This window comes from Mastigoproctus giganteus, chromosome 1 (genome assembly GCF_048544385.1).
Source record: "Mastigoproctus giganteus isolate SK-2022 chromosome 1, ASM4854438v1, whole genome shotgun sequence".
Classification (NCBI taxonomy): domain Eukaryota; kingdom Metazoa; phylum Arthropoda; class Arachnida; order Uropygi; family Thelyphonidae; genus Mastigoproctus; species Mastigoproctus giganteus.
The window spans coordinates 252,082,894-252,227,072 of NC_143575.1; the positions used below are offsets into that span (position 1 = coordinate 252,082,894).

General features: G+C 38.5%; 1 protein-coding gene and 3 pseudogenes across 1 annotated transcript; 3 read left to right on the forward strand and 1 right to left on the reverse strand.

The window, feature by feature from the left end:
* Positions 1-28,269: 28,269 nt before the first annotated feature.
* On the forward strand, positions 28,270-91,502 carry LOC150091759 (glycerophosphocholine cholinephosphodiesterase ENPP6-like). Its single transcript, XM_090376805.1, has 7 exons — positions 28,270-28,628; positions 72,522-72,881; positions 76,930-77,039; positions 79,032-79,187; positions 85,218-85,361; positions 88,487-88,601; positions 91,206-91,502. Exons 1-7 carry the CDS (start codon positions 28,370-28,372, stop codon positions 91,409-91,411), a joined length of 1,350 nt encoding a protein of 449 aa, XP_090232931.1. The 5' UTR covers positions 28,270-28,369; the 3' UTR covers positions 91,412-91,502.
* A 26,520-nt stretch (positions 91,503-118,022) lies between these two features.
* Positions 118,023-121,610, reverse strand: LOC150091760 (lysosomal acid glucosylceramidase pseudogene; annotated as a pseudogene).
* Positions 121,611-124,392: 2,782 nt separating this feature from the next.
* Positions 124,393-125,979, forward strand: LOC150091761 (lysosomal acid glucosylceramidase pseudogene; annotated as a pseudogene).
* A 10,482-nt stretch (positions 125,980-136,461) lies between these two features.
* LOC150091762 (lysosomal acid glucosylceramidase pseudogene) lies at positions 136,462-138,048 on the forward strand (annotated as a pseudogene).
* Positions 138,049-144,179: the final 6,131 nt, after the last annotated feature.

The following is a 144,179-nucleotide window of genomic DNA, read 5'->3' on the forward strand; positions in this document are numbered from 1 at the left end:
TCGTAGTTTTTTAGATGATACCTAATTATATTTTGGATTGGTATATATAGTTTTTGTTAGTTATAAGAGACCTTATTTACTATTTAGTGTTTCAAGTTTTTCTCAATAGTAGTGTTTTATAGTATTTGATTTGGTTTAATGATAAAAGTAATGATGGTGGACAGCATTTTCTGTCGGTAATTTTTCTGTGTTCTTTTATCAAAGAAAGAGGATGTTTCCAGTCAGAGACAGTATTTTCCTTCCCCTATTCAATAAAATACTTTAATTACTCTAAAATTATAGTAAAACCTTGCTTTAATGGAATATATGGGGTTAAGGCTTAACTCAAACGTAGTCACAGAAACTGTTAAAATGTTATGAAAAATATTCTGTACTATGAAATAAAAAAGAACATTAAATACTGTAAATACTTTATTTTACTGCACTTATATGGAGCAGAAGAGTCTGAAATTCTGACTAAAGCTTATTCAGAGTCTGAAGAGCTCTTAAGTACCGTTGTTGGAGGTTAAAATTACTCTATACTGATGTTTTACTGTTCAGCAAGCTGATAGACAAAAATCCTGCCCTGGCTCCTTTAACATTATTGCAAAAATATTTTAACTGATCATGAACACCATCAAACTGAACCAGTTACATCATCAGATCCCATATGGATGGTTCAGGCTGGTTCAGTGGATGCTGTTTATTATTTTCAAGGGTTGCTAAAATGAGAGTTTACTGTACTAAAATTGGAAAATTTATAATTTTTATGTTCAACTTTGTGTCTTTGCTTCGCCAATTAACCTTTATATCAAAAGAGCAGGTTTAAATGTAACATTGTAACATCATGTTTTAGTGATAGCACTGATGCTATGCTGCTTTAGAAACAATTGGAGTTTTTATTTATTTAATTTTTTTTACTATATTGTAGTAAAAAAAAAAAAAAATGGTGGGTAGGTGGTAACAGTTTTAAGCATAAGCTTTTGAAGATATCCATTAAGTATTTTTCTGATGTCGGGAGGAAAATTCATTGTATAGAGCTTAAATTATATGTGCAGCTTCCTCTAAGTGGCGCCTGATAGTGAACTTTAATTTTAAGCTGTTTTACTCAACAGAGTATATTGTTTTTCATATTTTAACTTTTTCCTGGTGCAGTATAACCACAGTTGTTTTTGCGCCAGTAAAATCAAATCAAAATCACTCAATGGAGTATTTGTATCACTTAAAAACTGGAATGCAGTTTTTCTAGTCAGCAATAAAAAATTCTTCCTAAAGTAGAGTATAGTTTGTTAGATATGCAGTATAGTTGTGATATACAGGAACAAGGGGTGCCAGATATGTTAATTTTCTGGATATTAAAATATTATACATAATGTGTACCTAGTAACCTCATGAACAAACTTAATCATTTGTCACGTGATATTCTCTTCTGTTTTCCCTACTGCACTCTGTATTCCTTTTTCATCACTACTCACATAACATGCTGCATATATAATCTAAAAAGAAAACAAAAACAACACTAATATTTCAGTCTTTTCATCATCATATACACAGTACTGAATTATATAGTTTTGATATTGCCATCTCAACTGTTAGCTTATATAAATTTAATAAAAAAAATAATAAAATTTAATAGAATGTAAATACCTTGATCAATTTATATATTATAATACAAATTTAACTTTACTACTTATCAGGAAAAATTAACTTTGGTTATTTATTTTTCTTCTACACTTCAATTGTCATCATACTGCCATTTTGACCACAGATGTCATCATGTCTCCTGCTCCTTTGGATGCAAATGGAGAACCTGCATGTGACTTACAAGCTTTCTTGAACATGTGAATGTCTGCTTGCTTATATGTTCTTTTCATTTTTGCAAAAAAAAAAAAAAAAAAAAAAAAAATGGAATGCAAAATATGTAACTTTACTATTACTTCACGGGCCAAGTAACCTGGCTGGTTTTTGGCCAACTTCAGAAGCTAATGCTGCTGATACAATATGTATCAGCAGCATTAGCTGAAGAAATTCTCTCTGGCAATTTCTTTGTCTGAAGGTTTTTATTTTCAGAGTCTGGATTCATATCAGCATTAAGTTGTATTAGTTATGATTTTTCATTTTCTTTATATGCACTGATCCACTCTTCCACATCTACCTGACTCACTTCACATTCAGAGCTTGAGAGGGAGAGTTCTTTAAACATCAGAACTATTTTATGAAATGTGTCTTTGTTGTGAACTAAGCTACAACCAGTTATAACTGGCCACAATTTCCTTCAGGCTCATCACAAAGTTTTTGCCCTGAGTGAATTCTGTGTACAGGAAATGTTAAGACTGCACCTCTATAGTTTTTGATGTGAAAGCATCTTTGGCGACACCTACTAAATTTCGGACTGAAGTAAAACCATTCTGTCATGAAAATGCAACGCACAAATTACTTCACTTCCTAAACGATGCTAATGCAGTCACTAACATTGATTCTTGATGTGAAAACATCTTTGGCAGCACCTACTAAATTTCAGTCCCGACAGTCAATGTTAGAAAAAAATATGAAATGGAAATGAAGCCAATTACATCACTTCCTAAATGACGCTAATATAGTCACTAACGTTGATTCTGTAGAGTAAGTAGCAGGCATGAGCATAAAACACATTGTTATTTTTGACTGGAGTAAAACCAATGAATGATGTAAGTTGAACAAACATTTATGTCATTTAGGAAGTAACGGGCGTGAGGATAAGTTCACACCCGCTGCTTCCTAAATGACACTAACTAACTCAGTCACTAATGTTGATTAGGTAGACTAATTAGCAGGCGTGAGCATAAAATGGTACATTGTTCATAATTTCAGTCTAATTATAAAATGGTTCTGATTTTTGTCAGTGTTTTCACATAAAACATCTTTTGTGTGTACAAGGTACACATGTGCATTTTTTTCCTCTCTTAGCATGGGTTTGGAGACAGGTGCTCCCTCAAGGCATTTAATCATGAACTACTCATACAGCACTAGGTCAAGTTGCTTCTACTTAGGTTTTCATAAAACAGCATCCAGTAATGGCCTCAATTGATTTGGTGGCAGTATAGAATTTCAGCAGTTGATCTTTCGTATGTTGTAAATTGTCAGAGATCGAATGCTAGACTCCTACATTAACTTGTTATGGTTTTTGCCAGTGAAGTTTATAACATGCAGCTATTTTCTTCATCATTAGTGCTACTCTTTTGCACTTTTTACTTGCCCTCTTTCATGGTTAAAAAATTACATAGTGTCTAGTGGCACCAGTTGTTTCCTACAACTCTGTGATCAGTTCTCTTGTGCTGAATACAGTATCTTGTGAAGGCCAGATAGTGAGAATTATATGTGATTTATGTAGGGTTATGTTGTTCGCCTTGCTTCTTAGCCAAGGGGGCCTGTGAAGCACCATTGACCCTTAGTTACTGTACTGGGCACAGGGAGCTGACCAGGTAGTAGGGATTAAATGCTCTGGTGGGGTGAACCCTGGCGTCACCCAGTAAGGTGACGCCAGGGTTCATCCACCAGAGTGTTTACTGGGGGTGCTAGAAAAGAGTGCGGGGGTGACATGTTTTGAGTTTGTAAGATAGGTGGTGGATGATGGGAAGACTTCCGCCAAGGATTTGAAGAAAAGAATAGAAGGCAGAGGCAACCCACCTTTCTAAAGGAATAAAAAATTATAATGAAGCATGATAAAATATTACAGGCACTGCACTCTAACAGACTTTAACATTAAAGTTGGTAGGTGAACGAAGGAACTACTTAATCTGGCTGCCACTCAGAGAAATACATGGGCTTTCTTTATTTTCAGAATCAGTGCTGAGCACTGTCAGTTGATGTAATAGTGAAATTTAATGGGCCTCTTACTCAGTTTTCTGGTTAATAGAGCTTTCCAGATCATCCAGTGCTAGATATTCAGCTTTAACTGTATCAAATATATATCTTAAATTCCCAGCCCACAAGCTAGTTCATACATGAGATACCTGTGCCATTTTTTGATAGTAATCTGCATGAGTTTTGGTCAGAATTTTCCTTTGTAAATTACATTTTCGTGTAAGGTACTGTAATAAACAGCTGTTTCTTCAGATTTCTGAAGAGAAGGTAATTGCTGAGGGAGAGGGGGACATGTCTGGGCTGTAGAGTGGGTGGTTTAATCCCTGGAATTTGCACTCTCAGAGCAGCAATTCTTTAAGAATCTTGTGTACAGAAGCAAACATGGAGAATCACTGTCATGAAGGAGCAATGCTAAAAAAAAAATAAATAATAATCCCTTTTCTCTATTCCTTTATGGCTCCCTCTTAAAATTTGAGACCAGCAGCAGAGGCATCTCTAGTGACTGTTTCTTATGGGCATGTAGTCTATCAAAAGAATTCCTTCCATATCCAAAAAAATGGTAGCCATGATTTCTCAGTGTAGGACTGAATCCTGAATTTTTTTAGGCACTAGTGGTCCATGTGGTTTTTGTTTCTAGATCCTAGTGATGAATCTACATTTCACTGTCAGTTACAATTCTTGAAAGAAACTCTTGTGGATCTGCATCATGAATGCACAGATTTTCCTCACAGAGTTGGGCCCTGCACTGTTTCTGAGCATTCTTGGTCCAAGAATGCTCACGATTCAGCAAGAACTGAACTTCGATGTAGCCACATGTTCATATAGGATGGTCAGTACCAGTCCCTTCAGGACACATTCATGAATAACTTGGGTCCATTTCCTTTTGTCAAAATTTGATAGCCTGTTTCTCCAGCTTTGTTGACATCCATGGTTTTTTTTTAAATTAGCTACTTTAAATCTCATCTGTCCTGTACTTCATGGTGTATTGAGTTGCACCTGTGCAAATTAAGAGAGACATTTATGGGAGTATGATAAATTACTATTTTTTATATACCTAGCATATTTATAGTTGAGGTAGAAAACTTATTGAATGCCCCTTGTAGTTTCTGACATTTATTTGCTGTACCATGTAATATATAATGTTGCACATTATTATTAGAAAACCTGTTGCATGTTTGGTGTAAATAAATAAACTGTAGACAAATCCTGTTGAGCTGAAAATTGTATGACATTATGGGTCAAATATCATGTCACGAATTGGTGTAGCATGATATTTAGATTACCTTTTAGAAGAAGTGGATGTCTTCAAATTTGTACATCCTCCTTAATAAGAGGATTTAACACTGACTGCATATGGTGTCCTCTTTATTTTGCAATGAACTCTTGATAATCTAATATTTACGGCTTTAAGATAAATGCATTCTGAAACATTATGAATATAAATTAGAATGTTTTTAAAACCAATCCCCCTGGTAATACTGATATTTGTATTGCCCACGATAAAATTACGTTATCCTACATGAAGATGTTTTGGTTAATCTGTAATATGCCATGTATGTACATGTGTACAACTGCACGAGAAACGTAGGATTGTTGTTTCGTGAATTATGGCAGCTTTTTCAAATGGTTTCCTTATAGTAAATTAATACCAGAATAGTTTTATAAAATACAGTGCAGGTGACCCTCGTATAACATGGTAGTTTGGTTCCTACAAAATCTCGTGCAATGCGAAACCGTGTTATACGGGTTTTTTTTTTTAAAAACCAGTACAAAAAGGGGGGTTATGTTCCAAAAGCTAACAAAAATACATCATTTTTTTATAACTATTGGAAACTTAATTTTAATAGCAGTAATAACTTAATATTTTAACTATTATTTTTATAATAGTAGTAACTATAAATAGTAATAAATGTCAGATAATGTATGTTCATTTAATTTTCTTCCTCTTCATTGCTGCTAAGCACAATCTCTTCACAGCATCTAGATTTCGTGTACCTTCTGTTCTCTTTAAATAAAAGTCACGAACTGTGCTCTTTGAAGTCATAAATTTTTGGTCTCTTTGTTGGTCTCAAACAAGCACAAGTACAATACACAGAACCCAGGGATCTCCCAACAAAATACAGTGGACCCCCGCTTTAAATGATATGTGAAAATCAGAATAATATTTTCCGTTTAGCAAAATAAAAATAAATTTACACTTACATACATAGCTTAATTAATACATACTGTAATATGTGCATACTAATTGATATTTCTGTTCACTGACTTTTTTTTTTTTGGTTGTAAAATTTAAAACAGTAAAAATGATAAGCAATTAATAACAAAGAACACGGCACAAACAAGTGAGATACAGAGTAATGAGTTTCTGAACATTTATTTATGTGTTTTATATGATTGAATATTTCACGGAAGGGGAAACACATTTCAGCATAATAACGTGAAAACCCACAAAATTCCAGCTATCGGTACTATCGCAAATGCAAGATTGAGTATACTGCCCGTTTATAATTGATTACACTAACAGAAAAGACCAATAAACCGGAAACTGCAAATTGTTTTTATTGTTTTATGGTAGTGACCTCCAGAAATGTGCTTTAGAAAAATACCATGAAGGCAATAACGACTAGCGAGTCAACAGCAGGGATTCACAAAAAGGAATGGAAACGTTGAAAATTACATCTAACATAATATTAGGGTTTTACCAGCACAAAAGCTCAAAAATACCGTGTTCTACTAGATTTTCTGCAATTCTCAAACCATGTTAGAGCGAAACCGTGTGATATAAGTACCGTGTTGTGCAAGGATTGCCACAATTTATCAATCGTGTTGTAGAAGTACAGAGTTATACGGGGGTTGCCTGTATTAGAAGAATATCTTATATTTAGAGTAATATAATGTTATATAAAGAGGCTATTTTTGTTGTAATATAAATATCCTTGAAGATGAGACAGATCATATACAGTTTTACATATATTTCAATTTGTTTGCTTGAGGGTTCTGTTCTTAAATGTGTGAACACATAGAAAATAATCATATAAAAACCGAAGTTTTTATGTGATAAACCAGTATGTTGTTAACATTAAATTATATTATATTTAATTGTTAATGTTAAAAGTATCTTGGCAGGTTGAAAACAGTTGAACTGATTTCTATCATCTGCTAACCGTTTTTTTTTTTAAAGTGTATCTCAGAATGTATAATAAATTATGTTTAGAACTTAAAACTATTATAACGGAATATGTATATTCAGGGATGTATTTTTAAGTTGATATATTTGTTATGAAACTTAACAGCAATAAATCTGCACATTTGCAACTATGAGCATTGTCTTTTTTTCCATTGGTTTTATTTTGTATAAAAGATGTTGGCAGTCCCACCTCATGATACATTCCTGAAAAGCAAGCTCAATGCAGAATGTACTTTTCCATGCATTTAATGCTATAAATTTTGGATATTATTTTTAAAGAATAAACAGGTATGGTATCAAAATCTGTACAGATTTTTTGTTAACCACTGATGGCAACAGAAGCAGCAACTAAAAAAAAAAAAAAACATATGCTCATCATCTATTGTACTTCAAAATACTTTCTAATATCCAGCTTCATTTCCACCAGTGTTGCTTTACAATGTTCCAAGAATGAATCATCACTTGCATTTTTGTCCCTTTTTTTTAAACATTAAAGGGTTTTACAAAATGTGCAAAATATTAAAACAGTATGAAAATCTTTTAACCTGGTCTGTTTTGAAACATGAGTGATATCACATATCTTGACAAGATCCAGACACAAATACGTGCGCACCAGTGCATGCACAATTGACACACACATACACATACATATTTTTGCATATAGAGGTTAAAGAATCAACAAATTTCTTGCATAAAGATCACAAAGTCTTCTATAGATAATATGCCAGGATACAAACATGCTCTCATGTATGTACAGGAAATTCCAAAGCAAGCAACTGTGAAATATGTGGAATGCCTTTTCAGTTAGTGGTAGCTCCAGACTGTTTGTCGTGGAGTGAGGTAATGACAATATATTTTGGGGATGGAGGGGTATTATATTACCTCTTTTTGGAAGGGCACAATATAATGATGTATATAACTGGAAAACTCAAATTTTAGTTTGAATTTTTAACAAGCTGAATAACAACACGAATAGTTAGTATTTATTCCAGTTTACTCAGACCGACCCCACTCCCTCCTGAATCCACTACTCCTTGCAGTTAGAGCCACGTAATGGTCATCTTGTGTGGAGGGGGACATAGGACAAACAGGTATTTGAGAAGGTAACGGTATGAGGGAACTATCAGAGCATAAGGGCAAATGCTAGAACCTGATATTATAGGAAGCTTTTGGCAATTGGTCAGTCCTTAGAAGTAGCAGGTGGATGATTTTGAATATTAGGTTCAATGTGTAGCAACTAAACTGCACTCAAAAAGATAGACAATCCCAAAAATGTGCACATGCTTTTAATGCAAATAAAAATATAACCAAAATAAATAAAATGGCTAACTGAATCTCTACACCTCAATCAAACAGAGCATGTCTGAAACGCTCGAGGCAGGAGCATTGCTGGATCTACAGAGGGCTTGTATCCAGATAGTGTACATAGAGGGCCTCATAAGAGTGGTCTCTATTTGGACTACCCAAGTGGTTTTCCTTGTACTCCCCACACAGAAGAGCCTACTTGAATTGGTACTGACATTCTACAGCATCTGTGCTAGGCTGGAGGGCAGCCAGTCATAAAACCTCCTGCAGTAACATCTTTGAGTTTGAGTCATCCCTTATACATGGGGAATTGATGTCACACCCACAGATATCACACCTTATTAGGGTACTCAACCTTTGAAGCACTAAAAAGTTGTCTAAAATTTTAAGGTGGACTTACATGCTGAGTATAACATCCTATGCTTGAATGAAAGGCATGTGCTTAAGGTTAGAAAGCACATGCCTTTGAATTAATACTCATATATTTGCAATTTATATTTTTACACAGTTGTTGATCACCTTTTAAAAATCATGAATATCTTAGATGAAAACAGTTCATGGAATTTGTTGGGAGTTGTTTTCTGGTTTACTTTTTGAGTTTTCAGAAATTAAACTTTCACGATGATTTCACAATTAAAAATTCTTGCATAAAACAGTACTAAACAGGCAACAAAGAATGGCTTGGTTATATAATTGAGGCTCCCTACATAACACATATAGCAGCGAAACCTTGGTTTTGTGAGCTTCTATGTAAGGGAGTACTGTATACACTTATCTGCTTTCTTTACTTACTGTGCAGTGCAATGAAATGTCAATGTAAACTTAAGATAAAGAGCAGAAATAATTGAATTAAAAAGTACACTGGTTCTTAATTTAGATTTTTAATATATGATTAAGAACAAATTTAGGCAAAAATAAGAGTAAACTTATATCCAAAACATATGGATTAAATCTTTCCATGGATTATAAATATGCAAACTTTGGCTGCTCATTTGTATCACCGTAATTTCAGATCCAGATTTTCCCAGTCTTTCTGAATTATAAAGGCATATTAAAGCAGAGCTTGGAATGGACTGCAGCACAATACGACATGGTTCTGATTCACTGTAGGTTGTATTTGGGCACAAGGGCCTCTTGGGCCATATTGTGTTCCACTGTAGTTATCAGTTATGTACATAATTATTACAAATGCATTATTTTAATTGGTTTAAATGAGTCCATTTTGTAATTTTCTATTTCGAGTTCTGAACAAAATGAATACTTCACACATTTTGTCTTAATCTAATAAAAGGTTTATTAGATAAATGATCTTTTTGTGTTTGTTCCTTAGCTTTTGAGCAGCAGTATATATGAAAAGAAATATTTGAAAACCAGTCCAAAATGTTATTTTATTTAGAGTAATAAAAAAAAAAAAAAAAAATTGAATAATAAAGTAAAAAAAAAAGTAAAGTGCAGCCATCATCTGCCAACCCGCACTGGACCAGCGTGATCAGAAGGCAAAATTATAATTTAATTGGTACAATTACAATGAAACAAGTTCCAAAAAAATGTATGTTGCGATCTCTTTACATTCCATTATCAAGATCTGTTAAACCAAAATCTAGTAGATTATAACTTAACCAAATATCTGTGGTATTAAGATATTGACATCAGATCTGAATAGGGTGTGAATAAGAATGAAAAATTGAGGGCTGGGGGGCCAGATTACGACCACATAGGGCCTTGGTGTATTTTTATAATGGAACACAATTTCTGAGGTTTAAAGATAAACAAATGAAAAATTGATTATATGGGTATTTTGAAATGGGATGAAATAATAAATTAAAGCATGTCATAAATTAAATTATAATTACTTAAAATTAAATTAACAAAATTAATATTAAACATAAGTAAATGACTAGAATAATAAATAAATTTTAAAACCAAATACTAGCACAGTGGATGTAATCACCATCCTCCACACCGTGTGGAAAAGGCATAGGTTGAGGCCCCTTCAATGACACAAGGAATTTTTATAGGCTTCTTTCAGAGCATGGCTTAGTTCATTAGTCTCGGGAAATATGAATTTTTTTTGTCCAGAAAACAGACAAATCAATTACAGAATACACAATTTACAGACAAATATACCGATGTCTTGATGATAAATAAGCTCATACACCAACCTTTAATTGAAGTAGCTCTTTACTGTGACTAGAATTTACAAATTAAAATAACATATTTACAATAAAATTTAATGTATAAAATAAAACTGCTATGATACACTATATAAGAATTAAAACTGTAATAAAATCATTGTAATAAAATTACTTAAAATAAACTGGATTAAAAGCGATAAAACCTGTAGCTTTCGGAAGCATGAGCTTCCTCATCAGTAAAAAATCTGGCAACACTTCCTTATATATAACAGGCTCACAGTATTTCACCACGTGATTCCATCGGCGCATGGTTAGAAATGGAAGCGGAAATAGCTCAGGAGTGCAAAAAGCAAAAACCGTTCATCCGTACTTAGGACAATAGTTTCAAATAGGGGATGCAAATAGCGTTTTTTTTTTGTTTTTTTTTTATAGCATTTAAATGCTATAAAAACCACTGATTATAACAAGTCTGCTGTGGCCGAGCATTATTGGGAGAGGCAGCATGAAATCTCCCCAGAGGATGCAGTTATCGTGGATCGAGTGCATAGATTCTGGGACTGTAAATGGCTCAAGAGCTTGCCTATTTGAAACTATTCGAACCTTTCCTGCATATCTCTGTGCAACATTTCTAGATGATTACAAAAAGTTAGTAGAGTTTCATCAGCTATTTTTTCTTTTTTCTCTATTTCCAACAGATTTGGAAATTGATACAATTCACGTCGTCCTACGTTGCACATAAAAAGCTTTAATTTTGAAATAAATGCTGAAATTTGAGTTTTCGCCTTAATAAGAGTTACATCTTGTCCTTGTAAATGTAAGTTCATTGAGTTGAATCTAGTAAATAAATCTGCAAGATAAGCAATATCAGTTTTCATTTTCTTGAGGTCATTACTAAGGTCGTTCCTGTCTTCAAAACACTCGACAAAAGTATCTAAGAGTTCATAAAATCTGTTGAGACAGTTGCCTTTTGACAGCCACCGAACCTCGGAGTGAAGTAGAAATCATTCAAAATCTTCACTGTTTTGATCACAAAGCTTTCAAAATATACGATCATTCAAAGAATGTGCTTTAATTTTGTTTATAGCAGTAATAACAGTTTGTAGAGAATTGTGCAGTTGATTGCCAAATTTTTTTGCAACTAAATGCTTACGGTGAATGACACAAGCCATAAAACCCTTGTAACGGCCAATCATTGATGGTGCTCCATCCACCCCCCTGTCTCCCTCTTTCATGGCTAACGCCCCCATGGATAATTCAAACGCCCCCCAGGGGGCGATATTGCTCACTTTGAGAAGCACTGGTTTAGGACAACGAGATTGGTGAGGGAAGACTAGGCACCTGTGTGGTGATCTCATTGAGGTGTTTAGGCTTTGAATGGATTGAGCCCCTCATGCACAGGAGGGAGTCATATTATGGAAGGATGGTTGCAGAATAGATGTGCAGAAGTTTGCCTTTAGCCAGCAGGTGGCTGATTGCTGGAACAAACTTCCATTTGTTGTGCAAGTTGATAGCTTAAATAAATACAAGGAAGAATAGACAAACTATTGGAGGAAATGGGAGGTGTCATTTTTTTTTGTTTTTTTGGCTGATGCTGTATAAGCTTGCTTTCTTGCATCATTTGCCACAACTAATGCTAAATGAATCTTTCCCTTTTGTTCCCATGATATCTTTCGAATAAAAGTTTAGCTACCATACTGCTTTAGCCACAGTTACTGTTGTTCAGAGTCCTCATGGGTAGCACAGTTGGTAGGATTGCTGTCCTCCCCACACCAAGCAGAAAAGATCTGAGTTTGAGTTCCGTCATCAATGGGAGGAATTTTATGGGCCTTTTTCATAACATTGCTGAGTTAGTTGGGGTCTAGTGAGGGTAGCATGTTTTTTCTTCCGGAAACTTGGGTTTTTCACCCAACAAAAAAGAAAATCAACCTCAGAACACGCAATTTACAGACAGTATACACGGAGCAAAATGGCTTTAGTTGCTGATGCTCCTAGAATGTTACAACAACAACTTGTTCAAAATGTTTGGGGTGGATGGGATCTATCCAGTTATATTAAAGGAGGCAGCAAGGGAAGTAAGCAAACCCCTAGCCATAATTATGAGAGTTTCTTTGGACTCAGGGGAGGTACCCATAGACTGGAGATGTGCAAATGTAACCCCAATTCACAAAGGAGGATCAAAGGCTGACACAAGTAATTATAGACCTGTTAGTTTAACTTCTGTTCCAGTTAAATTAATGGAGGCACTGATTAAAGAAGCACTGCAGGATCATCTAGACAAGAATTCAGTTATAGCTCAGATGCAGCATGGTTTTGTTAAGGGCAGGTCTTGCCTGACCAATTTGATTGGATACTATGATGTAGTCACAAAAGAACTGGATGCAGGGAATAACTTTGATATTATATATTTGGATCTTAGAAAGGCTTTTGATACTGTTGCACATGGAAGACTGCTGCACAAATTGGAGCAGTGTGGCATTGGAGGCAAATTGCTGCTATGGATAAGGGGATGGTTGAGTGGCAGAAGACAGAGAGTGGTAATCAATGGACACTGCTCAACCTGGACTAATGTTATTAGTGGAGTTCCTCAGGGTTCAGTGTTGGGTCCATTGTTGTTTTCGGTGTTTATGAATGATATTGATGATGGGATGTCAAGTTTAATGTCCAAGTTTTCAGATGATACAAAGGTTGGCAGGGTTGTTAAGGACACCACTGACGCTATGCTGCTGCAACAGGGTCTGGAAAGGTTGAACAGATGGGCTGAGAGGTGGCAAATGAAGTTTAACATTGACAAATGTAAAGTACTACATATAGGAAACAGTAACCCCAGAGCAATGTATCAACTCTGCGGTACTACACTGACAGTGGTGGAGAATGAAAAGGACCTGGGGGTAATTGTGCAGGCAGATATGAAGTTCTCTGAGCAGTGCAGACGAGCTGCAAGAGTAGCTCATGATGTCTTGTCAATGATATACAGGAATTTTTCTAGCAGGGACAAGGAGGTGATTATTCCCTTGTATAAGGCAATGGTTAGGCCACATCTTGAGTACTGTATACAGGTCTGGAGGCCTCATTTCAAGAAGGATGTAGAGCTGCTGGAACGGGTACAGAGAAGGGCAACAAGATTAGTGAATGGAACAAAGGGTTGCTCTTACGAAGAAAGGCTTAAGTTTTGCAAATTACAGAGTCTGGAGACTAGGCACCGGCGAGGTGATCTGATAGAGGTGTATAAGGCTTTGAATGGTTTGAGCATGCTCAGTGCCAATGGGATTCTTCATCTTGCTCAGAATAATCAGCTCAGAGGGCATAAATTCAAATTGAGGAAGGACGGATGTCGGATAGATGTGCGGAAATTTGCCTTTGGCCAGCGGGTGGTTGGTTGGTGGAACCGATTTCCATCACTTGTTGTTGAAGTTGATAGCCTAAACAAATTTAAGGCTCAACTGGACAGGTATTTCGAGCGAACGGAGGGGTGAAATGGGAGTGGTGTGTTTTTTTTTTTTTTTTGGCTGATGCTGAATAAGCTTGCTTTCTTGCATCATATGCCTCTACTAATGCTAATGCTAATACTAATGCTAAAATAAACCTCAGGGAAAACTAAACCAATGAAATCACATTACGTAGGATGCAACGTTGGAGGAAAACTGAATATGAGAATCCCTTTTACATACCAAAGTGCAAAACAGTGGAATTACCAATAACTATTACAAAGAGCTTTATGTAACTTCTATGGATATTAGTATTGTTGTATGATAACCGTAGCGTCAGCACTGTTAACAATTTATTAATTGAAATTAGAAATTTCTAAGTGACCTTTACTACTTTTCAAAATTAATATCATAAAAATTACTAGTCATATCGAAAAAAGTTTTTTTTTTTAAATTGTAAAATCAATATATGTGGGCAGGCATTTTTCAACAGGACAATGCCCGCCCATATACGGGTGATGTGAATATTCTTCCCTAGTCTGCATGTTCGGCAGGTTTGTAGCTCATCGGATACACTTGGGATATGTAAAATTACTCACCTGTTCCTCTTAGCATTCTATGACTGTCCAATTCACAATACAAGTAAGCTCAGTGTTCACAACGTTCAAATTTGCAATCTTTCACAGCCATATCAAATGAGTCTTCAGCCCCCTCCGAAAGTTCGGACATTGGTTTCTTAACACTGCGAGATCTACAAAAGAAGGAACGGGCAGGCCCAGATAAGAGCAGTCACACGGCAAGGCATTGAGTCCAATAGTTCACGAAAGTGTTCCACAGGCATTTCCATCCATGCTTGCTGCACCGTTATCCATAATCCCATCGCATTCCTGGGCGGAGGATCCAAAGCTCGAATGGATCTTTCCACAGCATCCCAAAGATGCTCCAATGGGTTCATGTCCGGTGAATGGAGGCTGTAGTAAAATCTGTGGAATACTTCGAACCATGGTCTAGTTACCACGGCTCTGTGAGGAGGTGCATTGTCCTGCTGAAAGAGTCCATTGCTCTGTGGGTGCATGATGACTATGAAGGGATGCAGATGGTCTGCAAGGATATACACGTAACCTGGACCATTCAAAGGTGTGTCTAGACGTATCAGAGGTCCCAATGTGTGCCAGCTGAACATACTCAGATCATTACCGACCACCCACCTGACTGAACAGTTCCTTCTTGACATGACGGGTGCATAGCTTCGTGTGGTTTCTGTCAGATACGCATCCTCCCATCCACTCGAAATAACTTGAAACGGGACCCATCGGATGAGGAGACCCATCTCCAATCATCCAAGATCCAGTGCTGATGTTTTTTCAGTCGAGGCGTAGATCTTTTGTCATGGTACTAGCAATGGGACTGGTGAGTCAGCAGCTCCCATAACCTATTATAGCTAATGATGGCCTGATGGTCTTCGTGGAGATGTTTCTGGCACCTCCCTCATTGAATTTGGTGGTGATTTGTGCCACTATCACTCTCCAGTTGGCTGAAACAATGTGAGACAGATGTCGAAGGCCATGTTCATCCACCACCTTTCTCTGCCCACAGCGCTGTCCATGATGAGATGTTATTCCGGAAATGGCATATTCCCGATACACTCTTGATACTATCAAATGGGGATAGTGCAATTTCTGTACCATCTCCACGATATAATGACCCATGTGGTGGGCAACCGCTTTCATCCCTCTTTCAAGGTTAGCTAACTCACGACATTTAATCCATACTGACATTGAATTGCCGTCTACGTGAATGCAGTGCAGTGTACCTATATATCTGCCAAATGGTGGGTTCTTCCACTAGCGAGATTCGTGACAGTGCCGTATTGCCCAGGAACCAGGCATCCCATGAATTCTGTCCTTTCAGCATACTTAGAAAAGATGTTGAAGATAGAAGGGGTAGTGGGGTTATGCTTCTTATCAAAAACAGCCTGAGTGAAAAAAGTTTTTGCTGAACCACAAGTTGTTTGCCCTCACAAGATTTGTGTGGTGTGAGTTACTTGTAAGCAAAGGTATAATTAGAGTGGGAGTAATCTTCAGACCAGAATATCGTAAAAAAATGTGATTAGTCTCTATATGAGGTATATAACGCCTTGAATGGCTTGAGCAAGCTGAATGCCTGATGTTTCTTCCTCTTGCTCAGTTAAGAACCTGAGGGGACACAGTTTCAAATTGAGGAAAGACAGTTGTAGAATAGATGTGCGGAAATTTGCCTTTAGCCAGCGGGTAGTTGATTGGTGGAAGAGACTTCCATCTTTTGTTGTGGAAGTTGATAGCCTAAATAAATTTAAGGCTGAGCTGGACAGGCATTTGGAACGAATGGAGGGGTGAAATGGGAATTTTTTTTTTTTTTTGGCTAATGCTTGGAATGCAAGCAAATGGGAACGTCATATTATGGGAGACTTCAATCTGCCCCTAACTGACTGGAATTAGTGAGAGGGAAACTCACCATAGGGAATAATTTTTTTTTAAATAAACCAGATGATCATTAAATAGACCGGATGTTCCAGCATGTTAAAGAAAATATTGAGATCAAGAATATTCTTATCCTCATGATTGGAAGGGATACAGGGTGATGTCAATTTACAGACCATATAAAGATTGGGAAAATCGTTAATCAACAGTGCAGCAGCAGCGCGCGTTCAGGATAAATCAGTATTAGTAGTGGCAAATGGTGCAAGAAACAACATCAGGAGGAGCAATATGGCCTTAGCTGCTAATGCGCCTAAAAAAAAAAAAAAAAACTAATTTCACCTAAATAGCAGCTATGTTTTAATGCATCAAGGTTTTACACATGGGGAATGGCAACCCCAAAAATAGCATATACATTTAGTGGGGTTGAATTAAAAAAATAGAGGAAGAAAGGCATCTGGGAGTTATAATACGGGCAGATATGAAGTCTTCTGAGCGCTGTAAACGGGCGGTCAGGAAAGCCTATCGACGATTTAACGAACGTCCTGTAGAGATATGGAGGTTACAATCCCACCGCATAAAACAATTGTAAAACAGCATTTGGAATACTGTGTCCAGGTATGGAGACCACATCTGAAAGAAAAAAAAAAAAAAAAAAAAACATTGGCTTCCTGAAAGGGTCCAAAGATGGATAACTCGCATGGTAAGATAATCAAAAGGGTGACTTATGAGGAAAAACTTCGATTATGTGGGCTTGGAAACCGGGCACCTCAGAGAAGACCTGATTAAGGTTTATACGGCTCTGAGAGGCGTTAGTAAAATGATTGAAGAATTTCACTGTTATAAATAATTCCAGAATTAGGGGTCATACATTCAAATTACAGGAGAAGAGGTTTAGATTAGACTGCAGGAAGTTTTCTTTATTAGGTCTGCGAATCGTTGATTATTGGAACAAGTTGCCTCCGCAGGTAGTTGAGGCTGACAGTTTGAGGAAATTCAAAAGTCAACTGGATAGCTAGCTACCTGCGTGAGGAGGAAAGTGCATAATTTGTATTTTTTGTCTACTTTTTTTTTTTGGCCGGTGCAGCAAAAGTCTGTGGTATTCTCGTACTATATGGCTAATACTAGTGCTTATATTTCCAGCACGGAATGACAATAGGGTGTCACGTAAGAAATCGGGTCTGACAGTGACATTTCAATCACACTGAAAATCCTTAGGCCAAAGATTGATGACGCGATCAGCAAATGAAAATGGCCTAGTGTTGAAACTGTCATGAAACGACCCGGAAAGCTGATGGAATTTGATGCAGTTCCTGCAAACAATCGTCCACTCAGAATGCAAGTCAACGTTGTCGTAGCACTGCGACATATTAACCACTGTTCTTCCCATACCGGGTGGAAAAAGGCCAGGTTTGAATCTGGTCAATGAAGTCGAGAATTTTTATGGACTTTTTTATTTTTTTTATTTCACAACATGGCTCAGTTAATGAACTGAGGTTCATTAACCATCCAATTTTCAACAACTGTGGGAAGAAATTGAGTCAGCATGGACCAGCATCCCTCTGGAACGCTTTCAACACGTTATCAAGTCCATGTCATGACGAATCTAGACTGGTCGCAGGTGGACCTACTCACTTTTAAGTAGATGCACTTAATAAAGTAGCCACTTCGTGAATACTTCAAATGGAATACGTTTATGACAATGACAAATTCAGTGCATGATTAAAAAGCACTTTTGCTTAATCTACAATCTACAGAGATTATTTCCAACTTCGGCTATTTTTTTCTGAAATCACTGCCGAGCAGCTATTCATATCAATTCCAATGCAGTGAAGACCTAGCATTCAGCTGTTTTTCTTAACCAAGTGGTGGTGCGTTGTATAACTGACCCATCCATGAAATTTCTTTTGGACGTTAATCACCATTTCGAAATTAATAGCTATTCTTCTATTTAGCTTTTTAAATATACATGCAACCCCCGTATAACACGGTATTTCTACACGCTTTCGCTCTAACACGATTGATAAACTGCGGCAATCCTCGCACAACACGGTACTTATATAACACGGTTAGAGAATTTTGGTAAATCTTGCATAACAGGATATTTTTGAGCTTGGAAAACCCTGCTATTATGTTGGATGTAATTTTTCAACGTTTCCACTATTTTTGAATCCCTGCTGTTGACTCACTAGTCAAATATTGAGAAATCCCTGTATTTTATTTTGTTGGGAAACCCCCGTGTTATGTTCAGTGTTGCCAATTTAGCGGAATTGCTTCAGGCTTGGCGGATTAAATTATGTAATAGCGGATTTTTTAGAGGAAAGAGTATAAATGCAAAAATATAAAAAATGTTTAAGCATTTTATATATTTTGGCAATGTAACATTTAAATGAAGAAATACAGTATTTATTTAACAATATAAATATTTCCTAATTGAAATGTTTTATTGATATACATCGCAAGAATAGTAGGGATATCTGATTTCATGGGGTTTTTTTATAAAGCGAAGAATCGGTTTATATTATTCAGGGATTCCCCTGAGGGGAACCCCAACAATTTCAATAGGGAGTTACACTCGCGGTTAAACGACATGACCGTTGGGTCATAGCTTTAAATTGTTGAATCAAATTGAATTTGTACTCATATTAGTCGTCTTCTATTATATTTTATTTTGAAAAATGCTGGTTCATCAATTTAAACTTCGATAGGTATTCCATTTTCTGAACCCCCCCCTCCCCCCAGTTAACTATCTGAATCAATATTATAAAGCGTTTAGGGCGTAAGCCTCAAGCTATGGAAAAGTCATAGCTTGGGGCTTACGCCCTAAACGCTTTATAGTCTAAATACATCATACACCATCAGGCATCGCTCATATTGTGGAGTTATACTTCGTAACTGTTTTGCCATCATTGCATCACTCGGGTGCAATGATGGCAAAACAGTTATGAAGAAGGGCCAAATAGCCCTGAAACGGTGCCGTCTGGGTGGTGGTATCCATTTGAGAATAAGTAACATTAGTCTTCTCCTCAGGTGAAGCGTTACTTATTCGAAGTAGTGCAATATCATGGCAACTCGTTGTGAAGGTATTCACAATATGAGATATAACTTAAAACGATGCCGCTTTGCTAATATTCTGTTCATTCAGATTTGGCTATGTATTATTGATGCTTTCGCACTATACTTATACACTATCTGAATCAATTATTGATATCATGTAGATCTCCCTCAGATCTTTGCATTTTTCAATAACAGTGTTTTTATTGATATTTAAATGAAGAGCAATGCGATCTTGGGACCAGAAGTATAGAAATAATAAATTTTGAGATAACAATAATCTACTATCATCAAAAAAATGATTTATGTCTAATACTCTCTATTTTACGGTTTCTTACAACCCCATCTAAACATATCAGTTTTACATTTACTTTTTGTAAGCCGCATTTCAAGATTGCAAACTTCACAAAAAGCTATATATATTGTTGGGATAGCAGAGACGTGGTGTCACAAAGATATAAGGAATGCAGAACTGGAATTTGGGGAGTACAATGTGTACAGAAAGGATAGACAGGACAGAAAGGGAGGAGGTGTTATGCTGTTAATTAAGAAAAACATAAAATCAAAAGAAGTGCATCCAGTTGATATAGATGGACAGTGCACTGTTGAGTCAGTTTGGTGTGACATAAGCACTGCAAAAGCAAAAATAAGAGTAGGAGTGTGTTATAGGCCTAATGACTCGAATGAGTACAATGAACAATTGTACAGAGAAATAGAGTGGGCCAGTAAATCAGAATGTCTTATAATGGGGGATTTTAACTTCCCAGATATTGACTGGAACTTGTGGGTTGGTCACTCACACACTAGTCAGACTTTTGTGGATTTATTGGATGATTGTTTTCTGCAGCAGCATGTTCGAGAGGCAACCAGAGAAAGTAATACTCTTGATCTGGTTATCAGCAGTGATCATTCGTGTATTAAGAATTTGCAGATAAAGGAACCACTAGGTGGCAGTGATCACAGTGTGCTGAAGTGGGATTTACTCAAAGAGGTAACTACCGTCAGGGGTAAAGGAAAGGGTTTTTGCTTCCGTAAAGGGGAGTACAGTGGTCTCAGACAGTTTTTAAATTCTGTACAGTGGGATCGACTGACGATGTTACAAACAGTAAATTCTAAGTGGGAAGCATTCAAGGAATTAATCGTGGAAGCTACTAGACTTTTCATACCGATGAAGAAATATTGTTCAAGGTTTAGGCCTAAATGGTTATCAAATGAAATAATGAGACTCGTGACAGAGAAGAAAAATGCATGGGATGCATATAAATTATCAGGCGACGCAGAAGCCTGTAGCAGATATAAGCTAGTCTGTAATCAGGTCACAAAGGAGGTTCGGCAGGCAAAGGCGGATTACGAGAAATCTTTGGCAAAAGATGCTAAGAAAAACAGCAAGGATTTCTTTACTTATATAAACTCTAAAAGGAAGGGGCTGAATATGATTGGTCCACTTGACATCGATGGTTCGACTGTTGATGATCCTCCTCAGATAGCAAACAAACTGAATGAGTATTTTGCATCTACATTCACACGTGAGGAATCATTACAGTTTGAAAATGGAAGAAGGTTATCAAATTGTAGCAGTGTGCTTAAAGATTTTGTAATAACTGAGAGCAAAGTGGAGGAGAAATTGTTGAAGTTAAACATAAGAAAGGCACCTGGGGCGGATGGGATCTATCCAGTTATATTAAAGGAGGCGGCAAAGCAACTAAGCAAACCCTTAGCCATAATTATGAGAGCATCCTTGGATTCAGGGGAGGTTCCCGCGGACTGGAGATGTGCAGATGTATCCCCAATTCACAAAGGAGGTTCGAAGGGTGACACGAATAATTACAGACCAGTTAGTTTAACTTCTGTTCCGGGTAAAATAATGGAGTCACTGGTTAAAGATGCATTGCAGGATCATCTAGACAAGACTGCAGCAATAATTCAGACACAGCATGGGTTTGTTAAGGGAAAGTCTTGTCTGACAAATTTGATTGGTTATTATGATGTGGTCACAAAGGAACTGGATGCAAAAAATAATTTTGATATCATATACTTGGATTTCAGGAAAGCTTTTGACACTGTTGCGCATGGAAGACTACTGTACAAATTGGAGCAGAATGGTATTAAGGGTAAGTTGCTACAATGGATAAAAGGATGGTTAAGTGGGAGAAGACAGAGGGTGGTAATCAATGGGTGCTGCTCTTCGTGGACTAATGTTATTAGTGGAGTCCCACAGGGTTCGGTGTTGGGTCCACTGTTGTTTTGTATATTTATCAATGATATTGATGAAGGTATATCAGGCTTAATGTCGAAGTTTGCAGATGACACGAAGGTTGGCAGGGTTGTTAATGACAGTAATGGCAGTGTGCTACTGCAACAGGATCTAGATAATTTGGGCAGATGGGCTAAGAAGTGGCAACTGAAGTTTAACCTTGACAAATGCAAAGTACTGCATATGGGTAGAAGTAACCCCAGAGAAACGTACCAACTGTGTGGTACTACACTTAAGGTGGTAGAAAATGAAAAAGACCTGGGAGTAATTGTGCAGTCAGATATGAAGTTTTCTGAGCAATGTAGACAGGCTGCTAGGGCAGGTCATGGGGTTTTGTCAATGATATATAGGAATTTTGCTAGCAGGGAAAAGGAGGTGATTGTCCCTCTGTATAAGGCAATGGTCAGGCCACGCCTTGAGTACTGCGTACAGGTCTGGAGGCCTCATTTTAGGAAGGATGTAGATTTGCTTGAGCGTGTACAGAGAAGAGCAACACGATTGGTGAGGGGAATGAAGGGATCCTCTTACCAAGAGAGGCTTAAGTTCTGCAAATTGCAGTGGCTGGAGACTAGGCACCTGCGCGGTGATCTGATTGAGGTCTATAAGGCCTTGAATGGGTTGAGCACGCTGAATTCTGATGGGATCCTCCCACTTGTTCAGAATACGAACCTACGGGGACATAAGTTCAAATTAAGAAAGGATAGATGTAGAATAGATGTGCGGAAATTTGCCTTTAGCCAGCGGGTGGTTAATTGCTGGAACAAACTTCCATCTGTCGTTGTGGAGGTTGATAGGTTAAATAAATTTAAGGAGGAACTGGACAGGCAATTGGAGGGTATGGTGTGATTTTTTTTTTTTTTTTTTGGCTGATGCTGCATAAGCTCCTACACTTGCTTTCTTGCATCAAGTGCCACTACTACTACTACTACTACTACTACTACTATATTTTGCAAAATGTGATTTTTCGCCAACCTTGAAATCAAGTGATCAGTAATGACACTGCATAAATTCATCAATTCCGTTAAACGGTAGTTGTTATTTTTGACTTCTTCCTCAGAATAAACTGCATTTGATATGCAATTTGGAAGTTTTTGTATGGGCATAATGTAGGGGTCTTAAAAATGTTTAAGGCACCCATTAATAGGATTTAACCCAAATGAAAATTGAAAAAGTTGAAGATAAGTGTTAAAAATAGCGGATTTTGAGCATGCGGCTAGCAGGAAGTTTTATTAAAGGTGCCTATTATGCTGACTGTATTTACAGAAGAGAAGATTCCCAAAGAGAGTAAGGAATTCTTCAAGTATATTTCCCAGAAATTGGGTAACATATGTCTCTTATAAGCAGTGGTTATAATAGAGTGTCTCATAAGCAGTTTTCATAGCAGTGGTTAGTCGAAAGACAAAGCTTTTTGCCCGAATATAACTGCTATTTTAACAGGTTTGGGTCATCTAGCTGGATGGGGGCAAATTATGCAAAAAAAAAAAAAAAAAAAAACCCTCATTTGAGATGAAAAAGGTCTTGTTTGGCTTGCTGTCGTAGAATGTACTGTACATCGGAAATGTCATTTTAATGAAATTCATCAGCAGGGACTCACATCTGGTGAGTATGGGCTTGACACACCTAGGGTCCCAAGCTGGATATTATCTTTCTTTTCTTTCTTGGTGATTCCCTACTACGTCTCTCTCTCTCTCTCTCTCTCTCTCTCTCTCTCTCTCTCTCTCTCTCTCTCTCTCTCAAGGTAACTCAGGTTGATTTTTTTTTTTTTTTTTTTTTTTGGCTGGTGCAGCAAAAGTCTCAGACTTCTTTGCATCATATGGTTAATAATAATAATAATAATAATATTTGATTATTCGTTCCTGACAGTTCATTCGTCCATCACGGATAATTTCTAACTATGCTACTTTTGAAAATGAAGTCAAATTTTGAAGATTAAACAATTTTATAAGGTAATAATTTTTACAAGGAAGTAAATTAAATCTTCGCGATCTATCACGAAGATTTAATAAATATTTTTCAAAATGCGTTCACTGGGTTATAAATGCAAATTTTTGCATTCGTTTGGCGAAATGTATTTGTTGGTGATGTCATTTGTTGCTAGGCGACAAGTGGCGCCGCTTACACTTGCAGTAGTTGTATGATTCAGATTTCAGTGAGTCAATTAAAGGTCCGGAACATTGGCCAGATTGCTACGGTATTTTCAGCAAAAGTTACATTTAATAACTTCTTTCATCTGTATTCTACTCACTCTTTTTTTTCTCTTCAGCCAATTCAGGATTGATAATATCACGTGACTTGAATGCGAAAAGAATTGCGTATACTATTAGGAACTTGCAAATCATATTTTATTCCATTTTATAAACATCGATAATATTTTTATTCAGTTAATTTATTTTTCCCAATTTTATTAAATATCGTGGAATTTTTTTAAAATTCTAAAAAAATACATAATTTTCAAGGTTATTTTATTTTTTTGTCGTTTTTTGGTTAATAAAGGAAATATAATTTAAAAGTTTACGTTAATATTCATATATTTTATTATTTTCGGACAAACTGGAAATTTCATAGTGATATTAGAATATAAACACATTATCATTATCTCTGAAGTCTAAAGTACTTATCGATTAGAAAATTGAACTGTTCCTGGCTTCCATAATCATACAAGCTTATCACTAGTGGTAATTGGAATCACAGTAGCACTATTTTTACAATCCCTCTAGTGAAAACGCGTCTTATAATTTTCACACATTTAGAACAGTTTCAACGCCCAGTCCGACCGAAAGAACTAATATTGTCTTTGCAACTCAAAAAAAAAAATAATAAAATAATGAATAACTTGCTTCCTTACACGCTGGCCAGTTTCCAGCGAAACTTTGTGGGGAATCTGATAGCATTTCTTCTGGTGTTCTCAAGTGGGTTCTTTTGTGACAACACGGTTAAGTGGAAATATTTTTCTGTTATTAGCTGAAGCTCTTAAAAAATTTTATGTACTTACAATCTGACGTGGGAATTACATGCATGTAATTAAATTGGTAGCTGCTGTAAGCAGAAGCATCAATGGCATTTTGCTTCTTAACTGCTTCACTTGTCTTTAGTATTATCGACTTCTTTTCAGGGCCCTTAACATCATTTTCAATTAGGACTGGAAAGGAAATGACAGGATGTGAAACTGGCCTGATCTTTCGAAAGCAAAAAGGAAGTAATTTAATTATATGATTAAACGTAACATTTGAAGATTCAGGTGGATCAAATCGCTACTATTTTATGTCTTTCGTTTACTCATAACTACGAAAAGACGTATTAGTATTCTTGGAGCTTTAACTAAAGTTTTAATTCTAATTATAGTGAGCAAGGAAATAATGATTTTTTTCTGCTAATACAAACCTGCTGAAAATAAATTTACAAAATTAATAATTTTGTAAATTTATTAAAAAAAAAAAAAACGGGAGCTACAAGTTTATTGATCAGAATAATACCTAGCTCAGTCACGTACTTCAGGAAAAATCCAACGTATTATTATTTCAAATTTCATTACATTCGTATTCGTACAAACAGAACTTTATTTCACAATCGGAAAAACCGACCATAAGTCACGCGCAGTTATAGAGCACATACAGAGCAAATTTTCCATATCAATAAGTTTCTTTGGGGCTTTCAGAAGATTAATATCAATTAACTGAAATGTCTGGCATGAATTAAAAATGTTGAGAAACACTGTTCTAGACTACCAAGACATGATTTCAGGGTCACTTCTCTTGAACTATCAGTGCCAGCCAAATAGTTTATTTTATTTAACCTTTTAACGGTCACATAATCTATCCTCGCAATAATTAACCTCTGTACTTCAACCTCGGGTAATCAAAACTAAAACTATTCATCAGAACCGAGTCGGAACTCGGCTACTTTTTTTTTCGCGAAGGAATCACTCTGAGATTTTATTTTTGTAAGTGCATTCTCCCCAATTCAATCTCCGATATAGGATTTCTGGTGATTTAAGGAATATGGTCAATCCTGCTTGGATCGCAAAATTTCCAAAGCCTTTTTCGCTCGATTCTGTGTTAGATGGTCTCAGACTAGGTTTCGCATACACATCACTGAATTTAAATATAAAGTCGAACTTCTCGAATCCGGTTATCATGGGACCTGATCTCGCCGGATCTTGGATTTTTATGGATTTCGGCTGATCATATCAAAATCATAAAAAGCCTTGAAAAAAAATCAATTTCTCTAAGAAACTTATTTTTCATAATACTGTAGAAATGTAGTCCATGTTTTTTCCCCCTTCCCCGAGAGAGAGAGAGAGAGAGAGAGAGAGAGAGAGAGAGAGAGAGAGAGAGAGAGAGAGAGAGAGAGAGAGAGAGGAATAATACAGTACATGGAAAAGAGCATTTGGCATGTATTAAGTGGTAAAACGGTATTAAAAAACCTCTGGTAGGTTTGCTGGACGAAAAATCCGAGTTTCTGGAAGGAAAACATGTAACCGGCTCCTGAGACAAGTGCTTACACGTTACAAGTGCTTACACGAAGAACGCAGGTAGCTGCTTACCAGAAACCAGCAGCAACATAAAGCGGAAACTGGTTATGAATACATAAAAAGCAGTTGACCAGTGCAACTTCTACGTGTAAGCACCCTAACTCAGGCACGTTTTACCTTGTCGCTTATTTTGAACAGCCAAACCCAAGGCGTCCAATCGGTCTCTCCTGAGACAATTAGTTCCTTCGTACAGAAAATCTGGCACCTGAAGCACATTTAAAAGTAATAAAAATGCGAAGTATATTATTTATATTAATGATGTTGTCATAATCATTTTCGTTTATTAAACAGCTTCCTCAGCCTTCGTTTTTGAGGATTAAACCTGTCTGCTGAAACTTAACAGATACCTACATTCATTTCATGTTAGTTTTACTGGAAAAACCTACAACTGACAAAGTGCATAGATTTTTTATGTACCCTTACATTTTGATCTTTTTAAGGCCCTCTTCCAAATCAATGAAAGAAAGTTTCTGCTTCTTAGAGATACGTGAGCTTTCTAAACCTATTGTAATTTAAAATTCGAATTCTCTGGAACACTGACCAATCAAAGGAAGAATACACTCATATCAGGCGTTGTCCTCTGTTATCAATGTCTAAACTGAGCTTATCTTTCCGAATCTGTTTTATCTGGCTCCAAACACGTGTTCTACTGCTAGTATCAACCTATTCGGACTAAGAGTTACAACACAGAAGTACTTCGTTTTTCAAAACAAGGAAAATCGTCGAAAATAAAGAAAATCAGAAGTATTCAAATAAAAATAATGTTCATTATTTTTGTTACTGTGTTTTAGAACTCTCTTAGTACTTCTGACCGCATGTCCAGCTCATTGATATTTCTGGTTTTCAGTGGGTCTGAGTTTCTTTTGGATTTCTGGGTAGACTATTACAGATTTGATTAGTTGAAATTTTTTTCTCCCATAAGCAGCTTATGCTAATTAAACGAAATCTAATTTTTTTTAACACTTAAAAAAGAATAATTAAGTGGAAATCGTGCCCAACAAGCATGAAAATATCTATAAACGTGGACCTTAGAGCCTGGACAAACAGTATTTTCAATACGTTAATACTCTAACGGAATATAATTGTTATAATTATTTCAGAGAATTGGAGCAAATGGTACACAAGCGAGGTATCCCTAGATCTGCATAATAGTTGAAGGAAAGAAATAAAAACATCATTAAAGTCAAACGTATGAGAAAAAAAAAATCCAGTCGTAAAAAAGTGAACAGACGATGCAGTAGAAGCGCTTCAAGCGCCATTATAATTAACTCAGTTAAACACACAATTCATGGATCTGGAGAGATTTTTCAGTGATTTTTTTTTTCATAATTTACATAACATTTTGGAGATACATTTTTGTTTAATAATAAACAGCAATTTTTATTAACTGCATAAGAACACCAATGTAATTATCTTATTTTTAAAAATGCCTAGATTATTCTCAAAGAATAATTTTTTATAACTCCAGAATAGAATATTTGACAATTTTGGTATCCATTTTCTTATATAAGGTTACTATGCATCCGGAAAAAGGAAGACAAGTCCCTCTTTCTCTCATGTTCCGTGTTCAACAGGCACTTTATACAAATTTGACATTGTTCAACTTTTCACGCTTTTAAAACACCATATCTTCCTTTTTTCCTCCACTTCTGCTCCTGATGTCCTCCTTTTAGCCGAGTGGTCAAGCACAAGAGTGCTTAATGAAGAACACGCACTTTAAAGTTCAAGCTCACATGACTTACATACGATGCTGTTTCTTGTAATCTATCTTGTGAATGCCGCTGGCCGTGTGTAACCTTAATTTGCAGTTCACCACTGATAACATTAATAAAACTGTGAAAAATAGTCTTTTAATACACGAACTCACCAGATCATAAATTGCTGTCGCCATAGTTATTCTTCTGGGTAGGTGTACAAATAAATACCCTAGTCAGGTGCTTATAAATTTTGCTTAATCACTATGCAGAGAGCACAGCTCATCAGATGAAGCTACGCTGATTCTCTAAGTTCCACCACGTGCAAGTCGTAAACACGTGACTAGCCGCACGACTGTCAAGCTAGCGTGGCGGGAGAATCGCTAGGTCAGTCGCTGCAGCATGCTTGGTGCACGAGGAACGCCTGTTTGTTGCAGGAACCTGCCGATTCAGTAACCTCTGTGAGTTGAATGTTTTCCCATTAACGATCCTATTTAAGAAGGATAATGGCCCGTCCGGCGATATCACACATTGTGGGAACCTTCTATGGGGTTCTCTCGCTGACTGTGGCGCTAAGTGAGGCCACGACCAGTTCAAAAGGTAAAGTGATGTTGATTTTGATCGACGGATGTCGTTGGGACTATCCGCGGACAGATTCCGGTTTGACAGGATTCAAGAAACTTGCCGAGAACGGCGTCAGGAGCGAGTACGTTACTCCTATCTTCCCATCAAACTCCTATCCCAATTGGTACACACTAGTTACAGGTAATATGGCTTTCCTAACCTCTAGTTAACTCTGTTTTACACATCGGGAAACCTCATCCAATAGGTCACTCAGGCTTTTTATTGAAATATAATCAAAAACAGAGTAAAGGTAATTACTTATTTCGGAATATTTAAAATAAAATATTAATAACTATACTCATTAACGTCCCATGGATATTTTTACTGAAAAAGCTAAAAGTAAATAGATAAAACGAAGTGTACAGGCACCTCTGTTTAGCTGTCACAGTATGATCATTCTAATAGAGGAATTTAATTTTGAATGGAAGCATTTCCTACTTTTTTTCGTGAGGTAAATGAAATGCAACAAGAAACACCCTTTCCACAATAACTAATACATTTTTTTTTTTTTTTTTTTTAACCAATTACCAAGCGTATAGCAGTACCATTCGAGTCCCATTGCAGTATTTGCGTGATAAGTATTAATAGTGTTAGTATTAATAGTGGCAAATGATGAAATAGAGCAAGGTTATACAGCATCAACAAAATAAAAATAAAAACTTCCATTTCACCTATCCATCCCATCCAACAGTTTGTCTTGTTCTTACTTGAATTTATGACCAGTCTTGTGCATAGTCTGAGCATTACTCATTCGAGGTAGTGAAGCATTACTTATTCGGGGTAGTGCAATACTTGGTAACTCGTTGTGAAGGATGAGCACAATATGAGATACAGATGAAATGATGCCTCTTTCTTAAAGAAAAACTACGATCGTAGTTTTTCTTTAAGAGTTGTCTATGGTGTATCTACGCCGATATTATATAGATATAGTAACGTATTTGTGTATTCATAGCTGAGGAAGAGACACACACAATGTCGAAAGCTCCTGTAAGTATTTCATTTTATTTTATCAAAAGAAGCGAGCGCAGCGAGCAGGGGGCGAGTCCCCTAGTTATTTATTATGATAAAACTGTACTGTTAAACTCGGCAGTGGGATTTGAAATGAATATGTAAAACTTTTGATATTGATTCATCAATTTCATACACACATACAGGCCAAAAAATACGAACCATTAAGACAGTCATAGACAGAAGAAATGCAAATAAATACGAACAGATGTAAACAAAAATGTGAATTGGAGTGATAAAAAGTAAAAAGACTCATTGAGTAAAAAGATTGCACAGGCCTTTTTGACTGCAGCAATCTGAATCCAAAATGGAAAAAACGTGTGATCTGTCAGACTGAAAAAAAGTCTTATCGTGGGTGCACGCTTAACAGGAACCACGATTCAAGAAACAAAAGACAAAAGCATCTTTTGTCTTCTGTTTCTTTTACTCAAAAGCATATTTTGTCTTTTGTTTCTTTCTTTTACTCAAAAGCATCCGTCTCAAACGTTTTTAATGAGTGGAAAACAAGCAAGCGGTTCTTCCACATCTCAAAGGCGTAAAAGTGGCAGAAAAATAATACTTAAAAGAGCGAAAGCGTCATACTCCGAGGAGGACTTTACGGGAAAATAGGACATTCAGTGTGCAGAACTACCCTATTTCAATCCGTGCCATCAGGCGGGCTGGCCATAAGACTTACGGGGGAAATCCCGGTGGGCCGAAAGCCGATGGAGGCCGCTGTGATATTTAATATTACACTCTCTGACTTCCGATATATTCTATTGTTTTCCACGGTAAGAATTTTTGACCCAGTCCGTCTCTGCGTACCATGCGCAAGGAATTAAATGAATTGGGTATTCATAGTGGCCTGCCTATTCGGAAGTCCCTTTTTTCAGAAAAATCTGAGAAAATCGTGATTGGACAATAGAACAATGGAAGAAAGTCATGTGGTCAGACGAATCGAATCACACTTTGTTCTGCACTGATGGTAGGCAGAGAGTGTGGCGAGAACCTTACGAAGCGATGGACCTGCTTGGCTTAAGACAACCTAAACATTGGAGGATGACACATGGTATGGGGGATTGTTTTGTTGGCACGGACTGGGTCCGTTGGTACTGATGGAAGGTCGAATGCCATCCAGGGAGTACCTGAATTTTGTATCGGATCTATTGCACCCTGCAATGTTACACTTTTATCCCGAAAGTGATGGTCACTTTATGGATGACAACGCAACAGCGCATCGTGCTAGAATGGTTCGGAGAACATGACTCGGATTTCCACCATCTTCTCTGACCACTCCTCCCCCACATTACCTACTGAGAATGTATGGAGATCTATTCGGAAACGAAGTCTCTTCCTTCAACTTTATCGCAGCTACGCCATATCTTGCTGGAAGAATGGTTACAATTAGAACAAAACACAATAAAACACCTTATAGAATCCATGCAGTGCTGCACACTTGCTGTTATTCGAAACAAAGAGAGCCCGATTCGATACTGAATAAAGGTGTGTATTTTTTTGGTCAGTGTGTGTTTCTGGCTGCATATATCTCTGGTTCCAAGAGGGCATCTTCTTTATCTGACAAGAGAAGCAGCTGAGTTGAGTTATTCTAGTGTAAAGGAGGGTTCAATTTGTGCAGTTGTGTATGCATTGTTCTAGTATACTGTACATTCATGCGTGTGTGTGTGTGTGTATTCTTTCGAACACACACACTCACGCACGTTGTTTAGAAACCAACACCAATTTTTTTCAAAATCGGTAATGGTGTCAGGCAAGGCTGCATTTTGTCACCTGACCTTTTTAATTTTTATACAGAAGATATCATGCGTGAAACTTTGGAATATTTAGGCACTTGCATCAAAATTTGAGGACGGAAGATAAGCAATCTTCATTATGCAGATGATACTGTGCTAATTTGCAATTCCAAGGATCATCTTAAAGAAACTCTGAGAAGAGTATGTGAAGCGAGTAAGAAAAAAGGACTGTTTCTGAATGAGTAAGACTAAAATTATGGTGATTGGTGATAATCTTGGTACCAGTAAAGTGAAGGTTAATGGGCAAGGTATCGAAGACTTGATTACTTAGGGTCAAGAATAAATAAAAATGGCGACTACTCAAATGATGCAAATAGGCGACAAGCAATTGCTAAAACGTTGACACTGATCTGACGAAATTATGGAGAGGTCAAGATCTACCTCTCAAGACGAAACTGAGAATCATTGATTCGTTAATTTTTCAGGTTGCCACTTATGGATGTGTAGGATGGAATTTGAAAAGAGTTGACAGGAAGAAAATTGAGGCATTTGAAATGTGGTGTTATAGGAGAATACTGCGTTTCTTACCTTGATCGAAGAACAAATGAGTAGGTATTAAATAAAATTGGCAAGCCTAAAATTCTTCTTCATAGCATGAACAGAAGAAAACTCAAATACCAAAGAGGGAAAACTTTCTGTTGAAGAATATTGTGGAAGGAAAAATCGTGAGGAAGAGGGGGGCACAGATGAAGACCTGCAACTAAGTGGAAGGATTGGATCAGTAAACTTCTGGGCATGACAGTTTGCGATGCCGCTCGTAGTGCACAAGGTCGATGCAGGTTGGAAGAATATGTATAAATATAGTGCAAATGCATCAGGAATACATAGCTGTATCTGAATAAATCAGATTATTAATAAAACGGCATCGTTTTAAGTTATATCTCATATTGTGAATACCTTCACAACGAGTTGCCATGATATTGCACTACTTCGAATAAGTAACGCTTCACCTAAGGAGAAGACTAATGTTACTTATTCTCAGATGGATACCACCACCCAGACGGCACCGTTTCAGGGCTATTTGATGTATGTATGTGAATATCTACTCGAATATCCACTTGTCCCTATTAGACTTAGAAAAGCAAAAAAGGTAGAGGGAAAGTTATAGTAGGAGTGGAAGAGGAAAAGAAACAGTGTAGAAGAATGAAAGGGACAGTAACTCCTTCAACTCACACCACTCAAAAACTCATAAACTCCTCGAATAGGCAACGCTTCCCCAGTGGAGAAGGTTGTTGTTACCTATTCTTGGAAACTCCGGACATCATCAAGCTCCCCCTAACAGCACTGTTTCAGGGCTATTTGATGTATGTATGTGAATATCTACTCGAATATCCACTTGTCCCTATTAGACTTAGAAAAGCAAAAAAGGTAGAGGGAAAGTTATAGTAGGAGTGGAAGAGGAAAAGAAACAGTGTAGAAGAATGAAAGGGACAGTAACTCCTTCAACTCACACCACTCAAAAACTCATAAACTCCTCGAATAGGCAACGCTTCCCCAGTGGAGAAGGCTGTTGTTACCTATTCTCGGAAACTCCGGACATCATCAAGCTCCCCCGAGCAGCACTGTTTCAGGGCTATTTGGCCCTTCGTCAGTGAGTGGGTAGGTACCCAAGTGATGCAATGATGGCAAAACAGTTATGAAGTATAACTCCACAATATGAGAGATGCCTGATGGTGTATCATGTATTTAGACTCAAGCGTTTAGGGCATAAGCCTCAAGCTATGAAGGAGTCTAGACTATGTATAAATATAGTGCAAATGCATCAGGAATACATAGCTGTATCTGAATAAATCAGATTATTAATAAAACGGCATCGTTTTAAGTTATATCTCATATTGTGAATACCTTCACAACGAGTTGCCATGATATTGCACTACTTCGAATAAGTAACGCTTCACCTAAGGAGAAGACTAATGTTACTTATTCTCAGATGGATACCACCACCCAGACGGCACCGTTTCAGGGCTATTTGGCCCTTCTTCTGGGTGGTGGTATCCATCTGAGAATAAGTAACATTAGTCTTCTCCTTAGGTGAAGCGTTACTTATTCGAAGTAGTGCAATATCATGGCAACTCGTTGTGAAGGTATTCACAATATGAGATATAACTTAAAACGATGCCGTTTTATTAATAATCTGATTTATTCAGATACAGCTATGTATTCCTGATGCATTTGCACTATATTTATACATAGTCTAGACTCCTTCATAGCTTGAGGCTTATGCCCTAAACGCTTGAGGTTGGAAGAATTTGTTGGCCCCAACACCTACTCAGGGAGCTACGTGACTGGAAGAAAAAGAAGCCTGTGCGTGTGTAATACATATGTACATGTATACATCTCTACATGTGGGTATGTCTAAGTGTGTGTGTGTGTGTGTGTATGAATAAACACCACTCAAGTACAATGGAACTGCCCTGAACTTCACCACGTTGAATCTCCAAGTTGTAGCTAAATGTTTTTAACATTGAACAAGGAATTTCTACACCCTTGAGACAATGGGAAATGAAATATTATTAGTATTGTAATAAATCACAATACTGATAAGATAAATATCGAAAATGAAAATATGTGATAAAAGTGTTTTGTCTGTTTACGTTATATACAAAATGTATAAATCTGAATGCTCGTAATTTAATGGCTCAGTTTTATAATTAATACCATATAAAATTAAAAATCATAATTTTTATTGATAGTTTCTTACAAAGCAAATTACAGTGATTAATTTTTATCATTATATATAAAATGTGAAATTAGTAGATTCAAAAAGGGAAATATTACATTTTGCGATATTTCAAACTTTGAACCCGGTGCTGTTCCGGTTGTTGCCGGTCTAATTTTATTATTTATTGGCTTGTAATCTTGGCTATACATGTATTTGGTATTTGCCTTTTATTTAATATATTCGAAATTTTATATACATATTCTTTCATTTATCACCCTTCTTTTTATCTTGATTCAACTACTGTATTGTCCTTGTCCATTTACTTGCTATATACACACTTGCCATATACACACTGAGTGATCACTGAATCATGACACCTACATAATACTGTGTTGTCAACTTAGATAGATAATAGTCACTATTCGGCTAGACATTGACTCCAATTGATGTCTGAAGACATCAAGTGGAGTGGAGTGGAGTCAAATGGAGTGATCTGCAGCCATGCTGCCTGCGCTGCTTTCCACAGTTTCAGCATAGATGACGGTTGCATGTCCATATGCTTCACTTCCGTTTCAAAACATTCCAAAGGTGTTCAACTGGATGGAGGTCAGGCGAGGAGGCAATCAAGATGGGTGATATCTTCACCCTATTCCTCGAACCGACTCGTGCACAGTGCGGGCCCGATGACGCTCTTGCCAGCAAAACATGCTCCATATTAAGCAATCACTGCCACCTGTCTGGATAGTGAGCACCATGCACGATGGCTCCATGGATTCGTGCTGCTTGCGCCACGCACGAAGGCATCCATCGGCGTGTTGACCCATGTATTTGGACTCATCCTACCAGCACAGTCTTTCAGTGTCATGTCCTCGTGGGTAGCATAGTCGGTAGGACCGCCGTCCTCCCCACACCAGGTGGAAAAGACCTGAGTTCGAATCCCGTCGATGACGGGAGGAAATTTTATGGGCCATTTTCCCAACGTGGCTGAGTTAGTCGGTCTCAGGCCAGGGTAGCATGATTTTTTCTCCCGGTAACTCGGGTTTTTCGTCCAGCAAACAAAAAATCGACCTCAGAACACGCAATTTACAGACAATATACACGGAGCAACATGGCCTTAGTCGCCAATGCTCCTGAAACCCAATAACAACAAAAACAATCTTACAGTGTCCGACCAGTATACTGACACCACAGCATTCGCCGTCGACGATGATCAGCAGTGAGAAGAGTGTCTCTTGGGTCGTTTGCTGTAGAAATCCATACGTCTGAGTGTGCGGTGCATCGTCATTTGGTATATTGTTCTTGCATTCCCCATATTGTATTGTGATGTCAACAGTTACACAGTGACCTGCCATTCAGCCCGTTATAGTGAGCTGCATCCTTCGCTCATCAAAAACATCCATCTTGCGTAATCCTTTACAGTTCTGTTGGCAGGAGGTGGTTTGACCCCTTCGATACCATTTTTTGTACACGTTAACCACAGTGGGCCATGAACAACCGACAAAACATGCCGTTTCCAATATATGCCGATGAGCCAAAACATTATGACTAGCGAGTCGTTATGCAAATCGAAGCAACTGCAGGTGAACTACGGCGCGTGCGCAAGTCGGGACACGGTATAAAAAACACCTGATACTGAGCTCCATTAATTAGTATTACTCTTGTTCTTCAGATGGGAAAGGCAGCGGTTAAGCGAGTTTGACAAAGGCCAAATTGTAATGGCCAGACGACTGGATCAGAGCATATCCGAAACGGCACGACTAGCGGGATGCTCACTGTAAGCCGTGGTTAGTATCTACCGAAAGCAGTCCGAGGAGGGAAAATCCACGAACCGCCGGCGAGGTGTTGAATGACCACGGCTCATTGATGCTCGAGGTCAGCAAAGGCTCTCCCGCATGGTATGTGGCAACAAAAGGGCGACTGTGGCGCAACTCGCCGGTAATTGGAATGCTGGTGACGGGAATAATGTGTCACAACACACAGTACATCGAACTCTGCTGAAAATGGGGCTGCTTCGAGTGCCCATGCTAACCATGGTTCAACGGCGACAGCGCCGGTGAACCGCCGGAGCATCGAAACTGGACCTTGTGTGATTGGAAGAAGGTCGTCTGATCCGATGAATCACGTTTCCTATTGCACCATGTGGACGGCCGGGTACGTGTGCGTCGTTTACCTCGGCAAGTGATGGCGCCTGTATGCACCGTGGGACAAAAACAAGCTGGTGGCGGCGGTGTCATGTTTTGGGCGATGTTCTTCTGGGAACACTGTCATCCTGGGTCCAGTCATCCATGTGCCGGGCACTCTGACATCGACCACCTTCCTAAACATCACCACAGGGCGAAAGTGGGGAAACGTTACGCCTCAGTAGGGGTCCAGCGGCTAAATGACCACAACAACGGTATACGACACTACACATGTACAATATCCATACACTTTTAAATCTCTGGCATTTCCAGCATCATTGCTGCCACAACGAAAGCTACTTGGAGATGGGGGAACCACTGGTGTCGCTTGACACTAAATACACTTTACACTTTTTACCTGCCGACCGGGAAAGCCAAGTGGGTAAAGTGCCTGCTTGGCAACCCAAAGGTCGCGGGTTCGAATCCCGCCTTGGGCTTGGATCACAGCAAAATGCAAAAACTTTGGGAGGTGCATTATGGCTACAGAAGCCGATGCGCCAACACCTAACAAAAAAAAAAAACACTTTTTACCTAAACATCATTGCTGACCAGGATCCTTTCATGGCAACGTCTTCCTCTCTGGCGGTGCCGTCAGAGGGGAAGGATTTCAGCAGGATAATGCGCCATGCTACACCGCCCGGATTGTTCGAGACTGGTTCGCAGAACATGAGGATGACTTCCAGGTATTGCCCAGGAAGCTTTATTTTTTTTATTTTTCTTCGCTTTATTTTTTCTTCATATTTGTGTGACTATAATATAAACAACCAAAATCCGGCAGATTCCAAGATCTAGCAAGGATCAGTTCCCAAGGTTCCGGATTTGAAAGGTTCGATTGTAGAAAAGGTACCAGAAAACCTTAAAATTTGGTATACAATCCCAAGAAAAACGTTATACTAACTAAAAATAAAATTTGTAGACAATATCCTAATTCTTTAGTAGTCAAAACCTGAACAAATGCTGTCTCGGAAAGTAATTCAATTCAGTCTAGGCGCTTTAACAATTTATCTATTTTTAATAGTTAAAAAAGCGTAACTTCAGGGGATGTTTATTGGATGTTTGGATGCAAAAGTACTTGAACACCTTTAGAATTTGGGGAAAATTAATCATATCCCCCATCGACGTCAGAAATAGGTATCTACTTATGCTAGACGTAAGCAGATCAACCAAATAGAATAGATGAGTCGGGGTGTTCAGCTTGGCTACTTTCAGCAGTAAGTGATCACAGGATGCCATGTTACCAATTAATCTGTTCGTGCCATTGTGCAAACACCCTGAATCAACGGTGGCTGACGTCATCGCCAAATGGGAACGTCGTGGTGCTACTATAGCTGGGAAGCATTTGGGTAGACTGCAGGAATTGACGGAAAGAGACCGGTAGATGCTTAAAGAGTGGTGTGTAGATCCCAGAAATCCTTACCAGAAGTTCAGGAAGGCCACATGAACTGTATTCCCTGTGTAATTGGTACAAAAAATGATACGTAAGGAGCTGCATGGCATGACACTTCGGGAAACAGATGCAGCACGCAATGCACAAACATTACACCACGCAAAGCATTTACGATGAGTCATGCACCCGTCTATTGCACAACCCATTGTAACTGGTCCCCTGAAACCTTAGAAAACTGAGCTATAGAGTGACGAATCACGTACATGGTTTTCCTATCTGATGACAACGTTTGGGTCTGGCGGATACCAAGAAGGTTATTTACCACAGTGTGTCGCCCGAAGAGTGAAATTTTACGGAAGTGCTTCATCGTCTGGGATAGTGTTGGACAAAATTTATTCAAAATAACGATTAAGAATAAAAAGTGCTTTTTTTATTCGTGAATAAAAATAATTTTGTTATTCAAAATGAAACATTCTGTTAAGAACAGTAAATTTATTTATTCGTATACGGTTTCATTTACAGTATTTAAAATTTAATTGTTTATTGGGCGTGACAATTGCACAATGAAAGGAAAAACATTTGCTAATTAAAATTTGATGAAACGAATTCGTCTTCAGCACATTCCTTTTCTCAAGAATTTCATCTGTGAGTTTTATGTGGTGTAGGCAGATTGGTCATGGTGGCGGTTATAATCACTGACATCCTCACTGCAGTTTGAAAAAGTCTAGGGTTCGAATCCCGTCAATGAAGCGAGGAACTTTTATGAGCTTCTTCTCACTTCATGGCTGAGTCAGTCGGATAGCAAAGTCCCCTCCCCGGAAATTTGGATTTTTCTTCCAGCAAAACAAGCAAATCGAGAAATATGAGCGGATGAGTTAGTTCAAAGTCATTCAAGTACAAAGAAGGTGGTAACGATGTATTGCAATTTAACAAAAACATTTTTTAAAAATTTCTAGATATATTTTAATATTAGCTAATTCCTGACCTTCGTTATACACAAAATAGTCAATGAAAAAAGCGTTTAGGGCATAGCCCTGAAACGGTGCCGTCTGGGTGGTGGTATCCATCTGAGAATAAGTAACACTAGTCTTCTCCTTAGGTGAAGCGTTACTTATTCGAAGTAGTGCAATATCATGGCAACTCGTTGTGAAAGTATTCACAATATGAGATATAACTTAAAACGATGCCGTTTTATTAATAATCTGATTTATTCAGATACAGCTATGTATTCCTGATGCATTTGCACTATATTTATACATAGTCAATGAAAAAAGAAAACGATATTCTGCATTCTCTGTAATATAAGAATAAACTCTAACTGAAGACTTCAGTCAAACGATGTAATACGCACCGAGTGCTACATTTTTTAGGGAAGCGGGCTATAAGAAATGATAATTAATTAATTTAACTGGTAAATGTATTAATTTATTCGAAGTTCGAATAAAATAACGAATCTGGTCTAGGGTTGATTCTCTTGGCTTGGGCTAGGATCACTAGTCGTCGTCGTTCCTGGAACAACAAATGCCATGCCGTGCATTGCCATTCTGGATAGTACAGCTCTTCCTACACTGTGGAAACAATATGTGAACCGCCCTTTTCTGTTGCAGCAATACAGCATACCATAGTGCGCAGCCTTTAGTGGCCTGGTTTGAAAATATAGGCATGTGAAAGCTTCGCTAGCCTGCCCAGAGCACCGATTTGAACCCCATTGAACACCTTTGGGTTGTATTACAACGTTGGCTTCGGGCTAGGCCAATACGCCGACAATCAGTAGCTAGATTTTCCGATGTGTCGAAAGAAGAATGGACCAGAAATCGCTTTCCTGTTATGGAACGTTGGTTCGGAGTCTATCGACGAGGAGACATTGTGTAATTAAAACAAAAATTCTAATATACTCCGGTATGACAGTAGGTCAGAGGAGTTTACAATTAATCATTCTGACAATGAATATAAGCAACTGTATTTAGCAGTCACGAGAGTTTGAAATACGGTTCACTCAAAAGCGTGTACTTCTGCACCCTCATAATTGACCACTACGCTACGCTGGACCTTAAAGCCAAAGTTGGGACGATACATTATTAAACATTGTGTCAACAAAAGGTTCTTTAAGCATTCGGGTGTCCGGTTACTTTTAGCAATGTAATGTATATAAGAAAAATGATGGCACATATAGGAAGGATATTATTATCTTCAATTTCCATTATGGTTACTCTGGCGTTCTGAGACAAAATAAAGTATCCAGTGTCAGATGCAACGTTCGCTCTAACGCTTTCTAGGAACTGTTAATAATTGGATCCAATCACTCATAAGACGGTTTTAGGATGAAACAAAGGATAGGGGATAATTTACAGTACGTTATCGTTAGAAATTTCTTTCATTGTCGGCTACGTGGAAAGATATTTTTAGTGTAATTATACTCTGGCCTGATCTTAAACAACAAAAGAAACACCTATAATTAATGAAAGTTCTCAGACAACGTTGTTACAGACTACAGACAGAGGTTTTTCACCCTTATAACTGAGAAGACCATTCTACACTTTCTTTTATTTACTTTCACTGATGACCACTATGTTTTGAAAATTTTCCGGATTTACCATTCAATAGTCCGTTTTTAATAAAATCGATTAAAATAACACTTCTTTTTACATCCCAAAAACATTAACCAATAAATTGTCGGTAGAGGAACCAATTTTAGTTTGGCAAAGAGAACTTGGCCTTCCTTTTCAAACATGCACTGAATACTTATTAAACCAGTCTTGCTAAACCTATTACAACTACTGGATGATGTCACCATAGCTATTACGCATCCCTGTGTTTCTTAATAAGTTGCTAACATACCTGTTTCATCTTACACCTTATATTTTTTTTTCCTTCACTGTTCCAGGAAATAAGCTATATTTATAATGCGGATTACCCTACCATATATCCAAATTTTCCTGCTATGTTTTACGAAAGAAACAACTTATTTTACATTTTGTAAGATATTACTTTGACTACTTCTTGGAAATAAACTCAGAGATCGTTTTTCTTGAGCGTTATTTTTATTTCTAAAAATAAATTGTTCTACATGGTTGACTATCCAGCTTGTTGCTCAGCAGTTTACAGAATCAGTTAATAACACTGCCACACTTTCCTGATAACTTCATAGTAAAGCAAGTTCCTAGTAAAAAATTTAGGGAGTCGAAATCAAAACACGCACGTCCGTAAACTGCACAGTCAAACTGATCTAGCGCTACATAATTTAAATCAAATTTAGTTTGTTTTTTTATCTTGTGCATGCATAAATTTTTACACTTATGTATTTCTATTGAGCTTTTCTGCATGTGTAATATTATACACTGAATGACCACTTTTCATGAAAAGGTTTCATGAAATGGAGAACAATAACAACATCACGTGTTCGTATTATGCGATGAAACAGAAAAGCTATCGTCAGTCAAATAACGCCCTCGTGGGTATCATTATTATTATTATTATTAGCAGCCATATGGTGCAAGGAAGCCTGAGGCTTATGCTGCACCAGCCAAAAAAAATTCCAGAGTTACCCTGAGAGAGTGAGAGATTGACAGAAGTAGAAAGGATCATAGTTGGTAGAATCGCCGTCCTCCCCACACCGGACGGAAAAGACCTGAGTGCGAGTCCCTATGATGATGTGAGGAATTTTTATGGCCCCTAAAAATTTTTCAGCATGGTTTTTTCTCCAGGAAACTCGGGTTTTTCATCCAGTAAAGAGAAAATCGACCACAGAACACATGAAATTTACACAATAAATACGGAGCAATATGGCCTTAGTTGCTAATGCTCCTAAAATCCTCCTCCTCCTCCTACTACTACTACTACAGTCAAATAACAATCAAGGGGCATTTCCGACGCACAACTCGTTGTACCCCTGTCACAGATTGAAGCAGACAACCGAACTGAGTTTCACTACTATCATCGAAAAACAAGAAGCTACGGCATAACTTCAGGAATGAGTTCCTCATATGTAGACAATAAAAATATTTTAAATCAACATAGTTCCGGAAATGCTTGGTTTCCGAGTTTTGAAGGTCTATCTATGACACTTAACTGTTAACATCACTTTATAGTAATTGTTCAAAATGTCCACCTTCTGCTGAATACAGGCCTCACATCGACGTCTCATGGACTCACGAAGACGATGCCAAATTCCTGGCATGTTTCGTATTGTCTCACAACCTGCTACAATTCGATTGCGGAGGGTTTCCACATCAGCTACCGGAGTCGAATATTCCAATGACTTTAAATGGCTCCATAAGAAGAAATCTAGTGGGTTTAAATGAGATGAGCGTGGAGGCCAGGCAGTTGGTCCACCTCTACCTATCCACCCACCAGGAAACATTCGATTCAGGTAATTGCGGGCTAGGTGGCTGAAATGTGCGGGAGCGCCACCATGCATGAAGTGTGCTTATATATATATATATATATATATATATATATATATATATATATATATATATATTGAGAAAATTGAGTAGGGGTGTCGCAAAATAAAATAAATTACTTAGGGGTGCCGTTATTAAAAAAAGGTTGAAAACTACTGAGCTACGGTTCCAGTCGGCTCTGAAACACCAGTGGGTGATTGCAAAAAATGTTGCCTGGTTTGACGCATTTCAGTTCCTGATATTACACGCTGATGACAGGACAAGAATCTTGCTAAAACAGCATGATCCGTGGATTCATCCTTCCAAGTGCAAACAATGCAGGTTGGTTGGTGGTATGAGGAGTGTTTTCGGATGCCACAGTTTATCTGTAAATTGTTTCCGACCAGACATATCTCTTCATTCCTTCAGTTTATCAGTCTAAGAATGGATTCTTTCAACAGGACAGTGTTCTCACAAGACCAGAATTTTTCATAACTAGTTTCATGAACATGAGTCACGAGATCTCAATCCTACGCTTGCAACTAGACGTCTTAAAGTGGAGGTGACCCGGACCAGTTCCCATTATTCATGGTAAAAATATGTTGTGCATACATATTTGACCGGCTCCACCACCTCTTCCAACGAATACTAAGTGAGGGGGTTATCTCGAAAGCATGGAAAAGATATTATATAAAACCAGTTCCAAAATAACAATCCTAAATCCCGTAAAGATTTCAGGCCCATCGCAATCGGTTACTCTCTGCAAAAAATATTTGAAAAAGCAATCCTAAACACAGTCAATCACCACTGCTTTTGAGACAGGCCAGAATACTTGCCCTCTGTGCTTCCGCAAAGGTCGACTATTACAAATTTAATGGAGACACTACTACGGATACAGCGAGCATTAAATAATAAACAACAGTTGTATGTCATGTTGCTGGATGTAACAGCAGCCTTCGACAACATCTCTATCTCAGCTATGACAGTAATCCTGAAGGAGTACCCTTCAAGAAACACGTTATCGCAATTAACGGAAAACAAACAGCAACTTAACGTATCTTCAGGGGAGTATCTCAAGGGGACGTACTGTCAACCACCTTCTTCGCAATAGCAGTAGCTCCATTTTTATCTCAAAATTTTGAACAATTCATTACATATGCAGATGATTTGAAATTTCTTGTTACCTCTGAAGAGTAAGAAACCGCACTTCATCTATCCGAGGAAGCAAACAACACAATTAGGAAGCTTGAAGAATACTTACACTATATTGGTCAAACTAAATTAAAATAATATTGCCCAAATGACCTTCACCAACAAAAAGAAGAAAACGAAATTACGATCTTTGTGAATAATACCGGAGTTCAAAAAGCCCCCGCACATGTCGCCCTTGACCTTAAGTGGGTTGAAGGATTAACATTCATACCTCACTTCGAATATATTAGAAAGAAGCCGTACGCAGCACTCTGGAGCACCAGACAAGAACTCACCGGTCTCCGAAATCCTCATCTTATGATCCAGTACATTCTTAAATGTGTTACACCAATTCCGTTGATGAACCAGTTCTGAAGTTCCAGTTCATCAAAAAAAAAAAAAAAAAAACCCTATTATTTTTAGGCCACCGAATAATTAAATTCATCTGCCGTGCTGTGTGTCTTGTTTGTTAATTGCTTGTGTTCTATGATCGATTTGCCTGTTTTGCTGGACGAACCCCCCCCCCCCCCGGCGCCTCCGTAGCCAGGTGAGAAGGGGCAGCAGTGCGTAGCACACGCTTCTTGATTAGACCGGGGTTCGAGCCCGTCACCACCAAATACGGAGGATGCGGAAAGGTCAGGGAATGACCACCTCATATTCCCGGCGCAATATGGCCTTAGTTGCTAATGCTCCTAAAATCCAAATAACAAACAAACACCCCCCCCCCCCGTTTCTGGGGGTAAAACCTTGCTATCTACGCCTGGAGAAACAGCGCGTGCGCGTGTAGTGTGTTGACAAGTGATTTGTATGCTCTTCAACTTTTTAAAAAATTAAATAGTTTCTTCCCGTTTATGAAATCTAAACTTATACTAATAGATGCTGTATTGGATGTTCTTCTCGTCCTTCAACTTATATTATGCAGATTGTCATCAGGTAACCTTTTATTTTGAAATTTTCCTATATGATATGTATATGTGTTAAGACACTCTGTCCGCTGCAGTGTGACACAAGGTCAAAGTTCTCAGCTACAAAGCTTTACAGTCAACGACGGGAAAACACAAGGTCAAACATTCCTATTTTTGCAGGCGTTAGGAGTGCCATCGTACCTCCCTGCTAATAGCCTTATTTGGGGATGTGGTGACCTTCCGATCTGAAGGCGATTAATTAACGGAACACAACAGTTTATTTTGTCAAACGCAGCGGCCTTGTTTCCAATGCATTTTTCGGGAACAATTTCCTATACTCTAGCAGTGATTAACATTTATTAATTTGATTGCTTGCTGAACTATTTACATAGTGAACTAGCTGTGCTGTGTGTTAAATTATGCAAATCTAGATTTGTTATGGTCCTGAACATTAATTTGAATATGCAAAGCTGCTACGCCCCCTGGCGGATTCAGTAGGACTTATTGGAAAATTGGTAGATTATGGTATAACAGCCCAAATATACCATTGATTGCTAATCTTTTGGCTATATGCCACGAACTTGTGGTGGGTATCATTTGCCATCATTTTCAGTGGCCTATCTTACTATCCTACCATACATTCGATAATCCGAACTGTACCGGTTATCCGAATTTCGTGAAATGGAAGGAAGAACAGGAAAACACAATAAATCTCCGGGCCAGAGTGACGACCCTGTTATTGTGGAACCCCAGGACGAAGAGGAGGACTCCCGTTCTGGATCGCAACTAACCAAGCGGAAAAATCGAAATCAAGTGATCCCTAGATTGGGGCGGGAAACACGTTCCCATACAGAAACTAAAGAACAGCCAGAAATAGCCACATCGCAAAAAGACCAAAAAGAAGACATACAGCAGGACTCACCCCTCGACCCTGCCATACCGGAGGGTACCATATACGAAAAGACGCTCTTTCTGAAAACCGCACTTGAGAACATTTTCAAGGAAAACTCAAATAGAGTGTCAGCAGCACTCAGATCTGAGATTGTCACAATCTTCCACAAGATGGAGACAATCTTACATGATGAACACCTTGACAGAGAGAGAGCTACCACACGGCTACAGGCCTATATGGAATGCGGGGCAAGCCAAATGCCACAGCGCGCCCCGGCATATTCTGATGCGCTGAGGAATCAAACTGCGACAACAATGGCTCTCACAAACACCACCAACACCAAGTCTGCACCCAGGAAGACGCTGCTCCCTACACCACATCTTGTAGTTCTTAAACCAACCACTACTGATACTCTTAAAACTAGCGAAGAGGTCAAGAAGAAAGTCATTGACTCTCTGACCCAAGAATTCAAAACAGCCAAGATTAGAACCATCAGGAAAACTCGTAACACTGGGGTAATAATCGAGACGGAAACAAAAGACGATGCCAACTTGATTATAAATAACGCCAAGATACCGACGCTCGGACTCTCTGCTGAGCTGCCTAGAGAAAAAGGTCCCTCAATTGTTATATTCGGCACAGACCCGGATCTGACCCCCACTTCCATCTGCGAGGAGATATACACAAGAAACCTCCAACAACATCTACCAGACAGAGACTACGCAAGTCTACTGGTACCTAAACACCAAACCAAGAGCGGGAATGGTAGCTCAATAAACTGGGTGGTCGGACTGGCCCCTGAGGCATGGAGGGTGATAACAAAACAAGAGAGGATATATATAAACTGGAGCTCCCACCGCTTCAGGGAACACATCGCAGTCCCAAAGTGCTTCCGGTGTTGCCGATTCGGCCACACCACCCACACGTGCGTCCAGCAGGAGCCAACTTGCGGACACTGTGCTGAGAAGGGGCACAATTATGCAAACTGTCCAAATAAACAAAGCGACCCAGCCTGCGCAAACTGCAAGTGGCAAAAACTCCCCCACACACATTCAGTCAGAGATAACAAATGCCCGGTATATATTAAAGCAAGAAGCGCCCAACAATCAAGAATATATTATGGGGACTCTTCCTAAAAGTTACAACAACAGCTGCATTAAATTCCTCCAACTTAATGCACAACGAGCCATTGCTGTAGCGGGACAGATAAGGAAAAGGGCCGAAGAAGAAAATCTAGACATTCTCCTGCTGCAAGAACCTTATACCTGTGCAGGTGCTGTCCGAGGATACCCACCCAGCTATAAAACTGTCCAAATGGATGGAGCAACCCCATGGGCTGCAGTTGTTGTACGAAACCCCAACATAACTGTCACCAAGATCTCACACCTGTGTCACGAGTGGGCATCCTGTGCACACATCATAACTTCTCTAGGGGAACTCTACATCATTTCCCTGTACTGTCGTCCAGAAGCAGATATCCTCCCGTACATTCAATATCTGCATAAAGTGCAAACCGAACTAGCAGGAGCCAAGATCCTTGTATCCGCCGACTTAAACTGCCGCTCACCTTTGTGGCACAGTGAGACCCCAGAGCGTAGAGGCTCTAGAAATGGGCAACACATGGAGGAGTTCCTGGCCAATAGCAGCTTTGTTGTCATAAATCACTCTAATAATCTACCAACATTCAGTTCAACTCTCTGGGAGGCCACACTGGATGCCACCATGGCAACTAGATCCCTAGCCGGTCACCTCAATGACTGGAAAGTGCAGGAGGATTGGACCTCCTCCGACCACAGGGCTATCACCTTTACTATGCATAGATCACTCCACCGTACTCAGACAAACTGTTACAAACAGAATAGATATGCTGTCAACAAAGCAGACTGGGGAAAATTCAAAGAAGCCATCACTAGAAATGCACAAAACTTGCCATCCAACCAGCTCCACAAACAAACTCCGGACCAACACCAACGCGCTGTCACCAATGCCATTGTAAATGCGGCTAATCAAGCAATCAGGAAAAGGACCCCTCGGCCAGGAGCCGTTCCGTGGTGGTCGCAAGAACTTGATATTTTAAGAAGAGAAATGAACCAGAAGAGATGCGCCTTCCAAAGAGCCAGACGGACCTGGCTGGCCCCTGAGGTGGAACCACTCAGGCAACAGTACAGGGAGGCCAGGAACACCTATACTGCGACGATCAGGCAGCGGAAAAAGCTGTCCTGGGAGCATCTGGTCTCTACTGTCGGCAACTCTGACCCCTGGAGTATCATCTATCGGATAGTCACAAATAAGCTGCCAAGGGGGGAGGTAACCCCTTCCACCATCACTCCCCAGGGTGCTATGACCAACAACTGGCACGATACTGTAAACAATATACTAGACGCCACTTTTAAATCCATTGAAGGAGACAACACTCCTGAACAGCAACTGCTATGCCAAGCCAACGATGCATACAAATCCCCCAGGACGGAGGAGCCCTTCACCCAAGCAGAACTACAAATTGCTATTAACAAGATAAGAAACAGGAAAACCCCAGGATTAGATATGCTCGAGCCGGAAATAGTAAGGAAAGTGGCTGAGTACACCCCGAATCTGCTCCTGGACCTTTACAACCACTGTCTCCACTCAGGCTGGTTCCCTACGGACTGGAAGGTGGCAAACATTAAATTGATCCTTAAAAACCCTTCAAAACCACAGCACAAGCCGGACTCCTATCGGCCAATAGCACTCCTGACTGTGCTCAGCAAAGTGTTGGAGCAGCTGCTCAGACATAGGATTGAATCACACTACCTCACAGCTAGCTTAACAGCAAACAAACAGTTTGGCTTTAAACCGGGAAACTCAACCCTCGACGCACTGGAATGTATCCTTAACATGGCGGAGAGCTGCCGACAAAAATACTTTCTCCTCATCTCTATTGACTTTGCAGGGGCGTTCGACGCCCTCTGGTGGCCGAGCGTCCTCGCAAGACTCAGGGCAGCCCAACTGCCATCAAATCTATTCAGCTGCATAAGAAGCTACCTAACAAACAGACGGATCCTGGTACAGGCCCCTTACTGCAAGGTAGATCGACAGATACACCGAGGATGCCCCCAGGGCTCAGTATTAGGCCCCCTCCTGTGGAACTATGTATTGGACGAGTTCCTCTCCCTCGACTTAGGGGGTGTACAGGCATTGGCCTATGCAGACGACCTATCCCTAGCCCTTACTGCAGATTCAAGAGCCCAATTAGAAACTCTCGCGAATGCAGCAGTAACCACACTGCAAGAATGGACGGAAAGGCATCGGCTCACCATTTCGGCCACCAAGACTAAATCCATCTTACTTAAGGGCTACCTAACCCCAACTAGACCGCCGCAAATAAGAATCAACAATAGGACAATTAAGCTAGTCACAGAACTAAAGTACCTGGGAGTTATCCTGGACCGTAATCGGTCTTTCACCCCACACCTAAAATATATACAGGCTAAGATGAAAAAATACGCTGGCATGCTTGCCAGAGTCACACGTTGCGAATGGGGCCTGAAAAGGCGCACACTTGCGATCCTTTATAAAGCAGCCATTATCCCGGCAATCGCATACGCCTCCGGCGTCTGGTTCCACAAAGCCTCAACAGCGGTAAACCGCAGACGACTGGATATCATACATAGACCCATCCTATTGACCCTCACCCGAGCATGCAAGACAGTCTCTACTCATGCACTACAAGTGATCACGGGCGCTCTCCCTCTTGATCTTGAGGTGATTCGCAATGGCATGCTTCAGCAACTCAGACGTGGCAAAGTCACAACCTTCCAGGACCACACTACGGACCCGGCTAATAACTGTGAAGTTGAGAAATACAGGCTGCAAACGTACTTGACATCGATATGGCAACAACGCTGGACGATTTCTGACAAAGGAGACATCACGCGAAGGTTCTTTCCGAACTTGCAAAAGGTGTACCCAAAATATCCGACATGGCTCTGCCCTGGTCTCCACGTCACCTACCTTCTCACAGGACATGGAGCTATCCGCCACAAGCTACACCTCTTTGGACTGACAGATAACCCAGCCTGCGCATGTGGTTCCCTCGAGACCTGGGACCACCTGCTACACGAGTGTGAACTGTACGAAGATCTGCGTGGACACCTCATCACACGAGTCCAGTTCAACCCCAAAAATCAGGAGCACTACCTACTGGAGGACGAGGGAACCTACAATGCCCTAACCAACTTTGCTCAGTGCCTCTTTGTAAGACGCCAGACTCTTCCTTTGCCGGAAAATCTAGGACAACTAGGATAAATACAACAACAATCACAACAAATGATGAACCAAGATAAAACTGGACTGTGCCTGAACTGCACTCTCCCAAATACTGACCGATGGAGGACACCGATTCCATTTGAGAACTGTTAACCAAATGCATTGACTACAATCGGACCTTCGGGAGTCCTCCCTGACTGTGACTGAAGCCTATCCTACTGAATATCCACTAGTGGATGGACCTGGATCCCACGAGTAACTACTTAATAAAAGACGAAGCATGATCTGCACAAATGTCATACAGACCTGGACTGAAAACCTGGACAGAGATATCTTCACTCCACTCCTGGGAATACCAAATGGGGCAGCCCTGACGCCTTGGCGCCCGACTGAAGCCACCCCACATGTATGCCCTGTGGGCAAATAGGCCAGCTCCCTTGCCTGGCCTACTTTCTACCCGTCCCTGGCGGGGGATGAGGGGCAGCCCTGCTGTCACCTCCCCTTCTCGCCACCCCTTCTTTTCCTTCTGGTGGGGCATGGGCATGCCCCACTGTAAACTGGAGTTGTCTTCCCTATCGGCTCCATACTTCTATCTATCTCCCCCCCAGTCTTCAGTCTCCCTCCCCACTCTACCTGCACGCTAGTGAACGCCCCACACAACCTAAATTCCACAAGTGAAAATCAATTTCGCCCACCATTTCTTTTGACCTCCTAGCACTTCCTCCTCAACGTGATCACATTTTTATTTATTTATTTTTATTTTATTTTATTTATTTATTTTATTTTTTTTATTTTATTTTTATTTTTTATTTTATTTATTTTATTTTTATTTTTTATTTTATTTATTTTATTTTTATTTTTTATTTTATTTATTTTATTTTTATTTTTTTTTTAGGTCCTAGCCACTGAAATCTCAGGAAATTAGGTGGCAGGACCTGCCAGAGTGAACTATATTCAAGTGGATACCTGGTCTGCCTCCACGGGGCGAAAGTGGGGCAACGTCGGGCCTCAGTAGAGGTCTGGCGGCTAAATGACCAGATGAACAACGGTACAAGGCATCACACATATACAAAGTCCATACACTTTTAAATCTCTGGCTTTTCCAGTAAACTGGTTCACATACAATGCCGTAAAGGGAATTTGGTAAAGGTTCAAAGCGAAATTGGCTAGCTGCTCTTTGGCGACGGGGAATGATAGAATTATTTATTTATTATTATTATTTATTTTTTTAGAGAGAGAGAGAGCGTTGCAGAAAACGTCCGTCCCCTTGAATCATTTTGTCATTACAATACTAATACTAAAACAGTCTACAACTGATAATATTCGTTATGTCTGATAGCACCTCCTATCAAACCCCTGGTGCCGCTTGACCCTAAACACACTTTACTTTACTTTATCTACGCCTGAGACCGACTAACTCAGCCAATGAGTGAAAAAAGCCCATTAAAGTTCCTTGCGTCATCGACCAGACTCAAACCCGGGCCTTTTCCATCCGGTGTGGGGCGGACGGTGACGATACCACTGTGCTACCGCGCAGACATTCCAGTTCATCAGCTATCTTGTCATCGGCCTCTGAGAACAAGGCCTTCTTAGGCGTGGAATACTGGCTTCTGAGATGGCTAAATAGGATCGCCAGGAAACCGTTTACCATTTCAAGAGCGGCCTTGTATGCTAATCTAGATATCACATCCTGGATGCATATCATCATTACAAGAGACATATTAACTCTGGCAAAGTTATTAACAGTGAAACTAGATGAGCCTAAAGTGGAAAATTTGATCACTCGCCCTCGGATGCGAAGGAAAATAAGTGGGCAAGAACCAAGTCTCAGGTGTGACTTGACTGAGTTAGACTCTCTGGGGAGATTCTTCCCAGCAAATACTGTTTAATTTTTTAATAATTTAAACATAGATCCAGAGAAACCATGTACAGATAAAATAGACAGGAAAGAAATCTTTGGTAATGTATACCGGCAGGTACAAATATAATAAGAACACAAATTTAATAATTAATATAATAATATTTACTTTTTATCAATTATTTAGTAATTAATTAATAACTACTTAATAATTGATTTAATAATCACATACTCTGTGTTTTTGATTTTCAAATAATTTTGTAAATAAGTTTATGCAAATATACTTGTAAATATTGAAATAATGGACCACACCCTCTAGCTACATGCTGTTAATGGGTGTCTCGAAAGAGAAATAAACTAATAATAAGAATAATAATAGAGGTTTATAAGGCTCTGAAGGGATTCGGTAAAATGAACGAGAGAGAGGTATATTTTTACTGGTAGAAGAGAAAAGAACCAGGAAGTACAAATACAATTTTGGGGACTAACAGAAGGCTTGATGTCATGAAGTTTTACTTTCGGCCATCATATTGTAGATCATTGGAATAAATTCCTTGCCACAGTGGTAGAGGGGGGGAATTTGGTAAAGGTTCAAAGCGAAATTGGCTAGCTGCTCTTTGGCGACGGGGAATGATAGAATTATTTATTTATTATTATTATTTATTTTTTTAGAGAGAGAGAGAGCGTTGCAGAAAACGTCCGTCCCCTTGAATCATTTTGTCATTACAATACTAATACTAAAACAGTCTACAACTGATAATATTCGTTATGTCTGATAGCACCTCCTATCAATCTTTGCCAGTCAGTGTTTACGTAAGCTCTGGCCCGCCTCTGGTCAAAATGATCACGAAATGTATCATTCAGTCATGCCTCTCTCAACAACGGAAACCTATAAAGTCAAGTTTTCGGTTGCTGAGGAAATATATCTCTCCCAAAGCCTCAACGCAAACAAGCAGATATTGCCCAGTCGTAGTGGCTTCAATAATTATTAAAATAACAGAGAAGTTCCTTCTCTCGTACTCTGAACTTATTTCATAACAATGGCCCAGCTAACAACCATCTTGGTCCAAGAAAAAGGCTCACTATAATTAACCTTCCAGACACACTGATGAGAATCTAATTGTAATTTTAGAAAAGGCTCAATGTGATATTTTCTAACTTAAAATAAAGTTAGCATCTGAAAAACTGGACGTAAAAATGCTAAATATACTAAATTACCATTTCAAGATTAACCAATCACTAGCCATCTAACTCTAACAGTCTTCATTACAGAGTCTTCGTTTTCCCATCGTACAATGAGAACATTATCATCTCAACTTCCTGTTGTGCTGCTGCAGTTTACTTCTACTCTCTCAGCATACGCTGATGATTTAAAAATCTTCACCATCTTTAAACATGAACAAAGTTAGGATCAACTATTAGGCGAATAATTTAGTAGCAACTGCCATCTAAGTATATCCATTTATTTAATCTTACTGTCAATGTGGACATGAACATCCAGTCCTTTTCAATTGTCATGAACATCTCCAATCTCAAATGTTGACCCGTACATCTCAAATGTTGACTTGGCATTGTATTTGATAAGGACTTCAATCGCTACATGAGTCTTTCTCTGAAAATCGACATACGCATCTTCTTTGAAAGCTGTTTTTGGCATTTCGTGGGTTTCTGTTACACTTTTCCCTAATTTTAACCAAAATTTGATGTCGTTTCACTACTCAGCGGAGATCGGGGAAACCCCTGGTGCCGTTAGATACGAATACACTACTCAGTAACATGAGTCATTTTAAAATGCGACGAAACACACACAAAAAAAAAAAAAAAAACTTCTATTCAACGTGTGCTAATTCAGGATGACTGAAGATAAACAGGAAATTCATAACTTACTATGTCAAGATGAGTCATCGAATATGTCGATGCAAGTTGAAACTAGCCACACCTTACTTTAACGATACAGTCATTTCCCGAACTTTTTTTATTACAGCTGGTATATTCAGTGACACCCACAAAGAATAAATTGACAATCCATCACAATGCCTTAATTAATTAATTTTAATTACCTTTCAGCATATGCATATTTTGGTGCCAAAATTTCTCCCTATCAGTAACCGAATACTGGCAGATTATGGCGTTTACGGGACGGGCTTTCTCTTTGTCTAAACAAGCCCTAGCCAGTTCCTGATGTTTTCCACCTTGAATGTTATCATTCTAAAATAATTTTGTAGATTAAGGCAAAAGAAACAAAATATTGCCTGTATCAGCTTATCAGTTTTGTTTCTCTCTGTGCCCCTAGCCATCAGGGCGTGATGCCTGTATTCCCTGTATTTACTTATTCATTTATTATTTACATTTTGCGTCCAACTTATCAAGTAAAGGGTAACTCGCCGGGTCAGACAGTACCAGATATCAGTAATTTAATATAGAAGGTCTGACATATTAGACTGAAGAGAAGAAAAAATAAAAGAGAGAGAGAGAGAGAGAGAGAGAATTCCTGGTGCCAGTACATCTATTTGCTAGCATTATTAAATGCTTAGTGACTGACATAATGACAGTCGAGTATCAAATTCTACTTGCAATTAATGTCAGTAAACTATTAGAGTTTGATAAAGTTTATTATTTTGAAGAAGTATCTATCAAAAAAAATATGAAAGCATGTGAGAACCTTATGTCTCACTCTGTCTCGTTCTTTAATTCTGAAAGAATGCACTCCAAAAAATTAAACTTCATTGATTTTTCCAGACCAAGGCACCTTCACTAAATAAATTATGTTGGGTTTGTTATTTATTAATAATACATTTTAGCTGATTAAAATCAAGTTTGGATTTCACTGTAAGAGATTATTTTTCTCAGGCAGGTTCCAATAGTACACCTAAGTTGCTTTGGCATGGGATGTATTTAAATGAATGAAAGAAGGCATGATCCTTAAACCAAATTTCACAGATACACAGAAATCATAAATTTCTAAATGTGTTTCAGTAAACTGCCTAAAATCTCGGATGTTGTTTTTACTCATATATAAGAAGAGATGTTTGTTTCTGTTAATTTTTCAATTAATTAACTTAAACTGATGTATAGTTCCCTCCATAAGTCTTTCATTTGATGAAAGACTTATGATGAAAGACTTATATGTTGTAAAAAATATATTTATTATTTTAATCCAAATACAGTTATAATTCCAATTAATTTTGTCAACCTAGCTCCAAAATAAGCAAAACAGACATGACCAAAAACTATTTGTGTATGGAATACTATCTGAAAATATTAAAATATTTAGAAAATGTAACACATTCCTTTTCGCAATTCAATAAAAATTTCGAGAATGTCGATACCACGAAATTTCTGACAACGGCAATACAAAATTTTAAACATTTCACATGGCTTCTTTGAGGAAATTCTTATGCAAATCGATCCCAAGATGCCCACAGAACTGAGATGAAAAACATATTAAAAGTTTCAAAATAGTCCTCACTATCGATTTCATTTTTTTTTCTCTCCACTGAATTTTTTATACCTAACTAGATTTTTATGGTATCTTCTGTAACTCCCATTTACTTGAGCGATAACATTTATTATATTTATAAAACATTTAATTAAATTAAAATACTAAAACTACTAAAATACTAGAGTATTAATATTACAATGATAAAAAAAAAAAAACAAAAACATAAAGTACTCGTGATTCCTGAATATAATTAAATGTACTGTTTCGGCAATAACAATTAGGGGAATTTATTGTGTAATAATGCGTACAAATATGTACAAATAAAACTAACCACTTTCTATTAAAAGAGTTTTTAATTTCACTATATAATTATTAATTCACGAATAACTTGAGAAGTCAATAAACACATTATAAACATTTATTTTAATTCTTAAATAATTTATCATTCAGCCATATCATATTTATTTCAACTAATTTATAATTTTCAAGTATCAAAAACACCTCTGACTGTGCTGCCTCTTGCGTCCATTTATTTTATTCGCAATTATAGTACTTCGGCTGATGACTTCTATATTCTCAGAAGTCCAAAGAACTGTGCGTGCTGGTATTCATTCTCTGAAGTCCAATTTGGTAAGGAATATTTAGATTAAAATCATGAGAAAGAATAATTGCAATAGCGACCATTCCCTTGCACGCAAAGTACAATATGCAAAATAACAATTATGTCTTCAGGTGGCGTGCGAAAATCAAGTTCGTTATTATAATAATACACTTGGTTAACATCTAAACTTTAGAGCTCGCTAATTATTGTAAAATTTTATTGCTTTTCAGCTGAACTCTTCTATCTTCGGAAAGAGAGAGAGAGAGAGAGAGAGAGAGAAAGCGGAAAAAAAAAAAACTGACACGAAATGTGTCGTGAAAAGTAGCAACAAAAAAAAAAAAAAAAAAAAAATGGCGGATATTAAATTTACCAGAAAAGTTGAACGAAAATAAATAGAAAATTTAATATATCTTTGTGCCTTTTTATTAACGAATAAAGTATTAAAATTAAATTTATTATTACTAAATAAGATTAAAATTACTTACATTTATAAAATTATACATATTTAGTAGTATTTATATAGTTATTGTGATTGTTATTAAATGTAGATTGATATTTGTTGAGGATCGAAATTCAAGGATTTTATTTATTTATTACTTTTTGTTGGATGGTATTTGCGATGGAATCATTCTGCCAGAAGTTATAGGATTTAAGTTTATAAACTCTGACGCATACGTGTCAGTAAAGGGGAGATAAAATGAAAGAAAACTATGAGCGTCACACATATAAAAATCGGAGGTAATAAAAAATAATATAAAAAAACCAAGTTTTTCAAAAATATACCTTAATTCCGATAAAATATACCTTAATAAGGTGTGGCCTTTACCTTTTTTTTTTTTTTTAAAATGAGGCATTCTATGTTGCAGGGGTAAAGGCCACACCTTATATTTTATCAGAATTACAGAATTAAGGTATATTTTTGAAAAACTTGCTTTTTATATTATTTTTCATTTTTTTATGAATAGAAATTTTCATACATTTTTCATAAATAAAGTATGATTACGTCAAAAGAGATTGTTTACAAAATTACACTTTCTAATCATATAAGAAGTGGGGGAACCGAAATCCGGGTCAGATATTAATCCCGGTATTAGGAATATGTACAGAATTTCAGTCTTCTATCTCTATAAGAAGTGACTGAAAAAGCGATCGGCAGATTTGATGAGACAGAGCCAGTGACTTAATATAAGGTATATAATAAAAAGAAAGCCAAGACCATCGCCCAAAATTTCGAGTTTCGTATGCCAAATACGCGTTATGCTTTTCCATGCTGGACGGTTGATGTAATTTTAATGAACTTTTTTTGTTCGAGAATAACTCTCATTTTCATGTGATCTCGTATGCATCATTTGGCAAATGGCCTTGGAAATGTCATAACTTTTAATAAGATCCACCACTCGCTCTTACCACTGTCAGGCCATTCCAAAGTGTGAAAATATCCTGATCAGAATCGTTCTATTTCTAGTAATGTATTATGGGCTTCTTTCAGATAGGCGTTAAGGTCACGTTTTTCCAAGCTATTACGATTTGTCTCAATGGGTGCACTCATCCTTCATCTGCAAAGGCTTTCACATAAAGCAAATGAAGGATGGAATCGTAGCAAATGCATTACAATGATTTTGTATGAGCGTGTGTAGTATAAATACTACGTATTCACCTCACTCTTCTTCCACGTGCTAATACTCATCCCAGAGCGGGAAAAAGTTCAGAATAGACTTATCCTGAGGTTGGGAAAGCCAATGAAAACACTTAGACAAGGTACTACTAAAACATTACATTATACTGTCAAAAGTAATGGAACACCTAGATGTTTCAAAGAACCTTTTATTGATACAATATTTATTAATATGTCGGCCACCTTTGACCTTATTTACACGCCGTATCCTCGTCAGTAGATTCCAAATCAATTTTTGATAATAGCAAGACGGAATTTTGATCCGTTCCTGCTTCAACATAACAGACAATTCAGCTACTGATTTCAAACGTGTTAGCCTTGCCTGACGCCAACGTTCCAGTTCATCCCAAAGGTATTCAGTGGGGGTTAAGGTCAAGGCGGTTGGGCTAGTGAAGCTTTCGCACGCCCATGTGTTCCAACCAAGTCACTACAGACTGTGTAGTACGACTTGGTGCGCACAAAAAAGGCTGTAGCCATACTGCTGTCACAGTGTGTAGGAAGACCGAAATTGTCCAGAATATCAATGTAACCCATGGCATCCAAATGTCTACGAGAAACTAACTCAGATGGTGACAGCACCACTACTGACCTTCACAATGGGAAAGCAAGCTCTGTTAAATAAACCTCATCGGGGAATCGTGTACAGAGATTCGTCACTCCATAGCACAGCTTTCCAGCGTTCCGGGGAACAATTACGATGATGTATACCAGGCAAACAGCGTTGTATGTTGTGATTTTGGTTACAGCTCTTCCACTATAGTAAGGCACATTTAGATTAAAAACATGAGATAGCAATACAACCTTCCCTTGCAGGCAAAATACAATATTCAAAAAAATTCTCAATACGAACGCTAGTTGGAATAGTTAAAAAAAGGCCAGGTCAGTTTTACATACACATTTACGAATACATTATTATGAATTTGAATTTTTTTTTATTAAATAACTAACTACAGGACCAGACAAAATAACAGAAATACCTGATGTAAAAATAGAAGTTTTTGTAATGGCTATATGACGTATTTAAGAACATGCAATGATTATCTTTATTTATTTTTATTTTTTTTTTTTTGTTTCTTGTTGTGAAGGGAAGACAATAAAAGCTGATATAATAAGGTACAGAAAGAAAATGGCCGACCTGTCTGAATTTCAAAGAGGTCATATTGGTGCATATTTAGGAGAAGCATCGGTGACTAAAACCGCTGATTTGTTTAATGCATTCAGAGAAACTGTGAAAAGTGATGTCTGCATTCACCAAGTAATGAAAAACAATGTCTGATGGACGAATTGTGGCAGAAAACCGAAGACAACTGAAAGAGAGCACTGGAGACTAAAAAGGATTGTAGCCCTAAAACATAAAATTACTTGCCTCAAAATAATTACAGAATTTAATGAGTCTCAGCAATCCAATTTGTAGCAAAACAGTTCGACGACAACTTCATAAAGCTGACATTAATGGCAAAGCCGCTATTGCCAAGGCACTCGTTACGGATGGCAATGCTAGAAAGAGAATGCGATGGTGCAAGGAGCACAAAAACTGGACACTTGATGATTGGAAACGTTATATTTCCACAAATCATCATTCACACTTTTTCATTTTCCGTTTTGCGCATGTCAAAGGGAGCGCATCATCGTGACTGTATTGTACCAATCGACAAACATGGAGGAGGATCAACAATGGTTTAGGCAGAAATACCTTAGTGTTGTTTATGTCCTATCATCACCCTGAACGGGCGAATTACTGCCACTGGTTACCTTGGTATTCTGAATGATCAAGTTCATCCCATGGTGCAATATTGTTTTCCGTAAACGATGCTATCTTTTAAGATGATAATGCTGCAATACACACAACCAAATGCGTCCAATTTTGGCTTGAAGAACATGAAATTGAGTTCTAAGTATTTCCCATGGCCCGCAAATTCATCACAATTAAACATTATTGAGTCAGTGTGGGCATATATGAAGATGTTTATTTGTTTGTTTGTTATTTGGTTTTTAGGGGCATTAGCAACTAAGGCCATATTGCTCTGGGGATAAGCGGTAGTCATTCCCTGACCTTTCCGCATCCTCTATATTTGGTGGTCACGGGCTCGAACCCCGGTCTAATCAAGAAGCGTGTGCTACGCACTACTGCTCCTGCCCACCTGCCTATGGAGGGGCCAATATATGAAGAGGAGAGTGAAAAGCAGATTTCCTTCGCCTTCGTTACTCAACGAGCTTGAAATTCACCTCCATGAAGAATGGTCCAATAATTCTCTTAAGACAGTTCAAGATTTATTTTAATTTATTCCACATGGAATACAAGCTGTTTTAAAAGCAAAGAATGGCCCAACACCATATCATTGCATACCTGTAACTCTTAGACCAGGTGTTGCCATTATTTTTTCACGGTCTCTCTAGACAGGAAGACGAAGGACAGCAAGAAAAAAAAAAAAAAAAAATATATATATATATATATATATATTTTTTTTTTTTCTTGCTGTCCTTCCAAAGAAATTGCATCACCTAGGAATTTCACATTTCTAACCCTTTTTCGCGATGGTATGTTACATTAATGACTAACATCACAAATAGAAATACAGTATAAACAAAGAAGATATTTATTAATAGTTAAGGCAAAGCTAAGTAATATTTGACAGGTGCTCTCAAAATATTCCAAAATGAGCATTTTCAACCTTTATACAACGGTTTTGGTAAACACGACAATTATGGCTGAAATGTTATCAGAAGCCCTCAGTTTGCTTCAGTTTATCATTTTAAATGGAAAACAAAATGAAAAGTTCACCAAGTACAAACTAATATTTAGTTGAATCGCCTATGGTCCTGATGACAGCAGCACAGCGTCGAGGCATTGACAACATCAATTTCTGAAGATAATAAACTGATAGTTCGTGGTTCCAAACACGAATTATGGCTTCCCAAGGTTCACAAAGTTTGGTTTCTTTCTGGCAACTGCAGATTCCACACGATGCCAAGAGTTCTCTATAGGATCCAGGTCCGCGTTGTTTCCTGGCCAGCTAACAGTTGTAATGGACCGTTCCTCCACCAATTTTTTCACCTGTAACAAATGTAAACACATTACTGTCGAATCTCTAATACAGAAATGAAGCTAAAGTAACTACAGAAGTGCCTACTTACACTTGTCGCCCGATGAGAAGGAGCAGAGTCAACCTGAAAGATGCAATTACTTGGCAGGTTGAAATGGTCTCTAATGGTTGGCAGCAATTTGCCTTCCAATATAGCCAGGTATCCATCGGCATTTACGGAACCTTTTATAAACTGTAGGTGATACGAAATGTACTCCCATATCATTTGGCTGGTAGAGAATTTCACTGTAGACACCATACAGTCTGGATGGTATTCTTCACCACGTCTACGGTGAATCTTTTTTGTCTCCAATCAGAGCCATGCAGGTTGAATTTCTTCTCATCCGAGAAAATAACTGACTTCCACTGCTCGGGAGTCCATTTGACATGCTTCTTACACCAAATTAATCGGGCCTTTTTCATTTTTTGTGTGAGGAGGGGCTTCTTCTTAGGACGATGGGCTACAAGTCCAGTTTTGAAGAGGCGTCTTCTGACTGTTACTGCACTTGCTACCACTCCTGTATGTTCTTCCCATTCTCTTTTCGCGCTCAGACGAAGAAGCTTTATGGTTTTTAAGGCATAAGGACTCGTTTGCGTTCGGTTCCTTTTTTCCTATCAGTAGATTCAGTATTGTTGAGTTTGGAAAGACATCTACTCACTGTCGACTGATTACAAGACACTAAAGCAATATTACGGGAAGAACATCCTTCCTCACGTAAAGCAACAATAGCACTCTTTCTTCGTGGCATCAACTGCACGTAACCCGCCATCCTGACACAAGCAAGGAATGATTGCAACTCTTGTAGAGCGTGCTTATATAGCTGAAAGTAACAGCTGATGCAATAATACATCATCACTACGCGTGTCAATCTTATCTGATGCAATATGTAAGAAATATTGCGATATACTTACGTTATTTGGACGACAATTACAATTTTAAGGGGTGACGCACTTTCTTTGAACAGTAGTGTATATATATATATTCCCTGCTTCATTTAACCTGAAAAAAGATTTTCCGGCCTTCTTAAGCTGTGTTGGCTTTGCATTAGCAACACCATTTTGGGTAGAAATGGACTGGTCTGTGACGCTGGTGAAGGCTCAAGTTCACACGCGTGTTGACCAATTGCTAAGTTGAGTTTTTACGAGGAAGAATGAGTCGGTGTCGACGACTTTAAATGTGGAATGATGGTGCGGATAAGACGTGCAGATGCCAATACCTTCGACAACGGCCAACATGGTTATGTGCTCCCGTTTTGTGGTGTCACAAATCTACTGTGATTAGCTCAACAGCGGTAGAATAACAGCCAAAGGTCATACGTGGGAAAGCCATGTGTGGTGGACGCTGTTGGTTACTATCATGTGTCTCGTCTCGTAAAATAGCAGCGATGGAAAAAGGAAATGAAAGGTGCACCCACAAGGTATTACCTAGGTGTACTAATGCAAGCCAACTCAATGTGTATATATAAAGAACCAGAAGGGCACAATTATAAGGAGATATAATGCAGGCTCGAGAAAAAAATGAGCGAACATGCTCGTTATCATAAGACGTAAATAAAAAACATTCTTCAGGTAGTTTATTAGTTCTTACAACTTGATGAAACTAAAAAAATCAGATTGGAAAACGCGCAATTGCGTGAATTTAATTATATTTTACTAAAGAAGATTTCGGATTTGACAGATCTTATTCGAAACTTCAGCAGATCATTAAGTCCTACATACAATTGGACGAAACCCATGGAAAATTTTACTTTCCAGCCAACCTCTGCTCCTGTTGCAGAAGCCACTTACGCATCTATTATAAAGCAACCTCCATACCCTCCAGTATATGCTCCTGTCCGCAGTCAGTCTCAGAAAACATCGAAGGATGTCAATCGAACTGCAAATCCACTCCTAGAAGATGTCATTTCCTCTCGGTGGCGGACAGATCTCATTGGAAGACAGCGGGATCTATCTGCCTCTAATCACACAAGCAGACGTCGACATCCTCCTCCTGTTGTGGGAACAGCCCCCAACTCTACAATCAGAGCAATCCCCAGAACCAAAAGTTCAACCAAGGGTATTTTTGTCTCGAGACTCGAACCCCAACTCTGCGATAGAGAAGTAGAGCAGCACATCAGAACGCAGCTGCAGGTAGAAACAAAGGCAATAAAAATGATTTCTAAACACGAGTCGTACAGCTCTTTCTACATTCAATGCCAGCAAACAGACTTTGATGAATTACTGAAGGACCACTGTTGGCCTGTGGGAACTATCATTCGGCCTTTCTATGGGCGACCCTCTCTTCCTGGCCCTAGGTTACCAGCTAGTGACTTAGCTATCGAAACAAGTGAGATGAATGACAATCCGTGCGTTTTTCAGATATTCAGGAATCTCTACAGGAAATAACGTCTACAAATGATTCATCTGTCTCTTCAGTCTACCAGAATTTGAATGACACTAACCCTTGTGAAAACATCTTTCTACCCTATCACTTGCCAACAATTAAGCCAAACAACTTATGCCTTACTGCAGCATCAAAAGATGTAATTACTGTATTCTATATGAACGCACGCAGTCTTGTAAAACATAATGATGAAATCCTCGCTCAACTGACATCATGGAATCTGCATCCAGACCTGATGGTTTTTACTGAGACCTGGTTCTCTCCTGAGATTTCAGTCCAAATTCCAGACTACTCTCTTTTTAAAAGTTGCAGAGGTGATTCAAAAGGTGGTGGAGTTGCTATTTATGTTCATAGTCATCTGCGATGCTCTGCCTTTCCTATCTCAAATCTGTCTGATCAAGCTTGTGAACTCACTTTTATCCGCAATGCCTCTTTGGTGATCGGGTGTCTATACCGATCTCCCTCAGCTTCAGTTAACTGCTTCCTTCTAACTCTTGACAACACTCTATCTCATTTCACAAGCAAATCCCTAAGCCTTCTACTGATTGGTGACTTTAATATTAACATTCTTCAAAGCTCTTCCTCTCAGGTGCAAGACCTCCTAGATGTCATTACTTCAAATTGTTTCTCGGTTCTTACTGATGGAGATATCCTGACTAGAATGGGAGAGTCCCACAATTCCCTTCTTGACTTCGCAATTGGGGAATGCTCTATCACGTATGCAATGCTTGATACAACTATTTCTGATCATTGTCCCATCTTAATGGTAATCGAAAATGAAATAAATGAAGTAGAGATCATGCATACTTTCAAATCTGTCACTCCAGACTCTCTCAATCAGCTTTATCACGACCTGAAGCAGTCAACATGGGGTGGAGTGCTTGCTACAAGTGATCCTGAAATTGCAACTAACTGCTTTTTTAAGCACATCCTAAATAGCTATGAAAAATATGTGTCATATATCAGGAGCCCTGGGAATAAAAAGGCCACCAGGACAAGAGGGAAAATATGCCCGTTCATCTCAAACAAGATTTGTAATATGTTAAAGAAAAGAGACAACCTGGCAAGAATTGCTAGAGCAGTAGGAATCGAGGCAGATAAAATTAAATACACAACATACAGAAACAAAGTCACTGACTGCATTCGGTCAGAGAAAAGAAAATACTATATTTTCTATATTACAGAAAATACTATATTACAGGTATCATAACAAGCAAGAAAAAATGAACAGTTTTGAACAAACTACTAACAGGAAGGAAACTGAAATCACGGAGCTACGTTGGAGATGTCGTTGAAAACGAGGTACTCATCTCAGATGACGAGCTAAAAGCTACTGCCTTCTGTAACCACTTTATTTCATGTTTGAATAACCCCTTTCAAGGCGAACTTGATTTCAGAGACAATGAAATGAGAGAATCTGCCAAGTACTCAATCAGAAACTCTTTTTTTCTCGCTCCTCTCTCCGATCAAGAGATTTTAGAGGCAGGGAATCAATTGAAAGAAACGGGAGCCGCTGGCTTTGATGAAATATCTCCGTCTCTGCTGAAAAAGTCCTTTGCTCAATTCTTACGCCACTGAAGTATATATTCAATCTCTCCTTTCAATCTGCTAAATTCCCTTTTCAATTCAAAAAAGCACTATAATCATCCCTGTTCCAAAGGGAAACCGTTGTAACTCCATCAACAACTTTCGCCCAATAGCTCTACTCTCAGTTTTTGCAAAATTATTCGAAAAAATTCTTCATTGCAGACTCATGGGTTTTCTTGAACAAAATTAGCTCATCCATCAACAACAGTATGCTTATCACTCTAAAAGATCCACTGATCTTGCAATTGTTGACTTCTGCTCAAGGATCATTGATAGTCTTGAAAAGGGTCACTATGCTATAGCACTGTTTCTTGACTTATCTAAAGTTTTTGATTGTATAAACCATACTATTCTACTTAACAAACTCAATAACCTTGGCTTGAGAGGGAAAATTAACTTTCTCCTTGAAGACTACTTTACCGATTGGCCGTTTGTCGTAAGAACAAATCAATCATACTCCGACATCTGTTATTTCTCCAGGGGAGTACCTCAAGGCTCACTTCTTGGACCTATCCTATTTGTCCTTTACATCGATGAATTTCTCTCTTCTTCCATCTTCTCATGCCGATGATATTTCCATCCTAATCACAGATAAAGACCCTAATGAGCTTCAACTCAATCTCTGCCTTGCTTTCTGTGATGCATAATTGGCTTCAAAAGAATCAGCTTATACTGAATCCAGAAAAATCAAAATACATGGTGTTTAGAACGAAAAACAAACCACTAAATATTGATTTAGACGTAACTTGAAAGGGTGAATAAAACCAAGTTTCTCGGAATCTGGCTGGATGATAAGCTAAGTTGGGCAAAACAAATGATAACCCTACGAAAGAAAACTTCGTCACTAGCGGGAATACTCGCCTGGGTGTCTCCTTCTATTCTCAGACAAGTATTCCTTTCTTTAATTCAGCCGCACCTCGCCTATGGAATCATCTCATGGGGTACTACCAGCCAAGAAAACCTTGCGAGAATCAACTCCATTCTCAATCGATGCGTTCGTTCAATTTTGGGTCTTCCCTGGAACGCATCGGTTAGTTCGAGATACAAGGAATTGAGACTCCTAAGCATCTACCAGCTATTGCAGAAAGCCGAGGCGATCCTTGTTTACAATGCTATGAAGACAGCAGACTTTCCCCCTCTCTTCAGATCCTTTTTCATAACCACAGACGAAGAAGAAATATCATACAATCTAAGAAATGAAGCCAACCTGAAGATTCCGCTTTTCAGAAAAGCCATAGGTCAGAAAAGTATAAAATACAGAGGTGCTAAAACCTGGAACAAACTTCCTGCAAAAATCAAAAATGTCACTTCACTAAATCAATTCAAGAAACTACTAATCGAACACATCATCAGGGATGTCTGATTCGAATTACCTTCCGCTCAACTCCTGCATTTTAAAAACACCAACATGCAAATAATGTACAAATGTTAAAGGAAGCAGTTGGCAAATAGTTTGTAAATTTCTGTGCAGACATCTCATCATTTTTTTTTCTTTCCTCATTTAATTGTAAAAATGTTCACAATGATATTATAAGTAGTGATGCTTTTCGAAGTTTTCTGTAAACAAACGTACAAAACACTCCAATTCATTTATGTCTTTCCTGTTGAACATTACCTGTACAATTTCAGAACTGTACATTTTTCAATTGTATATTTGTATATTCATTATTTTTTAAGGAAACACCCCCTAAAAAGCCATTGGCTTATGTGTGATCCCTCGCTTTTTGCTGTTATCTCCCAGAAAAATGTAACATAAAATAGGGATAAATAAATTATTATTATGAGCACAATACTACTGAATGATAACTGTATAATCAGTATCTCTCACAGCTTATCTTATAATATTGTTTTTGTACGAGTCTATTACTTATCGCTTGAAAATTGACAGACTAATTAAGAGAAATGTCTGACAGAAATATGAGTTAAAGAAATGCTGAGAAACGCTATTCTAGAATATTAAGGCAAATGATTTCAAGATCAGTTCTCCTGATCCTGAACTATCAGTTCCGCCTGAATAGTTTATTTTATTTAACCTAAAAGAGTCACTCAATCTATTCTCGCGATAATTATCCTTTATACTTTAATCTGGAGGCCTCATTTTAGGAATGATGTAGAGTTGCTAGAACGAGTACGGAGAAGGGCAACAAGATTGGTGAGGGGAACGAAGGGGTGCTCTTACCAAGGGAAGGCTTAAGTTCTGCAAATTGCAGTGTCTGGAGAATGGGCACCTGCGAGGTGATCTGACTGAAGTGTATAAGGCCTTGAATGGTTTGAGTAGGCTGAATGCTGATGGGATTCTTCCTCTTGGTCAGATTACGAGCCTGAGAGGGCATATATTCAAACTGAGGAAAGACAGTTATAGAATAGATGTGCAGAAATTTGCCTTTAGCCAGTGGGTAATTGATTGCTGGAAGAAACTTCGATCTGCCGTTGTGTAAATTGATAGCTTAAATAAATTCAAGGAAGAACTGGACAAAAAACTTTTGGAGCGAATGCATGGGTGAAATGGGAAGGGCTTTTTTTTTTTTTTTTTTTTGGCTGAGGAAAGATTTTTTTTGATTTGGTAGTTGTTGGCGCATCGGCTTCTGTGGCCATATTGCACCTCCCAAGGTTTTTGCAGTACTTTGATCCAAGCCCGAGGCGGGAATCGAACCCGCGACCTTTGGGTTGCCGGGCAGGTACTTTACCCACTCGGCTAGCCCGGTCGGCGCTGAGGAAAGACAGTTATAGAATAGATGTGCAGAAATTTGCCTTTAGCCAGTGGGTAATTGATTGCTGGAAGAAACTTCGATCTGCCGTTGTGTAAATTGATAGCTTAAATAAATTCAAGGAAGAACTGGACAAAAAACTTTTGGAGCGAATGCATGGGTGAAATGGGAAGGGCTTTTTTTTTTTTTTTTTTTTTTTGGCTGATACTTTATAAGTTTGCTTTCTTGCATCATATGCCTATGCTAATGCTAATCTCGGGGAAGAAAAACTAAAACTACTCATTAAAACCTCGTAGGACACCTTGCACATCTTGGCATGGAATCCACAGGGTGTCCTGTGATAGTGCTACCCATGCATTGCACAATGTGTCCAATAATTCTCTGCAACTGCCGGCTGATTATAGTGTATCTGATCATCATACGGCAGACTCTGATCACCGTTATTCAACGGCTCGTTATTCAACGAGCCGTTGATCAGAGGACCAGGGCATGCCACAAAACCGTCCCTAAACTATAACACCACGGCTTCGAGCCTGCACCAACAGTGCATCCAGGTGCATTGGCCTCAATATCGTTTTCTACAAATGGGGATAAGCCCATCAGCATTACAGAGTTGGAGGTGGGAATCATCTGACCAGGCGACAGACAGATTTCACATGTCGATGGTGCAGTGTTATAGCTGACGCGCCCATGCGAGGTGCAGCTTCTTGTGTCTCACAACAGGCATGGGTACCCGTCGTGACGGCCGTCGACTGCTGTATCCTATACGGGGTAATGTCCGTGGCATAGTCTATTTTTTTTTCTCCTTTCTTTTCCTCTGGAATGGAATGGGTCCCAGAGGATCCTGGCCCACCTTTCGGCAACACTAGGTAAGGTCAAAGTCTCTTTTGAGACAGTATGTGCTCTTGTGGAACTGGCCCACATTCCGGTGGTGTAGACGAGTACCCAGAATCATCTCTCCAGTTGACTGATGCTGGATAGCCAAGAGGCCAGAAAAGAACACACACAAACCTACACCAACATATTTCTGGCCCTTTTACAGTTGATTCTGTTCTTCACAGAGACAAGAGACGGAGAGTTGAACAGACATTCCAGGTGCCACCCTATACATATACACATGTCCACAGTAAATATGGATATTTGTCTTGCTATTCCAACGTTGTACTGGGTGGTTAGCTGGTCCACTGTGGCTGTGTTATTAGCATTAGCAGAGGCATATGATGCAAGAAAGCAAGCTTATACAGCATCAGCCAAAAAAAAAAAAAAAAAAAAATAAATAAATAATATTAATAATAAATAAATAAAATCCCATTGCACACATCGATTTGCTCTAAAAGTTTGTCCAGTTCCTCCTTGAATTTATTTATGAGAGGGGACACAGGATGTTCACCGAGGGCACCGACCACTCATGGCTGTCTCACGTGTGACCTTTTGCTGGCTGTTCGACCACTGTTGAGCCAGTCACAGCAGAGTCGTGACACCAGAACGGGAGCACTGAACCATGTTGGCTGTTGTCGAGATACTGGAACGTGCCCATCTTTCCCCCACAATCATTCCACGTTCGAAGTCAAAAAGATGGTGACGCCGACCCATTCTTCCTCGCACACACTCAACTCAAAAATTGATCGCCACATGTGCGAACTATAATCTTATAACAGCCGTTCTCGTCTCTGAGCCTTCACCAGCGTCACATACTTGTCCATTCGTACAAAATAGAGTGTTACTAATGCAAAGCCAACTTAGTGTATTTATATTATTCTTTTGTACAACAGGGTATATCCTGAAAATCAAAAAACACAGAAATTCAAGTCCGATGGCATCAAAATTTTGCAACATATCCAAGCCACATTTCTAAAAATCTTTCGTGGTTGGAATTTAAAAAGTCGTGAGGAAACGCAGTTACATAATTCTGTTTTCATGATAGTTCGCACTCAGGTTGAAATATAATGCCACTCATTAATGACAAAAAAAAAACAAACGTTTTCTATTTTTTTCATTTTTCAGCCATTAAAACAGTGAGTGAAAAGAAATAAATTTACAGATTAGTAAAGATTCTTTTTTGTGCGGTTTACACGGTTATATATTTCCAGTTGACGTCAGTAGAATTAGTTTGTGTCCAAGTTGCATCAAATGTAGACAGTGGCATAAATTTTTTTGCACGTGATTGTAACTGATACATAATCGTTACTTAACCACACGGTTAACCCATTTTCGTAATTTGCAACAAGAACTTTTTATTTTTCCGGACTTTGCCCCCAGCATCTTCTATTCTGTTGAAGCAACTTTTGGCTGTGCCAACATAGTACAAATATCATATTCCAATTATGCGCATCTGGAACGAGATTAAACACACCCCCAAGCGTACATAAAACTTCTACAAAAGTTATGAAACTGTTTTGCTTGTATTTTGTTATTAAAATTCATTATTTGTTTTTAATCATTGCTTTCTTTCTTTCTATATTTATATGTACGAAGCTCTTTACACTTGCAGAAAATTAAATTTATTCAAAAAATAAATTAAGGATTTACTCAAGTAGAAATTTTCATGAAAACTGAAAGCTTCTTGCTGAATAAATAAAATTGAAAGAAAAAGCTTCTGTAATCAAAGACGCCTCTTTGGCTTCTGAAAAGTAAATGTTTTTTTTTTTTTTTTTTTTTTTTTTCATCACAAAGAGAAGGGGAAATAAACTGACAAGAATTGATTTATTAGCGATCCTTGGAAAACGATTTGCCTTTATTCTCCGCAGAGTTTTTTTAAAAAACAAGTTTTCAATTGCCTCAATTGTATTTCTTTCACTACTCGATAAATCAAACAGTATATAAAATCTACCCAGTGCTTGGATTAGATCTCGTTTGGAGTAATCCAGGAAAGAAAAAAAAAAAAAAAAGTCATTCCCTAGAATGTTTTTATATAGAACAAGGGGCAGTTGAACTATCTCAGTGCTTGTTTTCGCAAGCTAAGAAATCCCATTATCAAACATTTTATACTTTCTTATTTTATTTATTAAAACAAGGCTTTGTTCCTACTCGAATACCAAGGGCTTTTTTAATAATTCGTTATTTATTTATATTCGATTTCGCAGAATCTAGATATATCCTAGCTTCAATTCTACTTATGGGTGAAGGTACAGATATTGATTGGTACAAGTTGGCTCTTTTATAATATTCTTTTTTGAAAATACGTTCCTTATTATAGCTCGTGAAACTATTTTGATTGAATGAAAGAACTGTCTTTTGAGTAAACGAGTACAAACCAGTAGACGCGTTCATTTCTTGAATAAATTGGCTACTACAACTGGCGTCTGCCGACTATCGTCTGCATTCCCATCCTAATGCGGCAGAACGAAAAGCAGTAAATTCACGGCGTTTGCAGCGGGGACAGCATATTAACAACGTGCTTTACAAAAACGGGGAATCTCTAGAGTTATTTTCATTTATTGGTTTTGAACGGCTGAAATATTAGGGTGTTTGGAAAACAAGGTACAAACGGGCATAGCGAGAAACGGATGATCATAAGAGAAAGCGCCATCTTCTAATATGGTAAGGAGAAAACAGTCTATAAGAACAACACTCCACTGTATTTTTATGCATGTGGCATCGTTATAAATATAACAGCGATGACGAAAACGAACAAACGCCGAGATTCGAAGCACCATTCGATTGTCATGCAAAAATCGAAAACCGGTACACATAAGTGCAGGGGATACAGCCCCCCCCCCCCCGCATGGTCAAAGTAATGTGGAGTTTTGTTACTGCTACATAATGATTAAAGCTCAGTGATTCCTTAGAACACTGCTTTAGCCATCCTTAAAAAAAAAAAAAATAAATAAATTCTGGGACTGCCCCTGTACAAGCATGATCAACCTGTGCCTTTGATTGATGTACTTTGATGTACAAAGTGTCCCAAAAGTCCCGCTCCAAGTTTGGTACATCCCTACATCTCTATGTTTTTATAGACTGAATAACGTTATATGAGCATTTTTCTGTTCTTTGAGATTGAGAAATGATTTTGATTGTGGAATTTATTTCAGGCTGAACTTTATTCCATATGTATTTTAGATCTGAAATAAAAGCAGCAGCTTGAACTACTGTTTGACAGTAATAGTGAATGTTTTATAAGCACTTGAAAACAAAAGATCTTTGGAGATTTCGAATATGAAAAGATATTCGGTCCGAAGTTCGTTCAGAAAGCAGTATAAAAAATCCAGTAAAGTCTAAGGTAAATTGTTAACTTGGATTCCACAGTTAATTGCCACTGCATTTTACAAAGAGCTTGGGTTCAAAACAGTCAGGTGCGAAGAATCTTTTAGGAAATTTTTTCACACGCAGTTGAGCTAGTCTGTTCCCGAATAGGGTTGCATTTGTTTGTTTCATTGACGGGTTTCGAACTCTGGTCTTATCCACCCGGTGTAGGAGGACGTGATTATAGCAACCCTGTTACCCACGAAGACTAACCCAGTCACTCAAAGCACGTGTACTTATGTACCCTCGCGCCCAACTCGGCAACCTTAATGATCCTAAAAAGGAAACACTATGGGCAAGATAAAGGTTGGTAAAGAAGCCGGAACTCCTTCGTACTTTACTTCTGTAGGTTGTCATTTTTAGGAAAATGTGGACGTAACTTGTTCCAGGGACCGGAGGTAGAGAGAATAAACGAGAAATAACAAAATTTAGGTTAGTGGGTCTGAAGATGAAGCATTAATGATTTATTGTTTCTGGTTAACGCATGTTCTGAAATTCCTTTTGCAAACTTGCATTATACTTCTTTTATTGAAAGTTGTACAACAAGTAGTACGCTATTACCCATGGATGGGTCGACGACTGACAACCATTCCAGTAGTAGTTACTGGAATGGTCCTCAATCATCAACCCGTCTCCATTTATTTTCCTATGGAAAGTAAATGAAAATCCCTCTTTTTTGGAACCCTATGTTATTCTAATAATATGTATTGGTTGAGGGTTTAGAAGCAAGAACAATCTCACTGTACTTCTATTTATGCACATAAATGAAGTATACTTTCATCTGTGCACAAATGACAATACGAAACGTTATGAAAACAAAAATTACAATTAAAAATTTTATTGAAATATGGGACGGTTCGCAAAATCATTCTAAAAGACGAAAATATAAAATTTCATCAAAATACGTCCACTGGGGTATAAGTTCTTTCATGCAGACGTACAGACATTTGGAAGTTAATAGGCACTTACACACTTGCGAATTCTCCTAAAATAATAATCTTTATTTACTTTCTTTCCATCTAGTGGTTCTCTCAACAAGTGTTTTTTTTTTTTTTTTTTATTCCCCTAATCCTCAACCAAACCATGCTTCCTGAGTAAAATTAGCTTCAATAGTTTTCGACAAAAATAATCAAATAAAAAACAACACTTTTATTTTACTTTCTCCGTTTTTGATCTCTGGGTGACCAAAGTTTCTTCTGGTCCCCCAAACTTTTTTCTTCATTTAATATCTTAATTTATTGTTTCCGTGTCATGAAGTTTCCTCTGGCTTCCCAATTTTCAAACCACTCGTTCAATTAGAAAAATAAGCCAGCAGTAATCTTCTTGATTTCTTTATTTACTTCCTAGTTTCCCAGCCCCCAACTCAACCATGCTAATAAAATATATTAACCTTATTCACTTATTTTCTTTATTTCTGGCCTCTGTGTGGTACATTGTATTCCTTGGTCGGGGGATACAATCAACCCAATCCAAGTTACCTATTCTATATTTAAAAAATACAACTGTGTAGCATTTGGCTGTTAAACATTAACTGCAAAAATTAATTGCATTACCATTAATATTTCCAATAAATTATTAATGGTAATGTACTTAATAAGCTTTAGCGATACGTTGTTTTTGGTGGGCCAATGAATTCCAAATCAAAGGATTCAAATTTTTAATTGCTTTATCTACACAAGATCATAAGATCTTCATAACGCTGAAATGGATAGAAATATTTCATTTAGAGGTTTAAATTTTCTGAATCTTGATCTTTGATTTTAAAAAAATTATTTACAACTAAATGATGTCTTTTGTGTGAAATTTTTCGCAGGTCTGTATGCGGAGAGCCATGGTTTTGTTCAGAACATGATGTACGATTACCGCACTGACGATTTCTTCTTAATGGGACCAAATGAAACCGCATCGGTAGCTCACTGGTGGAACGAGGCCGAACCAGTGTGGATTACGGCTGAAAAAAATGGTCTACCATCAGCCTTGTATTGGTGGGATGGTTGTCAAGTGATAATTAAAGGCAAGACACCAACATTCTGCGAGAAATATCGTTACGTAGGCGACTCTTGGCTCACTGTAAATCACGATACTCGTAAAGCCATATTTACTTTGTTGGATCAGCTTCAAGAAGGCAAAATCAATTTAGCTCAGATCTATTATGAGCCTGTGGATTATAACGGTAAGAAATATTGAATGTTAAAAAAAAATTCTCACAGTTAGATTAATGACTGATAGAAGGGTCAATCTAATTATTTATCTAAACGAAATATCAATTAGTACTATATATATAGTTTTCTGAAAAGAAAATTTAAAGTTCTATGTTTAAAACAACTCAACTTTATTCTTATTTTGACATAAATACATAATAACTTTATTTATCATCAATTTGCTATACATAGAAGAAAAAAATGTTCTTGTTTATACTCCGGCACGACCCCCACTTCAGTGGAGTTTACAATAAATCAATCAATACAAATGTTAATCGTATTTAGCAGTCACGGCTTGAACCCCAGTCCGCCGAAAGAGCGTGTGCTACTGCAATCGCGCTCCTGACCACTCGGCTACGTTTACCAACCGAACGAATAATTTGACCAGTTCCAGAGAGACCGTTTCGCGGATCCCCTGCAATTGGTCTACGGACCCCAATTTGGGAAACGCTACCATAGAGTGAATAGTGTAGAAACCTGGTTTCAGAAAAACGAAGTCCACCAAATCGCTTAGTCCAGAAACCTTTTTTTGGGTGAAGGGGAATGTTGAATAAGGGTGCGATCAATACAGTTCTCTTCTACAGCTGGAATGCCGACTACACTGAAGTAGGAATGGACACAAATTCCTTTTGTTTAATACAGCTAACTGGCCAAAAAGTGTTCGACTGTTCGGTGTTTTTGGGATCGCAGTCAACCTACAACTTATTAATTTGTTCATTAGGACTCGTGTTTGTTCCAAACGTAACAGTGTCCGAATGTTTTTAAACTGTAGCTTCCTGTAGAGTTCCTTGGCTACTGGTGAAAGCAATATGATGTTCTCTTTCGCATCATCCGAGTGAAAGCCATCTTTCAATGCTTTCAAACTTTTTTAAAAGCTATGTGGTCAAGGGAGCATGCGCCGATAATTTGGTGTCGATTCGGATGTCAATCTGAGATTTACTTGTCGAGTAATTGTCAAACACTCAAAACACATTTCCATTTATCTATACGGAATTCGAAATTTTACGTTAAAAAAATAAATAAATAAAAAAATCCGTGTTTCTATTCGTCCGATTTTAGTGAAATTTGAGGTGGCGAAAGATTTTTTTCTAAAAGATTAAAATATAAAATTTCATCCAAATCCATTCGCGAGGAATAGAAGTTGCTACATGCGGACGGACAAAGATTTTGTTCACAGGTTTATACGGCTTCCTTGATTTACATTATTTCAATGAGACCAAAAACAGTACCTAAAAAGAAAAAACTAAATATCTTATAGGAAACCTTACAGATCTTCTACGTCAGCAGAAGAGTTTTTACACATTCATTTTCCACGCTGCATGACAGATTAAGTTCACTCTGCAAGTATTAACTAATACTTGCAGCGTGAACTTGCACAGTCATTCAGCTACCTGTCCACGAAGAACAATAATTTCATCCAAGATTAGAGCATGTTTTAGCGAACGGAGCATTCTATTTATGTAAAATTACATTACTATTAGCGTATTCGATCAATATTGCAATGTCATGTACGTCAGGAGACAAACAAGCAAAGTTCATTGTTCTGATGAATCGATTTCCCAACGTTGCTTCCTCTTTCATTATAATAAACATCGCCCACGAAAAAGTTATTGACAAATATTTTTATCTGAATCATTCACTTCATAGATGTCTAGATAAAATATCTGTCACCCTGGTTCTATACGATAGCGCGAATCAAAAGAAACGTTTTAGGTGCATTCGCATACAGTGACTTGTTTTCACCATATCCGTCTGTCCGTCCGTCAGTTCGGTTTATTTAATAACTCGACTCCCAGTGCACACATTTTCATAAAAATTTATATCTGCCTCTTTTAAAAATATTTGTCATGTCAATCGAAATTTCATTAAAATCAGACAAATAGAAATCCGGAAAATATTATTATTTTATATATATATATATATTTTTGATACATATCACATAAGCCATATGCATTGTAGCTAGACTAGTGTATATTATATTTATTTGGTCTGAATGGGCAATACAGTGGATGCGCAGAAATGAAATGTTCTCATTCGCGCATATGAATCGGTTGCTTTTAGATTAGCTCGATTTTTTGTTATCAGTTTACTAAATACATAAATTATGAATTATTACAATTTTCTTATTGTATTAATCGCAGTAGAAACGTGAAACAGCCACCGAAGCCGAGTGGTCAAACGCGCAATGGTTGTTTCAGTGACTGTGGTTATGCTCATTTAACTACTAAATACAGAGACGTCTCGTATTTTTAATTATTTACGTTTTCTTTCACATATTATTAAAATCCAGGAGGAAATAAGTACAGTATGTTATAAAAATGCTGCATAATATGATCTGAGGCAAATAGAAATGCAATACTCGTACGTGTTGCTTTTAAATTTTTTATCAAAAATCCAAGAGAAAATCTGTGAAGTATTCCAAAAAGGTTGGTTGGTGAATATTGCGTCGTGCGGTATATGCAGCGACGTGAAAACAGTTTTCTTTTTTGCTTATATTAATCCCAGAAAAAGAAGAAAATTCATTAAAATTATTAAAATTTTAATAATTTAAAAAATAAAAATCGAACGTGCCTGAAATAGGTAACTCAAGTAATTTTAGAGAAAATAAATTTCGGGAATTTTGTAGTAAACTTATTTTGCTCTTATCTATACCTAAATAACTGATAACGTACAGGTGTTTGCCAACTGGTACACGTACGTACAGTAATGAAGCAATACGTAATTAACGAGTGATATACGCAGGGCGCAACCAAATACAACGTCATTATGAAATGCAACAAACTATTTTGAAATTATTATTTATTTTATTTTATTATTATTTATTATTATTTTTTTTTTTTTCAATTATATAGTTTTGGCTATTAAAAACTTTTCGATTCCGGGGACCTTTTTTCCTTAAGACAAAAAATAAAATAAATAATAAAAATTACTAATACTACTACTAATAATAATAATAAAAAAAAGAAAAATTGCGAAAGTTGCTTCAGCGGACCTACCTTCCCAAAAGATCGAAGTGACGGCTGAGGGATGTTGTGGCGCCATCTGGTGCTACTCCGAACAACTAACACCACACTGGACGCAAACAGGGTCCACTTCCATAGATGCATAGAAATGGACCTGTTTAGCTTGCTCCACGGCCTATCGAGGCCGTGGAGCAAGGGGGCGCTGTTCCCTGTATGACCACCACAAGGGAGGGAGGGTAAGACCATCCAGCCCAACCAATTGGAAGTGCTCCCTGTGCAATTGCGATAGTGATCACCCAGTAAGGAAGAGATACGCCAACGCATAAAGTGGAGCATCGAAATGAATACGTTCATCATGCGAACATACTACGAAGTAACAAAGCTAGAGTACCGGTATGGTGCCAAAGATCCTGCACAAGAGCCTAGGGGCAATAGGTGTCCCAGAGAACACCTACAAGGAACTTCAGAGAATCGCAATACGTTAGAGAGTTCCTCGACCAGCATTAACACCGGACATAACAACAACCCTGTGCACTTGGTACCAGTACCCGTCACAGGATGGAAGTCCTATCAGGGAAAAATAATATAATAATAAGAAGAAATAACAAATTATGTAGTAACGTTCTCCGTGCGTTGCATTTCAGGCGCGTTAGACTATCGAACGAACGCGATAGTGCAATTTCTGTACCACCTCCGCGATAGAGTGACCCATGCGTAGGAACCCACTATCATCCCGCTTTCAAAGTCTCTTAACTCATGACGTTTAATCCATACTGACATCGAATTACCGTCTACGTGATTGCAGTGTACCTATATACTTGCCAAGCGGTGAGTTGGTCCACTAGCGAGAGGGGTGTCAGCATCGCGTTGCCCAGGAACCAGGTATCCCATGAATTCCGCCCTTTCAGTGTATAAAGCAAAAATTAAAAATTCCTTGTCAGCTTCAACCGGTCCATGAGCCATATTTTCTTCATTTCTAGTACAGAGACTGATTAGATTAATGTATAGGAATATTTCCATTTGTAGACACGCCTATTTTGACGTGTTTTATTTTTAGGTCACCGATACGGACCTGACTCCGAACAACGAAGAAATGCCTTTCGCGACATTGACAATATTTTAGATGAACTTCAAGATGAAATCGAAAAAAGGAACTTGAAGGATGAGGTACGTGATTATTATGTTTATTTATTATAAACTTACATTGCAGTATACACCATTTACGATTTAAGTGAAAACAATTACTTGTATATATAATATTAATACGGAAGTAGTAAAAGTAATAGAATTAATAAAAAGTTATCAAAATTGAGAAATAGCATAATGAGTATAAGCAGGGTAACTAAATTTCTCTTCTCCAATGGGGCCCTTTCTCTCATGGCCATTCTTAGCCTCATGTTTTTAAAATTTTTTATTAAATTTTAATTCAATATGTCGAAGACTGATAGTGAACGTTGTAAGGCTATAAGTATAGAGCATGTATACATGCAATGCGACCACCGAAACTAACTCCATTGAGTACAAAGGAGAGATCTAAGCTATTTCGACAGCGGAAGAAATTATAGGGTGCGATGGAGTTGAACAAAAAAGCCGGAAAAGATCCATCCACATCTTCAGAGCCTTCTCCCCAGAAATAGTGAATTTGGTAGGAGTCGTGGAAGTTGATACTGCAAATGAAAACGATGAAGAGTCCTCGAAGCACAGTCGTAAACGAAAAGCGAAGAAGCCAAAACCGACTGCCAGAATTACTCCATCAAATCGTCCAACCCATAATATATAGCCGGAGCAGCAACAGGATTTTAAGAAACACAGAAGCATCCACGCACAGTTTAAACGCACATTCCTGGATAATGATGTCGGTTCAGTCTGTGATCAGACTTTGTTCAAGAACGATGTGAAGATTGTAGCAGCTCGAGATCACGCTCTTCTTCAAACAGCATTTCCAAATGAGGATGTAAGTGAAATGTCGGCCTGTAACAGTTGTCGTGGCTCTCTTAAAAACAAAGTGATTCCGGCTGTATCGAAGTCAAATGGTTTTAAATATCATCCGATGCCACAGCACTTGCCGAAACTAGATTTGGTAACGGAACGTCTGATATTTCCGAGGCTCCCATTCATGTAGATTCGTCGCCTGCGGCATTCATACAGTCAGTCAATACGGGATCCTCGGTCAAGTGATAAATGTTCGCCTAAAGAAGTTTCACTTAACTTCCACTATGCGTGTTCGGCACATACAATTTCAACATCAGGGAGAGTTTATGTTCGGCAAATGCTAGAGAAAGCGCATCGCCCAGACTGTGTTACGCTAACCATCAACATTGGGGAGGATCAGGAATAGTTTGAGCAGCAATTTCTTGGAATTCTTTAGGTCCAATCATCACCCTGAACGGACGAATTACTACCACTGATTACTTTGGTATGTTGAGTAACTGCGTTCATCCCATGGTACAAACATTGTTTTCCACAAACGATGTTATGTTTCAAGATAATATTGCTCTTATACACACAGCCAGATGTGATCCAGCCTTGGGTTGAAGGGCATGCAACTGAGGCTAAGCATCTCCTATGGCCTGCAATACCACCATACTTAAAAGATTGAGGTATTGTGGGCATATTTGGAGAGGAGAGTGAGAAGCAGATTTCCTCCACCTTCATCGCTCAAGGAGTTTGAAACGTTCCTCCATAGAAAATGGTCCATCATTCCTTTTAAGACAGTTTAAGAATTATTTAAACCTATTCCACGTAGAATACAAGCTGTTTTGTCCATTCTCTGTACACCATGAAGTTGTTTTCTCATTCAGGTTATTCAAAAACGAAGTAAATTGTAAATTAAGGTTAGCTGTCGCTTTTTAGAATCACTCTGACGGAACAACGTCATCCAATAAGAGTTCCCAATAATCGATTTTCTCTACTAGGATAAATAATTTTTGCAGCAATCATTTATATACTAATCCCCTTTGGCTTGCATGCTGTACAAGAGGCGATTGTAACTAGCAATCAATAGAATAAATGAAAAAATAAAGTTTGGTTTTTTTAAGTACCGTCATTTTTTTGCTTTGGACAATAATTAAAAACAATGAAATTTTCTTATCAGTTTGTCTTGTTAGTTCCTCTGCCACAAGGCAATCAGCATTTCTATTTGTTCTTTCTTGTACGTAGATTAATCTGGTGATAGTATCAGACCATGGCATGAGGGCTAGAGAGGGAATTGAACCAATACTCATAGGTGATGTCATTGATCCTGAGGACATTAAGTACATGGTCTACTACGGAGCATCTTCTATGATTCTTCCAATGGATGAAAAGGAAGAAAAGGTAAGCTAGCAACTTTCATTGTTAGTAAATTTAAAAACAGTGTAGCCAATTACCAGTACTTTACACGCACAGAACATCCTAAATTTATGCCACAAAATCGTTATGTCGCATATTCGGGTATATTTACTTAAAATTACTTTAAATTTTAAGTAAAGGTGCTTAAGTAAATAAGATACGAGGAACAATGAACATTTCACGTCAAATTTGAACTTTTCCCCCATACATGAATTATTTGTGATTTTGTGTTCTTTTTTTAACTTTTTTTTCGGTAATCTTGTGTTGTGTTGTGTGTAATATGGGATCTGTGTACTTTTTAACCGAGTAAATTTGATTAACGGTTATTTTTGTTAATAAATTTAAATATAACACCTGTTCTTACAACCAAATAATTTTATTATCATTTTTACAAGTAAATAAACCGTACATGCACGTTTATATACACACAGACCAAAAAAAAAAAAAAAAAACGAACGTTTGTTCAGTACAGCATTGGGAAACTTTCCAATAACAGCAAGTGTGCAGCGTGAAATAGATTCCATAATGTGTTTTAGTGCGTTTTTGTCTAATTTACAGCCGTTCTTCCAGCAAAATATCGCACAGCTGCGACAGAGTTGAAGGAAGAGGACTTCGTTGTCGAATAGCTCTCTGCAGCATATCCCAAGCAACGGACCATACCATGATACCACCAACAAAACATTCCCCATACCATGATACCACCAACAAAACATTCCCCATACCATGATACCACCTCCAGATGCTTGGGTCGTCTTAACATGGCAAGCTTGGTCCATCACTTCTTGAAGTTTTCACCACACTGTCTGCCTACCATCGGCGCAAAACAAAGAGTATCGTGATTCGTCTGACCACATGACTGTCTTCCAATGTTCGACTGTCCAATCACGACGTTCTCGGTACCACTGCAAGCAGATTTTTCTGTTTTTCCTCCAAAACAAGTGGCTTCCGAATAGGTAGGTACTGCCAATACCCAATTTCTTCGAATCCCTGCGCATGGTATGGGTTGAAATAGGACAATTCTGAGCTTGGTTGAATTTTTGTTGAACACTGGATGTGCTATTTTTCCTTAGTGTACGACGGCTTCGCTCTTGATTTTCTGCCACATTTACGCATTTGAGATGTAGAAGAGCCGCGTGCTTTCTGCTCATTAAAAACCTTTGAGATGGATGTTTTTCAGAGACGAGTTTTGTCTTTCGCGTCTTGAATCGTGGCTCGTGCTAAACGTGCATCCACAATAAGACCCTTTTCAAAGTCTGATCCACGTCAAAAATAATGCGAAGTTTTCTTCGCATTACTATTCTGTGACTGTCTTATTACAAATTTTCGCATTTTTTGGCCAGTGTGTGTATCATTTATAAGATGAAGAGAGGTGGTCTTCAAGAAAATTGGGGCGTTTCATGAGTAGCCCAGGTAGATCTCGTATCGACCTTAGCAGTTCTATACAGGGAACATATTGTATATTTATTTCAATAAATGGCAGTCTAAATTTCATAAAGGGTGTTCACAAGGAATTTGAATAAATCAGTATATTGCTGATGTCATTAGCGTATTTATGGTATATTTATTTTTTATTTACCAAATTGTTTTGTATGAGAAAGAATTAAAGAAAGTCACACAAATATGTCACGTGATAGATTGTTTTTATTTAAATGTCGCAATAAAAAGGGAACTTAAGTTTTTACGTGGTATATTAATATGGCTTTATTTAATTCTTTCTCATATGATGATCAATCACATGGACATCTCTTCCAGTTATTTAGATTCTCAAGTGTTTTCACTTTTATAAGCTCTGAATTAAAGAACCTATTTACACTGAGTGGACAGAAATCATGGGATACCTACCTGTTAACGGGTAAGCCCACCTTTCGCCCGGATAAGGGCAGCCATACGACGAGGCATTGAGTCCACCAGTTTATAAAAGCTTTCCACAGGCATTTCCATCTATGCTTGCTGCACCGCTGTCCATAATTCCGTCGCATTCCTAGGTGGAGGATCCGAAGCTCGAATTGACCTTTCCACAGCATCCCAAAGATGCTCCACAGGGTTCATATCCGGTAAATCGGTCCATGGTGGTAAAATCAGCAGAATGCTCTTCGAAACATGTTCTAGTCATCACGGCTCTGTGGGGAGGCGCAGAGCATTTCCTGCTGGAAGAGTCCATTGCCCTGTGGGTGCACGATGGCAACGAAGGGATGCAGATGGTCAGCAAGGATGGACACGTAACCTGGACAGCTCAGAGATGCACCTAGACGTACTAGAGGTCCCAACGTGTGCCAGTTGAACACACGTTGACCACACCCCAACAACTAATGGTGACATGACGAGTGCATAGTTTCGTGCGGTTTCCGCCAGATACGCACCCTCCCGTCTCTCGAAATAGCTGGAAACGGGACTCATCACACCAGGAGACCCATCTCCAATAGTGCAGTGCCGAGGTTCTTTCGCCTAGTTGCGTACAATCCTGTGTCGTGGTGTTAGCAATGGGCCTCTGGTGGGTCGGCAGCTCCCATAACCTATTGCGGCTAATGATCGCCCGATGGTCTTGGTGCAGACGTTTCTGGCAACTCCCTCGTTGAAGTTGGAGGTGATTTGTGCCACTGTCGCTCTCCAGTTGGCTGAAACAATGCGAGACAGACGTCAACGGCCACCTTCATCTACCGCCTTTCTCTGCCGTGCGCGTGTGGAGTGACCGAAATTGGTCGCATATAGTTTTCCACTGCTCTCAGTATGACAGGGAAAGACAGAACGTATTGGGATTCATATCTGAACTCACAGAAGACAATGTACACCTACTAGTTGGTGGACCAGTAAATTTTTATGTATTTCAAGAATTTGCTACACAGTTTCCAAGATTAGACAAGAGCTCACAGCTAGATTAACTTTCTGCATAATTTCTAACCACACTTGATAACAATAATGTTTTCTTGAGCTTGTGTTCCTGTGCAAATTATGGAATCTGTTAGTGAAGATATATGTCTAGACCCATTATTATGTGTATGCGATGTATGTAAAGCCCTAGAATATACATGGCTTTGTTGAGTTGAAAAATTGGAACAGATAATATATATAGTAAATATTATTGATTTGAATTGAAAAGAATTACTGCTCAATTGAAAAGAGATATATTATAGTATGTGTGCTTTTGCTTTAACTGAGTGGTTTTGCAGAGCACTTGTAGCACTTTCACTTATACAGGTAAACGTTATTGCTGTTTTGCAACTGTGTACAATATTGTTTATCTAAAAAAAAAAAAAAACCAAACTATTATATTTAGGCCACCCGAATAATTAAATTCATCTGCCGTGCTGTGTCTTGTGTCTGTTAATTGTGTGTGTTCTGTGGTCGATTTGTCTGTTTGCTAGACGAAAAACGCCAGTTTCTGGGGGGGGGGGAACCTTGCTATCTACGCCTGAGACCGACTAACTCAGCCACGGAGTGAAAAAAGCTCATTAAAGTTCCTCGCGTCATCGACGGAATTTGAACCCAGGCCTTTTCCAACCGGTGTGGGGAGGACGGTGACGATACCACTGTGCTACCGCGCAGACTAATATTGTTTATCTACTGTTCATATGTGTTAATACTGTAGCTTGATAAGCTGTCAAGAAGTACTTCAGTGTGTAAATATTTATCTCTAAGCTGTCCTCGCCAGTTCAAAAATAGTTTTCTATTTCACCTGTTTGTTTTCACTAACACGAAATTTGTAATGTATTGGGTGTGCGAAGGAAATGGTCTCAGGATGGCCATCCATTATTTCCATACAACTTCTAACAGCAGACAAGGAGGATACATTTGTTAACTTGAGGAAACATCTTAAGGAGTCTTCTACTGCTCAAGAGTAATATATGTAGGGACGATGTTCTCTTTATATAATAGTCCAGGACAAATAGAAAATGAAAACTTCTATGCCCTTTTGGGGTTACGATTTCTTTGGGGCTAATTGCCTCATTGAATAAATTAGGCGTTATGATGGTCTAGTAGGGCCTATGGTCTCATAATGGCCATCCACTGCTCTAGTTTTATTACCAATTATTGGAGAAGTATTTGATGTTTTCATTTTGTGAATAAGGACAAAAATGAGGCCTTCCTAAAAATGAGGCCTCCAGACCTATACACGTACTCAAGGCGTGGCCTGACCATTGCCTTAAAGAAAGGCATAATCAACTTCTTTTCCCTGCTAGCAAAATTCCTGTATATCATTGACAAAATCCCATGATCTGCTCTTGCAGCCTGTCTGCATTGCTCAGAAAACTTCATATCTGCCTGCACAATTACTCCCAGGTCTTTTTCATTTTCTACCAACTTAAGTGTAGTACCACACAGTTGGTACGTTTCTCTGGGGTTACTTCTACCCATATGCAGTACTTTGCATTTGTCAATGTTAAACTTTAGTTGCCACTTTTCAGCCCATCTGCCCAAATTTTCTAGATCCTGTTGCAGTAGCACAAACTTTTTATGGCGTGTTTTACTGCTCAAGAGTAAAATGAGTAGTGATGACGATCTCCTCATCGTATAGTCCAGCACAATTTAAAAAGAAAACTTCTTCTGTGCTCTTTTGGGACTATGATCTCCTCGGGGCTGCTTTCCTCACTGAATAAGTTGTAAGTTATAAAATACCTGTAGTGGCAATGGTCTCATGGTGGCCATCCACTGCTTTAATATTATTATGAATTAGCGTAGAAGAAATTGATGTTTTCATTTGAGAATAAGGTCTCATGGTGGCCTCTTACTATGTTTCCAAATTAATATGATTTGTGAAGTAGAATCTTACTGGCTGTGGCTGACAAAGACGAAAATTTCTAAGTGCTTTGGGGCGGTAGTTTCATGGTGGCTGCTTGCCCCATGTATCCTCTGATGTATATAGTCAATGATATTAAGTTTAAGAATATAGTTAATGATATATACTGCTATTAATAGCGTTAAAATTAAAGTTAATCTTTGTACATTATTTAAATATTCTCAGAGGTTCTGTGCTCCAAGTTTCAAAGGTTTTGGAACTCTTGTATATATTTGGATATTATGTTTAAATTCTCAGTGAACTGAATTTACGGATGATATTACCACTAGTAATTTTTTTTTTTTCTGGCCCCCAGGTCTGGGCAACCTTTAGGGCGGAATTGCTGGCACTCATCGGAATAGCACTTCCTCCAGTGGGTACGGGATTTGTGCAACACACGGAATAGTAAACCCACGAGCTAGTCGAGATCCGCCACAGAACATGCGCAGTTGTGGCCCACCTCCCCGAGGTGTAGACGGACATTGGGCAGGCTTTCCAGGTGATCGCCTACCTGGCGACAAAGAGGCCAGAAACAACTAAACAACACACACACACAATGCACAAACATAGCACTACACACATTTCTGGCCTTTTACAGAGTTCTGTATCCATCACAGTGTACCAAGGCGGAGATGGACTGAAGTTCAGGTGCCGTCCTACACAAGATAATATACATGTCGCCCACAGTGCTGTGCACGATGAGATGTTATTCCGAAAATGGCGTATTCCCAGTACACCCTTGATACTGTCGAACGGGGATAATGCAATTTCTGTACCACGTCCGCGATAGAGTGGCCCATGCGTCGGGCACCCACTATCATCTCTCTTTTAAAGTCGGTTAACTCATGACGTTTATCCATATTGACATCGAATTACCGTCTATGTGAATGCAGTATACGTATATACCTGCCAAGCGGTGGGTTCGTCCACTAGCGAGAGGGGTGACAGCGTCGCGCTGCCCAGGAACCCCATGAATTGTCCTTTCAGTGTATGGTTTACTCACAGCTCTGAAATGACAATCGTAACCACTATAAACCCACCTTTTAATTGTATAAAGTGAATCTAGATGAGATGGTCTTTAATTATGTCATCGATATCAACTAACACTGTTTGGTATAACATATATAAAAAAAAAAAAAAACACTCAGTTTTAATATTGTAACTGTTTTCCTGCACACTATTTTTGCAACTATGGAATAAAAATCGTTTATGAATAAAAGCATAAAATTACATTTTTGTAGGTGTACAACGCCTTGGTGTCGGCTAATTTTTCAGGTCTGCATGTATATAAGAAAGATGATATCCCTGAACAGTATCATGTGAAGCACAATCTTAGAACACAGCCATTGCTGCTGATTGCCGATGAAGATCACTACATTGAAGGGGTAGGTATACTTATTAGACACCTTTTGTTTAAAAACCGGTTTTAGGAGTGTTAGCATATGCATAAACGCATATTGTGTTCACCATGTCCGTCAGTACGCCCATCTGTCTGTCTGTCCACATGTAACAGCCCGACTCCCAGTAAATGGATTTTCATTCAATTTTGTCTTTGGTTCATATTAAAAGATTTTTAGAGCCATCCCAAATTTCGTTAAAATCGGACAAATAGAAATCCGGAAGTTATTTCTTTTTGCATACAATTTGTATGGAAAAAAGTACATTAAACTACGTTTGATTTGTTTACCGGCGTTTGCTTCCCATCTTTAAAAGTTAGTCCGTCGCCACTGGTGACGTAAGAAAGAGAAAAGTCTTATTAAACAGTGCTCAAATGGAATGGAAGGGAACGTACGGAAATGCTTTTCAGGTTCATAAATTTATATTTTCAAAAATAAGGCTAAAGACGTTGAAATTATTAACTCTCAAAAAGGTTTTCCAGAATGTTAAGATGACGGTAACGATTTGAAGTGCAGAATCATAATTAATTGTGGAATCTAAATAAAAAATAGATGTATAATTTCGCTTCTGTTAGATTTTCACAAAAATAAACAATATATTTAATTTAATTTTTGTTGCTAAATTTAGCGTTCCTGTTGTTAACTTCCATTTCGAGTACTGCCTGTAACTCTGAAATCAGAATTAATTATTTTATTTTTCGTTTAATTTTAAATTTTATTTTAATTTGCAGAATGGCAGCGCCATCGTACAACTATTCAAGTTTAAGCTAACTTCCAGTAGATGGCAGAATACGCACACCACTTGCTCACACATCAAATCTTCCATTACAAAACTCACACGACGGTTTGCACTTTGAGCCACTTTGCAGACAAGTCAGAACTTGTAACTGTGTCAGTGTATTCTTAGACACTCTCCTGCCATGTATTGGCAGTTAGCCGAAACTTGAGTGGTTGTACGATAGCGCTGCCATTCTGAAAAATAAATAGCAACAGATATATTGCCTCGGCCTTAATATTTACGGACCTCACTACAGTAAACATAAGGAATACTTACCTCGATTGGCAAATGCTTCCTACTAGAAGCATTGTCCTGCAATGAACTGTTGTTGCTGAAGATCACTGAAACCACTCTGGAAAGCAAGTTCTGGAATACTCACGATCAGTGTTGTCCACGAGCTCACGATCTTTCATTCTCTTGTTATCCTCAGGAATAAAACAAGTCCAAAGGAAACATACCAGCTGAAATATAATTTAAAACAGAAGAGATCCATTATAAAACAAAATAAATCTTAAAATTATTTAGATTGAGGGTTTACCGTATTAAAAAAATTGAGAAAACATTACTTTGTGCATATTATAAAAATTGCTGAAGGTGCTGGCCGTTATGTTTCTCACATACACTCCAGCCTAAACGTTTGAAATCACGTTTCATTTTTCTTAATTTTCAGAGTTTTTATTAAAATAGGACCAAGTTGTTTACCAATGTTTATTAAAATATTTTCTATTATGTATAAAAATCAAAAAACTTAAATAATATTTAAGAAATTTCTAAAATATTCAAGAAAGGCGTAGAAGACTCCTAAATATGGTAGAATATTGTAGAAGATTCCTGAATGTGGAAGAATTGCAGAAAATTCCTGAACGTTGTAGATGATTCGGGAATATTCTAGAAAGTGGGAGTATTATTTCGATATTGTAGATGATTCTAGAGTGTGTTGAAATAATATAAATTAAGATAATCAATTAGCATTAGCGACTAAGACCATATTGCTCCATGTATATTGTCTGTGCTCTGTGAGCGATTTTCTGTTTACTGGACGAAAAACCAGAATTTGCGGGAGAAAAACCAGAATTTGCGGGAGAAAAACCATTCTACCATCGCCTGAGACCGACTAATTTAGCCAAGTTGTGAAAAAGACCCATAAAAAGTCCTCACGTTATCGACAAGACTCGAACTCGGGTCTTTTCCACTTGATGTGAGGAGGACGGCGAGTCTACCACCTGTGCTACTCACGAATGCCGAATTGCATTCGTGAGTAGCACAGGTGGTAGGTACATCCAGCCAACTACTATATTCTATTTACAATTAAATATAGAATTCAAGCCGGAGACTATTGGAATATGTCAATATTCCAATAGTTTTTGTCATTTCACAAAAATAGTACACAATTTCATAGTGAGAAAGATTTCTTAATGTCACCGATATCCCTTCCCAGCATTTGTTACAGTCGACGCTAATTCAGGTCAGAGTTTATCAGAATGTATTCTCTTTAGTAGGCTATAGTAATATTAACAAGTTAGTATTAATATTATTGAAGGCAAATGAATGGGAAATCCAGCGGATGCGCAAAAACAAAATGTTCTCATTCGCGCATATGAATCGGTTGCTTTTAGATGTGCTCGTTTTTTGTTAACAGTTTACTAAATATATAAATTGTGAATTATTGCAATTTGCTTATTATATTAATCGCAGCTGAAATAGCCACCGCCGGAGCTCAGTGGTCAAGAGCGATATACAGAAGTACACGCGTTTGAGTGATGGTTCAAACTCATTATCTACTAAATATGGAGATGTTTTTGTATTCTTTCTATTTTGTAAACTCCCCTGATTTTGTGGTTTTCCCGAATTATAGACAGAAAATACAAGATACGAGAAATCCAGGAAAATTTAGCGTCTCCCTCCAAAAAAAAAAAAAAAAAAAAAAAACTATTTCCACTCAATTATTTATCTAAGCTCTCTTTAAATTTACATATCCCTAGGTCTATGGGATTAGATGGTAATTTTGTATTATAATTTATTGCTTCGGATTTTCACATGTAGGACTTGTCATTTCCAGATTTTGCTTGCAATCCGATAATCCGAGTAAAACAAGCAAACCGACTATAGATACCTGCACATACTGGGTCAGAGGAATTGGTGGTTTCTTAACTTAATTTTGCAACTTCTGGTACCCGATTTATAAGTAGTGGTTAATCTTGGTTTTTATGGCTTATGTACTAAGTTTACACGAGATGGAGATGAATTTGCCTTAACCATCCTAAAATATAGATTACCTGTTAATTTCACAAACTGAGATTATGCATATGTAATTCCTTCTATTACTTTCTTTCAGCTTGCCATTCCAGGAAAAAGTATTCCAGCAGGAACTGGAATATCTCCAGGAACCCATGGCTGGGATCCATACCGGACGAAAGATATGAGAACAATATTCTTTGCTCGAGGTCCAGGTAATTTAAGTGCTAATGTGATTTTGATTATCATTGATCGTTAGATTGCGCTTTCAGGCCTGGTAAAAATTAGCCCAGTTTGATGTTTCCCCTTCGACAACAAGCTTTATAACAGTACGCTGCACAACGAAACTTGGCAATTCCTTACCGGATACGAGAGTGCTGATGAAACTAGTCTTACCTACTGTATCTATTATAGCGTTTCTCCATGGTATTTCAAGGTTTCTCCAATACCTTGAAAACTTGCACCGTATTCACCATTAACGTGTCCAAAGTTAAAGTCTAAATGGAGGAACTATATGTTTTTAGAGACATATTGCAGCCGAGATTTTGATAGGTTCGCAATCAATTATCAGTCAAGATTCATGGAGGAGTACAAATCCTAGTTTCGTAATGAATGGTTTTGGTTTGACTATCCCACTCGCACAAAAAGTGGCAATGTTTTGTATACCCAGACCTAAAAGGATCCCAATAACTTTGGAAACTCGATATGTCACTTATATTTATCGCACTATGCTTTTCTTAACAAAAGTTTCACGTTCTCAAAGGATTCTTTCACATGGACAGTGACTGATTGGTATAGATGGATGGATGTTTCCACTGTGCAGCAGCACATAGCATTTAGCCTAATTTTGAAGATTCGATTAGAATCTCCCATTCTTGTCGTTTATGTTTTCATCCCAGAATATCAAGCAGTTCATCAGCAACACTTCGGTAGCAAAGTGAATCTTCCATAGAAAAATTTGAAGAAAGCTCTTTTTGTCATTTACTAAATATAGATATAGTTGTATATTTTTGCAGTAATTCCATCCCTAGATCTTAAAAGTTCTACCTCAGATAGGCCCTCGGTGACAGTTAGTGCTTTCGCCACATGTCACTCGTTTGGAGAAGAGTGGGTTCGATTCCTGTCAGACTAGAGGAATTTCTAAAGTCCTCTTCAATCGACACTATAATTGGTCGATCTCTTCCCGAGATGGACCACACTTTTGCAGACATACTATGTGCAATGAACACTTTTCATTGACAAAATGTTCTCGGTGGATTAAAATCACGCACAAAGCTCGTTTAATTCACTTTGAGTTGTAAGATGAGGCTTGTTGGTGGATCTGCGCATTCGTGTTCCGATTTAGTGCTAATATGGACTGTTCCCACTAGATTATCTTTGCTTTCTTCTTCTAATACAAGAAATATCTCTCGTATCTAGGCTTCTAGAGGAATAGGCAGTTCACTGTGACCAAATGATCTAATAACTGACAGGGATATTAAGATACTCAATTTTTTTTTATCTATCTCTTTCTTTTTCCGTTCTTCTGAATCATGCAAAAACAATAGTCGTTGACATGACATTAGCTGGCACGATATTGATGGAATGTGCTTTATTTATTTATTTAACAGCACTTTACCGATTTTTGTCCATTAAAGTGCAGACTGTTTACAATAAGTAATTGTATTTCATACATGAAATAAAATACAGAGAACTTATGAAAAAGTTGAATATATAAGCTGGATAACAGGATCTATGTCGTAATGCCCATTAAAGAAAGTAAAATATCGAGTAGGCTGTTTTTGTCATAATTAGTCCTCTTTTATATCAGATTAAAAATAGTTTTATTACGAGTAGTTCCAAGGGGTATTTTTTGCATCGTTGCCGCTACTAATAATAACCACTGGCTACCCATGAGGACATCATTAATAGTAAGTGTACGAATATAAAAAAGATAAAAATTGAATGGCACATTTGCGATCCTTTGGGATCCTTTTGTAGAAACCAACCAAGCGAGAGGTTAGCGCAACACACATTTGAGTTGATGGAGCTCAAGTATCCGCTAAATATGGCAATTATTGTGTGTTATTATTAAAATAATTGTGAATTCCGCTGACTTATATGGTTATACCGGAGTATAAACAAAACGTTCTGAAAACAGACCGCAAATATGAAGTGAGGATGTTCCGACATTAGATACCCTCGTGGGTAGCATATTTGGTATTATCACCATCCTCCCCCACACCGGGTGGAAAAGACCTGAGTTCGAACCCCGTAAATGACATGAGGAATTTTTATGGGTATTTTTATGAGTTAGTCGTTCTCAGGCGAAGGTAGCATGGTTTTTTCCTCCCGGAAATTCGGGTTTTTCATCCTGCAAACAGAAAATCGACCAAAAAACACACACAATTTACTACATATTATATGCAGCGCAATATAGCTTAAGTTGCTGATGCGCTTAAAACTCTACTACAACGACATTAGGGAAAACAACTGTTTCAAAGATCTAATTAGTAACTTTCAAAAATGATTATTTCGTAAGATCCATTACGCTTTTTTATTCAGATTAAATTATTTCTTTAAAATCTTAATATTCATTATCATTAAAAACATATCGCAAGAGGTGTTATCTGAGAACTGTCTTTCTTTTATGGAGGAGATTGTAGACATTATTTTAGATTTAGTAAATGTTTGGCCCAAAAAAAACAGGTAAATGATGAAACCAACTACTATGTTTCACTGACCATATTTTGGGGCACCCTTTAAAATAATCTTGTTCTTTTCGTAACCATGTTTTATCCATCATTAATGCTGAAAAAACTGTGTTCATTTCCATGTAGGTCTCAAGAAAGGATACACATCGCCTCCATTGGAAAATGTAGATCATTATAACGTTATCTGTCACCTGCTGGGCATAGAACCTCTAGCGAATAATGGGTCTTGGAGCAGGGTTAAGGACATGCTGGTCAGTGCTTCAACAATAAACTCTGTGAATATAGTAATGATAGCGATGGTGACATTAGTCTCTTCCCTGTCATTTCTCTAGTGATTATTTTCTTGATGTTTATAGAAGTACGTAACTCAAAGTTTTGTACACGCAATAGATTCATAAAAAATAAACCACTTTCGAAGTTCAATTTAGTACGTTTCCACTCATTTTCTAGTGAATACGAAATATTTACTAACAGATTTATTAAAGTGCTAGGGGCCGATATTGACAGCCTTTCTTGTAATTCTAATAATAAAATAACGGGATTTAAATATTACGTTGTCGAAGCTACTTAATATCAAAACTCCAGCCAATGAGATTACTGCAGAATGCAATGTCGAGAAGACTAGTTGCGCTTCGGTACAAATCATGGGAATAGAAATTGACCATATTCTATGGTCGGTTTCTCGGTTTTCTGGATGAAGAAACCAGTTTCCAGGAAAAGGTCATCTTCCGTACGGTGTGAAAATCGCCGCTCTTCACCAAATATGAAATATCATCATTCTATCGACAAATTTTATACAAACAAAATATGAATTTGTGCGATTTTGGCAATTTTTTTTTATGAAAACCCCAAACACGAGAGATATTAGAATCTATAATACTTAGTACCATGCTTGGGTTGGAGGTTCAGAAGACGAAAGAAGATAGCTGTTGACATTGGACTTGAACGTCTGTAGACTGTAATTTTCAGGAAATACATATGAAGGAAGGTTGTTCCAGAAAATGGCAGTTGAATGACTAAACGAGGAAGATGAAAAGTTGGTTCTGTGGGTTTGAAGTTGGACAGTAAAGATGTTGACTGGTGGCGGCGGCACGTGTGTGTTCGGATTGTTTTGAAAGAGAGAGCGGGAATTATAGAAGCCAATTTAGAAGAACAGTGCCCATGGAAGCATCTGTAGAAAAGTCATGCAGCAGAAACAGTACGTCTATGAGACAGCGAGTGGAGAGACTCTGTTAGAGAGGAGTCATTAATTAACTTAATTGCCCTCTTCTGAATGGAATCTAGACGCCTGAGAGAGGTTTTGGGGGACCACCCCAGCAGTGGGAACAATATTCCATGGAAGGGCGGATTTGTACGGAATGAACAACTGTTTAGAAGAAAAGTAACGCCGAGAGCGAAAAGAAAACCAAGTTTTTTGGATGCAGAGGAAGCAATATTTGTAATGTGTTCGTGCCAAGAGAGATTAGAAGTCAAGGTAATCCCCAAAAGAGATATATCATTTTGCCTAGAAATTGGAGTGTCACCAAAGATAAGCATAGGAGCAGAAGAATCCTTTTTGCGAGATATAAGACAAGACTGAGTTTTAGAAGGGTTAAAATCAACTAAGTTGTCTTTGCCCCACTGGAGAATTACCTGGATATCGGCATTTAAGGAATTGGTAGCGGATATTCGACAAGTTGAAGCTGATTGAGCGGGGCAAGGTTTCTCAAAATGGAAAGTGGAATGCAATGTGCTATCATCGGCAAAACTATGGATAGTTTTTTCCAGTCAATGGAAGAAGGTCATTAATATACAAGAGGAAAAGAGTAGGGGAAAGAACTGAACCTTGGGGAACACCAGCATTAGTGGAGAAGTTAGAAGACGGAGAGGTTTTGAGAACAAGTGGAGAAATACCATCGGGACCTGGAGCTTTCTTAGCATGAAGATTCGTCATGTTACACTTAAGTTAGTTAATATACACTTAAGTTAGTTATAATCCAGTTTAATACAAATATATACTATTCGTTACTATTCGTCAAAATCCTTCTGACATCCTTTTGACGGACGACCACAGGAGGCATTGAATGGAACGTGTTGGGAGTGGTGGGAGGTGTTTATTATATATATATATATATATTATTATATTTAATACATATATAATATATATTATATAATACAGTGTATTATATAATACAAAAGAGCCTAATTCTGAAAATTAATGTATTAATTTTATTTTCAGAATTAGGTTCTTTCGACGCTCTACTATTAGAATATCGAAAATTTATATATATTTTTTAAGTTTTTTACATTAAAAACAGCTATACAAAGTGTCGCCCAACTACACAAGACAATGATGCCTCGTTAACTGGTGAATATGGGCAAAGATGTTGGATGTTTGACGAACGTTGTACGTAAATCACATTGAGCAAAGATTGTGGTCTCTTCAACTAGGATTCTCGTAGACAAGACTTTTAAAGTGCTGCCAGGCCAGAAAAGCCCAATAAATTAAGATTTTGTAATGCGCTACCAAAATCTTATGAGCTACCAAACTATAATATGCAGTTGCATGGTCGTGCATCTTCTGCTGAGGATTTGGCGAGGTACGTTCTGCAATAATTCAAGCTACATCGATTAAATACTCCAGTACATCCCAATAAAGATTCTCCGTTAACAGTCCAAGCAAGATGTGCAGTTTTAAGGGTGTCCCGGGGTATTGCATAATACGCGTTAATGGGAAAAGCGCTGTTAATGTGCACGTTGCTTTGTAGAATTTGAATTTTTTTCAGCCAACATATGCATGTCTCGGCTATTAAAAACACCATCCTTTGTAAACGTTACCTCATCTGTTAAAAAAAAAAAAAACCGCGAATAAAACCAATGGCAAAACCTGCCATTGGTTTATTGATTATTCATTGATTATTCATCGCGAATAATCGACTGGACTGAACCTTTCTTTGAATATTTTGAACATCTGCTTGAACGAGAGACACAGCTGTCACTCAGTTGACCGTGATTCTAGTCTATATGACTGCTGAATGCAGCATTTATTGGTATTCATTGTAAAAAAAAAAAAAAAAAAAAAAAAAAAAATGATTAGCTGTAAACTCCACTGACCAATATGGTCGTGGTGTATTAAAATAACATTTTATTACAGTTCCAAATACTCCTTCAAATTCACACCATGTAATTTGAGATTAGTAAATGTTGGCGCTAAAGATATATAAACACTGGGTAGTTTGGTACGCATATCCCTCATCATCCAAGGAACCGAACAGTTCTTAACAATATAATGGGAATCCCATCCTCTATAATTCCATTCACAAAAGAAACGGAACCACGAAAAAAAAAATTGTGTAACCAAGTTGCGACCCAGTAAAAGTGTAACCCCTTTCAGATCATAACCAATTTTCCAGGTATAATTTGTGAATTAATTTTTTTGAGGAATTCCATGATTTTGTAGGTTTTTTTCAAAAAAGATAGCATGTTGAATTGCTACGAATGGATAAGTATTTCTATTGTGCAACAGCATGGCCTTAAGCCTAGCAATAAGTTTTGACGAGTCTATAAAAAGTCTTCAGGGTCATCCTTGTGACCCCTTGACAACACTTGTCACATTTGTCTAGTCTTCGGGAAAATGAACTGTAATCTATAACAAATTTTGACAGTGGTGTTTATGTGCGTGTGTGTTAAGTGCCAAAGCATTAAAGGCAATTAGGCATCAGTATATCCTTCCGGTAATTGGGTGCGTACTTCGGTCGGCTTTCTCGGATAAAGTTATGTAAACCTGGACTGAAACCGACTAACTCAGCCACGTGTGAAAAAGTCCATAAAAATCCTCACGTTATTGCCGGGATTTAAACGCAAGCTTTTCTACATGACGCTGAAAGAAGGTGATTGTAACCAGTGTTCTGAGGGCGTCCAGAAATTTTTTTAACAGAAAACAGAATAAACAAATAAACGACATTTAAGTTTTGCTATCAGGTAGTTAATGTGTTGACAACTGAAAAGTGTCCGAAGGCCAAGTTTCATTGATAATATTAATAATGAATCCAGAAGCCACCAACGTGGCATTTTAATTCATTACATGTAAAGCAGACGGGAGTATATTTATAATATTACAGGAGGACTTTGTTCAGGATTATGTTGACAGATTGGAGCAGCGGCCGGTCAGATTCGTTGCATTGATGAAAAACATATTTGTAATCCAATATCACTTGGAGCATCCTGGTTAGAGTCACAACAGAGACGCTCGAAGACCTGTTTAAATTAATAGAAATTTATGTCACTGTGTGTCACGTGACAAAAAAAAATAAATAAATAAATAAATAAACCTCCTGATCTTGGATGCAATATGTTCAGCCCCTAGCTAACATAAGGGCTTTCAGGCGCGTTAGATTTTTTTTTTTTTTCCCAGAAATTAAATGAATTTTTATTTCATTTTTACAATAAGCCTTGATATTGGTAACCATATTATATAAATTATAACTTCGCATCTCTGTTTCCTTATTAGAGATCATATATAACGAAAGTGGTTATTCTGCACTAATGATGAGATTTTGCTATTAAGAAGTGGAAAAGAGAAGACACCAACTAATACAACGGTAGCAAGGTAGGATTTACACTATCAAAAGTTTCCAGATGTCTCTGGAATTGGGGGGGGGGACAGCATAACCACACACGCCATTCGTGTGTTCAGAATGGGTATAAAAGCAAATGCGCACCGGCTAAAAGTAAGCAGTTCAACGCAGTATGTAAATGGATCGACTTGTTGGGCTTAACGACAAAGGGAAGTCAACCATACCATATTAGCAATAATATTCGTCCCGTGGTAATAAAACTGGAACAAAGAACACATACATACACTCGGTGATCACTAAATTATGACCACAACATCCATATTGGACTATGCCGCATAGCTCGCAGTATTAAAAGCCGAACAGCTTCGTACGCTCTAGGAGTGATAATTTGCATCTGGTCGTGCAAGTCACAGTGATAAAGTAGCAGTTATGGACGTAGTAAAGAAATCACTGGTTTCACAAGGGCATGACTGTAGAAATCGTGAGCCGGGTGCTTCCAGAGCGGAAAAGGCATGTGTTTTCCGTTGCTCGAGGCCCACTGTATTTAAAATGTACAAAGAATGGTGTCGAATGGGTCATACCACCTCCCGCCCACAGAACTGTAAAAGATTATGCAAGTTAGATGTTCATGGTGACCAAAGGGTACAGCGTGTTATACGAGCTCAACTGCAGGTCTCTGTGAGGCAGTTGACATCGCAATACAATATAGGGAATGCAAGAACAATACCCCAAATGATGCTTCCACTGTGGGATGTTCAGGTTTGAGAACAATACGGCATTGCAGATTGTGAAGGGATTCCTCGTGGCCCAGTTCAACCATCGCAGGTACCAGTGTTCTAATCCAAGATGGCGTTTCACGTAGGAGGTCGGGGCAGATGACCAAATCACTAATGCCTCCATAATGACTGGTACGATACATCTCTGGACATACTGAACGATTAGACTTGCATTACAAAAACCGGTGAGCTCTTGCCGAATGGCACACATGGCAGAGAAGTACTTGCTTCTGGAGTCCATGAAGCGCGGGAGGAAAGTGAGTTTTTGGTCCGATGTTAAACCGAGAGCTTTGTGATCAGAAACCTTCCTGATTTCAGAACCATTAATGATGGCAGGAATGTGGTTCTTTGTTTTCTTTTTAGTGAAAGTGACTTGCACTGATTTTTCTTTAGTTATTTCTAAACCAATGGCATGTAGATACTCTTCAAGGAGTGCGAGTTTCCGTGTTACTTCATCAGAGATTAAATGGGTGGAGTTTGGGTCTTTTGAAGACTTGAAGTGATGAATAGTTTCAAATCATCGGCATAGGACACGAAGTCTTGGTTAACCGACAGAAAGAGTTCCAGTGCAGTCGCAAATTGCGTCGAGGAGAGGACGCTCCCTTATGGGACACCCCTCGAAATGGTGAAACTTCTGTTGAAGTACTGATGTGCGACTAGCAGATGTCTAGGTTGAAGGATTGATGCCAGAACTTTCAAGAGATTACCAATGATATTGAAATAGGATTCCAGAATGCGCAGGAAGGCGGTGATGGATATCTGATATGCTGCCTTTATATTAAGAAACAAAATATCAAGTTGCGACGTAGTTGAAAGACCTTTGTATCCTGAAAAGTTTGTCTAGGAGGTTGGTGGTAGAGGATCTTTCACTAATCACTGAATGCTGATAGGGAGGTCCACGATTAAAGCAAATCAAAGCAGTGATCGATTATTGCTGTGCGAATAACTTTTTCAAATATTTTAAGTAGTGAGCATCCTATGAGATGCGTCGAAAATGTTTTGGACCCTTTGGAGGTTTAACTTTTGGGACTGGCTTAACAAAGTAGATGTTCCAGATTCTAGGGATCGTAGCAGTTTTGAGGATTTCCTGAAAAATGTGTACGAGAGTGTCAAATATGTAGATGCTTCATAACTTTATTATGAATATGGGAAATCTATCCGACCCCACTGTCGCTTTATTGGGGATCTTGTTAATTGCTGCGATGAGAAGATCTCTCGAGATAGTAACTGTAGATAGGCCGGTCTATTAGTAGGGTGAATATATGGTAGAGAGCGTTGAACGTCATCACATTCGAGCTCATCGAATGTATTGTCAGCCCACTCAGAGAAGGTATGCTCGTCAAGTACAGTATTGGAATGTTTGGAATAGACCCGCTTGACTTGTGAAATACGATTTAAAATCATATGAGAGTAACCGTGCCTTTTCAGTCTGTCTCTTTCGATGATGTGATTTGAAGAAGGAATGACAAAAATATGGGTTCACGTCAATTCGTTGCACGACAGTTCGGTGTACGAGACAATTTAGGGAATGACATTTCGCTGTATGTGACACTTTGGTGAAAGACAATTGAGGGTTACAAGAATTCGGTGTATCACACAGCGATCAGAAATTAATAAAATCAATGAAGTAATTGTCGCCAAAGTTGGCCCAACACAGATTTAAACACTGATTCCAATAAAAGATTATTAATCTTTCCATTATTCCCATCACTACTTCTATCCGTATCATCATCAGTACAGTATATACTGTAAATAGTGGTGTATATACAGAAAATTAATTCCATCCTCTTCCTGATAATTCTAATAATAATCATTTTCTCAAATATTTTATCAGAATTAAAAAATAATGGTAAAAAAACAGAACGTTCTATAAACCCATGTTTAGTCTCTAGAGCAAAGTTTCCGGCATTCCCCCCATACTTCTCTTTCAACCCTAACCCAAGCACGGTACTAAGTACTATAGGTTCTAATACCTCTTGTGTTTGGGGTTCACATAAAAAAAAAAAATAAATAAATAATTTTCCTTGGTTTCTGCCTCCACAGATATGTGCGATTGTATATTTACGCCCCTTTTTTCTTAGTGAAGTGCCAGACGGACATCGTGGCTTTCGTCCACGATGTTTGTCTGGCACTTAGACCTTGAATTTAAATGTGTGGGATCACTTCGTGTACAGATAACGTGCACTTTGTAAACAGATAACTTGTGCTGTCTGATTTGGGTGGTAATCAGTTAAGTGAGGTGCTGTTTACGTAATAATCTGCTTCTCATTACTACCTAATACGTAGTGATTAAGGCTTCAGGCTATTGGAAATTTGCCTGTTAAATAAGGCTGAAGTGAGGTCATGTCTTTATTTACATTGTGATGAAGATGTGATGCGATTATGTCAAGAAAACCTTGAACACTGAGAATGGCCTGAGTTTTCATGGCATGTGCAAATGCTCGTATATACTAAGTGGTCACTTTATTAGGTACACCTTCAATTTTCATAAAATGGAGCGCTCCTTCAGTAAAAGCATCATATGTTCGTACCATGGGTATAAAGTAATGGACAAATACGTAGAGATTGCTGTCATATTAGGGTTATCCGAGAAGAACCTCATCCGCGCATGCGTATTATGTCCGTAAACTGATTTATCCGTTTTTCTGGACGAAAAACCTGAGATTCCAAGAGAAAAAGCTTTGCTATCCTCGCCGATTGTGGGATTCGAACCTGGGCCTTTCTACTCGGTGTGGGAAAGACGGTGATTGTGATCACTATGCTATCTGCGAAGACTAGACACACAGGGATATAAGGTATAAGGTATGTTAGTGTCTAACGGCTCCTGGGATTTCTCCCATCTCCGCGGGTGTACATTGTATCGGGGCCAGAGATTTGAAGTGTGTGGGGGTCATGTGCTGTGTATTGTGTTGTGCCCTTTGTTCCTCCGGTCTATTAGCCGCCGAGCCCCTAGTGGGACCCGACGTTACCACACCATGCCACGGGGAGGCTGACCGGGTGTACCACTGTAGCTAGAGTACTCTGGCGGGTCCTGCCACCTACTTTCCTGGGATTTCAGTGGCTAGGACCAGATTTAAGAATGAGATGATCGCTGTTTCTTGAGCAACGGTTGTAATTTTAACAGAGCGTAGGGTTGTTCGCTGATAACTTGTTCTAGGGCCAAATAGGTCGGGCAGTAATTTTGATGTTTTTAGATTTAGACCTGTGGGGGCATGAGTGTGTGTGTATATAAAAATATATATACACACACACCCACACACAAATATATATATATATATATATAAACTAAAAAAAAAAAAAAAAAAAAAACGTTGTGCTAGAGAAAAGTAAGGGAGGAAGGCAAAAAGACTGGAGGGTAGGAAACAGAAGAAAGGGGCCAATAGAGAAGATGGCCCCTGATGACAGTGTGGCATGCCCAACGCCTCACCAGAGAGAAGAGTGGGGTGGCGGGTGGACGAAAACCACCTCCCCACAAAAAAAAAAAAAATAAATAAAAATAAAAAATAATAATAATAAATAAAAAAAAAAAAAAAAAAAAAATCATTCTGTAAGAGAAAAATAGGGGGGGGGGGGAGTAAAGAACGGATGGCAGGAAACAGAAGAAAGCCGGAAAAAAAAAAAAAAAAATGAGAGTGAGATATACCCCGCAAGTTCAGGGTAGGTACAGCTAGCACGGCCAGTCAGTTGCAGCGCGACAATAAGCAAGACGAAAGATTTCGACAACTTTGAATATTGCATGGTAGTCGGGGAGACTCGCCGGTATGAACACCTCGGATATTGCAACCCTGCCGGTGTCTTCACATACAAATGTCTCAAAGGTATCGAGATTGGTCCAATAACTAAATAATAACTAGCCAACTGCGATCCTGTCATAAAAACAGTTCAGTGATGCAAGAGGCCACCACAGGCTAACGTATTCAGAGTAACAAAAAAAGAGCTACAGTCAGTCAAATAACAACCCAGTACAACAGTAGCAACCCAAAAGGCATTTCACAACGCACAACTCGTTGTACCTTATCATGGATAGGAATATTCTGGTGTTCAATGGAAGTTGAACAATGGAAGGCTGGGAAAACGTTGCTTGATCTGAAAGAACTGTAAAAATGTCTTCATTTTTACAGTTCTTTCAGATCAAGCAACGAATAAAAAGTAAAAATGTCTTCATTTTTACTTTTTATTCGCCTTTGAAAGCTGTCACCGCACCAAGTCACCCTATGAGTCCGGCTGATCCACAGCGAGAGCGTTACTCGATCGGATCGGACGAACATCGTGGAGGTAGTGTTTATAAAATGGTGAGAAAGTATATGACTTTTGTCAGAGAGAACTGAGTAATGTCAATTAAGGAACATACTTTTGGGTGAAATCTGAACCTGATAACTACGGGGTGATTGTTGTCTAGAAATTCCTTGTGTAGGAATGAACAAACTTTAGACCTAGTGACTACCGCTGGACAGTCTGGAAATACAACCCATGCAGATGGGAAGTTCCTCTTTCTCCTCGTAAATTCCATTTTTACCGGGTCAGGTCTCCCAAATAAGTCCCTGGGATTTTCTTTTCCCCGCAAAATTAGCCTTTTGACCAATAGAAGGATTGGAAACTCAAAAAGGGTGGACATAAATATATGCAGAGGGGAGACAAAGAAGGGGAGAGAAAAAAGAGCGCGGACGCAGAGGGACAGGATACAGGAAGAACAGAGACGGACAGAAGAAAAATCTAGAGAAAGAGACGAACGCTGAGGAAGCTTTTTTTTTTTTTTTTTTGAGGCTATCTGACCATGAGACGTCTCGTGCCGCTCGCTCCTGCTCTTAACTGCCAACCCCTGAACATACAAGGAGTATTCTGGTAAGTTTCATTCCATGTTTGTAATACGATAGCTAGCAGAATGAAAGTGTCGAATATTAAGACCTAACCCCTTATTTACTAGTCTTTGACAAACATTCCTCCCCCTAGGTATACACTACGGTAGCATCTATTTTATCACGCTTAGACCCTAGAATTTAAGACTAACAAGACCCATTGATATAGATGTAATACTATCAGTTGTGATTGTCAAACTTACATATCAGACTTATACTAGTACCCAAATACTCGGACAGCGAGATGTCTATCGGCCCCCATAGAGTTCGAGCAATAGCAGTGTAATCAAAGGCTACATGAAGAACGCAGACCAATTTGCATATATGTACCATTATCACATTAATCTATTGTTTAGTCAGAGATAAAGGTATAGAGTTTTATGTTAAGAGATGTAACCATTTGTTTCTTCTACCCATTTGTATGTTATGAGTAATAAATCTTGTTTTGTTTGTTCATCCTTGTCTCTTGGCCATTCTCTTGCTACACGTTATCCACAGCACGAGTTTATAATAAGAGAATAATTTTTTGCGGCATTTTGGAGTCTAACTAACAGGAAGATTTCAGAATGTATAACAGAGCGGCGATCTTGATGTTGCGAGTCTATTTTCCACGATTTAGAATAGGTCTTGAGAACACGAGATTGTTGTCCTAAAATAAAAATCACTAGTCGATCACATAAAACACAGGCGTTTTCTGGAACATCCGTATTAGTGATTAGACTTGCACGGAACCTTATTGTACACATTGAATGGTGAATAATAGTAAGAGCCGATGGCCTTATTCTCCACTGGCATGATGTCCAGCAAGCAAGCACTCAATAACAGAAAGACCTGTGGAACAGAACTCCAGTTTCTGTTTTTTTTTTTAATGCTGAGAGCAGCACCAGAAGATGGCGAAAACAGCATGAGTTCATAAACCGACCAGATGTCAACAATAGCAGGCTGATGGTGGTTTAATGGAGTGGAGAGTGTTTTCATTGGGTCCTTGATACCATTTGGATTCCACAAGTTATCTGTAAATTGTTTCCGACCAGGCACATCCCTTCATTGGTTGTAGTGCATTCATCGGCGAATGAGATTTTTCATTTGAATAATGCGCAGTGTCACTAGGTCAAAATTGTATAGAAATTGTTCTAAGAACACGAGAGTGAAATCAGACTACTGTGGTGTTGCCTACCCATTCACTAGATCTCAATCCATTCGAACGCCTATAGGACGACGTGGAATGAGCTCCCAGGAGTACAGATTCGCAACCGTCCAATTTTGAAACATCTGGAAAGCAGATGGGTTAACATAGTCTTCCATCACAGTGCACATTTTCAGCACCTCGTTCAGTGCATGACACGACAAACCCAGGTTCTTCTACGGACTAAAGCGAATGTACTAGCTATTAGGTAGGCATACTTAATAAAGTGACAACTCGGTGTATTATAACCTATTAAATAAGTTTTTTTGTTTATTTTTTTTTGCTATTGAAAGAAATTTGAATTTTACTCATCCCTGTTGTTGTGCCCCGCGTTTGTAGTACAGTTGGTAGAAACGCAGGTCTCCAAAACCGGATGAAAAAAGTCTGAGTTCGAATCCCGTCGAAGACGTAAGGAACTTTTATGGGCCTGTTTCAAAATGTGGTCTCGGGGGGGGGGGATAGTATGGTTTCTTTTCTTGGAAATTCGGGTTTTCGTCCAGCAAACAGAAACTCGACCACAGAACACACGCAGAACACGTACTGATGGACCAAACTTTCGCCAATGTAAATTTTTAAAAGAAAAACTTTACCGAAAGATTAATTGCCAAATGGAATTCACGTACTTGTACCGAAGGGATGAAGAAAGTATCAAGGATTGGTCTGTAAAAGTTTGGTCCAAGCGTCCTGCTGGACTACTGCGTAAAAATGCACTACTACTACTATGGGATCAGTTTGGAGCACAGAGGACTGAAAACGTCAAACAACTGGACGAAATGATGAACGCAGAATTGGCTGTAATTCCGGGTGGCTTAACTTCCCAGTAACAGCCGTTAGATGTCAGCATCAATAAGTCATTCAAGAATAACATGCGGGAGCAATGGAATAAATGGATGATAGAGGGGAACCATGATACGACGCCTACGGGAAAGATGAACGCCCGTCAATAGCACAAGTGTGTGTGAATGGGTGCTGAAGTCATGGCATGATGTTAAGACTGAAATTGTGGTCAAGTCCTTTAAAAAATGTGGTATAAGTAATGCAATGGATGGCACTGAAGATCATTTACTGTATGAAAGTGGCAGTGATACTAGTGAAGAGGATGAATGATTATGATGATGTTGAGGATAATTCAAAAAGTTAAAACGCACAAAGATCTCGGATTAGTGTGGGATGATGGGCTGACATTCCAGGCTCACCTCCTGAACACAAAAACCAAAATGTACTCCGCTATGTGGGCGATCCGCCAGGAACTAACGGGAATTCATGACGCCGACCTGGTAAAGAAATATGTTGTCCGATGTGTCTATCCCATACCTCTCTATGCCGCAACCATTTGGTCCTCTGCTCCCACAACACACTTCAACAAGTTCCTCAGCCTGGAATACTGGCTCCTGAAATGGCTCAACTGGCGGACTGGCAACCAATACACCATTTCTAGGGCTCAGTTCTACATAAATCTGGAAGTCACCCCATGGAAACAACAGATTGTGGCAGCAAACCTTCTAACACTTGCCAGACTAATCACAAGACGGCTCGACGCCCCTGACATTACGGATTTAATAAAAACTCCACGCATTGCCGGAAGGAATCAAATGGACCCAAGACTCCCACTCACAATCAGTTTGAACAACCTAAAAGGATTGAGACGCATGTTCCCAGGAAACACGGTAGATCTGATGAACAATTTAGCCATCGACCTGGATAGATTCTGCGAGCAGCATTCATACAGACGTCAGAAGCTAAAGGACACATATGCAAACATACAATTATGAGACGCCACCAGAAGGAAAATGCCACCACAATACATCCCGTTAAAGATAGGCGAAAAGGAAAATAAAGTGAAGCCATCACTGGTCCTCTCTTCCTTAGAATCTACTACTCCGAAGACGCCTGGCTGCAATATTACGTTCAAGATTGAAGAACCATGTGTAACAACCGGTGAAGGACTGCCTCATTTCTTTATATTTTGTATATTTCCCTCATGCTTATGTAATTTATAGCAATTTTGAGAAAATAATATCCGTTAATTCTTTCAATTATGTAAAATAATAAACAATAAGTTCTGTACCTGTCGGGTTAAGCATACATGGGCCCCATGTAACCGCCAGGTACATGTCCCTGTCTTAACCTGTGTGTGTAAATATCACCCCCCTAGCTTTTTGCCGTCCAGGGGGTGGCTCTTTGGCAGAGCAATAAACAGATTTAATAAATAAATAAATAAAATAATGATGATCAATGAATCTGAAGTTGAATAATACTAAAATAATAAGAGTAATGATCCTATACCTTTCTTTATTGGCTTTTGGGTTTTATTTTATTGAATTTTAAATTTCCATTGTATTAACAGTAAATTTTTTTCTTAAATTTCGAAAAATTAGGGTGCGTCTTATAAGCCGACACATACGGTAATTTTTGATAATAGAAAAGCGGTATTTTGATCCATTCCACCTTCAACACTGCATCCTGGTCTGTAGCTGACGTTCCAATTTATCTGACAGGTATTCCGTGGAGTTAAAGGTCGAAGCTTAAAGCCAATGATTTTTCTCACCTGTCTTCAAACCAATTCACTACAGACTGCAGTACAACATAGTATACTGACATGCGGAAACAGAAAATGGTCCTCCCCATTCTGCTGTAACAGTGTAGAAAGAGAAGAATTGTCCAGAATATGAATGTACCTTATGGCATTTATATTGTGGACAATGCCCAAACCACGAGAAAACATTCCCTCCAAATGGTAACTTTGTAGAAAGTTTTGTATCCCATTCGAAATTACTTATTTCTGTACTTAAATTTGGAATATGGTAAGTTATAAATTTCTTTCCTTATTTACTTATTCAGATAGAAGTCAAATAAAATAATGGATTTGTACTGTCACTAATGCAGTTATGTAATCGAGACAAAAAAAAACAAAAAAAAAAAAAACGCAATTATTTTAATGAACTGCACTTATTTTATTACAGGATGTCAAGTTACCAATTTGCATTGTCTGTAAAACGTTAAACCACTCTCTTTTAAGCTTGGCTACTCTGTGTACAATTCGAATGACTTGTACTTGTAAAAAAAAAAAAAAAAAAGAAGAAAACGTTATCTCGGTTTTATAGGATTTCCATATGGAACTCGTGCAGTTAGAGTTTATAGATAGAAACTTGATACGTTTCCTTTAATTTTTTTTAAGTCTTGAGTACGCGGTGAGGATTTATATAAGTAACAGATGTGACTGGAAAAGCCGATTAATGTGCAAGTAACGCTGAACTTCGATACGGTTGGAGATTGCTCATAAGACCAATTGAGATCAATCAACCGTTAAGGTTGATCTTTCAAGGGTTACATGATTCATTTTATCTACTCGCTCAATAATAATTTGAAACTAACCCAAAACTTAGGCTGCAAAGTTAAATACATAAAAGGTTATGAGAATTTGTTAAAGAAGGAAACAAAATTTAAACAAGTTATCAGTTATCAATGCAATAATGAAACTCGATACGCTGAAAAGAGAGTGCTATGAAATTTCATTCAGCTGTCTTGCCATGTTGATATAAGCTGAGATGACACTTATCTTTGCTGTTCGAGTTCTCTTCTAACATATTTCTTTAAACCTTAAACTATAGTTTTTAATTCGTAATAGTTTGTTTGCCCAGAGTTTAATTTGTTTTTCATTGAAGAGAAAAACACAGTGGTTGAACTAACTTGTTGTTGGAGACGAACCAGCACAAGATTTCCAGTTCGTTCCCAATTTTATTTATTTATTTTTTTCCGAATAATATGTATAGAACTAAGACAGTATCTCCACGAAACTTTACAAGTGGGATGACACACTCCAGAAAAACTGTCCTCCGGACATCAGCAAAAATTCAACACCGACAATAAATAAGAATGGAAAACCGTGTGCCATGATTAGTCAGCTTTCCAACGTTCCAGGTACCAATTATGACAAGTTTGCATTACGTGTTACAATCTTATGTTTGCTGCACTGCCTACTTATGGTTCCTGTACGTAAACTCAGTTTCCGATGGCCTCCCTGAACTCCCAGTAATAGAAAGACAAGACTTATGGGATCTATGTACCACTCTTTTTGAGCGCCCTCCGGTTTCTTTCTATCAATTTCTTCCATCTACTAAAACGTTTCGTGACTAATAGCATCATAACGTTTCCAATTCATGATTACATAAGCCACGGTTGATCTAGAACAGGAGTGGCCAACAAGTCGATCACGACGAATTTTTAAATATATATAAAAAATAGATTATTCAAAATCTAAATGTTATTATGCGCCCCACTGCATACGCTTATTACAAATCCATTGAACCATGTCACTACTCTTGTCGCCACGCATGTCTAGTGAATATTCACGCAGTTATAGCGCACTTGTCGAATTCTTATTTAGCTTGCTTAATTAATACTAATAACTGGACAGTACTTGTACGTTAATTTAATAACCTTTGTAAAACGAATACTACGAAAAAGAGCAAAACGTATCATTTTCATCAAGAGTGGGAACTAGAATACTTTTTTGTAATGATAAAAGAAAAAATGTTGTTTGATTTGTTCTTTCGTGGCTATACCCAAAAAAGGAAATTTAGAAAGGCACTTCAACGCACTCAATGGTAAATACCAATCGGATTTTCTGCCTAATAGCGACCTTAGAAAAAATAAATTAGAAGAACTTAAATCAAAATTATTCGCACAAAAAAATTTGTTCATCATTTAAAGTGAGTCATCTTCTTGCAAAAAAATGCAAACCATTTTCTGATGGTCAGTTCATCAAAGAAGCATTTTTAGAAATAACAGATTCTCTTGAAAAAAAATGAAATTAAAAGTGCTCTTCAAGATTTGCAATAATCTCGAAATACTGTGATGCGAAGAATCGAAAAAATGAGTAAAAATGTGAGCGAACAATTGCATGCTCATATTCCTAATTGTGTGTCCTTTTCTTTACAACTGGATGAATCTACAGACATCAGTGATACAGCTCAATTACTCGTTTTTATTCGCATAGTTTTCGATGATTCTGCCACTAGAGAAGAACTACTGGGTATGGTTTCGTTAAAAGAAAGAACTAAAGGTCTTGATATATTCAACGCATTCAAAAATTTTATTGAAAATATTAAATTACCAATATTTAAACTCGTATCAATAACAACAGATGGAGCTAAAGCAATGACGGAGCATCTTAATCGATTCATCGCATTGTGCCAAAAGGATGATGAATTCGCAGATTTTTTAAGTTTAAAGATTAAATACTAAAAGTGTTATGGACATAGCTTTCAAAATCGTGAATTCCATCAGAGGACAATTTGTTCAAAGGAGACTTTTCAAAATGCAACTCGATGAAAATGAACCAGATCTGATATTACACACAGATGTGAGGTGGCTGAGTCCGAGTAAATTTCTACAGAGATTTTGAAATTTGAAGGTGGACTTACATACAGAAGTTCTTTACGGTTGGCCTTATCACAGTATATCCCCGATTTGGAACATTGGCAGATGACATGAAGACACAAACTTCGCATAAATTAAAAATTTAAGTACGTATGAATTTAAAATAAGAATTCTGAATTGTATTTAATTTTAAATTTTATAAATATTTTTCAGCGTGTTGATTTTTAACCATGTGCAATGAAATCCTTAAGATGGTTGATCACGGCACATTTTGAAGAAAAAAAAGTAGATCATATCACAAATTAAGTTGGCCAGCCGTGAACTAGAAAAGGGGTTCTTAACCTTTTGCTTTAAGCGAGCAAGATTTTGCAACTTACAATACATGCGAGCACCATATATATATATAAAAAAAAGGTAAACTGCAGCCATTATCAACCCGCTGCAGGATGGAAGCCTCCTCAATAATTCATGTTGAGGGAAATGGACCATAATCTGCCACGTTGGTCCAATGCGGGTTGGCAGATCGACCGTATTTAGCAGTCAGGGGCTTGAAACCCCCCCCCCCCCTGTTTACTCAAAGAGCATGTGCTACTGCACTCCCGCCCATAACCACTTGGTTACAGAAGCAGTTCCATATATTAAAATATAAATTTTTTTGTTTAAAGATTAAAAATGCATTTTTTAATTAATTTTTTAGCCGTATTGCGCATACAAGAATTATATTTCTCAATTAAAATTTTTTGCTATTTATTACCTTATCAGTGTGAACCTTGAATTTGAAGAGATGATGCCAAACCTTTGAAATTAATTTGTCCATTATGAAGAGATAGTTGCAAATTTTCTTACAAATGTGATGTCAACAATCTTTTCCTTTTTTTTTTTTTTTTTTTTTTTTTTGATATTCATTAATGAAAAAGCACTTTCACGCGTGTATGCGGTGCTGTAGTTGTAAAATTAGCAGAAGCTATACCCTATGAATGTTATAATATTAAGTATTTAATCATTTGTATTTTCAAGTCTTTCAAAAACCAGAAAGTATACGCTTGTCACCAAAAAAATCCAATGTATACCGCGTATACCCTCCACTATATACATCCAAACATAGAAAGTACTTTGAACGCTTCTTTTTGTAATAAAGGAAATTTTTTGCAATCGGAAGAACCCCAGATTTTTAAAATAGTTGGAAAAGACATTTCAGAGCTAAAGACGACTGCGTATCAACAAGTTCTAACTCGGCAGCTGCTACTTCATTTTGATTGAAAATTTGTTCCAAGTTACAGATTTCAAAATTCATGTAATTTATCGTTAATTCAAATTTTGGGAGGTGCTCTTTCAAGTATTCAAATATTTCTTGGAATTGGTCACTGAAGTCTTTGATTACATTCATTACAAACGGTGGGCACTCCCCAGCAGTTCCCTCCAGACATTTTTAAAATTACGAAAATGAAACAAATTTCCTTTTAAAACTTGTTTCTGAAACACTTGAAGTATTTTCCTCAAATGCAATAATCTCCTCATGTAAAACTACCAGAAATTTCTCTTTTCCCTGTAGCATCAATTTAACTCATTTAAATGGCTGGAGATGTCAACCATGAATGAAAGTGTAATCTTTAAATCTTCAGTAAAAATTTCACTAAAAAGGTTTTCTTTATTGTTTTCTGTTAGAAAAGCTTTTACTTCTTCAAACACCTCCCAAATTCTGGAGAGCGCTTTTTCACGACTGAGCCAACGAACCACTGTATGGGTAATAGATCAGAATGCGGTGCTTGAAGATCTTCCAAAAATATACTTAGAAGTCACTTATTTAGGGATTTAGCAATAAAATGGTTAATGACTTCGAGACATCCTATAATTTCTTTTTGATCTTTCATTCGTGGACACAGGGCCTAAATATGAATCAAACAGTGATATCCTTTCATCTCTATTAAAAGAAAATACATTTAAGCATTTGCACACAAAATCAAAAGATTTCTTACTATAACACTTTCATTGCCTTTAAAGTCAGCACTATACATATACGGTACCTATTGCAGCAGCGCAACTGAGCAAAACCCGGAAGAAACATGTTCAAACTTGTTCTAACATGCTAAACCAGAAACTGAGAATCGCATGAGGCAGTATCCTGGGCATTAATGCTCGTACTCTCAACAAAGTATTCTGTAAAAAATTTCCTTACTAAATAAATGTCAAATTAGCAATAATTAATATGAAAAAAAATTTAATCATACCGTAAAAGTGTCAAACTTTAACCGTTTTTGAGATTAAAACGTAGCGTAATATGTAATTTTCCTCCAATCACTAACAAAAGAAAGGATTTTCTAGAGAAGATTGGAATGGATTTTTTTTTTTAACAATGTGGCTGAGTTGGTTCAAGAGAGAGTTGAATTGGCTTTTTCTCCCAGCAAGTGAACTATGGACCTATTTCTGAAACTTGTTCGAGTAAATCATATATCTTGCTTCGCGTGTGACTTCCGGGGTGTCAGAGTGACTTTGGTCTACAAAGTTTGTAGATGTCTGCATTGGACAGTTGATTATGCTGTTTATTGGTTGCTGTTGTTGTTGTAGGGGTTGGGGAGCATCAGCAACCTAAGCCATATTGCGCCGTATATAATGTCTGTATATTGCGCGTGTTCTTGGTCGATTTGCTGTTTTCTGGAAGAAAAACCCGAGTTTTCTGGAGAAAAATGTCAGTTCAGCCTTAAATTTATTTAAGCTATCAACTTCCACAACAAAAGATGGAAGTCTATTGCAGCAATCAACTACCCGCTGGCTAAAGGCAAATTTCCGCACATCTATTCTACAATTGTTTTTCCTCGATTTGAATCTATGCCCCCCCCCTCAGGTTCTTAATCTGAGCAAGCAGAAATATCCCATCAGCGTTGAGCCTGCTTAAACCATTCAAGGCCTTATACACCTCAATCAGATGACCTCGCAGGTGCCTAGTCTCCAGATGCTGCAACTTGAAAAACTTAAGCCTCTCTTGTTCCTCTCACCAATCTTTTTGCCCTTCTCTGTAGTCGTTCTAGCAACTCTACATCCTTCCTAATTTGACAGTTACTGTTCTACTCACGAGGGCTATGCAGTCTCGGCAACTTGAGTTGGTTGTACTCTTCATGAAACAGAAATCAATACTTTTGTAGGAGAAAGCGAATCTCCTTTTTTTATTTATCAAATTTCGATTTCCTACCAGCTCCATTGTGATTCAGTTTGTATTGGAAATACCCAGTGACTCAACATTATCTTCCCGCACTTATCTGCCTGAGAGAGAGAGAGAGAGAGAGAGAGAGAGAGAGAGAGAGAGAGAGAGAGAGCGTTTATAGATTCATCATTCCAAGAACCAATACCGAATTCTGATTTTTCTCTCTCTTTGATACCTATGGGCGTGAGGTAGATGGGCATATCCAGTGGCGTAGCTACCATGTAGGCAGGCAAGGCAAGGCAATTGCCTTCGGGGGCGGGCCCTTTAGGGTTCCGGCGTCTTTGGCTGTCGCCTGTTTTTGATTTTCATTAATTAAATTTTCATTAATTAAATTCGGGCCGAAAAAGGGTAGTTCCACTACTGGGCATATCTGTATGTTTATAGTAACTATAAAAAGAAATCTCGAAACGAAAGAAAATTTTCAGGATGTCCCTAAAACATTACCGACATAATTCCGAGTTCGTAGACCCCCAGCACTATTCACTCATTATGGAAATTTTCACGCCTAAAAAAAATGGACGGAATTACCTGAAAAACTGATTGCATAACTGTCGCGTATGGGAATAAACGATTAAGATATCAAGCAGATTGGTGCAGAACAATGTCCAATAACGTCTCTTTCCGCCTACGAAGGAATCTGAAGGTGTGTGTGTGTGTTAAGCACCAAAGTATCTAAGGCTATGAGGACTGAATATATCATGTCTGTAAACTGCGTGTATTCTGTGGTAGATTTGCCTGTTTGCTTGACCACAAACTCGAGTTTCTGGATCAAAACTATGTGACCCTTTCCTGAGACGGACTAACTCAGCCAAGTTGTGAAAAGACGCCCATAAAAATTCTTCGCGTCATTCATGAAATTCGAACCATCACTTTGGGACTCAGCTAAACTGATAAAAATACCGAATGAATAAGAATGCAACTATTCATTCGTTGTTTATTGATGCAGAGCGGAAATATGTGCATAAAAAAGGTGGAAATCGGCAGGAATAAAACAAGAAAATCAAGCAATACAAAATACTGTACTCTGACGGTTCACTATTTCTTCGAGAACGTCATCAATAAAATTGAAACTGTGATAATGTTCCCGGAAATTATTACAAACCATTAAAAACAAATAAAGAAAATTCAAGAATTAGAAAACAGTTAATGCTCTATTGTAAAACAATCAGATTGGTAGAAGTACAGATACAGTACTTTCTTTCAAGTGGTAACCACACCAACAACTACAGCAGCAGTAACTATGCAACTGGAGGAAGAACACCCCAAAGTAACCCAACGCTACATGACGCAGATCACTCCAGCCACTTGACAAGAAACAATATACACTATACACACTGTACAGCTGACCGAATTTGAAATAAATCGGATCACTGGGCGATCAGGCTGGATGGTCAACATTCAAATCTCCGTTCATGTCGGTTGTTATGCCCGAACAGCTGCATGCTATTGACTGTAATGGGTACAGAAATGTAATCGAACACGTAAACAGGTCTCTGGTGGCGTCAGAAGAACGTCAGAACTGAAGAATTGATAGATCTGGTGACTAGCGACAGGAAACAGATTTTCACAGTCTGCCAGTTTGCCAACGTGTAGTCCCATTCCTCTCTGTGCTTGTGTCGGGCAGCACAATTAGCAGATGGCTACGAAAAGTGGAGCGTCTTTCTCGTCGTGCGTTCCTTCGTCTGCCTCTGAGCTCTTTTCATCGTCGTTAGCATCTGCAGTGGTGCAGGGAGAGACCCGCTTGGGGACAAGAATGGTATCTTGTTGTCTTTAGTGATGATTTTGTTTCCCTTTGGGATGCACTTCCGGAGACACAATCCAGGGTATATAAGGGAGCAACATACTGGGCTATCACCAGGAATCATGGTATGGGGAGACATCAGTTACAGTAGTCGGTTACCTCTTGTCATCTATTGATGGCACGTTGGTGGGAAGACATTAAGTTGAAACCATTCTAAGATTAGGGATTCTACCCTCTTTATGCCCCATACCAAAGTCGGCGGATCCAGCTTCTGACAGCCGAGGGATCTTTCCGCTTTCGAATTCCGTCAGCTATACATAAGCGCGTAGACCTTACGTGTGTTAAAACGTGTGTTAACCTTACGTGTGTTAAAAGCATTGCAACACTCTTAGGCCTACCATGGCAACCTAGTCGGTACGATACATCTCTGTCTACTACTCGTTTGAAGAAGTCTGGGTTAGATTCCCATCGACAGCTGAAGGAATTTCTGAAGTTCTCTTCAATCGAGGCTGTACACAGCCATTGGTGGAGGACGTAATGTAGGGATTTTCGCTATTTTCAGCCAGCACGTGTGAACACAGTTTTACAGACGTATATTAATATAAATAAAAAAACGTTTGTTGTAATCAGCACTTCGGATTTTATCATTTTTTTTTGTCATATAACGCGGTTTACGCATGTGCAGTGGAAGTGATTACATAACATCCCGATTTGTTCTCGAACTCCGACCCACGAGGGCGGATTTCACACTCTTATACTGTCATTCGCTCACAGTTTTCTTAGCCTACTAACGTTTACACATGTTTTTAAAGTAACTTCAGATTCTTTTGTTAGTGCCATAACAGACACGTTATCAGATGGTCTACTGCGCTGAACAGGCCCTCGTTGGTAGCACAGTTGGTATAGTAACAGTAGTCCCCACACTGGGCAGAAACGACTTGAGTTCGAATCTCGTCAATGACGCAAGGAATTTTTATGGGTCTTTTTCGCAACGTGGCCGAGTTTGTCGATCTCACGCAATGGTAGCTTGATTTTATCTCCTGGTGACTCGGGTTTTTCGTTTAGTCAACAGCAAAGCGACTACAGACTTACACGCAGTTCACAGATATATTATGTAAGTGCAATATGGCCTAAGTTGCTAATGCGCCAAAGACTACGACAGCAACAACAAAAGCACTGATCAGCTTGATATGCTAACCGTTTACGTCCATATACGTCACAGTTATACATGCAAATTTGATGGCAATTTCAGTGATGAGAAGTGTATTATTTGGACAGTAGTTCTGATATATTTCCGAATTTGAGAGCTTGTTCAGAGAATTCTAAGGGACTTTTAGGCCAAATATCATATCAGCAGGTTAACTCATTCCTTCCTCTCCCCAAGGCCCGTTGCTCTTAATAATTACAACTACAAAGTGGAAATCATCTGACGGGCCCCGTTTCCATGGTTACGACAATGTAAATACCATGATATGACTACAAATTATATTACTAATATACATCACATCGCGATTCAAATTAATGCAATCCAAATTGTAACTGTTCATTTATGCTTGACAACTTTATGGATCTTGATTCTAATTGGAACAGTAGCAGCACTGGCGTCTCCACATGTTCAATAGTTATTGTTATGTATTATTACCTTTCAGTCATTGATCAGAAGTGCTTTCTTTACAAGGAAGGGGCACTTCATTTTCCCTGGCACAGCTGACCACCCACTCCTCTATTACCAGTGAAGTAAACACGCATTATGGTAAATGCATCAGATCAGTATTAATTTTCATGAATGTCTTTTTCCACGGTAGATGGCGCCAGTGAAAACGACTAGACCACTATTTCCAGGTGTTTTATATTTTTTTTCCATATAGATTTTAAATGGCTTGAACTTGGAGAGCAAAACCAGAGGGGTAATTTACAGATTTCTGTTGTGGGGAGCGAATTCAAAGGTTTTTCACGAATAAAAATATTAAAACGTTGCAATACAATCAAACATGAAATTCACCATGGAGTGTAAACAGGCGGCCAGAAAGTCTATGATTTATGGAACCTTTGTAGTTAGGAAGGAGGATGTAAATTCTCCAATGATGCGACTGCATTCGGAATATCGTATTCCCATAAAAAAAAAAAAAAAAAAACACATAAAACTCCTGCAATGGTTAGGAGGAATAGATCGACGTGTACGAATCCTCGAAAACGATTAGTAAAATGAACGAGCGGTATACTGTAAATTGAAAACTGGTGAGAGAGAGAGAGAGAGAGAGAGAGAAAAACCACACAGATTTCGAGCAACGTAAAGGCACCCTCTTTATGCCTGAGAAGTGTGGCTAACTTCTCTCCATCCGTTGCTTCGTCTGCCTCTAGCGACATTCCATGGTCGTCAACGTCTTCAGCGGTATAAGAAGTGACCTGCTTGGAGACGAGAAAGGTCATGTAGTCTTTAGTGGGGAATTACACTTGTTTGAGATCCAGTTGTTTGTTTGTTATTTGGTTTTTAGGAGCATTAGCAACTAAGGCCATATTGCTCCGGGATATGCGGTGGTCATTCCCTGACCTTTCCGCATCCTCCGTATTTGGTGGTCACGGGCTTGAACCCAGGTCTAATCAAGAAGCGTGTGCTACGCACTGCTGCTCCTGCCTTGCATTTGTCTCCAGTGACGTGTGACCTGGAGACAAATGTAGACAAAGGAAATTGAACATACATCACTGAGCAGCGTACCGCGCCAACCTGCGAGAATGTGCTCCAGTTCTCGCATCTGCTAATCGTGCTCCGCGACACAGGCACATTGTGACACCTGTTTTTTATTTCTAGCCAGCTGATACGTCGATCTGTCTGTTCTTTCGTTCCTCTGATATTAGAACGTCTAGAATTTCTATGATGTGCAACAGCCGACACGTACAATAGTGCAAGGCTGCGTCCACTGCGGGATGTCACGCCACGCAGTGACCACATAGGGCACTCTGTCCTTATGATCCACTTCTTTTCTTCCCTAGGGACCCCCATAGGAATTCCTTCTATCACCCTTTCTTATTTCATCTGGTGGATGCCTCGCTTTTGCATCCACCTCTTATTTTTCCCCCTGTTCATTCCTAACCCAACTACTATCTCCTGCCCTCTATTGCAAAAAAAAAAACCATGCTACCCTCGACTGAGACCAAGTAACTCACCACATTGTGAAAAAGGCCCGTAAAAATTCCTCACGTCATCGATGGGATTCGAACTCAGGTCTTTTCCATCCGGTGTGGGGAAGGACGGTGATTTTTCAAAGTTAGCTGGAAGCAAAAGCATAATGAAAGTGGGAGGAATCTATGACTAGAAGATTGTGAATAAAGAAATCAATCCTCTACAGATTTCGCATCTTGGGAAAGAGCTGAAGATTATGCTCATGACATTATCGTGGATCTTTTACACTGGACAGCAGGCTGGGTAGACTGGAACGCATTAGTCGGGATAATTAGTTAAAATTATCCTTTAACTTTAAATCTAGTTTGGTGTAAGACCCGCTGTTCTTGGACTATAGACCAATGAAACGCTGTGCTTTGGAGTGACGAGTCACTGTACATGGTCTACCAGTCGCACGGCTGTGCTTGGGTGAGGATGCCCGGAAAAAGCTACCTGCAGGATCTGTATCATCCCGACAATGAAGTTCGGTGGAAGCAGAGTGATGGTCTGGGAGTGATTTTCATGGTTTAGCCTACGATCATTGGCTGTTTTGGACGAAATTATGAATATTGAGGTCTATCTATATGACCTGGACAATAATGCGTTAACTATGGGCTTTTCATGTTGTGGCAGCACATCGGGCAGCCTGTAGATATACACACACTGACAATACTGAGTGGCCATTTATTAAATAGACCGACCTACCATTCCCATGAAACGGAGTGCTCCTTCAGCAATAGCATCATTCGATATAAAACAGGTAGGTAGATATGCTGGTATGCACGTATGTATGTACACAATTCAGTACGAGAATGGGCAAGGCGAAACGTTTAAGCGATTTTCAATACCATGGTAGTTAGCACCAGACATTCCGGTGTGAATATCTTGGAAACTGCAACCCTGCTAACAGTTTTCATATACTGAGCAGGAGCTGCCGCTGCTGCTGTTGTAGGGTTTTAGGTGTATTAGCAATTTAGGCCATATTGAGTACTATTTAATATATCTGTAAAGTGCGTGTGTTCTGTGGTCGATTTGCTGGACGAAAAGCTAGTTTCCAGAAGAAAAAACTATGCTCCCCTCCCCAGAGATCGACTTACTCAGCTTAGTTGTGAAAAAGACAATAAGAATTTCTAGCGTGATGGTAGAGATTCGAACTCAGGTCTTTCCCAGCCGGCATGATGAGGACGGTGATAATAACAACTATGCTATCACGGAGGGGGGGGGGGGGGCTAAACAAAAGCATTTCATTACGTTTATAATTAACATGTGCTTATCGCCAGCAGAGCATAATGGCAGAAAGGCGTACCCTTATTGGCATTTAATAACAAGACAAATAAAAATTAACGATGGAGTAATTCACAGATTGTGCTTTAAAGCAGAGCCCTTCAAATGTTCAAATTCCAACGCATCACCGACTGGTCAATCGCTTTATATCAATTTAGAAAAAGGAAAACTATTTTTAAAAACTATTTATTAGGGTTACCCGGCAAGTTACTTCATCTACCCATGTGTATGGTGTCTGTAAAATTGCGGGTATTTTCTGGTCGACTGCCTGCTTTGCTGTTTTGCTAGACGGAAAACTCCAGTTTCTCGGGGAGGAATCCTTGCTATATACGCCTGAGACCGACTAACTCAGCCACGCAATGATAAAAGCCCATTAAAGTTTTTCGCGTCATCGATGGGCCTTTTCCATCTGGTGTGAGGAGGATGGTGACGATACCACTGTACTACCGCGCAGGCTTAGAAAAATATAAGGTATCACTGGGAATACTGAATCATGTTATTAATCTGAAATTATACATATACACAAACTCAGGTTTTATAACTTATTTTTATGACATCGCCTAATTAACTGCATACTGAAATAGTCAATTGAATATTTCAAACAAAAACAACAATTTTATTTTTTTATATGACTAAGCTGCAAAAACTTTTTTTTTAATTGATTTAGAAAAAGCTTTTAAAGTTTCATTTAAATTTAATTTATTTCATTTAAAAAATAATCCCATGATTATTAAAAACATCAGTGTTCATTTTCCATCATTTTAAGAAAGTGCTGACATTCTGCTTGCTGCTTCACTTGTCAGTTACTTTTCAGCGCTGGTCCACCAAACGTAAGTCTGTATAGATCGAGGAGATACTAAATCGGTAATGTATCCCAGTTCTGGATCACGTATTAAAAGATTTACAGGAACTTTATTCCTGTTCAGTGAAATCACAACTGTTGAATTCGAAGGGGTTTCAAATGCTGCTAACTCAAGCCCTTCACTGTCTTTTACATCCAAGCCAATACGCACCGAACCAGGTGGAAGGAATTTGCTAAAGTGAGCAAGAGCATAGTACATTGGTTGCCTATAAAATTCGTTAGCAGTGTGATTTACAATCACTGGCGAATCAACGAAATTAGAAACCCAATTAGGCCCACCATCAACGTTCAAAGCTAAGTTCCAGTCAACCCAGCCTGCTGTCCAGTGTAAGAGATCTGTAATAATATCATAAGCATAATCTTCAGCTCTTTTCCAACTTCCAAGCTGAACTCTTGGAGCATCCCATGGAAATACACCTGAGCAAGCTTCAGTTGAAAGCAAAAATTTATTTGGAAAGTAGCTGTGGGTGATATCCAGTACTTGAGGTGGGACCGCAATATTCCAATACCAATGATATGCAATTCCTGATATATATTGATCTGCTTCTTCATCACGAAGAATCACTTGAGGCCACAGAGGCATAAGAAAAAGTTCGTCATCCATTATCATAAGTTTAAGTTTATCAGGCCCAAAGCCTGCCTTCTTTAGAGATGGTCCAAGATTCAGTTTCACAAAATCTCGTTCAGTTTCTGGAGAAAATGCCATAGACAGGAATGGATTTTTTTGGTAAAGTCCATACAGCGGTTCATTCTGCACTGTGAGTCCCCAGAAAGAAATATTATATAGCTCGTATTCTTGAAGAAACTTAATAAAGTAGTTTGCCCACGTCTGATGGTATTGATCTCCAGGTGAACCTTTTAAACTTCCTCCTCCGCTTATATTGTTATTTAATTTCATCCATGCTGGAGCATTCCAAGGACTGCCAATGAGCTTTAATTGAGTAGAACTTGCAGACTGGGCCATTTTAATTATTGGAATCTTAAATTCGATATCTTCCACCGTTAAACGGAAGTTTTTTAAGTTAAAGTCATTTTCAACGTCGTCATAGGAATAGGCGTGAGTGGAAAAATCACAACTAGCTATAGGAACTCTTCCGAACGTATACTCCAAACCATTTTTTGAATAATATCCATTGATCAGATGTTGTTGCAAGAATACTGGCAAGCTCTTTATATTTATACATGCTGCATCTGTAAATGCTCCTCCAAATCCAAAAATCTCTTGGAATTATTTGCTTCTATCAATGGTGGCCGTAACAGCGTTTTCAGCAGTTTGTGGCACCTTATGAAATGCTAAAGACGATGGTTTCAATCTGTCCCCGTACATATTGCTTTCATATAATTGCGCCACACCAGGAGGTGTTCTTTTCAGGGGCTCAAGGATATCACAGTATGACGTATTACAAACACAGACTGTACTACTATATCCATAGTTTCGCTGCGTACAAGGAAATGACTCACCTTTGGCAAATAAAAGAATATTTGAAAATATTCCGAGATAAATAGTTAAAAGCGGCAAAATATTCTGTGTCATGTCTTACTTAATTAGATTCTCACTTGACAAAAAGAAACGGCTGTGCTGGTCTCTGGTGTTCGAAAATTTGATATCACTGTACTTTGATAACCTGCTGATAACACAGTACAAAGTTGAAATGTATCCAGGCGGTCATACTTTTTATAATCAAGAGCGCGAGAAAAAGAAGAAACATGGTTTAACTAATCACAGTTTCTATAACCAAATTATCTAAGCAAATCAGCACTACGTACGGTGTAATTTCAGGCGTTCGCTTGGGACGCTGTTCTCGGAACGGTTTTGAGTGGGTTTCTTTGGAGTTTGGTTCTAAAGTAACGAAAACTATGCGGAGTCAGTACATAGTACTGACTCCGCATAGTTTACTGCACGCCGCGCGCGCAAACACTTTTATCTGTGATAGACACTGCATTTCTAAAATATCTGAGAAGAAAGTCTGTCTTAGCAATTAGTATTAGTAATGGCAAATAATGCAAGAAAGTAAGCTTATTGGGCATCAGCCAAAAACCCTTCCCAATTCAACTGTATGACCGGTTTAATAATTTATATAGTTCTTCCTTAAATTTATTCAAACTACTCCCATCCACATCAGATGAAAGTTTGCTCCAACAATCAACTATCCTTTGGCTAAAAGCAAATTTTCACGCATCTGTCTTGCAATCATCTTTCCTCAGTTTAAATTTATGTCCCCATATATGTTATCTGAGCAAGAGGAAGGATGCCATCAGCATTCATATAAGCCAATAATAATAATAATTCACAATTTATAAATTTAGTAAACTGATAACGAAAAATAAGCAGAGAGCAACAACTTTTATTTTAATTATGATCAGTAATTGTAGTACAGTAGAGGCATATCATTCAAGAAAGCAAGCTTATGAAGCATTATCCAAAAAAAAAAAACCTTTCAACATCATCTGTTCATTCAAACTACCTACTTCCACAACAACATATGGAAGTTTGTTCCAACAATCAACCACCCGCTGACTGCAGGCAAACATCTACCCTGCAACGATCCTTCCTCAACTTGAATTTAAGCCCCCTCCCTCATGTGTATAGTTTGAGCAAGAGGTTTGTATTAGGGTTTTGGGAGCATCATTAGGGTTTTGGGAGCGACTAAGGCCATATTGTTCTGTATTGTTAAGTGTTTGCTGGACGAAAAACCCGAATTTCCGGGAAAAACAACCATGCTAGCTTCGCCTGAGACCCGACTAACAGCCACGTTGTAAAAAAGGCCCATAAAAATTCCTCATGTCACCGACGGAACTCGAACTCACGTATTTCCCACCCGGTGTGGGGAAAACGGCGATTCTATCAACTGTGCTGCCCACGAGGGCTGAGCAAGAGGTAGAATGTCATCAGCATTGAGCTTTCTCAATCACTAGCGTAGCTACCCTTTTTCGGGGCGGGAGGCAAAGAACATGTTCGGGCACCTACTTAATTAACGAAAATTGCAAAAACAGGAGACAGCCAAAGACGCCGACCACGGAGGCAATTGCCTTGCCTGCCTACATGGTAGCTACGCCACTGTTCTCAATCCATTCAAAGCCTTAAACACCTCAATGAGATCAACTCGCAGGTTTCCAGACCTAAATTTTCACAATTTAGCATTTCTTGGTAGGATCACCTTTTCGTTCTCGTAATCAATCTCGATGCCCTTCTCTGCACCCATTCCTGCAGATCTACATTCTTCTTAAAATGAGGCCTCCAGACCTGTATGCAGTACTCACAATGCAGCCTAATCATTCTCCTTATCCCTGCTAGCAAAGTTCCTGTATAAAGTCCTTTCATTAGCATGCACACTACGCAGTCTCACTTGTCTGACACGCGTTTTTATATTTTAAAATCTGTTTGACCTGGTGTCCTTTCTAGCCTCCAATTCTTAGCCATAGTTGTCCTTTTTATGTTTCCCCGAGACGATGCTTTAATATATGCCGATGATATATAGTTGCTTACCTTAAATCCAATGACATTATCTTCTTCAATCAATGAGAACATGACCCGCTTTCAACTTACTTTCAGATTTTCGGATTTAATCTAATCTGCAATAATGATTTATTCACTCAAATAGTGACCAATAGTGATTCGAACATCAGTATGTGGCACTCATATCTCGAATATCTAGTTTTTATCAGCCACAAGGACCTCGCGTCTATTCTGATCCGAAGCTGAGATTTGATGCTTACACAGAATACCTCCTTAAGCGATTTATCACCTTACGCTGGAGAGCGAAACAACACTTACTCCATATCAACGCTCCACTTACTTCGTATGCTGATGAAATTTGGGCATCTGCTTCGCGCTTACTACAGAAACCAGTGTTGTCGCATTTATGAATACTGAACTCTGAAATGGGCCCACTAACAAGCATTGCCGATCTCCTCAATTGAGAACTTGACATGGCTGAACAGCTAATTGAGACTCCCAAAGTTAAGTGACATCAGACGTTTAATGACTCTTTAAAAATGTTCAGAGGAGTGATATATACCCCGAACATCTGGGCTTTCTGTCAAAGACACAACCGTCCACCATCCTTGAGGTATAACTCCACACTAATCTTGAAATACAATCGTCTGAAAACATGTGTTCGGTTCTCACCTGTCCACGCATTTCTGCCTTGGAATTAAGAATTAGCCAGTGTTAATCTGTGGCACGCCAGGTCCCTCTTCAGTCCATCAAACAAAAACCACACGCTGGGATGAATGCAGTGGAACAGGGAATTAAATGCATTGTGAAATCCATCACAGCAGTTTGTAGTTTTAGGCGACCGTTCAAGAGCTGCATCATGATGATTCCATACTCTTACTGGAAACTGGAGATCTCTACCTGCTGCACCCTCAATTGTCATTCAGTTATGAAGACAAAAGATGGCAACATAGTACAACAACCAACCGAACATTGTCATGATTCCTGTCCTCAAAAAACAGAAACTAACGTTGCCAGAAGCAAAATGAGGCAATACATTAGAGTAGTTAGTTCTACTCCTCGCAATGTGATGGGGAATGTGTTTTCAGAGTTGAGTAACGATGTACTGCCCCATATGCCCTTGTGAGAAATCTTCTCAATCACAGAAAAAAAGGTCATTTGCCTAATCCAACAACAATAAATTTTGATATTCCTGAGAAGTACCGTCAACTGATACTTCATGATTCAGGTGTGGATGATCTAGACAGAATTCTAGTTTTAGGCGACCGTTCAGGAGCTGCATCATGATGATTCCATATTCTTACTGGAAACTGGGGATCTCTACACTGAAAAAAGATACAATTTATAGAGATAGCACCTTTGATAAAGTTCCAAATATGTTTTCCCAACTGTATACGTGGCATGCCAAGGGGAGCAACTCATATCCGCCACGTATTTACATTTTGTTACAAAAAAAGAACTTGGATACTTATAATAGAATGTTTGAAATCATGAAGCTGTCAGTTCCAAATCTGGTGCCTGAAAAGGTTTTAGTGGATTTTGAGAAGGTTTGCATGAGTGCAGTGAGGACTGCCTTTCCACATGCTGAGGTCAAAGGGTGTTTTTCCATGTGTGTCAGTCTCATCAGGAAACTCAGCAATGTTGGCTTGAAGACTGAATTTGAAACTGATATAAATATATAACTCAGGCTGAAGTTTCTTGCTGCATTAACCTTTGTCCCAGTCCATGATGTGAGGAGGTCTTTGATGAGACTACCAACCCATTTCCAGACCAAGATAGCTATAATGAGGTGCTCACATACTTCTTTTCCACATACATTGAGGGTGCAGCAGGTAGAGATTCCCAGTTTCCAATAAGAACATGGAATCATCATGATGTAGCTCTTGAACAGTCACCTAAAACTACAAACTGCTGTAAGGGATTTCTTAATTCCCTATTCCACTGCAGTCATCCCAGCGTGGGGTTTTTGTTTGATGGACTGAAGAGGGACCTGGCTTGCCACAGATTGACACTGGCTAATGCACAGACAGGTCGTCTAGACGTGAAAAAGAGAAGATATGATGCACTGCATGATCTGGTGCCACGTTTGTGCAGGAATATGAGCAAGTAGAAGACAAACTGAAATACTTGCAGAGATTGGCTAACTTATAGTAATGAAAGTTCTATTCAAATCCTTGACAAATAAATCACTGAAATATGTCTGAATTAGATGTGTGTTGATAAAAAACCAAAAAGTGTTTACTGTTCACTTTGTAAGACAGAGAAAAATAATTTATTTTTATAAATAAAATAAAAGGCTATAGTTGCAATAGAACCAGAGCATTTAATTTCCTGTAATTTCCCTTACAAACATTTGCTTTTTTCATGTGCGCATTTATCTGGTCACCGCGACCAACTAAAATAAGTGGCTTCTCTGTGACTGCCAACTCTTGCTTCCATCTTGAGTCTTCGATGCGAGAAAAATTTCAGAGATAGCTTTAAAATAAAACGCCCCTAAGTTGATAGTTGCATACTATTAGTTCAGGTAATAATTACATACCTTTTCTATTCAGAGAAACTTTGACATCAAGGTTAGTTCGAAACGAAAGAACAGTACAGAAACATTTCACAAAGGTTTTAGTGAAAACTAAACGAAAAGTTACAGGCGTGTTTGTTTGCAAGAAAACATGTAGTGGCAAATTCACCGCTACAACGCGATTGCACAATATAATAGCACAGATGGCGATAACCTATATCTGAATTGTCTGTAAAATATTGCAGACATAATTATTGCGCTTTGGATTAAATAAAATGCGAACGCCAAATGACAAGACTGCTTTCTTTTTCTAGAACGCAAATATAATACGTTACCATTATGGCACGGAATATTTTGATAACTTCAACTATTTCTTTTGGAATATTTTCGAATATTCTCTTATTCTCCAAAGGTGAGTCATTTCCTTGTATTCAGAGGAATTATGGATATAGTAGTAATGTTTGTGTTTGTAATATATCGTACTGTGATACCTTCGAGCCCCTCAAAAGAGCACCTCCTGGCATGGCGCAAGTATATGAAAGTAACATGTATGGAGACAGAATGAAACCATCGACCATGTTGTTTTGTAAAGTACCACAAAGTGTTATAAAGACAGTTACGGCCACTATTCATAGAACCCAACGATACCAAGAAATATTTGGATTTGGAGGGACATTTACAGATGCTGCATGTATCAATATAAAGAGTCTTCCAGTATTTCTACAAGAACACCTGATTAATGGATATTATTCGAATAATGGTTTAGAGTATACATTCGGAAGAGTCCCTATGGCAAGTACTGATTTTTCAACTCATATCTATTCCTATGCTGATGTTGAAAATGATTTTAACTTGACGAACTTCAAGTTAACAGCAGAGGATATCGATTTCAAGATACCTGTGATTAAAATGGCGAGGGCTGCAAGTTCCATTCCAATAAAGTTATTTGGAAGTCCATGGAGCAGTCCAGCGTGGATGAAAACAAACAATAACATGACTGGAGGAGGTCGTTTAAAAAGTTCACCTGCGGAGCAATACCATCAGACGTGGGCAAATTACTTTGTTAAGTTTCTACAGGCGTATGAATTATACAACATTTCTTTCTGGGGACTCACAGTTCAGAATGAACCACTGAACGGATTTATAAATCAATTTCCCTTTCAGTGTATGGCATTTACTCCAGAATCTCAACGAGATTTTGTCAAATTGCACCTCGGACCATCTCTGAAAAACGCTGGTTTTGGACATAAAAAACTTAAAATTATGATAATGGATGACCAACGTTTTGCCTTGCCTTTCTGGCTCCAAGATATTCTTTATGACAAAGAAGCAGCTCAATATATAGCAGGAGTTGCATTTCATTGGTACTGGAACTTCCTCGCTCCACCTCAGTTACTGGACAAAACCCACAGCTACTTCCCCAATACATTTTTGCTATCAACCGAAGCATGTACCGGTTTTCTGCCATGGGAATTTCCAAAAGTTCAACTTGGAAGTTGGGAAAGAGGTGAACATTATGCTCATGATATCATTCTGGATCTTTTACACTGGACAGTAGGCTGGGTAGACTGGAACTTGGCTTTAAACCTTGAAGGTGGACCTAACTGGGTTTCTAATTTCGTTGATGCACCAGTGATTGTAAACAAGACAGCGAAAGAATTTTACAGGCAACCGATGTACTATGCCCTTGCTCACTTTAGCAAGTTCCTTCCACCTGGCTCAGTGCGAATTAACCTGGATGTAACAGAAAATGAAAGGTTGGATTTAGCAGCATTTGAAACTCCTTCGAATTCAACAGTTGTGATTTCCCTGAACAGGAATAACTTTCCATTATATCTAACTATACAGGATTCAGAATTGGGATATCTTACCCACGCAGTATCTCCTCGATCTATACAGACTTATGTTTGGTGGAAGAATAGCTAGAAGTGCTGTAGTTCCTCCTCCTCTCCCATCCTCGAAGCAGTGAGTCGAATTCGAATATGTTTTAAGTTGATGGATAATGAATAAAAAAATTAATTTGGGTGTAGAGTAATTATTTTGAATAGATTTTAAAAAATTAGTGGTCATTTTTAAAATTAATTTAAAGAATTAAAGGGCTTTTCATGCTTAATCGCCCGTTTAATGTTTGATCGTACAGTGAATCAATCGTAAGGCGTGGGTCCTCTGCACTGATGTTAAAAACGTTTTTACTGGCATTATTCCAAAAATTTTGTAACGAAAAACCGTCATGCGAGAAGCGTTACGGAAGTGACGTCTCTTCAGCTTTCGCCAGAAGCGAATTATTATAACTTGTATTGTTGCAATCATACTTGTATGATGACAACGATAATTTATCTTATACTGGACCAAATTTAATGAAATTTTGAGCGTCATCATAGCTCTATACTAGAGGAAAAACTTTCAAACCTTTGAAGTTTGCAGTGGTTTTTCCAGGATAGTGGAAAATGTCAACATGTAATTGAATGTGATCAAGAAAATTTTCTTACGTAATAAACGGGATAATGTGGCCGTATAGCGTATCGTTGGAAAGCTAAGGAATTTAGAAACAGAAATGTTAAGGTTTTAAGATACAAAAAAAAAAAACTTTCGGAAACTGGGAAATGCGTTAATTCGAAAACGCATCGGTTTGTTTCAAATCACCTGGTGTTTTCGGATTGAATGTAATTTTTTTCTTTACAATTAGACTCTGAGGCTGGAAAAGAGTTCTGCACATTTATGAAAACATTTTTTAACTTGGACATGTCATCAGATCTTTCGATAAATACTACACGTAATGGAACAACTATAGACGGTGGGTGTATTTAGTCGTGAACTAAAATCTCTTTAATGTAAAAATCACATATCCTACTTTAGTCATCACAGACCAATACTTTCAGTAACCGATATGTAATTATAAAAAATTGTTATTTATTATCCATGAATTTTTTTAATATCTGAAAATTAAAACGTTTTTAACTTTTTCCGATGACTCTTAAATGCAAAACACATTAAATATGCTAGCGGAAGGACATATTATGTACCTGGTACAGAACTTTTTTAAATTATTTACTTGGAACTTCGCATAATTGAGGCAGCCACTTAATCGGGTCAAAGTGCACTAGTACCGTTTTGTATATTCATCAATGCACTAGTCCTGTTTTGTATATTTATCAATGATATTGATGAAGGTATATATACTTTGCTTATTTAAAGAGTTAACTTAGTGCAGTTTTTTTTTTTTATATTATCAATTTTTCAGATATAAATTAAAACACTGTTCAATATTTCTTGTCAAATTCAAACGTTCATTATCTGAGTGAAGTTCTAAAAATAGCAATAGTAACAGTAAGAATAATAGTAATGGAAGCATGTGATGCAAGAAAGCCAGAGTAAGCGCATCAGACAAAAAAAAAAAAAAAAAAAAAAGATTTCACACATCCATTCCCTCTAAACGTTTGTCCAATTTCTCCTTGAATTTATTTAAGCTATCAACTTCTGCAACGACAGATGGACGTTTGTTTCAGCAATTAACCACCCGCTGGCTAAAGGCAAATTTCTGCATATCTATTCTACAACTCTTTCCTCAATTTGAATTTATGACCCCTCAGTTTCGTAATCTGAGCAAGCGGAAGAATCTCATCAGAATTCAACGTGCTCAGCCCATTCAAGGGGTTGAGCACGTTGAAGACAGATCACCTAGCAGGTGCCTAGTCTCCAGCCGCGGCAATTTGCAGAAATTTAGCCTTTCTTGGTGGGAGGATCCCTTCGTTCCCCTCACCAATCTTGTTGTCCTTCTCTGTACACGCTCAAGCAACTCTACATCCTTCCAAAAATGAGGCCTCCAGACCTGTACGCAGTACTCAAGGCGTGGCCCACCTTTGGTATAATGCCTTATACCAAAGGTGGGCAAATGCGGCTCTCAGAGCCGTATACGGCTCTTCGTTGAGTTAAGTGCGGCTCCCATTGAAAATTTTTATTTTTATATATTTTTTTTATTTCAGAACTTTTTTCACTGAATCTTGTTAAATTAACTAAGTACTAATATTTTGTTATACGAATTTTATGTTGTGTTTATTTATTTATTTTTTTGGTAAATATTCAATATCGGGTACAGCCACCAAAAATGGCGGCGAGGAGAGGAGGGGGAAAAGCAATGATTGACGGGTTGTGAATCCGCCCACTCACTGCGTTCCCCCTCCTCTCCTCGCCCGGTGGATTTGAAATGACACGCGGACGGCACTTGGCACAGCAACAAATATGGCGGCTGAAAACAAATGAAGAAAAAGCAATTTTTAAAAACCAAGAAACAAAAATTTACACGAAATGCAATCACTGATTCTTCTCGCCCGTACATAACTAGACTATTTCGCGAGCATTAACAACTTTAATTTCTGATGCCAGTGAACACATAAATGCTTTTTTTTTTTTTTTTTTTTGGGTGGGGGCTGTCGCCCCCTAACCCCAGCTATTTTTCCCCCCACAAAATTGGAGCTGAAAAAGAAAAGATAATTTAAGGGTAAATAGAAGGGAAATTTCACAAAACAGAAATGCACGTTTTTCTATGCTATTTTACGAGCATTATCAGTGATAAAGGCTGAAAAAGAAAAGGTATTTTTAGGGGAAATTTTACGAAACAAACAAAAACGCACGTTTTTCTATGCTATTTCTATGAAAAACAATCAGATTGAACTGAGACAAAGCAAAACCACTCACCTCATCGGTCGGGTGTCCTCGTTCAATCCTCGGTTTCAGGTTTATACACTAAGCTCAGAGCTTTTAAAAATTCCATAGTTAAATCGCTGCTGCCGGAATGTTTCCTTCACCACATATACTCTTCGAGGTAGGAGTCGAACTGATCATTTACTTTGCTTAATGACAGTTGCCGTTTAATAGCACTCCATGTTCCCTCGATTTTGTTAGTGTTTGCCCGTTTCTTGTGAAAAATACCTGTGACAAAGGAGATTTCACGGCAGCAAGCAACAGGCACCCGCACAAATCAAGAACTGACCAAAATGTGATTACGCATTCGTAATCAGCCAATCACAGAGTTAAGTTACTTTATTTTTTTTTTTTTAATTTAATTTTTATTTGGGGGGGGTACGCCCCCAGACCCCCGTCTATGTGGGGGCCACAGCCCCCACACCCCCGGAATTATTCAGCCGAGAACAATACCAATAAACAATAGTTCATTTTTTTTAATTTTTCGGTTTCGTAACCCAAAAAAACCTCAGCGTGCCTTGTGGTGCCAGTGCCGGTAGGTACATGACACGGCTGAGTGGGGGGTTCGGCCCCCTGACCCACTAGTTTAATTTCACCTTTAAATTCAGATAAGTACTGTATGATTTTTTTAAAATTACGAATGTAATTAAGAAAGACCGATGATTAAATCGGCACCACGTGACATCCGATGATTAAACTGCAACCACATGACATCCGAACACCGCAAGTAACAAGAGGGGGAAAGTGGCCACGTCACTTTCATCAGTCGACATTTCAAAATTAATTTTTTTTTTTTTGGCTGGTGCAGCATAAGCCATAGGCTTTCTTGTACCATGCGGCAATTACTAATACTAATATGTTCTTTCGTAAGGTTGAGGGGCCGACCCTGCTAAATCTCCACAGCCCTCAACCTCCGCGGCGGCGTACTTATCAGCTGAAGACGTCGATTCTGGCAACGATGCTCGAGAGGTAAAATGCCTGTTATGTCTGTCTTCTTTTTTTTGTAATTTTATAATTTTGAATTTTTTTTAAATTGCACGCTTTTGTAATTTTTCCTGCGTATGAGATAAAAAAATTGAATAAATACAATAAATAATTCTATTTACATGTTCGTCGAACATTTCTTTTTTGATTCAATCAATTCAGCGAGCAAAGTTGCAAGTGCTGCACAAGCATGGGGGAAATTCCCCGACTTACGTAGAGTTCTGCGGAACGCAACCCTTACGTAAGTCGGAGAGTTCCTGTAAAGGGTGTTTAGGAGGCATAAAGAAAATGTAAAATATAGTAAAGAAATACACAAATAAAATAAAACAAAACAAAAAAATATAATAAACAGAGAAGTGTAATAAATAATTCTTCAAATTTATACCTCCCACAAGCTACAATCAGTTTCTGTTTGAGAAAAAATCTGGAACTCTTGAAAATGACCCAATGCAAAAAAGCTGGAGACATCGTAATAACTTACCAATACGAAACATCACGTCATATTTCGAAGTTTCATAAAAAGCGCCTCTCTCTCGCTAAATAATGATAACCAAATATCTAAGTTGACGAATGCTGTATGTAAACTGAAGGCGCACCAGCTGCTCATTGTGGCCTGCCAATTCAACGTTCCTCTTACTATCAATACAAAGAAACAAATGTAAATGCTGAGTATCATATCCATTTTATTACGTACGGCCACCTAATAATGAGTAGGCCCTCTCTCTTTGGGGCCTCAGAATAGCCTGGATTCGCCGTGGCATGCACTCAAGGAATTGTCCAAAGAGTGCCGCAACAATTCTGGTCCGTGACTCAACTACTTTCCACAGTTGCAAATTGGACGGTTTCGAATTTCTACTCTAAAAATCTTGTTCAGTGCAGAGTTGTACTGGATAGAGGGAGGTGGGCTCGCAGGAGCTCGAACGATTCCCCTCTTAAATATCTGGGATTATCTGAGCCTCTTGTTAAAAAAGAATAGTTCGATAACACTTATAAGACTATTTTAACCGGGGGATGACCCTACTGCTAATTGTTGATTACTCTGCTTCTATTTTAAACTCTTTTGTGTTATTTTATAAAGTTTTAATTATTTAACATTCATTCTGTTTAGATATAATACATATCATATATTATTATTATTTTGTTTAACAGTCTTTTACTTTTAGAGAAACTTTCATGTCAAAATGGGGGGGAGTAGAAAACGAGAGGGCGCAGTGTATTGAAAAGGTTCAGTGCTAATGTCTAAAAAGTCCTCAAACTGAAGAGCATTTAAAGCAATAAAATTACAAAAACCTTCCCTGCTACCAATGATGGATTTAGGAATTGGGGTACATGGGCTGTGTTAGGTGCGTGCATACTTGCATGTACACCAATGCTAGGAGCATAACAAATAAATTTGAAGTGCTGTTCAAGACATCAAATGCGGACATTGTTGGGATATCAGAGACGTGGTGTCACACAGATAAAATGAATGCATAATTTGAACATGGGAAATACAATGTGTACAGAAAGGACATAGTGCAGTTTTACTAGCGGCCGGGGGGGGGGGGGTTTCCCCTCAACTCCGCAACTGGTACTTTGAGACGTATACAGTACTCTGTAAAGGCCAGATAACGTGAGTTAATGTGCGTTTGTGAAGGTATCTTGTTCATGTGCCAGATTACTAAACATCGACCTCTCCAACTCCAACCAGTCATTCAACTCTCCACCCCCTACCACTCCATATTTTTGAGCGGCAACAACAATCTATAGTTTGATTTAACTTCCCTACCATCGTTTTTAATTTGTGCTACGATGTTCATTTTTTTCTCTTTAATATATCTTTTTACTTATTATAATTTCATTTTTACATGTTTTTTTGTGAAACTTTTTTTTTTTTTGGTAGTTGTTGGCGAATAGGCTTCTGTGGCCATAATGCACCTCCCAAGGTTTTTTTTTGCAGTACTTTGATCCAAGCCCGAGACGGGAATCGAACCCGCGACCTTTGGGTTGCCAGGCAGGCACTTTACCCACCCGGCTAGCCCGGTCGGCATGTGAAACTTATAATTTCCTATGTAACTTTTCCTTTTCCCAGTTTTAATCACGTATTATTTTCTGCTTTAATGTAAAACTCCTGGCCATGTCGCCATGATGAGTGTTATTGCTGATAAGTACTTGTACCGTACTTAGCAGCAATAAAGAAATTTAATTAAATAAATTTTAAATTTTTATTACTATGACCTAGTGTTTCCCGTGATAAATCATTTTGTTTGGCAAATCTTAGAAATTATCAGTTACTGGGAGTTTACTTTCACTTTTTTTGTTATCTGTTTTCACAGTCTCGGTCAATACGCAACTGTGAGTCTGTTTTGTCTCACAGTTATGTATTTACCGATTTTACTACTTTTGATTTAATGCTAAGATATTCACACTCAGAAGTGGGGTACCTCTGGATAATTTCTTCTCCCAGAAATTTAGAAAACACTTGTTATTTCTACTATATTCTGTTTGGAAAAACGTTAAAAAGCGTCCAAAAAAAAATAAAAAAAAAAAAAAAACAGCATACAAGACTGCAAAGGCCAGATTGTGTCAGTTGTGTGTTTAATGTAGTTAAATTAACGTGGTTCATCTGGCCTCTTGGCCTGGGGGAGGGGGCTTGTTGGACCAGTTAGTTTAACTTCTGTTCCGGGTAAAATAATGAAGTCGCTGGTTAAAGATGCATTGCAGGATCATCTAGACAAGACTGCAGCAATAATTCAGACACAGCATGGGTTTGTTAAGGGAAAGTCTTGTCTGACAAATTTGATAGGATATTATGATGTGGTTACAAAGGAACTGGATGCAAAAAATAAATTTTGATATCATATATTTGGATTTCAGGAAAGCTTTTGACACTGTTGCGCATGGAAGACTACTGTACAAATTGGAGCAGAATGGTATTAAGGGTAAGTTGCTACAATGGATAAAAGGATGGTTAAGTGCGAGAAGACAGAGGGTGGTAATCAATGGCTGCTGCTCTTCTTGGACTAATGTTATTAGTGGGGTCTCACAGGGTTCGGTGTTAGGTCCACTGTTGTTTTGTATATTTATCAATGATATTGATGAAGGTATATCAGGCTTAATGTCGAAGTTTGCAGATGATACAAAGGTTGGCAGGGTTATTAATGACAGTAATGGCAGTGTGCTACTGCAACAGGATCTGGATAATTTGGGCAGATGGGCTAAGAAGTGGCAACTGAAGTTTAACCTTGACAAATGCAAAGTACTGCATATGGGTAGAAGTAACCCCAGAGAAACGTACCAACTGTGTGGTACTACGCTTAAGGTGATAGAAAATGAAAAAGACCTGGAAGTAATTGTGCAGGCAGATATGAAGTTTTCTGAGCAATGCAGACAGGCTGCCAGGGCAGGTCATGGGGTTTTGTCAATGATATATAGGAATTTTGCTAGCAGGGAAAAGGAGGTGATTATCCCTCTGTATAAGGCAATGGTCAGGCCACGCCTTGAGTACTGCGTACAGGTCTGGAGGCCTCATTTTAGGAAGGATGTAGATTTACTTGAGCGTGTACAGAGAAGGGCAACAAGATTGGTGAGGGGAATGAAGGGATCCTCTTACCAAGAGAGGCTTAAGTTCTGCAAATTGCAGCGGGTGGAGACTAGGCACCTGCGCGGTGATCTGATTGAGGTATATAAGGCCTTGAATGGGTTGAGCACGCTGAATTCTGATGGGATCCTTCCACTTGTTCAGATTACGAACCTAAGGGGGCATAAATTCAAATTAAGAAAAGACAGATGTAGAATAGATGTGCGGAAATTTGCCTTTAGCCAGCGGGTGGTTAATTGCTGGAACAAACTTCCATCTGTCGTTGTGGAAGTTGATAGGTTGAATAAATTTAAGGAGGAACTGGACAGGCATTTGGAGGGAATGGTGTGGTTTTTTTTTTTTTTTTTTTTTGGCTGATGCTGCATAAGCTCATACATTTGCTTTCTTGCATCACATGCCACTACTACCAGTACTACTACTACTACGGTACCCTAGTTACCGTCCAGGGTGTGAGGAGCCGGGACAGGAAAGTAGGGCGGTAAACTTATAACTGAGAGTCGCCTGAGCTTGGAGAGACAGAGAGAGAGAGAGAGAGAGAGAGAGAGAGAGAAAAGGTGAAAAGTACAGTGGTGGATGTATGGCATCCACCGGATGAAGTAAGAAGGGGTGATGGAGTTTCTAGATGGTGGGGGAGAACTAATTCAAATTCCATTGTTGAACTGGTTTAGATATAAAAGGCCACCCGTCTTGCAAATGCTTGTATTGTGATAGCATATTATGCGCTTGCCGACGTGTGGGGATCGAATAAATTCAACGTGAACGCGCATAAAAATCGTTGCTTTTTTTTTTGTTATAAATCATGACTTACTGTATTTTTTTTATTTATTTATTTATTTATTTTTTTTTTTTTGGTAGTTGTTGGCGCATCGGCTTCTGTGGCCATAATGCACCTCCCAAGGTTTTTGCAGTACTTTGATCCAAGCCCGAGGCGGGATTCGAACCCGCGACCTTTGGGTTGCCAGGCAGGCACTTTACCCACCCAGCTTGCCCGGTCGGCACTTACTGTATTACTATTTGCTAATGCGCCTGAAATGTAACGCACAGCGTATATTAACTGTGTTTCTAAAATAACTAATGAGGTACTCTGTCTTGACGATTACATGAGCACTATGTAGTCTCAAAGCGACAACTCGACTTCCAGGAGACGGATTTTCATGAAAATTTTTATATTTCGATCTTTCAGGAAGATTTGCTGAGACTTGATGTTTTAAAAACTTGTCACTCCAGATTAGATTAACTACAAGATTTATGCTCCAATACTCTAGTCTCTCTCTTCAATACTCTCTTCCATAACAGTTAACTGCACAAAAAAAAAAAAAAAAAAAAAAAGTGGGGGAGAAAGAAAAATTGTTGGGATACGCTAGAATATGGAACTAACTAAAACACGAGCTAGTAGTTGCATACTATTTCCTCAGGAAATACACCAAATTAGCCAAAACATTATGACCGGCGAGTCGTTATGCAAATCGAAGCAACTGCAGGTGAACTACGGCGCGGGTCGGGCACAGTATAAAAAACACCTGATACGGAGCTCCGTTAATCAGTGTTACTCTTATTCTTCAGATGAGAAAGGCAGCGGACTTAAGCGAGTTTGACAAAGGCCAAATTGTAATGGCCAGACGACTGGGTCAGAGCATATCCGAAACGGCACGGCTGGTGGGATGCTCACTGTCAGCCGTGGTCAGTACCTACCGAAAGCAGTCCGAGGAGGGAAAACCCACGAACCGCCGGCGAGGTTTTGGACGACCACGGCTCATCGATGCTCGGAGTGACCGAAGGCTCTCCCGCATGGTAATAACGTAAGTTATTTGCATAATCGTAACTAAGATAGTTACGTGCCATACAGTGACAAATTTTGTAACTAATTTTTTTTTTCCAATAAATGGCGAGCGCTTTCTTTATTGTACCCGTTGTCCAAATTTCTCTTCAGTATGAGCCTTAGAACTCGCTCCAGAGCACTCTACATCGGTACACTTTAATTTTAACAGCCCTGTACTTTTTGTAGTCCATATGTGGCAATAGGACCCATCTGCCCATGGAGATGCTCCACAACGTCCAGGAGATGGACGTTGTGGAGCATCTTCATGGGCAGGAATCTATCGTCTATCCTGAGCCTCCACGCCACAGACTGCAGAGAGGGGATCCTCCAATTGCAATCTGCCAAAAACTTGGCATATTGACTTCACCAGCTATCATTTTAAGTGACATGAGCAAGCGGAGGGCGAATATCCGTTTGGTGACTTTTCTGTAATTTAGAAGTTGGGTGAAATCTGAAGTATGTGCGAGTGGCGGCAGTTTATGCTTGAAGAGGACCCATCGAAGGAGCCAGTACTCATCAGATGCAATGGTTTTTAGCTTGGTTTTCGTTGCCAACGCCCAGATTTCTGAACCGTAGGTGATGACTGGCTGCAGAAACCGGTATATGTATTGGAGCGTGTACTCAGGCTCTGTGACATGGAGGTGTTGTTTGGCAAGCCATCTAGTTCTGCAGACCTTGTTGTGAATTACTGAGTAAACTGTAAGAAGGTCACTTCGAAAGTGTGCCCTGGAGCGGCTAGCATTAAGCAGAGAGCAGGAGACAATCAGCGGGGGATTGCGCTGACCTTGTCCGCAACTGGAGCTGACGAGAGTGACTTTCTTTGCCAGAAGTGGAAAGAACGATAAAAATTACCTGAATCTGACGACCTCATGCAGCGCGTGAGATCTTTTGTGAGTTTAGTCCCTGGTAGACGAAAAATCACCATTGAATAGCTGTACAAAACCATTTAAAACTGTTAAATTTCAGGAGCCCCTTCGTGCACATCTTCACCACGGTACGCGCATGCACACAGGTGTTAGGAAATATGGTGTTTTTTTCGTAAGGAAGCACGTAGTGATATAATCTGCGCTACAATAACGCCTCTTTCGGATTACGTCAAAAGGTGTTACCTGCAGCATTAGCTACTGCAAGAAGCTACTGCATTACGAAATATTTTATTCTTCGCTTTGGAATATAAAAATGATGATAATGTAGATGAGATCATTTTAACTTTGTGCTTATTTCAGCAAATTATCATTCGAGTACATAGTTGTGTGATTTGCGAACGCCATTTGACAAGACAGTGTTTTCTTTTTCTAGAACGAAAATATAATACATTACCATTATGGCACGGAATATATTGATAACTTCAACTATTTCTTTCGGAATATATTCGAATATTCTCTTATTTTCCAAAGGTGAGTCATTTCCTTGTATTCAGAGGAATTATGGATATAGTAGTAATGTTTGTGTTTGTAATATATCGTACTGTGATACCTTCGAGCCCCTCGAAAGAGCACCTCCCGGCATGGTGCAAGTATATGAAAGTAACATGTATGGAGACAGAATGAAACCATCGACCATGCTGTTTTGTGAAGTACCACAAAGTGTTATAAAGACAGTTACGGCCATTATTCATAGAACCCAACGATACCAAGAAATATTTGGATTTGGAGGGACATTTACAGATGCTGAATGTATAAATATAAAGAGTCTTCCAGTATTTCTACAAGAACACCTGATTAATGGATATTATTCGAATAATGGTTTAGAGTATACATTCGGAAGAGTCCCTATGGCAAGTACTGATTTTTCAACTCATATCTATTCCTATGCTGATGTTGAAAATGATTTTAACTTGACGAACTTCAAGTTAACAGCAGAGGATATCGATTTCAAGATACCTGTGATTAAAATGGCGAAGGCTGCAAGTTCCATTCCAATCAAGTTATTTGGAAGTCCATGGAGCAGTCCAGCGTGGATGAAAACAAACAATAACATGACTGGAGGAGGTCGTTTAAAAAGTTCACCTGCGGAGCAATACCATCAGACGTGGGCAAATTACTTTGTTAAGTTTCTACAGGCGTATGAATTGTACAACATTTCTTTCTGGGGACTCACAGTTCAGAATGAACCACTGAACGGATTTATAAATCAATTTCCCTTTCAATGTATGGCATTTACTCCAGAATCTCAACGAGATTTTGTCAAATTGCACCTCGGACCATCTCTGAAAAACGCTGGTTTTGGACATAAAAAACTTAAAATTATGATAATGGATGACCAACGTTTTGCCTTGCCTTTCTGGCTCCAAGATATTCTTTATGACAAAGAAGCAGCTCAATATATAGCAGGAGTTGCATTTCATTGGTATTGGAACTTCCTCGCTCCACCTCAGTTACTGGACAAAACCCACAGCCACTTCCCCAATACATTTTTGCTATCAACCGAAGCATGTACCGGTTTTCTGCCATGGGAATTTCCAAAAGTTCAACTTGGAAGTTGGGAAAGAGGTGAACATTATGCTCATGATATCATTCTGGATCTTTTACACTGGACAGTAGGCTGGGTAGACTGGAACTTAGCTTTAAACCTTGAAGGTGGACCTAATTGGGTTTCTAATTTCGTTGATGCGCCAGTGATTGTAAACAAGACAGCGAAAGAATTTTACAGGCAACCGATGTACTATGCTCTTGCTCACTTTAGCAAGTTCCTTCCACCTGGCACCGTGCGTATTAACCTGGAGGTAAAAGAAAGTGAAGGGTTGGAGTTAGCAGCATTTGAAACTCCTTCGAATTCAACAGTTGTGATTTCCCTGAACAGGAATAACTTTCCATTATATCTAACTGTACATGATCCAGAATTGGGATATGCTACCCACGCCGTATCTCCTCGATCTATACAGACTTATGTTTGGTGGAAGAGTAGCTAGAAGTGGTTAAGTTTCCCCCACCAACACCGAAGCAGCAAGCAGAATTAAAATATGTTTTATGATGATGGATAATGAATAAAAAAATTAATTTGAATGTAGAGTCATTATTTTAAATAAATTTTAAAAGATTAATGGTAACTTTTAAATTTAATTTTAAAAATTAAAGGGGTTTTCATATATAAAATAAGATATCCATTAACAGTTTAAAATATTCAATTGAATCTACAATTAATAACGCCGTGGCTTGCGAGGGGCGTTCAATAAATTATCTACCTAAGGTTGTAAGAAGTCAATCTTACAAATATTGAGTTTTAGAAGTTATGGGAAAATTTTTAGTAATTTGGGAATAATTTAATCTTTGATGTGGAAAGGAAACTTTGACATTATGGTAAAGGGAAATTTGAGAAGCATATATGGGAAGAATACCAGATTTAGAAAATAAGGGATTACAGATGTGCAAACTGAATAGCAGTCAAAGGGAAGAGAAAGTAACATATAAATGTAGATCCGTGGGGAAAATTGGTGAACTGACAGTAAACAAATAGCCGCCCCATACTAGGGAAGGAGTAGTCATTAGGAAAAGAGCAGAAAAGGGTTACTGGAAACAGAACAATGGGTAGGTGAAATGCAGGTGATTAAGACACGTTTGACCTATGCAGTAGCTGGACATAAGTCAGAATGAGCTAGCGTTTGGCTCGAAAAAGACCAGTCACTGTGGCGACTTTTTGGTAAGTTGTCAACATTTTCGCAAATGTGAAAACATGGAAATGGCTATCCTGGGAGATGACAGCAGACATAAAAGGATTGTGCTACCCTGAGAACTAAACAATAATGAAAGCCTCATATCTCCTCAAAGTCAAGGAGAAGTGCCTTCTTCCCATCCTAACCAACCAGGTTCTGCTATGTGAATCACCATACATTCACTATGCCTTGAAACGCAGGTCCACCATTACAAACCTATTGCAAACCACTAACACCATTCTGGTGGCTCTACAAGATAGGGCTGAGATAGCAATTGTTTATCTGGATATCCAGTCTGCATTCGACAGCATAGACATCCAGCCCCTCCTGCAACTCTGTGAGGATGGATACCAGATAAAAGGCAATATACTAGAATTCTTGAAGTCGCTACTTACGACCAGGGTCCTTCACTTGACTGTGAATAAAAAATCTTTCACAAGGAAAGTTTGTGTAGGTGTACCCCAGGGCGGAGTTCTCTCAGGGCTCCTCTTTACGGCTGCCATCCACCCATTCCTGTGTCAGCAAACAGAATTTATCGGTTATGCAGACGACTTGAAGCTCCTCTATCGGATCAACGGGACCGCCCGACCTGATTCTGTTTCTGGAAACATTATCAACAGCCTCAAGAATCTGATTACATACTTGGTACAGTTCTCTCTTAAGGTAAATCCAAAAAAATCTGCACAAATGGTATTTTTCCTCAAATCAAATCCAACGCAACTAAACCTGGAAATCCACGGAAACCCCATCACCCCAGTCATCAAGCACAAAGATCTCGGCGTTATATTCGACCCTAAACTCAGTTTCAAACACCATGTTGCAGGCATTCACAACAAGGTCTGCAGAGCAAGATGCTTGCCAAACAACACCTCCTTCATGTCACAGAGCCTGAGTACACGCTCCAATACATATACCGGTTTCTGCAGCCAGCCATCACCTACGGGTCAGAAATCTGGGCGTCGGCAACGAAAACAACGAAAACCAACGAAAACCACGCTAAAAACCATTGCATCTGATGAGTACTGGCTTCTTCGGAGGGTCCTCTTCAAGCATAAACTGGCACCACTTATACATACTTCAGATATCACCCAACTTCTAAATTACAGAAAAGTCTCCAAACGGATATTTGCCCTCCGCTTGCTTGTGTCAATTAAAATGATAGCGGGTGAAGTCAATACGCCAAATGTTTGGCAGATGTGCAATTGGAGGATCCCCCCCAAAACCCTTAAGAGCCCTCCCCTCTCTGTAGTCTGTGGCGTGGAGGCTCAGAATAGGGGATAGATTCCTACCCATGGAGATGCTCCACAACGTCCAGGAGATAGATGTGGACTACAAAAAGTTCATAGAAGACAAATCGTACAGAAGACGCATCATCAGGGAACAGCTTTCGTCTTCAACCGAGTGACTGTCATCGTCCTTTCATGTGTCTTCATTTCACATGTTAATATTAATTTTATATGTAATTCTTCTTGTATTAGTTATTTAATGTTAAATCCCTAGCATTGTCGCTGTTGTGGGTATTATTGCATCAGGCAATCATGTAACCAATCACTGCCTGCAATAAAGAAATTTAAAACAAGAAAATTACGGAACAAGGCTTGGTTTGCACACGGGGCAAATAGTTATGGTAATTTTTTTAACGAATAGAAAAGAGGGGACGATTAGGTGAATTCTTGAGATTGGTAGAGAGTCCTTGGGAAGGAGGAAAACGACAGAGAAAAAGTTGGGGTCGTGGTATGAAGGAAGGGGTGGCAAGAAGAAGAGAGAAGTGGTCAGGGTAAGAGGGAGTGTGGCTAAAGGGGTGATCGTGGAGACAGAGTGAGAAAAGTAAGTCGGGCAGAGCAGAAATGTAGGGACTGCAAAAAGGGACCTACACAGTAAGGGGGAAAATAGTTAAGAGTAGAAAGGTAACGGGAAGGCTAAGGATGATAAGAAAAAGGTTATGAAAGACAGTTAAGTGAACCAGGAAAGGTAACGACCTCTTGGAGAAAGATACATCTGAATGATCTGTAGTAAAGGAGGAGTATTGTATTCAAAGCAGGAGAAAGGACGCCAGACCCATGCAGCCAAGAGTTCCGGAAAATTATCTGAAACGGGTGAAGGAAAGCCTTAGAAGATAGCCTGGAGAGCCTAAGATGGAAGCTTGAAACCTCCCTGGAGAAGAAGAGAAAATGATTGAAGTAGGTGAGCGATATATTAAGTACATTTAGTTAACAAGAATACCTGTTAGTGAAATAGTAGAGTAATTAATGAAAAGGGGGGGTAGCACTAGAAAATAAAGTGAAAGATAAATTATCTCTGCGGTAGATATACTAACAGAGTTTATTATGTTAAAGGGGATTAGGGTATAATGCAAGGAAAACGAAGGAATGAGTAATAGATGAAATTGATATAAATAGATATAATGTGTTGGAAGGGTAGTAAAGCTTATAAAGAAGGATTCTGAATATGTTTTAAAATTACAGATAATTAAGTTATATGAGCAACTCTGAATATAGTGTTTTAATTGATGAAGATTTGTTGGTTTATCTGAATGACTAATAACAAATAGGGACTTTAGGATACTGAAGATTGGTTAACAGGTATATTATAACAGTGTGGTGAGAACACAGAGCTGAATGATGAATGTAGCATATTTGATTGTTAATATATGAAACAGAATTGTATCCAGGAGTAAATGAAATAGGTATAGTGAATGTACAAGTGTTAGGAGTTAAGTTATGGCAAGAAGAATGAATCGGGTGTTTTCATATAATGGTCAACTCAGATTAGCTAGTGAAGGGAAACAGGAATAAGAATAATATATGAAAGGTATCTATGATTTAACTTTGTATGCTATCTAGTTCAGTTGTATATTAGGTTGTATATTATATATATGTATGTAATAAATTTCATGTTTTATTTTCACTTTGAGTCCTGTTATTCTAAATAACACACACCTTGCTTGCCTAGTTAAGAATTTGCTCTTCCAGAATTTGGCGAGAGAATCCTGGAAACTGATTAAGGGGAAACAAAAGAAATTACCCTCAAGATCTTGAGAATCTTCTGTGATATATACAGAGTAGAAATTAATATCTTTATTGCAGGCAGTGATTGGATACAAGATTGCCTGATGCAATAATACCCACAACAGCGACAATGCTAGGGGTATAGCAGTCAGGTGGCAAAAGGTGGGGCCTTGATAGGTGTGAGGGCATCTAAGAAAAATCTAAATAAATATAAATAAGGGTAGTAATTTTGTGTGAGATAGAAGGTAAATAAAAAAAGAGATAAATAAATACTTAAAATAACCTCCCCCCCACAAGGTGCTTCCTATAGTTATATATCAACGATTCATGGTTTGTCATGTTCCTACATATCTCGCTTGTATCATACTAATTTTGATCCCACTCTGTTCGTAGATTGTGCTAGTGTAACAGAAAGAAGGAAGACGCCTGTATCAAATTATGTATTTGCTGAAATTGGAGCATCAGCTAGTATCAAGTTTCTCTCCAAAGAAGGAAATGGGCCAAAGGCCTTTCAAGGATAGTGGCTGTGTATGGCAACAGTGAACCTTCACATTACCAGGTGAAATTCTGGTCAATTAAATGGGTTACAGAGTCCATCAAAGATGATCCACGTCCAGAAAGGCCTGTGACAGCGACCACTCCATGTGCCAAATCCTTGTGAGGAATAACAGAAGTTTAAAGGTATCCCAAATTTCTAGGAAATATGACATATCTGAGGGGACAATTATAGCCATCCTCCATGAACTTTTGGGGATGACTTGGAAATGTGGAAATCCTTGTGAGGAATAACAGAAGTTTAAAGGTATCCCAAATTTCTAGGAAATATGACATATCTGAGGGGACAATTATAGCCATCCTCCATGAACTTTTGGGGATGACTAAGATCGGTGCAAGGTGGGTCCCCCAGATTTCTGACCACAGCGCAGAAGCAATTCAGAGTAGGGTGTTGTGAGGAAATTAAGAGCTCTATCGAAAGGATCCTGAACTTTCATCTCCACAATTGTTAAGGATGAAGAAACATGGGTTCATCACTGGGATCCTGAGACCAAGCAAGAATCAATGCAATGGAAGCACAATTGTCCTGTCCCACCCAAAAAATTTCGGGTACAACCTCCAGCAGACAATATTGTGACCACCATTTTTTGGAATGCTGAGGGGAATTTTGTGCATTCACTACTTCGAACACAAGCAGACAGTCACTGGGGAGTCATATGCATCCCTACTGTACAACCTAAGGATGCCATAAAGGAAAAATGTCGTGGAAAACTTTCCAGAGGTGTGCTGCTGCTTCAAGACAATGCACCAGTGCATAGGTCACATGCAGTTGTTGCTACTTTGAGAGATTCTGACTTTATAGAACTTACCCATCCACCTTACAGCCTAGATCTGGACCCCAGTAACTATTTCCTGTTTCGACACCTCAAGAAAAACGTGCATGGACGTCGCTTTGCTGATGATAATGAACTGAAGTCTGCTGTTTCTGCGTGCTTCGATGGACAGGTCAAAGAATTTTGTGTAGCGTTTCCTCGTTGCCAACAATATGGAACAAGTGTATTAAAGTTCAGGGGAATTACATTTAAAAATTAAAACAGACTTTAACCTATATCTCATTTCCTTCGTAGGTAGGTAGATAATTTATTGCACTCCCCTCGTATAATTAAAATATAAAATTATGTAAGGTGGAAAATGTGCACATTTCAGATGTTTCAGAAAACTCAGAAATGAAGGGTACTACTTTCTGAAAGAAGAAAATCATTGCTATGAAGATTTTTATGTTCACTGATTTTTGTCATTTTTAGAATGCTTACTTAGCAGACATTTATGAGATGCAAAACATTCTTAATTATACTCTACAAAGTGGATAAGCTAATTCTCTTTTTTGAATGACTTTTGTTAACGCATTTCTTTTGTGAAAGGCATACGTGAGTATTTGCTATAAAGAGTTAAAATTCAATGCTTCTAAATTAGAATTAAAATTCAATGCTTCTAAATTAGAATTAAAATTCAATGCCTCTATTGCTGCGAAAATTTTGCGGAAAATATTGCGGAATTTTTTTTTCATTTATTGGTTCTAAGCGAGAGTTACAAAAGAGTTCAATGAATTCAACAATCTTGCACAATTATGCCAACGGTTTAGCAACTTCAACAGTTACATCTACCTATGAGAAACACCGAATTTTTAAGTTGTCATTATGAAATTGAAATACCCCCTTCGAAACTGAACATAAACAATGTCTACAGCCTTAGGTCCTCTAAACTTAGCCGCTCAGTTTAATTTAAATATTCTGTAATATTTATTGTTCTTCTCCCGTATACTCTCTTTCTTTCTTTTGTCTGTTCTCGTTACAAGCGAAACCACATTCACGAGTCTTACACAATACA

Coding starts and splice junctions, on each gene's coding strand:
- LOC150091759 (XM_090376805.1), top strand. CDS start 28,370: ATGGCCCGTCCGGCGATATCACACATTGTGGGAACCTTCTATGGGGTT. Junction 28,629..72,521: donor TTGGTACACACTAGTTACAG/GTAATATGGCTT, acceptor AATTTTTCGCAG/GTCTGTATGCGGAGAGCCAT. Junction 72,882..76,929: donor TGAGCCTGTGGATTATAACG/GTAAGAAATATT, acceptor TTTTATTTTTAG/GTCACCGATACGGACCTGAC.